This window comes from Lycium barbarum, chromosome 7 (genome assembly GCF_019175385.1).
Source record: "Lycium barbarum isolate Lr01 chromosome 7, ASM1917538v2, whole genome shotgun sequence".
In the NCBI taxonomy this organism is placed as follows: domain Eukaryota; kingdom Viridiplantae; phylum Streptophyta; class Magnoliopsida; order Solanales; family Solanaceae; genus Lycium; species Lycium barbarum.
Window position 1 is genome coordinate 515,488 of NC_083343.1, and position 144,179 is coordinate 659,666.

Sequence of the window (144,179 nt, forward strand, 5' to 3'; positions counted from 1 at the left end):
AGAGAAGTTCTAGAATGACAGCGACGGCTAGCTTTTTGAATTTGACAACGACTAAACTTTTTTTTTTTAGTTTAGCAATTTATCATTAGATGTAAATGTTAATTTTATTATGTCTATTTTTGTACTAGAACTTAAAAAAAGGGCTCAACCCATTAACTAAAACCTGGCCCGACCCGGTAAGCCCGAGGTGTAGCCCCTATCCGGGTAGGGGCTGGGCCAGACACCCTTTTCCCTTCCCAAGCGCAGCCCCCAGCCCGACCCCTTAACAATGGCGCGCCCCCCTTGACAAGCTTACTTAAGATTTAATTTGAACATCTTGAAAAACTTTCTAACCGACCGGTTTCTACCACCAGCCTGAGGCGGCACAACCACCGAATTCTCCACATGAATCTGCATATTCACTGGTTGAATCTCCGTCTCCCCATCCACCATCATTGGTTGACTCTTCCCATTCACCGCCCTTTCCGCTGGTTCAATATGCTCTTCTAGTATATCCTTAACCACTGGTTGAGTATTTCCTGCCGGCGCTTGCATGAGCATAGCCGGAAATGCCGATACGAGACTCTCAAACCAATGCTTAATCGGCAAACAAACACAACCACAAACAGAAATTGCCATTGTTCTTTGAAGTCTCTTAGACAAAGCCCATAACAAAGAGTTGTGGAGCCGAAGTCGGAGCTGAAAGTCATGGATTGGAACACACTTTGTAAAAACATAAGCAGCTCCAAACCCCAAACCTAGACCTACCATATTGCATATTTTTGCCAATGGTGCTTTGATGAAGGGGTTTCCCGTTCAAGTAGTTGAATCAACCAAGGAGTAACCATCAGCATGCAAACTCCTCCCATGACTACAACAATATTGCCAATAAAATAGCGAGACATATTTTTAGCTTCACCAAAGTGATAGGCATACCACCCCATTAAACAACTAGACCCAATAATGAAAAGGGATAAGAGAGTCCAAACAGCATGTCTTATTTGTCTAAGGGTGATTGCCATTTTGAGAAAAGATAGTGGTGGAAGAGAGGTTGTGAAAATGGTGTTGTTGGTGTAGTGGAGGAGAAGGGTAAAAATAGAGAGAGAGAGAGAGAAATATTGAACCTGTTATGAGAGAGAAAGAGAAGGGTTCTGGTCTACCACAATTTTTCCGAGACGACGAGCTGTTTATTCAACAAAAGGAAGCGTATGGTGCTCTCTATATTACACTTTTTGCAGTCTGCTAATGTGGTGGTGAGCTGCAATGTGTGTGAGTAGTAGACTCTCTTTTGACTTATTTCTTCCCAATAAGAATAATAATCACCATGCTTTCCATTTAATTTAACTCTGCATATACTAGTAAGTTTGTAAGTTTGAATTTATTTCAAAGATGACCTCGTTAAGATTAATCAAGTAAAAGGAAAGAGGGTCATTACGTGGAAAGTGGTAAATGCATGATATTTGTCTTATAATCTATTTTAGTTTCGAGTAATATATTAAAAGCAATTACAAATGTTATGGAGTATTAGATTCTACTAAATTTAAAATTACAGTAGTTTATATTATATTTTATTTTTTGGAAACATTTAATCAATTTAAGCTAATAATTTAGGAAATATGTGTGTGTGTGTGTGTCTATATATATATATATATATATGTTTTATTGTAAGATGAAATTTACAAAAAAAAACCGCAAAAAAACGCAAAAAAAAAAAACACGAAATCTTTTTAATTACAAATTAAAAACTCCAGAAATCCATATAAGACTAGGCGTAATAAGTGATCTAAAAATTAATCTCAGGAAATTGTCACGAATAGAGTTTCGTAGAGCTCATAATTGTCAAAAAAATTACAAAGTTGGCTATGGTTGTAATTTATGCTAATTCGCTGCTTCTCTTGATTGGTTACTAAAACTTCACACGGTACTCTTTTCCTTAAAGGAGGTTGAAAGCACTTTTTTATGCCAAGTCGATGGTGGCTGGTTGGATGAGTAGGGTTACGAGAAAAATCTCGAAGATAAAACATGATATTGAGAGGAGCTGAACGTCATGGATTGGAACACACTTTGTAAAAACATAAGCAAATACAAACCCTAAACCTGGACCTACCATATTGCATATCTTTGCCAGTGGTGCTTTGATGATGGGGGTTTCCCGTTAAAGTTGTTGAATCAACCAAGGAGTAATCATCAGCATGCAAACTCCGCTTATGATTATAGCAATGCAGCCAATAAAATAGTGTAACTTATTTTTAGCTTCACCAAAGTGATAGGCATACCACCCCATTGAACAACAAGACCCAATAATGAAAAGGGATGAGAGAGTCCAAACAACATGTCTTATTTGTCTAAGGGTGATTGCAGTGACGTACGTGGATTTTTTTGCAAGCAGTGTCGATATTAAAAGAATTTTAATTAAAAAAAAGGTACTTTTAATAAGAGGCCTATATGTTTTTTCATATTTTTGTTTATAGTGTATATCCTTAATAACATGAAGTCTTTAATTTCACTTAATAATATTATTGCTATCATTTATATTAGTAAGTATTAATTCAAGTTAATAAGATGTTATATATTCACATATGCCTACGCAAATAAATTACTTAATGTAAAGAATATAATTACTTCGATAAAAATTACTTCCTTTGTCCCAAAAAGATTGTTAAAAATTATATATTAACATGTGCCTTAGAGCTCATTTTGAACCACACATTTCAAAAGTCTTTCTTTATTTGTTAAACTCCGTACCAAGTCAAACTAAAATAATCTTTTTGGGACGGAGTAATAATAATTACAAGACATAGTAATAATTTCATTAGTCATACTTAAGACCTTAAGTGTCACACCCCGATCTTACTGGGGTGTGATGGGCACCCGACCCCATATTCGGAGCCGAGCGAATTCACTGACTCTTATTACATATATAAACTCTTGAATCAATTAAGAATAAAATACATAGTAAGCTCTCCAATTTTTTTTTATAAGTAAAGTCTATCATCATGTGGGACCCGTGACATGAAACATAATAACATATCGGCTGGCGAAGCCGTCTACAAAGCTGACACTCTATACCCACGACTCTGTCTGCAAAGTCTCTAACATTTATCAGACATCGTAGCACATGTACTCTGACTCGGTAGCACTCCAGGATCAAGTGGAGCTTGCCAACTCTGCTGGAATATCTTCTATATTAGCTTCAACTCATCTGGGTGTACCTGCGCGGCATGAAACGCAGCCCCCGAAGAAAGAGGGGGTCAGTACGAGCAATGTACTGAGTATGTAAGGCATGAATAATAACTGTATGGAACATAGAACATGTCATAAGATAAAAGAGTAACCTGTACATATGAGTGCCTTTTAGAACATATGCCATGCATGCTTGTCTGGTCGTATCATATCATGTCATGTCGTATTATATCATGTCATATCATATCATGTCATGTCATGTCATGTCATAGCGCCGAACAATGTCGGCTCGCCCACATAGCGCCGAAATACGTCGGCTCGCCCATATATCCCGCGTCCGGGCATCCCGCGTCCGGGATGATAACGCCAGCTGACCAGGTGGCAATGCAACATATGTCCCTTCCCCTTCCCCATATATCCCTTCCCCCACCCCATGTACATATACATATCTCATATACATATGTCATATAAGCATGCAGGAGAGCCCAAAGAAAATCATGTGTCCATCGGAGTGACGTAAGGTCGGTAACCTCCGATTATATTATGGAATAGCCATGGACGTCGTGTCTCACCTTGAAGGAACTAGTATTATAAGGCGAGACTACCAATGAAGAGTGTCATCATGAGAAAACATAAAACAGGATCATAAGGCATCGTTTCATATACTTAGAACCTTTAAAATAGTGAATATCCATAATAGAGTTGAGAAATCAAGAAATAACTTAACATTTTCATATTGTCATATTCATGGTAGGAACATATCGTCAACATATCTGTCATAGACATTTTCTCATATTTGACGTCAGCGTTGTCATTGTAATACATATCCATCATTTTTGTCATAAAAGCTTACAATACCATAAACCTTTGTTTTGAAAAATACGGACATTTTGGAAAAACATTTATGAGTTATTGGAAAGAGAATCATGCCTTGGAATCGTAAACATCTAACCTTTGAAAAACAAGTAAGATATGCAAACAATTTTAAAATCACCACATCGGGATCATGCCTTTGAAAGAAAGGGACGAGCCTTAACATACCTGTTCCACGTCCTATTAGCTACGCTTATGTGTCTGAGCTTGTAAGTCTACATTTAAGATAATTCACACTAATGTTAGCCTTTTCATCGTACACTTGTACCATAATTCAAATTATATTATTTTATATTCTGCCGAAAATCGGGCAGCATCTCCCCTGTTTATATGCCTAGCCCAAATTTTTAATTCAGCAGCCAACAACAACAACAACAATACCAACATCAAATATAATGTTTCCAACTCCAAAATATCTCATAAAACAGCCCACACGCTGTTTTCCAACTTTCATAACTAATTAACTCAGTATACAATTATTTAATCGCGTATTCTTCGTAAATAAACTAGTATTAGCACAAATAGAAAGAGATTCATACCTTTCTCCCTTTAATATTTCTTAATCTCCACTTTTCCATGCTAAATTTAGGCCACCACACACTGTTATATGATTCTGCACCAATAATTATACGCTACCCGGACTGAAATTTGGAATTTTATACCTGGTTTGGGCAAAATTTGATTTGGGGAGTTGGGGAGAACTCTCCAGATTTTTGGACAGTTTTGGGGTGTGTTTTTGTGGGTTGATCTGAAAATGAGGGGGGTTTCCCCCTTTTTATGATGTTTAGAAGCTGCCAGAAACGACTGGAAAAATGTTCAGCGCGATCTCTCTGCCTTCTGGCGCGATCGCGTAGGGTTATTTAAATTCCTTCTGCGCGTTCGCGCAGGGTTAAATTTTCTGACTGGATGTTCGTTCAGTAAAACGGTCATAACTCTTGATCCCGATATCGTATGAGGCCCCACGACCTATGGTTCGAAAGCTAATTCAATTATCTACAACTTTTATTCCTGGGGGTTTTCCCAAATTCCAAACTTATAATGCCGTTTTTGCCCTTTCAAGTTAGATCATCCGAAAACGTTTTCTTAAATCGTCCTTTTGGAGGGCTTATGCCCATTTTTGGCTTATGGGTCCTTCTTAGGATTTGCTCAACTTTCCATATACTACTCGTATGTATCTTCATATATCCTTTATAAAACTTTGACATGTGGGCCCCACTTAGCTTGCAGCAGCGAGGGCTTTTCGTCAATTAACATATGAACTAATTTACACCATATGGTCTCCAAATGTCATATATATGCCATTATTACCTTCTTATAACACAACCTTCATTCTGAAATTGATTTTCAGATTTTTGTTCAGCGCGTTCGCGCCACGTTGGGGGCGCGTTCGCGCTGTATTGGCCCTTTGGCCCATTCTAAGCCGTCTATAGTTTTTGGTAACGCAAAATTTTTCCGGGGTGTAACATTAAGCATATTTCCAACACCTAAAACGGATACATACTACATAATCTATACGGTCTACATAATATATATACAATCTACATAATTTATAGGATTTACCAACTTATAATACTCCAATTTATATCCTATCAATATGTGATAAACAATATTCAAAGCCTAAATATTTTTACTACAATTGCCTCTTTTTACAAAAACTAAAATGGACCCAAACAATGAAAATGTCGATAACCGAATAAGTAAAATAAAATTAAAGTGGTATCAGAGCTAAGTTTGACATAGAATGACTGAGAAGTTCTAGAATGACAGCGACGGCTATACCATCACTCCTTGTAGCATTTAAAAAACCCATATAGTTATTCAAATTTTCCAAAATGGGAGAAGATTGACAAGATATTTATAGAATGGACAAGAAAATTTGCGAGGACTACAAAGCTTCAATTAGTAATTTATTCAACGAGAGTTAATACGAAGAACTTAATCATGAATTAGGAATCATCAAGATAAAAAAAATTAAGAAGAAAACAGTCTCATGGATAATTATATGTAAGGTGCAGTCATTTGTTTGATTGGAATTATGCCCAATATTGAGTTGCTTGTTGTCTTGTGTTCAGAACATTAGTGTTGATGATTGATTTATGCAAATGTCTCTTTTGTGGATATTCGTTTAATTTTTTGTTTTTTTTTACAAGTATGTAGATATAGCTTTCAAGAAATTATTCTTTCGGATAAAATTAGACTTTGATTTAATATTTTGATCATATATTATTCAACCTTATAGAGAAATGAGACTGTGCTCTAACGTTTGCAATAATTTGAAAAATCTTAAACTGTGGTTCGACATTTTCTCATAGGAATTTCAATTTATTCAAAAGAACATTTTGGACCGTAATCTAAAAGGTCATAAGTTGCAACAGAAAGAAAAGAAGGGCCATTTACTAAATAATTGTCCCAAAAAGAGATAACTGTGTCGATCATGTGATTCTACCCCCATTAGTATACATAATTGTACACATGTTGTATATAAAGTATACATATACTAGATATCTTTCAACTATTTTTAGTTTAAACAGTTGTGTGTACGACTATTTAATAGCTATAGTTTCTAGGCTTCTAACCGACCGTAGCTATTATTTTCTTAATTGCAATTCGTAGATACTTGTTAGCTATTTCACGTGTATTTATGTGTATTCAAATACACAGTTTTAAAATACAGCCAGTCAGATTCAAGTATGCTTACCTGTTTCGCGTGTATCCAGTATATTCAAAATACACAGTTTCTCCTTCAAAAATAAAATAAAATACAAGAGAATACAAAAAGTACATTGTATTTAACTAAAAAGGAATAATACAATCAATTCCGGTTAAATCTCCGGCGAAAATACACAATACATTGTATTTTAAAATGGAGAATACAATCAAATTCAGTTGGATCTCCGACGAAATATAAAATACACTGTATTTACATAAAAAAAACATGAAAAATACACTCAAATACATTTAAGAATACACAACATTTACTCGAAAAAATTAAGATACACTGTATTCATACAAATCTGCAACAACTTTGTCGGAGATCATACAAATACGCTGTTGTTAAATAACAGGTATTGAACCCTAGCTGATGATTTTCTCTGATTTTTTTGTTCATTGTTTTTGAGAATCTGCAATGTTTGTGAATACTAGATATGACAAATCTATGGTTATTTCCTTCCTTTTCAAACTGTCAATGACTACGAGATTCAGGATCAGGCCGGAAGTGCCATTGTTTTGTTTACTCTTTAATGATTCCCCGGTGCAGCTCCGATGTTTATTCATGACAAGGTAGCTCTGATGTATATTCACAGGGAAGAGAAGGTCAATGCCTGTAGCATTTTAGGAGGGGAGAGAAGAGAGTGAAAGAGGAAACAAGAGAAATGGTATACACAAATATAGCTATGTATTTTTCTCTGTAGCTGTTTATGATAATATATTTAAAGTGTAGTTATTATATTTAAATACCTCTTGCAATTAACTACAACACGTAAAAATTCTTTAAATTAGTTCTTCTTTGTTGTTTGTTCATTCAGTTTGATAATAATGTCCTAGACCAATGGGCCCTAGCCTAATCTTATAATGAGGCCCAAAAGTTAAAACTGAGCCCTTCCAATTCTGATTGTTTCTCTTGTTTGCTTTCTTAATGAGTAAAAATACACTAATGCAAAGGATTACAATAATCTAATTAATTATCTTAGGAATACGCTAATACTTAATACAAGGATTACAACAATATAATTAGTCTTCTTATGAATAAACTAACACTTAATATAAAGGATACAACAATCTAATTAATCTTAAAATTGCAAGAGAAACATTTTTTAAAACATATTATTACACTAATAAATATTACTAGTTGTTCAAGGCTAAATTTTCGTTTTCAAATTTAATATCCATTCAAGAAGGTTTCTCTGCCCTTTTCTTCCTAAAGGTAAATCGTTTTCCCGCTCTATGCAAATATATTCATATTTTCATATTTATGTTATTTGATTTTATCACTATATTTTAAAAAAATAGAATTAGGTACTAACCTCGTTACTAGTCTGTTCCTAAATTGCTCGTAGCTAATAGTATTTTTTAATAATTTAGTGCTAATAGAATTGCCGACGGATTTTGTGTCTTTAGCTAAAGAATTTATTTGTTGCTAATTCCTATTCTTTTTCTTTTTGGAGATATATACAAAAATTTTTAATAATTTCTGGAGGGAAGGCTTATTCTAGTTGTAATTTTGTATCAGTTTCTGACCATTTCAAGATAGAAGATAAAAGAAGTAAAACAAATGAATATAGCTCAACGAATATTATATATATATATATATAAAGACTCGAAGATTCAAAGTTAAAAATTCACATAGTTTGAGCCCTCTCCTGTGTAGAATGGAGAAACATTTACCATTTTACTACACGCTTTGAAACATTTAACATTTACCTGTTTTGACATGCAAGATGAAAGCCTTAGATGTGAGTGTTCTATACTTGAGCTGTAAAAATTATACACAAAGGAAATATCATAGCTAGTTTAACCTGTCCAAACCTAGGCAGGTTAGACTACAAAAATATTGGACATTTAGCACTTTTGAATGCAAAAGTTTGTAACTTTTTCGGGAGAAAATTTAATGACAAAAGTAGTCCCTTATGTTTGGGGTAAATTAAGAAAAGATCCTTTAGATATACTTTTGAAAAATTTAATTTTGCTCCTTCAAGTTTGGCAAAGTTAACACTTTTGGTATTCGTCAAATATTTAATAATCTATAGCGATTAGTAGCCATTTTGGCCAACCTTCTCGGAGCCAAAAGTGCTTTGTTTTTCTTCTTAAAAGTTGAGGTGTTTGGCCAAGCTTTTAGGAGAAGAAAAAAATGATTTGAGTAGAAGTAGAAACTATATATATTTTTTGTTTAAAAAGTAGCTTCTCACCATAAAAACTACAAAGAGTGAAGATATATATGTTATCAGGAAGGAACATGACTAGCCAATAAAATTCTACTTAACCAAATATTTTGTGATAGTAGTAGTTGCTTTGCACTTTTCCTTCTAGATATGCATTACGAACTTTTCTTTAAAACAAAACTTTAATGTTATTCACCAAATCAACATGCACAAGGTACTTACAAGATAACCACAAAGAGGCAAAGAAGAAAAAATCAATAAATGCAAATTCCCCAAAAAAGAAATTGTACAAAATTCATACTATTTGTTAGTCTCATCACATTTATTACTATCTAAACAATGCATAAATATGTTCTAATCCCAACTCAAATCCAATTCATCAATACGTTCTTCACTTTTTCAACTCATAAGTCATCACTCACCTGTTGCTTCCTATTTTCTACCAAATTTTCCTATTTTAAAATTAAATAATACTCCTTTATGATTTATAAAAACATACCCTCCAACTTGTAAAGTTGTACGTTAACAACTAATGTAAAAAGATAATTTCATTAAAATGAATAACAAGAATTTTGGAAAGACGTGTGATGAATACGAGAATTCATAGTATATCAATAATAACTAATTTAGAATTAAAATATATTGGAGTCAAAAAGAGTGCTAGTAAATTAACGTCAACCAAAAAGTTAATTATAAGCAATCATTATAAAGTACTAATAAAGCGTGATTGATACCAGGATTTATATAATGTTGATCATACACATTTAATTTAGAATTGAGATGTAATCAACTATTATTCGACCAAAAATATCAGACAAATCCACTTTAGAAGTCAAAACATCAGGGGCAAAGGCGTAACTTCAGGCTTATTTTCATTTGCAACAATCATATTGCATGACAACTCTTACTGCCCCAAGAACAATATCCAATTAATGTTATTAATTCAGCTGTTACTTACTTCTCCTCTTTTCTGGTTTTCCACTTCACAAAGAGAAGTAAGACATAGATATACATATAGGTTCATAGTTCCCTATAAAATTTATGCTTGGAATTAGTGAAAATTGACTCTTGGATGATCATCCATTTAGTTTCTGACGAGGGTATCTCCTTTTTATCTCTGAGCTTCTCAGTTTACATATTTATACACGTTATATTTTCTTTTTATTTGTGCTTGTGGGTATTGCTCGTGCATTCTGTAAATGGATTCTTGGATGATCATCTTTCTTTTTCCTTCAAAACACTGAGTACCTTAATTGCTTATATGCCAGCACATGCGCATGCTTCCTGGAAAGTTTAGGTTGTGTTTTTGGTTTAGCGTTTAAGTAATTAAACAAAAAAGAGTGCCTTTTTATTAGTAAATGTTAAGTCTACTCGTAGTTGGAATTTCTTGTTCTTGATGCGCTTACTATTTGTGTTTGCAGCAATGTGTGCACTTAATGCGGTATACCCCTCATCTCAAATTATCTATCGTGATTTTGTTTTACATGTCTTCAAAACTATTTTATCCTCATGGGTATTTGAACAATCATAACATCACCCCATAGTTGAGGTGTATGTCACCCTCAGCCCATAATTTTTAATTATAAGCCTTTTTATTGCTCCTTAATTATGTAATTAATCTTGTACTAGGCTTCAACGTACTTGAGTATTCCAACATCCACTTTCCTTTATCATTTCGAAAGAGACCTTCAAAAGCAGCATTTCCAATTTGCATCCAGCTGATACTACCATTAGTATTCAGTTTTATCTTTCCTGCACAAGTTCTCCCTGTGTCCCAATTTATGTGAAAGGGTTCAAAATATAAGATGTTAAGATACTTAATTTTGGTCATATATAAATTGAGTATGGATTTTCAAAAATTTAAAATAAAATTTATATATTTGAAAACAACATAAAAAGTCCTAGAAGCAACATAACTAACAATTCAAAATACTTAAAAAATATTTGAAAAATTATAGTCAAATAAAATATTATGTGACTCCCTAATTAATAACACCTCCACATTATTGGTAATATGCCTGCACATGAGTTGAATAGATCTACCAATAAAATATCTTTTGAGGGTTTGCCTGGGCTAAGGTTTCTAAAATACACAATGGAGAACATCACTCTAAAATAGCACGTGAAACAGCTAGTGCATGTTATTACTAATTTGGATTCGTATTTATATATTATTATATAAGCTATGATCAACAAATAAAGTATAACTGACAAAATGCGCAAAGTCTTTCATTATAAAAATTGACCCTTTAAGTCACCCCGAAACTTTATTTAAGCAATTTTTTTTTAGGACAACCAAGTGACAAGATTCGACAAGATATTTCATGATCGAACGTGTAATGCTGTTTGTAGTAACAATCCTTAAATATATCGTATTTACAATCAAAATATGCTTTAAGCTATAGCTAAAGCTCTTAAAATTTTGTCCTCTCTTCTGACTTTGAGAGTCTAACTTTAAGCTATTCTGAGCTTTGTGAGACAAGCAAAAAGTACTTCCGACAAAAAATGCTTTTCAAGATAAACAAATTTTGGAAATTTAGCCAAATAATGTAAAAGTTAGTTGGCAAAATCACCACAAGAAAAAAAAACTGAAATTAGCTATAGAATTTATTTGTTGCTAATTCCTATTCTTTTTCTTTTTGGAGATATATACAAAATTATTAATAATATTTCTGAAGGGACGGCTTATTCTAGTTGTAATTTTGTATCAATTTTCGACCATTTCAAGATAAAAGATGAAAGAAGTAAAACAAATGACTGATAAATCACCCTTCACCGAAATTATACCGTATATATAGCTCAATGAATATATATATTAATTCTTAAACACTCTTAGCTAAGTTTCTAGTTTCGTTAGTGTTGTTGCTAACTTGACTTCGGACTCACGATGTAAGAGATTTTATCATTTTCTAACAAATAAAGACTTGAAGAATCAAAGTTAAAAGTCACATAGTTTGAGCCCTCTCTGGTGTAGAAAGGAGAAACATTTACCATTTTACTACACGCTTTGATAGTTTTAGAATAGTTGATGTACTGTTTTGACATGCAAGATGACTCAGATATGTGAGTGTTTTAAACTAGAGGTATAATAAAAATTATACAAAAAGAACAAATCATAACTACTTTAACCTGTACAAACCTGGGCAGGTTAGACAACAAAAATATTGGTCATTTAGCACTTTTGGATACAAAAGTTTGTACCTTTTTCGGGAGAAAATTAAATGACAAAAGTACTCCCTTATGTTTGGGGTAAATTAAGAAAAGATCCTTTAGATATACTTTTGAAAAATTTAATTTTGCTCCTTCAAGTTTAGTAAAGTTAACTGATGAGTTATGAGATGTGGTAGTTTTGATGATTTGACAAACACACCAAGGATCAGATCTTTGATAAGGTCCCCTGAGCGCTATACGAAACATGACAGCTGGTAAAGCAGTTGCACGGTTCTGCAAAACTGCAGCAGCACAGCTATGTGTGTGCTAGGAGCTATAGTCCTTGAAAAGTCACAATCCATGGTCACATGCTTCTCACAAGCTCTCTACTTTGGTCTCATATATATACAACATGTTGGGAATAGTTTGACCTAACACTTGCAAATAAAAAAGATATATTCTTCTCAAGTGCAGCCCGCCACCCCTATCAAGGTGCTCTGAAGAACAAGCCTCAACAAGCCAAAGGACCAGATCCCTGAATTGAAGATGTTTTAAGTCCTTAGGTTGTTGAGTCTTTGTTTCTTTGTTCTATAAATTGTAAACCTACTCTTCTCTTTTAAGAAGTTGTTTGTATGTGCTTGAATTCCAAGGAGATTTCTTGTAAGAAGGTTATCTTTACAAGTTCTAGGAGGTACACTAGGCTAGAGTTAATTTAGAAGGTGTTTGTGGACTGTTCACCCACTTAACCTTTTGAGTGGTACGTTTGTCTGAGTGAATGTAACACCCCGTACCTTTAACTTAAACTTTGATCATAATCCTAGACTTAGAAAAACAGATAAAGAATGTGAGAGTTAGAATTTCTCTGTTCAGTTGTAAGATGGTGGTTTACGCCCATGAACAGTGACCGTATTTTAGTTTATGCCCATGAACAGTGATCGTAAACTGAAACCAAGAATTTCTGAACATTCTGGAATTTGACATTTTGATGTCACATGGTTAAATACGGACCGTATTTCGATTTACGGACCGTATTTCAAAATGTATTTGGAATTTGTAAAAACTTCCTTGATGAAAGTTGTAGATATTTGAAATACCTTTCCAACGGTATATTATGGGGGTCAAACGGACATCTGTGCAAAGAGTTCTGACCATTTTACTAAAGAGATGCAGTGCAGTCCGTATTTCAAAATACGACCCGTATTTCAGTTTACGGCCCGTATTTCAAAATACGGCCAGCACTGTTCAGGACGTAAACTGCAATTTCACAGGACAGTATATATTCATCTATATCAGTTCAACTCATTATTTTTCATTCCTCAAACCCTAGAACGACCTCCTACTCTCCTCCATCATCAAGAACACCAAGGTAAGTCCACTCTAATTATTCCAACTCAATTCTAATACATATCCTTGCAATCTAAACAAGAAATCATTCTTCCTAATCTAGGGTTTTTCAAGAAAACCCATCTCAAGGTTCAAGAATCAAGATTTAGGAAATCTTCTCAAAAAATTCAAGTTTTGGAGCAATTAAGGTATGTAGAGCTTCCATCCACATGTGGGAATCTCTACGTTCTTCCCCATGCTCCGTTTCTTGATATTCATGAAGTTTAAATCCTAGGGCATTAAATCCAACATATTGGTAGCCCGTATTTATGTATTTATGTACATGAATCTTGTATCTATATTCATTATTGTATTCCTAATCTTCCTTTACGGTTATTAGGAATCCCAGCTTAATCCATGAATCATGAATTCTTCCTCATGTGTTCTCATTATGTTTATATGAAGCTTTATGATTTCATCCAGCAAGTTACAAGCATGTTTTCAAGTCAAGTATATATATATGATTACGAACTGTTGTTATTACTCATGAACCAAAAACATGTTTTGCAAGACTATGACAAGTTATCTTACGAAACTATACAAGCAAGTTATGATTCATGAAAACCATGTACAAGCAAGTTATGATTCATGAACACTATGTACAAGCAAGTTATGATTCATGATATACCATGGGCAGCAAGTGCCACTATTTTACATGTTCATGTTTTGGGAGTTGCATTAATTACCGAGGAGGGCTTCAGATAGCCTGAAACTACGTAGCCACCGTAGGGTAAGGATCGCTCCACCCATGTCCCGGACGATCTCTCATAATGACTGGATCCTTTCATATTTTATCAAATCTCATGTTCCCTGGCAAGGACTGAGTGTTCTGCTGGCGGGACGCAAGCACCAGACCATGGATCGGTTATAAGTTATTGCTCTCCCTACTTATCATGTTTTACTTATGATATATATATATATATATATATATATATATATATATATATATATATATATATATGTACTCATGCTCATGCTCATGTTCATGTCCAGGTTTTCAGTTTCAGTTCTTATCATGTTATTCCATGTCCCATGTTATTTCTTTCAGTTACTTTACATACCAGTACATTCAATGTGCTGACGTCCCCTTTTATTGCCCGGGGGCTTGCATTTCACGATGCAGGTACGAACCTACATGACGACGCCTCCGCTCATTAGGATCTGCACATACCAGCTTATTGGTGAGCCCCATCTCATTCGGGGTTTAGTTAACTTTTGGTTTATGATTAGTTATGCATCTAAGGTATGCTGGGGGCCTTGTCCCAGTAAGTATGTTTTCCAGTCAGACTCATGATAGAGGTTTCATAGACTAGACAAGTCAGTTATGTCATGTCAGACATTCATAGTCGTATAGCCATTTTGGCTCATTCATGTTATTTTCGTACTCATGTTTAAACAAGTATTTTTATTAAGTATTATGACTTACTACGTTTAATAAAGGCTCATCATGCATTCACGTTATATTCCGCTTATGTTATGTATCATGATGATTCAGCAAGCCATGTGGTTCGCTCGGTCACATGCAGTCAGGCACCGAGTGCCGTGTTACGTCCAGGCCATAGTTCGGGGCGTGACAGTGAAGGCAAGGTGTATTAGTTTGCTTGGCTAGAGGTAGTCGAGAGTTGCCTACAAATAGAACATTTGTAAGGGAGAGGAATTAAAAATTTAATTCTTAGGTTGCAATAGGTTGTAACTTGAACATTGCTCAGTTTAGTGAAGTTAGAAATCCTACTAGGGACTAGGGTAGGTCGTGATTTTTAATCCCTTGAGCAAGGAGTTTTCTAAGTAAATATCTTGTCTTATTTACTTTCCACTACTATCTATGAAAACAGCTTAGGGACCAGGTCCCGTGGACTGTTTCGGTGAACCTTCAGGTGGTAAATACTAAAAGGGTGGACTCATAGTTATTATCATTAACACTTTTCGTATTCGTCAAATATTTAATAATCTATAGCGATTAGTAGTCATTTTGGCCAAGCTTCTCGGAGCTGAAAGTGCTTCTTTTTTTCTTCTTAAAAGTTGAGATGTTTGCCCAAGTTTTTAGGAGAAGAAGAAATGCTTTGAGTAGAACTAGATACTATTTTTTAAAAAAAAAAGTAGCCTCGCCCCATACAAACTACGAGTGAAGATATATATGCTATCAGGAAGGAATATGACTAGCCAATAAAATTCTACTTAACCAAATATTTTGTGATAGTAATAGTTGCTTTGCATTTTTCCTTCTAGATATGCATTACGAACTTTTCTTTAAAACAAAATTTTAATGTTATTCACCAAGTCAACATGCACATGTCATACTTACAAGATAACAACAAAGAGGCAAAGAAGAAAAAATCAATAAATGCAAATTTCAGAAAAAAGAAAATTTTCTGGTCCTGAACAATGAGAAATAAAGTATCTAATGATAAAGCGTGATTAATTTCAAAATTTATATAGTGCTGATCATAATTAATTTAAAAATTGAGATATAGTCAATTGTTCGACCAAAAATATGAGACAAATCTACTTTAGAAGTCAAAACAATCAGGGCAAAGTTGTAACTTCATGCTGATTTTTGTACAAAAATGTTATTGCAACACGACTGTTAACTGCCCCAAGAACAAAATCCAATTAATGTTGTTAATTCAGCTGTTACGTACTTCTCCTCTTTTGTGGTTTTCCACTTCACAAAGAGACTTAAGACATAGATATACATATAGGTTCATAGTTTCCGTGTAAAATTTATCCTGGGAAATGGTGAAAATTGACTCTTGGATGATCTCCTTTTTATCTCTGAGCTTCTCAGTTTATATATTTATACACGTTTTATTTTCTTTTTATTTGTGCTTGTGGGTATTGCTCGTGCATTCTGCAAATGGATTCTTGGATGATCATCTTTCTTTTTCCTGCAGAAAAATGAGTACCTTAATTGCTTATATCAGGCGGATGCAGTAAGAGGCTAGGGTGTTCACCCGAACACCCTGGATAAAAAATTACAGTGTATATTTAGGGTAAATTTTCTGTGTTCATGTGCATATATTAACTTTTGAACACCCTGAACATATATTATAGTGTATATTTAGGTCAAGTTATTTTTCCGAACACCCTAAGTGAAAATCCTGGATCCGCTAAAATATATGCCAGCACATGTGCATGCTTCCTGAAAAATTTAGGTTGTGTTTTTGGTTTAGCGTTTAAGTAAAGAAAAAGAGAGTGCTTTATATTAGTACATGTTAAGTCTTCTCGTAGTTGGAATTTCTTGTTCTTGATGTGCTTAATATTTGTGTTTGCAGCAATGTGTGCAGTTAATGTGGTATACCCTCTGTCTCAAATTATTTATTGTGTTTTTGTTTTACACGTCTCTTAAGAAACATTAAATAAAAGGTTTTTTTCTTTTAAAAAAAATTATTTTATTCTTCATTGCTATTTGATCAATCATAAGATCGCCCCATAATTGAGGTGTCTGTCGTCTTCAACCCATAATTTCTGATTATAACCCTTTTTGTTGCTCCTTAATTATGTAACTAAACTTGTACTAGGCTTCAGCTTACTTGAGTATCCCAACATCCACCTTTCTTTATCATTTCGAAAGAGCCCTTCAAAAGCAGCATTTCCAGTTTGCATCTACCATTAGTATTTAGTTTTATCTTTCGTGCACAAGTTGGAAACCAAACTAGTCCCTATGTCCCAATTAATGTGAAAGGGTTCGAAACATAAGATGTTAAAATACTTAATTTTGGTTATATATAAATCGGGTATGGATTTTCAAAAATTTAAAATAAGATTTATATATTTGAAAATAACATAGAAAGTTCTAGAAGCAACATAGCTAACAATTCAAATTACTTAAAAAAAACATTTGAAAAATTATAGTCAAATAATTGGTTATATATAAATCGGGTATGGATTTTCAAAATTTTAAAATAAGATTTATATATTTAAAAATAACATAAAAAGTCCTAGAAGCAACATAGCTAACAATTCAAATTGCTTAAAAAAACATATATAAATCGGGTATGGATTTTCAAAAATTTAAAATAATATTTATATATTTAAAAATAACATAAAAAGTCCTAGAAGCAACATAGCTAACAATTCAAATTACTTAAAAAAACATTTGAAAAATTATAGTCAAATAAAAAATTATTTGACTCCCTAATTAATAACACCTTCATATAACTTGTAATATGTCTGCACATGAGTTGAATAGATCTACCAATAAAATGTCTTTTGAGGGTTTGCATGAGCTAGGCTAAAACCCGACCCCCAATGGAGAACATCACTCTAAAATAACACGTGAAGCATGTTACTACTAATTTGGACCTTATATTTATACAGCATAGACTATGATCAACAAATAAAGCTGAATTCACAATACAGCAAGTACTGGCAGCGTTTAAAATATAACTGACAAAGTATGCAAAGTCTTTCATAATAAAAATTGACCCTTTAAGAGTTAAATTTTAAGTCACCCCGAAACCTTATTTAAACAAATTTTTTAGGACAACCAAATCACAAGATTCGACAAGATATTTCATGATCGAACGTGTAATGCTCTTTGTAGTAACAATCCTTAGATATATCGTAGGTACAATCAAAATATGCTTTAAGCTATAGCTAAAGCTCTTAAAACTTTTATCCTCTCTTCTGACTTTGAGAGTCTTAACTTTAAGCTATTTTGGGCTTTGTGAGATAAGCCAAAAGTACTTCTGAAAAAAACGCTTTTCAAGATAACCGAATTTTGGTAGTTTAGCCAAACAATGTAAAATTAGTTGGCAAATTCACTACACGAAAAAACTGGAATTCGCCACGCACTTCGTCGCCAATCTGTTGTTAAATCGCCCGTAGGTAACATAATTTTTTTATAATTTGTTACTTATCCGTCGCTAAATAGAATTTGAAACGGATTTTTCTATTTAGCTACAGAATTTGTCTGTCGCTAATTTGTGTTCTTTTAGCAGAGAATGGATATTCAAGAAAGGAAAGAAGACCTTGAGTGTCCCAATTCAAGAAAATCTGATGAGATTGTTGCACAAGTGAAGAAGTTGTTGGTATTGGCAGGGCCATTAATGCTAGTAAATCTTCTATTATATTCCTTACAAGTGATCTCTGTTATGTTTATTGGTCATCGTGGAGAGCTAGCTCTTGCAGGTGCTTCCATGGCTACTTCATTTGCCTTTGTGACTGGATTCAGCTTGTTGGTTAGTCTTTCTTTTACTTCATTTATCGCATTACAGTCAAACATCTTTATAACGACGTTGAATTTGTCTGAATATTTTGTGGCTGCTATAGCAAGATGATGTTGTAGAGAACATATAATATACTCCCTCTGTTCCCAATTTATGTCACACAATTCAGATTTCGAGAGTTGAATTTCTTAATTTTGACCGTGAATTCAGACACAGAAGCTTTAAGTTGTTAAAATAAAATTTACATAGTTGGAATCTATGTAAGAAGTACTATACATCACTGCAGTTAACAATTTAAAATCTTTAAAAGGCATATGAAAAATCAAGGTCAAAGAACTTTTTTTTTTTTTGCTCTCGAAATCTGAAAGTTGCCACATAAATTTGGATGGAGGAAGTAACACGATATTGTTATAGAAAGGTCTGACTGTATATGGATGACAAAATTTATTGCATGTATTTTAGTATTTAGATGCTATGTTACTTTGACTCTCAAAAATATTGTCGCATCTGTGTCGATTCCTCCAAAAATATATGAGAATCCAACATGCACCACTCGACATTTTTGAAGAGTCCGAACAACATATTTTAGATGAATGCTCAAATGATCTAAAGTTCATAAATTGTTCTTTATAATAGAGTTGCTCGAGTAATATGTATTTACCTTAATGATGCTATAAATCTTCATCGAAGTGCTTGGTTTTTTTTTAACAAAAGCTCTTATGTAGCCACTTATGTACCTTTATTGGTGCTTGACCGACCGAAATACTGATATCAAAGACTTTGAGAGAGTTCTCAGCAGCCACGACTCTTATAAGGGCTTGATCCTGAGTCAGAGTTGTGCATTTGAGTTGCCAAATTAGCGAAAAACGTATATATTTGATAAGCAATAGGATGTGGAACACATCTACTAATACAACTAAATAAGCATGAACATTAAGCTAACATGCTACTCTCTCTATTTGAATTTGTGTCTTAGTTACAATTTCAAGAGTCAAAGAATGATTTCTTTGATCGTGATTTTATCAAATATTTTGGATTGTTAACTATTGTGACTTATGGCAGTACTTTTACGTAATTTCTAAATATGGAAATTTTATTTCAAAAAATAATTGAAGATTTTATGTCCAAATTCACACGGAAAATTAGCCAAAAAAAAATTAGTTAGTTTGACCCGCGTACTCCTAACTAAGACACGTAAATTGAAACGGAGGGAGTATAACATATTCAACTATTTGACAATCACTTGATAGTCAAGAGGAATTTAACTATGTTTTCTTTAGCTATTTGATACTCATCTAAGATCTCTGTCTTTGTCCTTGGCATTTTGATTCAACTCTGCTTGATATATCAGATGGGAATGGGAAGTGCATTGGAGACATTATGTGGTCAATCAAATGGTGCAAAGCAATATCACATGCTTGGTATTCATATGCAAAGGGCAATGTTTGTTAATCTTTTGGTCAGCATACCTCTTGCCTGTATTTGGGCTAATGCAGGACATATTCTTGTATTCTTGAGACAAGATCCGGAAATTGCAGCCGAAGCAGGACATTATGCATGCTTCATGATACCGAGCATATTTGCCTTTGGACTACTAGAATGCCAGATTAGGTTTCTACAAGCTCAAAACAATGTCCTCCCCATGATGCTTACTGCAGGATTCACCGCATTGCTCCATGTTTTCGGTTGTTGGATTCTCGTGCTCAAAAGCGGCCTTGGCAGCAAAGGAGCAGCTCTAGCTAATGCTACATCTTACTGGATTAATGTGTCCTTGCTAGCTGCATATATTAGGATATCGCCTTGCTTCAAAAATACTTGCACAGGATTCTCAACCGAAGCATTTTCTGATATCCCAAGATATCTTAGACTTGCAGTTCCTTCAGCTCTTATGATGTGGTATTCCTCAGTTGTTTTCAATAAATGAGTAATGGAATTACTCTACAAAAAAATTGTAATTAGCTACGAATTTCGTCGCTAAATTGCTCGTAGCTAACCGAAGTTTTGATAGTCAGTCGTTAAATAGGATTAGCAACGGATTTTCTGTTTAGCTACAGAATTTGTCTATCACTAATCCTTGTTTTTTTAAGTAGTGTTATGAATATAACAAAGCCAATTTGACTCTTTCCATCTTTTGAAACTCAGCTTGGAGATATGGTCGTTCGAAATGATGGTTCTTTTGTCTGGTCTTCTTCCTAATCCGAAGCTAGAAACGTCAGTTCTTTCCATCAGGTCAGTAGTTTTTTTAACGCATTAATATCACATGCAACATCATGATTCAGTCATCTATCCCCCGGCCTAACGTTACTTTGACTTATTTTTCCAGCCTTAATACATCTGCTATGGTACATATGTTGCCTCAAGGACTAGGTGGGGCTGTAAGTGTAAGAGTTTCCAATGAATTGGGAGCTGGACGACCAAAAGCAGCTCGTCTTGCAGCGCGTACTGCAACATTCTTAGCTACCACCGAAGGCATTCTACTAGCTATAGTCATGGTTTCGATTCGTAAAGTCTGGGGCCATTGCTATAGCAATGAAGAAGAAGTAGTGACATATGTTGGGAAAATGTTAATCTTAATAGCAGTATCTCACTTCTTAGATGCTCATCAATCTGTATTTTCAGGTTTGTCCAAATCCACTTCCAAGTGTCTATATTGCCAATAATGCAACTTTTATCTGATAATATCTTTAACTATTAGACAGGGTCGAAGCAACAACCGCACCCTTCCCAAGGAAAATTATATTGTGTATATAGGCTAAATTACTACTTTTTATTCATATATATTAAATCTTGTACACTCTTGAGTACTCTTAGCGAAATTTCTAGCTTCGGCACTGACCTTATTAACAAAAAATTAAGGTATTGCTAGAGGATGTGGGTGGCAAAAGATAGGTGCATTTGTCAATTTGGGAGCCTTTTATCTGTGGGGAATACCTGCTGGTGCTGTGTTAGCTTTTGTCTACCATGTTGGAGGAAAGGTATTATTCTTATACGCATTTCATTATTAATATTGCATTATATTCTCGAGTTTAAGTTATATGCAATGAAAAAGTGCAATTTTTTCTTACTCTTTCAATGTAGTGACCGGCTATAGAAGATTGCTTTTCCCTTTTTTGAGGTTACCAATTAATGTATGTATAGAGAATCACACACAATTTTCCTTTAAGTGACCTGATGGTTTAAATTTTTTGTTACATCGTCAGTGTATAGAGCTTATACTACTTATTCTTTGCGAGTTGAGTTATGTGGCAAAACTGATGGTTTGCATACTTTTCCAATTGTGCAAAAGGGGCTTTGGATGGGAATCATTCTGGCCATTTCTGCACAAGCACTGATTTACTCTGTTGTTATTCTGAGAACAAATTGGGATAAACAGGTTAGTTTTGCTCCTTCTAAGGCTTGTTTCAATTTCAACAATCAATTCATCCTGCTACTTTCATTGGGTTACCTCTAGGGTGTCATAGCCTATGTTGCTCGGAATCTTCAAATTGCTGCCGGATGCCTGTCGGATCTTCTAAAAGTAGTGTATTTTTTAAGGATCTAACAAGGGTGCGGCAACATTTTTTGAGAGTACGAGCAACATAGGTCATAGCCAACTTACAAGAATTAATCTAAAGTTAATTGTTCTTTTTATTTGTATTGCTCAGACTCTTCAAAAATGCCACCAGGTACGTGTCGGATCCTCTAAAAGTAGTGTATTTTGGAGGATCTGACACGAATACACCAACATTTTTGGAGTATCCAAGCAACATAACTCCTTATCTCATTCCGCTGCATATCTCCATGTCTGGTCTTTATTGAAAGCTCAAGATCAAGGAATCATTGTAGATAAAGCAAGTTTGTTGTGTTTTGTAGGCAAATAAAGTAGCAGATAGGGTGACTCAAGAATCAACATAGAAGAAATTGGTAAATGAGATTGGCAACAAGCACAAAGTAGATCATTTCCATGCTCCATCCAAAATTATGTTGCTTGGACTCTTTAAAAATTAATGTCGATGCGTGCATGTCGGATCCTCCAAAAGTAGTGTATTTTTTGGGATAAATCAGGCTGATTCCAAGGGCTTTTTCTGGATATTCCTTAGCGTCCTGACTAATATTCGTGGAATGTAAGAAGCAGGTGACTAGTTTTTGGGAACAAATCAAAGAAATTTTTTGGAATCCTACAAGATTTTTTTTTTTTTTTTTGGATAGATGGTCAGAATTTCCTTCGACAAGGAAGTCATCATGCTTTCCGGTGGTCTCGGGAAACGCCTCTTGTAGGGTCTGCCATGTCTGGATGGTATGTCTTTAGACATCTCACATGGAAGATCGAGTGGATCTTTCCCTCAGAAAGAAGATGTAATAGATTTTAAGCAAAGAATTATATATGCACAACTTTTAAAAATATGGACAAAATTTAAATAGAAACCAGAAACGATACATTTGCATAAATCAACCTGATGAAAATGATAAAATTGGACGTTTTTGTCCTTAAAATGGGTTGGTATTTAATTTTTACCATTTAGCAACCAAGCTTTGCCTAGTGAAGCACAAGTTCTTTAGAAACTAAAGTCATGGTAGTGAAAATATAAATGCATGCCCAGCGATTTTTTTTATTGTGGGGGACATAAATTAAAAGACCAGCATAAAATAAGCACAAAAGTGCAAATGCCTGATAAAAATGTCCTAGCCAATGGGCCCTGGCCTAATCTTATTATAAGGCCCAAAAGGATGGAAACTGAGCCCTCCTAGTTCTGATTAATTTTCTCTTGTTTTCTCTTCTTTAAATGTTCTTATTGCTCATGAGAGAGAAAAAGGGAAATGATAAATGATAAGAGAACAATGAAAATGGAACTCAAACATTCATGAAAAGCCTTCGTTGGTATCATTGGATTACCTCTACCTAGGGGACGGATCCAGTGTAGAATTTACGTTTTTATTTTGAGTTTAGTAGCTTTGACTTTGACCTTATATATGTATTTAAAATTTACTAAAAAAAGCATTATCGGATCCAATACTTTAAATAAGTTGTGTTAAAAGATACTAAAAAAAGTATTAGGAGCTCGAGTCACAATATTCATTGATGATCTATCTCAAAAAGATTGTTTCTTTGAAATACTTTACTTTCTAAATACAAGTTTTTTTTTTTTCTCTCTCTTTTCATTTTGTTAACAAAACCATACAAGTCAACACGAGCCTACGTGTGTTTCTTTCTCCAGAAGTGTCCTACACTTTATATAGTTTTTGATCCAATATTTCTGGTGGATTTTATATTCATTTAATACAATAAGAATCTTATATTTATTTAAACGCTAAAGTCTCTTTTTCTCTTTTGGAGATAGATATAGAACTTCTGATAATTAATACTATTTCTGAAGGTGATAACAAATAACAATGAAATAAAATCGTTTTTCTTGAATAGCCTTAACTAAATTCCTAGCTTCGACATTGCCGTTGACTTGACATTGAACACAAGATGTGGGAGATTTTAACATTTCCTACCAGAGACTCAAAGAGTCAGAGAACTCCATTCGCATATTCCCAACACGAGATCTCTGGTAAAAAATGAAAAATGTTTACCACGCTACCCCATACTTTGGTAGTTTTAGAATAGCCAATGTACTGATTTAACATGCGCGACGAAAGCCTTATACGTGAGTGTTTTAAACTTGAGGTGTCAAAAATATACAAAAAATAAATAAATTTGTAGCTAGTTTAACCCGTCCAAACTTGTACAGGTTGGACTACAAAAAAATCGTTATTTAGCACTTTGGATGCAAAAGTTTGAAGCTTTTCTTGCTTCTCGGGAGAAATGACAAAATGATCTCTTATGTTCGGGGTAGATTAAAATGGTCATTTAGATATATTGTTGAGCAGTTTTAGTACTCTAAGTTTGCTAAAAATAGCAATTTTGGTTTTCGTCAGATAGTTAAGAAACTCTAACTACCAGTCCATTGCATTTTATGGGAATTGTGGGAAAACAAAGTTTAGCTTATGATTGTAGAATTGAGATTATTCCATTTCCTTGTCTATCTCACATATTTAATTCCAAAATAGCAACGAGAGATTTCATTATCCATGCCCATTTTATTTTAAATTAACAATTGTGATGGTGAACGGTGGTTGTTTCGTGTGTTTACACATCAATTAGTTTAACATCTTCGTTTTCAATTGTTTTAGACTAGAAAACAATAGATATACTCTTCTTCTTCTTCTTCTTTTCTTTTTTGTGTAAAATGGAAAATACTAAATAAATTTTTTTTATCTTTGATAAGCTATACAATTTAATCTGTCAGGAGAAGAAACTCCACATCCTTAAGCGCATCATCTCAAATCAATAAAGCTTCTTCACATTTGTGCTCTTCATTTTTGAGAATTCAACACGTTAACTTACTTCTCTCCAGATATGTTTAATGGTGTCCTTGTTGACTTTCTATAAGTATTTACAATCTTCAATAGCAGGTCCCAACGAATGACACTGTACTCCCTCTTCATTAATAAGCTTGACGGTCAATAGGCAATCTCTCATTCGCTTCTAAATTATTGTATCCCATTTATTATAACCCTTTTTATTGCTCCATAATTCTGTGACTAAATTTGAAGTAGGCTTTACCTTACCCGGTTATCTCAACATCCACTTTCCTTTATAATTGAAAGAGCCTTTCAAAAGCAAAATCTTCAGTTTTGCATCTTGACACTACCATCAATATTCAGTTTTATCTTTTCTGCACAAGGTGTCAAGGTGGAAACCCAGCCTCTCTCTATCACAATTTATGAGAAGGTATTCGAAGTACGAGGGTCAAAATACTTAAGTTTGACCGTGAATTCAGGTATGAAAAGAAAGGAATGTTAGTTTTGATTTATTTGGGAATAGGAATTTGGCTAGGAAATACTTCAACAATATCCATAGTATAAAAGGCTTAATGCATATGTGGCCTCCTAAACTTATCCTTTTTTTTTTTCATTTTGGCACCTTAACTAAAGGCCTGTTTGTCCATAGATACCAAGAAAAAATTTCACTTTTTTTGAAATTTTGGAGTTGGAGTTGGAGTTGTGTTTGGCTATAGTTTTTGAAATTGTAGTTTTTGTTGAAATGTAGTTGTAAAAAAGTGAAAAAAGTGTTTTTTTTTTTTTTAAAAACAAGTTTTTTTTTTTTTTTTTTTGGAATTCTGGAATACAACTTCAAGTTGTATTCGGAATTCTTATGGCCAAACGCTGAAAAGTGAAAAAAAAATTCCGAACTAAAGTGAATAATTCTTATGGCCAAACGCCCATTAAGTGTTGTTCCTACTGAACCCCTGAACTTGGCCTCAAGTGTCAAGTGTGTCTATCAAACACAATCCGACTTACATAATATAAATGGTGAGTTTCAATTTTTTTTAGCCTTGCGCATGAATGTCAATCGCATCCTACGTGGAAAATTCAACCAATTAAAACACCCTACCCATTTTAATTATATACATCAGATATTAAGTTTTGGTTTTAGTTTTTCAGTTTTCAGTTTAGTTTTTGATTTTGGTTTCTTATTTTTCAACTTTTGATTTTCCAGTTTTGGTTTCTTATTTTTCAGTTCTAGTTTTCAGTTTTTATTTTCAGTTTTAGTATCCAATTTTGATTTCTTATTTTTCCAGTTTTGTTATTTGATTGGTTTAAGTGGTGGTTCTTCATTTGTATAACACAGTAGCACACTTCTTTCTGTCTAATGTGTATAATTAAAATGGGTGAGGTGTTTTAATTAGTTGAATTTTCCACGTAGGATGTGATTGATAATCACGCCAAGATTAAAAAAAATTAAACTCGCTATATATGCTATGTAAGTCGGATCTTATTTGATAGACACACTTGATGCCAAGTTCATGGGTTCAATAGGAACAATACTTAGTTGAAGCGATAAAATAGAAAAAAAAAAAAAAAGCAAATTTAAAAGGTCGCATATGCATTAAGCCTAATTTATAACATGTCTGGATATATGAGTTCAAGAGGTCTACTCATAAAATGTCTTTTAAGGGTTTGCAATGGCTAAGGCTTCTAAAACGTACGTGATACACAATGGACAATGTCACTCTAAAATAATAAGTGATACAGCTAGTGCACGTAAATACAGTCATACCTCAAGTGGCAACTTTTAAAAATGAAACTGATAAAATGCGCAATCTTTCTTTATAAATATGGTCCCCTTTATTCACCCTGAAACTTTATTTAAAACAATTTTTTTCGGACAACCAAGTCACAAGATTCGACAATCAATTAATATTTTCCTGATCAAGTGTGTAATACTCTTTAGAGTAACATCCCTTAATACATTCAACTTTATGAGTTCTAAATTTTAGAATGTCGACTTCAATTTATAATAATTATTGGGTTATAAATCTAATATTTATACATATTCAATGAATATTAGTCAGGACGCTAGGGTAGTAATTACACAACCTAGTAATTACACAGTAATGTAATTGCAACGGCATGTTTGTTTGTCAGAACGTAATTACAATGTAATTACAAGCGTGTTGTTTGGTTGCACAAGTGTAATTACACAGTTAGTTTAATTTAAAAATAAAATTTAGTTATAAAAAATTTAAAATTAATATTTAAAAAATATTTGCCTTATAAATTATATTAAATTAGTTATTTAATAACACATTGTTTCTTGAAAATACATTAATTAATAATCACATATTTGTAACTAATATTGTAAAAAATAATTGATATGTATTTTTCAAATTAATACTCCCTCCGTCCCAAAAAGATTGTCCACTTTTGATTTGACACAAAGTTTAAGAAACAAAGGAAGACTTTTGAAATATGTGGTCCAAAACAAGTCTTAGATATTTGTGTGACTGTAAATCATCTTATAAAGTTAAATTGTTTCTAAATATAGAAAGGGGACAATCTTTTTGGGACAGACTAAAAAGGAAAAGCGGACAATCTTTTTGGGACAGACTAAAAAGGAAAGGAGGACAATCTTTTTGGGACAGAGGGAGTAATATTTAGTTTTAATTAATTATAAAACTTAAAACAAGATTTTTTTTTTTTTATGAGAACGTCATGGATTGGATGTTTGACAAAAAAATAATATTTATAAATATAATGCCATAACATTATTCAAATGTTTGACACAAAAAATCCATCAAATGTAAGTGAAAAATAAACAACATGCAATGTGAAAACAAATAACTTAAAATTAAAATATAACATAAATTCAAAATCTATAAGAAAACGTTTAGCATAATACTCTTATGTCAAATTCCAACGTTACATAAGTAAGTTCTAATGTAACTTATATAAATAATTCAAAAGAAAGGTAAAATATAAGTCTATAACCTCATTCACGTCGAAATTCTATTTTAATAATGTCACTCGTTATATGTCAAGTTTGTTAATGATTCATTCTTTCCAATATTAAGAGGTGTAATTTCAAAAATTAGAATAATAACACGATTATGTTAAATGAATAAAATAAAAATACGAGCAATTACACGGAACTACAAGAATTAAAGTTTGGGAATATAAAAAGAAAAATACATTTTAAAGAATAAAAATAATTAAAAAGTAAAAATTAAAAGAAATTAAAAATATATTAAAAATCAAAAGAAATCAAAATAATAGAAATAAATTAAAAATCAGAAGAAATTAAAATAATAGAAATTAAAAATAAATTAAAAATAAAAAGAAATTAAAATAAACAAAAAAGAAACAAACTAAAAAGTAACTGTGTAATAACATGGTGTAATTACACTCAATTCTCAACCCCCCTTGAGAATTCAATTACACCCAATTCCCACCTAACTGTATAATTATTTGGTCAAATAAATAGGTCAAACTGTGTAATTACACCCAATTATACCTAATTCCAATTACCTGGGTGGCTTTCCAAACAGGCCTAAGGGGTTCAAAATTTGTAAAAGTGAACACATGAAGAAGTCGAAGGGGATTCAACATCTACTAAATATATATAAAAATAATTTTAGTCATGTATAAACAGTATAATTTTTCGCTATGCCTGGCTCTGCCCCTGGCTATAGCCCAAGGGAATGTGATGTCAGGGGTGGATCTAGGGCCAGGACCCGAACACCCTCGCCAAAAAATTATACCAATATATATAAGGTATTTTTTCTTAATGTACAATATATAAATTTTGAACCCTTGAACACAAGAGAAGATGTTGGTTTAGGGATTCAAAATTTACCTTGAGGTTCCAAGTTCAAATCTCAGGCATTACATTTTTCTTTTTGAACCCCTCAGTAAAAATCGTGATTTATTTCACTACTCGATCCGACTTATAGCTCACACAAAGACAACGTAGTTGGATTGTTTCATTTAAATATCTTATGTCACAAGACATCTATATATATATATATATATATATATATATATTTCTTTAGTTTCTTGGAACAGGGGTACCATTACACTGTGCCCATGCTCTTTATCCCCTCGTATGAACTTCAACCTTTGTTTTTATGAGGGAAAGCTTTATACTATTTAGAGGAAAATGGATATACAAGAGACTAAGAGAGTGAACAAGGTGTTGAGTGTCCATTGATTGTAGAAAATGGAAAAAAAAGAGTCTAAGAACAAGAGCAATAATGAGATTTTGGGAGAAGTGAAGAGGCTTTTAGTATTGGCAGGGCCTCTTATGTCTGTCAATTTTTTATTATGTTGGATTTTCATTAGGAGTTCAAAATTATGAAGAAATAAACACACGGAGAAGCCAAGGGTTCAACATCCAGTATTTATACATAAAATTAATTTTAACCTTCAATATACAGTATAATTTTCTGATCCCCTTGTTTACACTTGGCTCCGCCCCTGCTTACAGGTGATATCTATAATGTTTGTTGGTCATCTTGGACTGGATTTTCAAAAGAGGCATTTCATGATATATGGGTACTGAATTTTATCCACTTATAATAGTAAGGTCGCAAACTACGTGCTTTTTGACCGATTAAAGTAACTTTACCCACCATGCCACAAAACTTTACCCATTTTAACAGTTAAATTACCAAATTTTACCTACGATAACAACAAAACCTACTCATCGAGTGACCTTACTGTTATAGTGGAAAAGTTTTGTGACTTTACTATCACGGTGGATAATGTGCAGTTACTTTACTATGACAAAAAGTAGTTGTAACTTTACCGTTATAATAGGTAAAAGTTCAATTACTTTAATGTGATAAAAAAAGTTTTATGACTTTAATGTTATAGAGAATAAATTTCTATGTATCTAACTCGTACGTAAGTTCATCCTTACGATATGAACAAATGAAACAAACCATTTTTCTTTTCTTGACACAGCTTAGAGATTAGGTCATTTGAAATGATGGTTCTGTTGTATGGACTTCTTCCAAACCCAATGCTAAAGACGTCGGATCTTTCTATCAGGTTGGACTTCTTAGACATGCTAATAATACTAATCACAAGCTAAAATCTTTTGTCTTCAAAGTGTTGCTAATTTTGAAAAATTTCAGCCTTAATACATGTGCCATGGTGTATATGATACCTCTAGGACCAAGTGGTGCCACGAGGAGAATTTCTAACATCTTTATATACCCTTCTGTTACGTTTTCCTTTATATGTTTCTTCACTAGCTTGTATACTTATTTGGCTTTCTCCTCAGCGCAAGAGTTTCAAATGAACTAGGTGCTGGACGACCTCAAGCAGCTAGTACTGCAGTATTCTTGGTGGCTACAGAAGGCGTTGTTGCAGTAGTTTTGATTTCGGTTCGTAAACTGTGGGGTTACTGTTATAGCACCGAGGAAGAAGTAGTTGGATATGTAGCCGAAATGCTAGTCTTGCTAGAAGTATCCCACTTCTTAGATGGTATTCAATCTGTACTTTCAGGCTCGTCTGAATTTTTACAATACGCGTTTCCAGTTGCTATGTTTCAAGAATCTAGACTAAGTTTCTTGATTTGTTTAAAACAAGGCTTGATGAGGCCATGGGCGGGTATGTTACCGGAGCACCTGTGTCAGATCCTCCAAATATGCACTACTTCTAGACAACATTTTTGAAGAGTCTGAGCAACATATGCTATAGCAGATGACTGGCCAAATTGAATTTGGGAATAGCTAATGCAGCAATTTGATTTGTTTCAATTGCTTGCTCAGCTAGGATGAGCAATGTTACTTCAGCGTTTGTCTAAGCTACCAGTATCTTTAAACTTGAAGGCGAGTTAAACAGTCGCGGATCCGAAATGTAGACTCTGTAGGTTCTGAGTTGAGAGAGCAGTTCAGAATTACATATCTAACTCTATTGATACTTGTTCACGCTGGAGTTAAATGACTCGATGACTTTATCAGTTACCGAAATTCAGGTACCTCGCGAGGGTGTGGCTGGCAAAAGATAGGGGCATTCGTAAACTTGGGAGCTTATAGCTGCTGGTATTATATTAGCTTTTGTCTACCATTTTGGTGGAAAGGTATGTACTCCTTCAATCTTCTCATTTTCCTAGCATTTGTCTATGCGAAAACTGATATTATGGTTTTCAGGGACTTTGGCGGGGAATCACTCTTGCCCTATGTGCACAAGCGCTACTTCTTTTCATAGTTACCCTGCAGACAAATTGGGAAAAAGAGGTAAGTTTATGGTTTCAATCCTTATATGGCTCGTCTCAATCTAATCCTTAAATAATTTCCGCTTGAACTCTGTGGTCACTCGGCTAGATTGTTGAATTGTGTTACCAACTCATCTAAAAGCTTAAACTGTTAAGGCGAATACACTTTAGTTACTGAATTATATTATGTCTCAAACACAGATCACTGGTGTTTGATTTCTTCTTGGAAATAGATTGAGTTCTACAAGATATAGTAATAATGTGAGTCTCGTCTGAGTATTGTAGGCGAAGAAGGAAGTTGATAGAGTAACTCCAGAGCTAGTTAACAGAGAAGAAAATGCAGAATGACACTGGACAAGCAAGGTGAAAAGTTTTTCATCCAAATAATATGGCAAGATGCTAAAAGCTGTTATAACTATTCTTGGTATACATGATGGGGGAAAACTAATGGATATTGGAAAATTGACTACACCAGATGGTAATTTAAATGAATTTCTGGTTTTCCTTTTGCTCGTAAGAACATGATATTGACCGCACGCAAAATAAGTGAACATTTTCAGGTTAAATAGATGAAAGTGATTTTGCAGCTGATAGTCTAACACTTTAACTCACGACATGTCATTGAAACATTAATCGGATATCAAATCCAGATATTGTTTGTAAAAGGAGTAGTGTTTGATAACAACCAACCTAAGAAGGCTACAAGGAAATTGAGAAGGAATTTCTCAACCCCGCAAAAACACCATAAATATGGTGAATAAAACAGTAAAATATAGAGGAATAGCGATTAAAGTAGGGGAATAACAAGAACGTCGCTAAACCCTTGAAATCCTTTCAAGAATCACTAATCAAAGATATATAGGGGGAAAAGAGTAAATGAAGTATTGAACGCAGTTCATAATATACAGTTCATAAACCCCTAGTAGCTATGTTAACTAGAAATACACGAGTTAACATTCAAGTACATTAGCCTAATATTCTTCATCAAAGCAAGCTAAGGAAACTAACCATAATCGTTACTACTTATAGTAGCTATTAGCCTATTACAATGTTAGCATAATTGAACCGTTTCTAGTCTTGCAATTTTGGGCCTAGTCTTCACGATCGCACAGTTGGATGTCTGGCAAGGATCCACATAGTATTCGCGAAAGCTGGCCTTATTACGAAGATATCCTTTCTGCTGCTTTCATTGCCTACAAAAACACATAGCAGAGTTGCATTATCTACAATAATTCTTTATCTTGAGAAGAGATAAAGTAAAAAACTAACCTGTTAGAAGAGACAAAGTAAAAAACTAACCTGTTTGTCCCAATTTGTCTGCAGAATAACAACTAAATAAATCAGTGCTTGTGCAGAAAGAGCCAGAATGATTCCCAACCAAAGTCCCTTTAGTAAGATCGAAAAAGTAAGAGTATTGTTAGTTGTGAGATAATTCAAGTAACAAAGAATAAAATGCGATGGAAATGAATTTCGTGATAGAATAATACCTGTCCTCCAACATGGTAGACAAAAGCTAACACAATCCCAGCAGGCACTCCCAACAGGTAAAAGGCTCCCAAATTGACAAAAGCACCTTTCTTTTGCCACCCGCACCCTCTGGCAATACCTGAATTTTGGATTGATAAGGTCAGGGAATTAGTAGACTGCCTTTCAAAGCAGTGGCGAAGTTAGAAATTTCTCTAAGAGTATTGAAGGGTGATCAAGATTTATTATATATGTATTATTAGCAATATAGATACTTGGAAGTGGATTTGGACAAACCTGAAAATACAGATTGATGTGCATCTAAGAAGTGGGATCCTGCTATAAAGAACAGCATTTTCCCAACATATCTCACTACATTTGCTTCATTGCTGTAACAATGGCCCCAGACTTTACGAATCGAAACCATGACCACAGCTAGTAGAGTGCCTTCTATGGTTGCCAAGACTGTCGCAGTACATGCTGCAAGACGAGCTGCTTTTGGTCGTCCAGCTCCCAGTTCATTGGAAACTCTTACACTTGTAGCCCCAGCTAGTCCTTGAGGCAACATGTGGAACATAGCTGATGTATTAAGGCTGTAAATTAAGAAATAGTAACGTTAGGTCGATCGAAATATGATAAAAACATGATGTTGCATGTGATGGTAATGTGTGGCAGAATGAACCTGATTGAAAGAACTGAAGTTTCCAGTTTTGGATTAGGAAGAAGACCAGACAACAGAACAATCAGTTCAAATGACCATATTTCCAAGCTGCATTCAAAAGATGGAAAGAGTCAAATTGAAATTATGAATCTATTCATTATTTATTATTGAAAGCAATTGAGTAAAATACCAAATCATAAGAGCTGAAGGAATTGCTAGTCTGAGATATTTGGGGACATCAGAAAATGCTTCTCTTGAAAATCCAGTCCAAGTATTTTTGCAAGAAGGCGATATTCTGATATACGCAGCGAGCAAGAACACATTAACCCAGTAAGACGTAGCATTAGCCAGAGCAGCTCCTCTGCTTCCAAGCCCGGTTTTGAGCACGAAAATCCAACAGGTCAAAACGTGCAGCAACAAAGTGACTCCTGTGGTGAGCATCATCGGCTTGACGTTATTTTGAGCTTGCAGAAACTTAATCTGACATTCCAATATCCCAAAGGCAAAGATGCTCGGTATCATGAACCGTGCATAATATCCTGCTTCAGCTGCTATTTCTGGATCTTGTTTCAATATTACAAGAATGTGTCCAGAATAAGCCCAAATACCGGCAAGAGGTATGCTGACCAAAAAACTTACGAACATGGCCCTCTGCATATGTATACCAAGCATATGATGTTGCATTGCACCGTATGCTTGACCACAAAGGGTCTCCAGTGCACTTCCCATTCCCAACTGCACAACCAAAATGGAATTAGAACGTGTCTGACATAGCTAAAGATTCATATAATGGGATAGATGAAGTGAAAGAAAGACTAACCAACAAGCTGAAGCCAGTCACAAAAGCAAATGAAGTAGCCAAGGAAGCACCGGAGAGGGCTAGCTCTCCGCGATGACCAACAAACATCACTGAGATTACTTGTAAGAAAAACAACAACAGATTTACCAACATTAGTGGCATTGCCAATACCAACAGTTTCTTAACTTCTGCAAAAACCTCAAGATCTTCTTCCCTTAGTTGAGTATCCATTTTGTGAAGTTGTCTCTCAAACAATTCTTAGTTATGGGAAGAGAACTGTGTGTGTTTGTGTGAAGAAAGAACCATATATCAGAAGAAAAAGAAAACTATAAGTGCTGTGTAACGATGAAGACGTGCTGAGTAGCTACACAATTATCTAACTTTTTTGGTTAAAAATAAATCATTCAAATAAATGAAATAAATACAAATAGTTACCAAACGAATTATCCCTTGAAAACATTCATCAAAAAAGCAATTGACATTTACTGGAGCTGAGCCTATCACTGAATAGTCATACTGTATTTATGGTATGCATGGATACTATAACAAAAATATTTTGTTACCAAAAAAAAAATTATAGTATAAAAATTAGTGGGCGTGAAATGGTCATACTTTTTTCTGATTAATAATTGACTCTTTGTTAGGCAATTAGTCAATTATAAACAGCTAGTGTATAAAGAGTGTATATTTTTCATATATCTGAAGACCTTACCAGCTACTATTATAGAGGGTATTTATAGTATGCATCAATTGACACTAAATTATAGTCTTGAAAACTTGTATTCATCAAAAAGGCTAATAGTAATAGACAGTCAACATAGCTGAGCCTATCCGTGAATTGTCATATTGTATTTATAGTACGCATGGATACTATAAAATAAGAAAATTACAAATATCGTTACCAAAAAGTTAATTATAGTATAAAAATAAATGGACATTAAATGGGCATACATTTTTCTGATAGTAATTGGCTCTTTATTAGGTAAATGAGTCAATTATAAATTACACAGTGAAACTATTTTCTATTTTTTTTAATCTTAAAAAGCATTTAAAAGGAAGAAGCAATCAAGAAAAATTGATATTTTTATGTGCATATATGTTAATACATTTAAATACATTGTTTTTTTTTTACTTTGTACATTTTGATATATTGATATAAGTAAATTTAAGAGCTTTCATAATTTTCTCTTAGTTTAAAATTTAAAATAAAGAAGATTGAAATTTACACTTTTCTTTCTTTTTCGTGTTTTTCCTTTCTCACGTCCCTATATATAGCCGTTTATTTCTCAAATAAAAAATGGCTATCTTAAATTCCTTCTCCTCTTCTTCCTTTATATATATATTCTTGTCACTTTTCATAAGCAGCCACCTTTCACTCTAAAATAATTTCATTTCATTTTTCATACAGTAACGGGTCCAGGATTTTCATTGAGAGGGTTTGAACACCCTCAATCACTGAACCAATATCTTCTCCTGTTTTTAGGATATTCAAAATCTATATATATACATAAAAATTAAAAAAATATCTTATATATACAGTGTAATTCTTACCGAGAGTGCTCATATGATTAGATATATTAAAATATTACGAATTCCAAAAATGTACTTATTTCTCTTAAAAGCTCCTCCTAAAAATTCAATGTGCATATAGTGTGTAGAGATATGTAGTAAACCAATGAAGATTTTTTATTTCTCATCGTATTCTGTTTTTCACTTTTTGATATTTGGTAACTCTTAATTTATGGGTTAGCTTTTGAGATTAAAATAAAGGGAAATGGGTCAGAAATACTCATCTACTTTGGAAAAAAGGCTAAAAATATCCTCCACACTTATTTTGAGTTAAAAATACCCCTCCCATCCTTAATGTTTTTAAATATATCCCTGTCTTGATGCAAATTATCCCCCAAAATAACCCGAAATCATTTTTTAAGCCTGCTCCATCAAACCCGACCCAACTAAATAATAACTCATAAGATCCTCTTATTCCCCCAATACGTAGGTTTGAAGTTTGAAGTTTGAAGTCTGAAACCATGACCAATTCAGATATCATCATTAGCGTACTAATATACATGAATCAAGAACAACGAACAAAATTTTAAAATATGTTTACATAATCGCAGTGTTGCTTTCTGGAAATTAGCATGTTTATGTAATCATTGAATATAAAATTCAAAACACACCATATAGATATCCATGTATCTTGAACAACAAATTTCAATATAAAAGAACAATTCATGCAACATATATATGTGATACCAGATATTCACTCTATAAATTTAAAATCAGAGCTAATCAGATGTTGCTAATTTAAGCCAAGTGAATATCATTATCATTATCTCTAGTTCCATTGACCTAACATGTAACTTAGCTGGAAAGTTAATACAAGTTATCAATAACTAGTGAATTTACCTAATGACAACCCATAATAAATCTATCCGATGAGGAGGAAGACCTAAAATCAACACATAAATTTATTATTTCACTAGTATTTAGTCATGAAAACCATAAGAAAGAATCTCTATCACCATTAGATCATAGCCAAGTAATTTTTCCTAAAAAATTAATTTTTCAGAAAATGAAAATTGTCCAAAACACCATCTAAGTAAGCAGTGAGTATTGCTTACTAGGTCGTTTTCGATGAACCTACAGAATTTCAAGTCAATCGAAGCTCGTAAAATTCTTGATCTCCAAAACTATAACCAAATCCGAAAAATAACCAATTCAGGCGATTTAAGGAAAACATAATATGATCTATATCAATTTCATGTTGAATCATCATGTGTAATCATGTTCCAGATTTAACATAAATGAAATTGACATAAAGAGTAGTTTTTCATACTTAAAACACGTTTTAATACGAAAGAACAGCTTAAAACCCATCTAAACAGCCTCAAAGATTATTTCTTACTGGGCGTTTCCAATGAACACACCAAATTTCAGGTCAATCGGAGTTCGTAAAATTCTTGATCTCCACAACTAACCAAATTAGTCAAAATAACCGTTTTAGGCATAGCTAAGGATTAAATAATCTGATAGGGCGGGGGTGGGGTAAGGGGTGAGTGGCAGGGGTGGGGTGGATAGTGAAGGGTGGGGTATAATGGAAAATTGAAATACATAATCACAGAAAAATCACCAAATCCGTGGTTACAAAAATTGGGACTTTTTATGGTTATATAACCATGGGATGAACCACGGGTTTACAACATCATATCACATAATTTTAAGAACAACGGAAACAAACATGGTTTCATAGAAAACCATACATTAATGAACTATGGGAAACCACCATCCAAACAGGGGGTTAGCCTCCTTATGGAATAAGACCCCTATTCTATAACTATAGGTTTAGGGTTTTCACCCTTTTTCAAAACCTGTTGGGTCTTTATTTTCCACCAAAAAATAATATTTCATTTAATTCTTTATTATTCGGGCACAGCAGGGACCATAAAATTTAATTAACGAGGCTTCCTATTATGGAATTAATTCAAAAAATCTGAATTAATCCTACCATAATAAATTACGAATTATTCCACTAAAAAATCGTAACTGCACTCCTCAGTTCAATTTCGAAATCAGACATTAAAACTTATTTAACTCCCCATGTTAAGATTATATATACCAATCAATTAAATTAAATTACTGACAATTTAATTCATTGACTAATTGAATACTTTATATTTCTACTTAACTTACATCATGTGACGTATACAAAATCCACCTGCAGAGTTTTCACATAAGACTTATAGGCATCCATAAAGAGGTATCATCAATCTCAAAGTCGAGACATGGATTCTATCAACCAATTATTATTTCACAAATGTAATTTGCCATTATCCAGGAATACATAGACCCGCAATTGAGTCGTACCTTTTAATAAATCAAAATAATGAACAAATCACATTGATCATAATAATTATATCAAGATTAAAAGTATAAGTACATTAATGAACTAGAAAATTTGTTTTATATATTCAGTACAAAAACACTTATCTCTATTTGGTCCGTTCAATACATACAAAATGTAATAGCACAAGAAGACGGAACTATACCGTTCCCATAATGAAGATTCATTATATTAATCTTGGGCTACAATCTTACCGATGGCTTTATCCAATTTCCATTTTAGATTTCGAACATAAATTTTATAAATCGACGATTTAATCTTCCGTGTATAAGCTAAACTCTATACACTAAATCATCTACTATATAAGTAAAGGACACATACTAGTACATGATCTATTTAACTCTTTATTAAACAATGAATAAATAATTATTCTATAATAAATACTATATCCAAACACATGGTTAATAGTATATATATCCCAACACCTTCTACAAAATATCTCCATTTTTTACACATAAGAGATTTGAAAAGGTCATTTTCTTCTATTCAAATTGTACGAGACCAAGATAACTTATTTTCTCCTTTTGCATTTGACCAAAATCATTTTGGTGAAACATAGTCTATATTTCTACTATAGAAATATTTCACTCTTAGATTTAGCAAGAAGTGTGAAAAATACTTTACTCAATAGAGAGTTGAAGACCTTATGAAGCAGTCTAGGGAAGACCACCCCCCATTGCACCTACCTTATCTACCTTGTGAGACTAATTCTATAGAAGTGGATAATACTTTACTCAATAGAGAGTTGAAGTTACAGTTGAGACATCATATGCTCAGAGCATAGCTGAGGAGGAAACAACAAGCTGATAGCCACAGAAGTGATTTGCTGTTGGTGATTGGGTTTATTTTAAAGTTCAACCTTATAAATAAGTTATTTTTTCTTAGCATCCATTCCACAAGTTAGCTGCAAAGTACTATGGCCCCTTTCAGATCATCAAGAGAGTTGGAAATGTTGCTTATATTCTCTTATTTCCTGATTCAGTTAAGATTGACCCCTCTGTTCATGTGTCACTGCTAAAGAAGTGTCATGAGATTCCTACTCAAATTGCCTATCCTCCTGTCATTGATATTGCTAGGCCCTCATTGTCCACATCCTGAGTCCATTTTGCAAAGGAGAATGGTTAAGAAAGGCAACAAGGCAGTTCCACAAGCTTTGGTTAAATGGAAGGATACTGCAACTTGGGAGTAACAATTTGTTACTGTGTTGCAGTCAAGATTTCCTGATTTTGATCCTTGAGGTCAAGGATCTTTCAATGGAGGGAAAACAGATACACGAAATTGGGAATCACAACTGGCAATTAGTTAGTTAGTTACAATTGTTTGAAAGTTAGTTGAATTAGTATTTGGCTGGAAAATTTGTCACAAGTAGTTAAGCTTCCAATTAACAGTTCTAGCTATTAGTAGTTGTATTCTCTACTAGTTGTAATTATTCAATACATATTACTTGATTCTCAATACACCAATCTTATCTTCTCTCCATACATTTCTACCTTTTCCATCAAATTGAGCTTAACACTCGAATTCGTTGCATTGAATTCCTGTCAAGCTACTGAGTTTACTCGAATTCTCAGAGAATTCCTGTAAATTCTGCTAACACTGCACAAGCACTGATTTATTTAGTTGTTATTCTGCAGACAAATTGGGACGACAGGTAATTAAATTTCTTTGTTTATGTCTTCTAAAGATCAAGCAATTATTGTAGATATATAATACAAGTCTGCTATGTGTGATAGGCCTAAATTGCAAGATTAGACGGGTCATTTTTGCTAACATTGTAATAGGCTAATAGTTACTAGAAGTAGTAAAGATTATGGTTAATTTCCTTAGCTTGCTTTGATGAAGAATACTAGGCTAATGTACTTGAATGTTAGTTTGTTTATTTCTAGTTAACATAGCTACAAGTAGCTACTGGGGGTTTATGAATTGCATTCAATACTTGATTTACTCTTTTCGCTCTATCTTTGATTAGTGATTATTATTGTAAGGATTTCAATGGTTTTAGCTAGGTTCTTGTTATTTCCCCTACTTTAATCCCTATTCCTCTATGTTTTTGCTGTTTTCTTCACCAATTTCATGGTGTTCTTGAGAAATTCCTACTCAATTTCCATGAGCCTTCCTTGGTTGGTTGTTATCAAACACTACTCCTTTTATGAACAAAGTCTGGATTTAGTTAACAATTACTGTAGTCAATAGCAAGTTCTTTCGAGCAAAAGGAAAAACCAGAAATTCTTTTGAATTAGGATCTGGTGTGGTAAATTTTCTAAAATCCATTATTTTCCCCCCCATCATGTATACCAAGGATAATTATAACTCTCAGATTATTTGGATGAGAATCTTTTCTCCTACATTAAGTGTCATTCTGCATCTTCTTCTATGCTGGCTCTGGAGTCATTCTATCAGCTGCTTTCTTTGCCTACAAAACTCAAAGAACACTTGCATTACTATATTTCATAGAACTCAACCTTTCAAAGGACCAATCAAACACCAGTTCGACGAGTAATATACACTTGAGACACGGTACTATTATGTAACTAAACATGTGTTCTCACTAAGAGACATATAAGGGTTGAAAACATAAATTTACCTCTTTTTCCCAATTTGTCTGCAGAGTAACTATTAAAAGTAGTAGTGCTTGTGCAAAAAGGGAAAGAGTGATTCCCCACCAAAGTCCCTGAAAAGTGAAAATCATTTCATGAGTTTTTCATAATTCCAGAAATAGAAATGCCAAGTAAAATGAGAAGCATGAAGGAATACCTTTCCACCAAAATGATAGACAAAAGCTAATATAACTCCAGCAGGAATTCCAAAAAGGTAATAAGCTCCCAAGTTAACAACTGCCCCTATCTTTTGCCATCCGCACCCTCTTGCAGTGCCTGGATTTTGATAGGTTAAGTAAGATATATATTTATGAATTCGCTCTCTTGACTGTATACTAGGGTGCTTGAGAGAACCATGTTGAAGGAACTCGGCAGAGTAAGTAACTGAGACAAATTAAACTGCTGAAGTAGCTAATCATCTGCTATAGCCTCCTCAAGCCTTGTTTTAAACAAATCAAGAAACATGGTCCAGATTCTTGAAACATAGCAACAGGAAACTTGTATTGAAACAATTTGGACGAACCTGAAAGTACAGATTGAATACCATCTAAGAAGTGGGATCCTGCTAGCAAGACTAGCATTTCGGCTACATATCCGACTACTTCTTCCTCGGTGCTATAACAGTAGCCCCACAATTTACGAACCGAAATCAAAATTACTGCAACAACAACCCCTTCTGTAGCCACCAAAAATACTGCAGTACTAGCTGCTAAACAAGCTGCTTGAGGTCGTCCCGCCCCTAGTTCATTTGAAACTCTTATGCTGAGGAGAAAGCCACAAAACTGGTGAAGAAGCATATAAATGAAAATATAATGCAACAGAAGGGTATTTAGAGCTATTAGAAATTCACCTCGTGGCACCACTTAGTCCTAGAGGTATCATATACACCATTGCACATGTATTAAGGCTGAAATATTTCAAGATTAGCAACGTTTTGAGGAACAAATATGTTCAGCTTGAGATTAGTATTAGAATGTCTATGTAATCCAACCTGATAGAAAGAACTGAGGTCTCAAGCTTAGGATTTGGAAGAAGTCCGGACAACAGAACCATCATTTCAAATGACCAAAGCTCTAAGCTGTGTCAAGAAAAGCAATTTGGTTCTCATTTAAAACTATTTTTGTCACGTTAAAGTAATTGACTTTCAAACGGTAAAGTCACAACTATTTTTTGTCATGTTAAAGTAACCGAACATTATCCACCATGATAGTAAAGTCACAAAAATTACCCACTATAGCCTATGTTGCTCGGACCCTTCACTTTTGCCGCCATACCCGTGTCCGACACGACACGACACGGGTTTGGGTACGGAATTCGTGTCGGATCCGGTCAATAGAGATCGGATACTTTGACCGAAATTCATGACCAAATTAAAGAAAAATTTTGAGATTATGATTTCTCAAGATAACAAAAAGTAGAGATTTGAAGACATGAGATGGCATACCTTCAATATTATGTAGAAAATTTAACTAGTTTCTCGGAGCACGCAGTCTAGCACCTAGTAGAATGGAAGATTGAATCACATGTCTGGTACAAACTACATGTAGGTGCTTCCACAAAAAGCTCTCATAATCTAGGCATATTCTTGTAGCTATATTATTAGAATTTTGAATTATTTTTGCCGAATCCCCGCACCCGTATCCGTACCCGGATCCGTACCCACGAATCTTAAAATTTAGATCATGCCGAGTCCGACCTCTAGATCCATACCCGTATCCGACACCCGCACCCGAGTCCGAGCAACATAGACTATAGCAGTAAAGACACTCAATGAGGCAGTTTTGTTGTTATGGTAGGTAAAGTTTGGTGATTTTACCGTTATAACAGGTAAAGTTTTGTAAGTTCACTGTCGTGATGGGTAAAGTCAAGTTACGTTAATTAGGCAAAAAGTACAAGTGGATGAAAATTCAGTAACCATACTTGAACTTAACTCATTACATATAACATATACGTAGATTTAGAACACTACCAGAGCATAACAGCTGAAGGAATGGCCAGCCTCATATATGTCCATATATCACGGAATGCCTCTTTCGAAAATCCAGTCCAAGTGCTTTTGCAGGAAGGCGATATTCTGACATATGTAGCTAGCAACAAGAGATTAATCCAGTAGGATATTGCATTAGCCAGAGCAGCACCTTTGTTGCCTAAACCAGATTTAAACACGAGAATCCAGCAAGTGAATATATGCAGCAAAGTAGTGATTCCGGCGCTGAACATCATGGGGACCACATTGTTTTGGGCTTGTAGAAATCTAATATGACACTGGAGAAGCGCATAGGCGAAAATAGTCGGAATCATATAGCGAGAATAACTTCCTGCTTCAGCTGCTATTTCCGGATCTTGTCCCAATAATATAAGAATATGTCCTGCATTAGCCCAAATGCAGGCCAAAGGAACACTGGATAGTAGAAGAACAAGCATTGCCCTTTGCATATGGATACCGAGCATATGATATTGCTTTGCTCCATATGATTGCCCACATAAAGTGTCCAATGCACTTCCCATTCCCATCTGCTCTAGCAAGATGCAGTTTGAAATTCAGAAAAAATAACTATAAGGGTAAATTTCTATGAACATTATAAGCCAGACAATAACCCATCCAAACTGAAGTTGGTTCCATATATATCAATTACAGATGCTGGTAAAGTATCTAGTAAATGAAAACCTATCTTACATGTCCACGAGTGGATGGTTGAGGCATAGGAGTAACAACCTGAGTATTTTAGGTTCGAATCTTAGTACTCCAACCTTGATGGTAGGATTACCCGACAAGTGTCTATGGACTGTAACACGCGACTCGATTGAGTGGTCGAGGTACGCACAGGTTCAGCCAATGTTGTCAAAGGCAAAGAGCGTTAAAAAACACTCCAGGACAACCAAAGAGCTTTAAGCGCAAAAAACAATAAAAGTGTGGGCTTTAGTTTAAAAAAAAAAAAGGCGCAACGAAGAAACAAATAAGAATCATTATATATGTGTGTAATGCAAGATAAAAGTAACAACTTCATTCATAATGATTTCCTCAACAATTAATATATACTTGGCATATTTATTGTTTAATTCTGTTCTATTCAAGATAGAACTTATGGCCAATGAGACGCACGCCTTGGTGCCTTGCCTACACTGAAGCGCAGCCTAAGTGCCAACCCTAAGCTTCTCTGAGCTTCAGCGCGCCTCATATGAGCCTTTGGCAACACTAACCAGGCAACAGCCGTCACTAAGCAAAAAAGGGGCATCTTTTACTTGCACCTCCTAGCATTTTGATCTACATGAAATGCTCGGTCACCATTTTTGACATGGTAAAAGTCCATTTAACGTTTATCAATACAACAAATCACATTTAGTAACATGAGCTATAGATAGTGGAACAAACAATTATTCAAGCACCAGCAGTGCATTTTCCCTCTAACAAGCACAGGAAAACAAACATTTTGACCATTTCTTGACCTTTGTCTTTCTTTTCCTAATACAACACAATACAATACGATACATGCATTATGAAACAATATGTAACAGCCATCCAAACAAGCTATAAAGGGGGGGAGGGGGGGGGGGGGGGGGGGAGGAACTAACCAACAAGCTGAGACCAGTTACAGAGGCAAAGGAAGTAGCCATAGAAGCACCAGAAAGAGATAACTCTCCAAGATGACCAACAAACATTATAGATATAACCTGTAAGCAATAAAGTAAAAAATTAACTGACATAAGAGGCCCTGCTAATATCAATAGCCTCTTTACTTCTCCAAAAATCTCATTTTTCTTGTTCTTAAACTCTTTTTCAGTTTCTCCAATCAATGGACACTCAAGATCTTGATCACTCTCTTGTACATCCATTTTCCTCTAAATAGTATAAAGCTTTAAACAAATATTGAAGTTCATATAGGGGATAAAGAACATAGGCAGAGTGTAATGGTACCCAGTTCCAAGAAACTAAATAAATATATCTATGTGGATGTCTTGGAACATAAAATATTTAAAGGCTAATGTATATGCAGCGCTCTAAACTTTTTTTTTTTTTCATTTTGACAACTTAATCTATCATACTCTTTAAATTTGATTTTTATTAAAAGTAAAAATTAAATTGTGATAATGAAGGTGAAGTAATATTTTAGACGTGTGGTAGGCTATTTTTTAGGTCATGGATGTGTCGATTTCTGTTGGCTCTGCTCTTCCACTGTCAGCTTAATTAAGAGCTTACTTTTTTTTTCCCTCTCAATTATTGCTAATCCTAGCTAAAAGATGACATAATTAAATTAGAATATCTATTATCATGTTGTTACATTGAAGATAGAATACTATGTAAGTTAAATTGTGTTTGATAGAAGTTAAATTGTGTTTGATAGACACACTTGAGGATGAGTTCAGAGGTTCAATTGGAACAACACTTAGTTAAGCTGCCAAAATGAAAAAACATGACAAGTTCAGGGGGCTGCATATGCATTAAGCCATATTTAAATGAAACAACCCAACTATGTTGTCTTTGTGTGACCTATAAGTCGAATTCGAGTCGTGAAATAAATCAGGATTATCACTGAGGGGTTCGAAAAATAAAAATGTAATGTCTGGATTTGAATTTGGAACTTCATGATGAATTTTGAACCCCCTAAACCAACATCTTATTTTGCGTTTAGGGCATTCAAAATTTATATATGTAAATAAATAAATAAATAAATTTTTTGACATAATTTTTTGCCAAGAATGTTGGGGTGAACACCCTTCTCAGACCCTAGATCCACCCCTGACATCACATTCCCTTGGGATATAGCCCTTACCTGGACCTGCGTAAACAGAGGATGTTCTATGTATGCACAGGTCTGTCTTTTTTTTTTTTTAACTTACATACACTAACACAAGGATAATTTTAGTGTAATTTAACTTGTTGTATCATGTTATTTGTCTTATTTTTCTAGGTAAATAGTTATCTTTTAGGTGGCTAGATTCTGAAAATGTTCCTCTAAACTGTCAGTGTGTTGAAGTTAAACAAATTTTTTCGTTGGTACTATTTGTTCGAGTTTAACTTCTCTTTCACTGACAAATGTAAATAAACTTTTAAACTATCAGATCACTTGAACACTAGCATAAGTATGATCTGAACACTAAACTGCCATAATTATGGGCCGCATAATATCTGAACCCTTTCGCCGGAAAATTACACTACATACGTATGGTCAAAATTATTTTTTAAATATATATGGATTAGTAAATCATCATATTATACTAAAAGTAGAAAGGTCCTAACCGTAAAGTTGGATTACGAAAATGCCCCTGAAAAATTAACGAACCGTTTTGCCCTTCCCTAATCTAGACGGGATACATGGTTAGAGCTTATCATTTACACCTTTTAATGAGCTTTAGTTGTTGGTCCATTTAGCTTCTACCATTAAAATCATCCATTCACAACAACAACAACAACAAAAAAAAATCATATACAGTTTGTTCTTCTATATATTGGATGAGAAAATGCCAGTTCACTACACTTGCATTTCATCTCTTGTCTTTCTTTACGTATTTTTTATTAATTGGTTCATTCTTGTTTCTCATTAATTTATTGCTTTGTTTAGCTTTTCTCATTTGGTCTCATATAATGGTAGGTGTATCTTATTTGACTTTCATGTGCATCGGCTTGCTGTTTCAAAGGTTTCCTCTTTAATTTCATTCTTTAATTCAATTAATTTTACTTTTCTTTTCATAATTTCCTTTTAAGTTTTCACTTGTGATAAACTAATAGAACATGTATTGGAATTGCTGGACACTCTCCTATTATCCAGGCATATACATTTTATAATCATTAGTTTATAGGAACACCTTAAGTAAAAAATTGATTTGTCAAAATATCCTTAAAAACTGATTATCTAATTTGCCCTTGCTGTTAAATGTTTGTTTGACCTGTTGCCGTCTCTATCACAAATAACTACTAAGTACTTTTTTGTCGCTTTACACCATGAAATTGACAACGATATACTAAACCATCCATAGGAAAACATATGTAGAATGAATTTATGTAAAGCTTCTACAAAATTTTACTTTCATTTGACAACTTCTTCTTGATATGTATGCAATTGTAAAGGAAAGAAGCTACAATTTCTTAAATACAAGGCAAAAAATCTGGCTACAAATTATTAAATACAAGGCAAATTTTTTTACATGTGAAGTATTTACAATGTAACTATAGTTAGCGTTGCTCATATTCATACGTAAACTATATGTTTTTGTCGTATAAAAAGCAAGAGAATTATCAAGTTGAATATTTTGTTGACCATCATATTTATGTAACAAAATTTAATTGTTTTAAAGATATCTAATCATCTTACTGTCGAATAGCTCACCGTTATCAATTTAAGCTTGTATCTCCCCATTTAAATATAGTGTAACTCATCGCAGATATATATTCTAATATTATTTGAATTCTTTTAAAAAATTTATGCTAATTAGCATAAAATACACGTACAACGCACGTGTCCATAAACTAGTTAGATAGAAAATAGGACAAGTAACTACGACTGGAGACCCAGTACGAACAACTTGCTGACACTGCGATTAACAATACCAACCTACCAAAGATTGACTTTTATGCTTTTCTTTTCATTTTCCCCCAGAATATTAAATTAAGTCAATATTTCTATCGTGCGACTAGTCAAATGACATAATATAATAGTACAGCATGAGATAATGGAAAGTATGTGCGGAATAGTTAACCAATGAAGATCTTTATTATCTGTCATATTCTATTTGGAAAAGGGCCAAAATTACTCCTGAACTTTGAAAAATAGTTCATTCATACCCTTCGTTATACTTTAGGGTCAATTATACCCTTACAGTTATACTATGGGGTCAATTATACCCTTCTGTCTAACTGTTGCCACGTGGCATCATCCCAGCCCTTCAAAATTATTTTACCCTCAAATAATTTTTTACTCACTAAAATAACTCAATCCGACCCGATTTTTTTTTTCAGCAAAAATAATACGGATAATTTTTATATTTTTTTCTAGAAAAATTATCCGTATTATTTTTGCTGAAAAAAAAATTCGGGGTCGGATTGAGTTATTTTAGTGAGTAAAAAATTATTTGAGGGTAAAATAATTTTGAAGGGCTGGGATGATGCCACGTGGCAACAGTTAGACAGATGGGTATAATTGACCCCATAGTATAAGTGTAAGGGTATAATTGGTCCCAAAGTATAACGAAGGGTATGAATGAACTATTTTTCAAAGTTCAGGGGTAATTTTGGCCCTTTTCCGTATTCTATTTTTATGTTGGCGGAGAGAGTAAGTTGTTATCTCATTATAAGATCTCAACAAGCCTAACATCATAAGCTACTTTTGAAATGGTAAAGTTAATCACAAAATTCATTTCTTAACGTAAAAAATCATTAGACTCTAGTATGGTTGATGATATCTTTCAAACAATGTATTTAAGAAAATTACAAGGCCCATAGACAAAGAGCGGTTGAAATGTTAAAGATAAGGCAGTAACAACAGGTGGCCCATTAGCTCAGTTGGTTAGAGCGTCGTGCTAATAACGCGAAGGTCGCAGGTTCTCGAGACCTGCATGGGCCAATTTTTGTTTTCTACTTTTTGGGTTTCCTAATGATCTATAAGACAAGAACACCATAAAATGCATTTTTAATGTAAAATGTTCTCCTTTGGACCAAACACACCCTCAAGATCAACACTTTTTTTTTTTTTTAACTAATATTGGACCACTCAGGTATTCTTTTTATTAATAATAAAAAACCTCAAAAAGAATAAGTACAAGGGGGGGCTAGACTTACCCTCACAATCAATTGATCTTAGAATTGTAAAAATTAGTTCAATGTTAAACACCATAAAAGTCAAATCTATCAAGTTTAAATCCTTGAATTCGACTGCGTTACGAAAAAGAAACACATGCATGTAACACTACTCCCTTTACGAACAAAATCTGGATTTATATTCAATACGTGTAGATATATGATACTTTGTGTTAGACTATCACAATTCACAAAATGGAATCAATTTCATCTATTAAACTTGTAAATGTTTTCACTAATTCTGAATGTTGTCAATAGCATTCAGAATAATTCAGAACTATGAGCATCTTGCCATATAATCTGGATGAAAAAAACTTCTACATTTCAAGTATCATTCTGCATTTCCTTCTATGCTAGTTAGCTCTGGAGTCACTCTATCAACTGCCTTTTTTGTCTACAAAATTCGGAAATTCAAAGAAGAAATCAAACACCAGTGATCTATGTTGCGACTTAATATAATTAAGTAACTAGAAGTGATCAGTTCTCCCTAACAGTTTAAACTTTTAGATGAGTTGGTAACACAGAGTTCAAGCGGAAATTATGAACGGATTAGATTAAGATGAGTCATATAAGGGTTAAAAACATGAGCCATTTACCTCTTTTTCCCAATTTGTCCGCAGAGTAACTATTAAAAGAAGTAGTGCTTGTGCAAAGATGGCAAGAGTGATTCCCAACCATAGTCCCTGAAAATCATATCATAATTTTTTTTCATACTTCCGAAGACGGAAATGCCAAGAAAATGAGAAGCTTGAAGGAGTACGTACCTTTCCACCAAAATGGTAGACAAAAAGCTAATATAACATCAGCAGGTATTCCGAAAAGTTAATAATCTCCCAAGAATGCCCCTATCTTTTGCCATCCCCTCTTGCAGTACCTGAATTTCGATAGCTGCTATGGTCATCCAGTCATTTAACACTCCTTCAAAAAGATTCTACTCTATCCCTTTCAATTTATGTGACAGTATTTGACTGGGCACAATTACTGCAACAACAACGCCTTCTGTAGCCACCAAAAATACTGCAGTACTAGCTGCTAAACGAGCTGCTTGAGGTCGTCCCGCCCCTAGTTCATTTGAAACTCTTATGCTGAGGAGAAAGCCACAAAACTGGTGAAGAAGCATATAAATGAAAATATAATGCAACAGAAGGGTATTTAGAGCTATTAGAAATTCACCTCGTGGCACCACTTAGTCCTAGAGGTATCATATACACTAGGGGTGTACAAAGTAAACCGACAAACCGCACCAAACCGATAAACTGAATCAAACCGAGAAAAAAAATCCGATTAGTGGTTTGGTTTGACTCGGTTTAGTGTTGAAAAAAAAAAACTTGACCATAATTGGTTTGGTTTGGTTTTAGCTAAAAAAAGTCAAACCAAACCAAACCAACCCGACATTACATGTATTCAATTTTTAAAATATTTTATACATAAAAATATTTATTTATAACGTAATTTATAAATATTTCTTAATTTTTTTTTGTAGTTTTTTATCTATTATCATACTATTCAAGCTTGAAATTAGAATTTTGAATGTGAATAGGTTTTATATCCTATGGATGTTATTAACTCATATAAAGTCCAAACCAAAACCAACTCAACACTAATACTAACAAAAGAAATTCAATTTATCACTAGGAATGACAATAATGTAAGATATATCTCCTTTAGCTTTGCATAATTCGTTTAGAGAGTGAAAATACATTACTTAAGTTTTTTTTTCTTGTCATGTAATTAATACTTATTAGCCGTACTTATTTTAGGATGACTTAGTATTTTTAGATTATGGTCATTTTCTTTATGGCTTATTAATTAGCAATATTTATTTTAACCGATTTTATTATCTTTTGTTGAATATTTTAATACAATGTCATCACTCTTCTCACATTTTGTGTTATTTTCTTATGAAACACTTTAATTACATAATTGTATCTTACTAGGACTAAAGAAATATTTGAAGTAAAAGTTATATATTTTGTATCAAGACTATTCCGAAAACAACCCGAATAACCCGAGAAAACCCGAGGTTGAAAAACCCGAATTTTATTGGTTTGGTTTGGTATATAAATTTAAAAACCCGACGCAATTGGTTTGGTTTGGTGTTTAAGAAATCCGAACCAACTCGATCCATGTACACCCTATTATACACCATTGCACATGTATTAAGGCTGAAATATTTCAAGATTAGCAACGTTTGGAGGAACAAATATGTTCAGCTTGAGATTAATATTAGAATGTCTATGTAATCCAACCTGATAGAAAGAACTGAGGTCTCAAGCTTAGGATTTGGAAGAAGTCCGGACAACAGAACCATCATTTCAAATGACCAAAGCTCTAAGCTGTGTCAAGAAAAGCAATTTGGTTCTCATTTAAAGCTATTTTTGTCACGTTAAAGTAATTGACTTTCAAACAGTAAAGTCACAACTATTTTTTGTCATTTTAAAGTAACTGAACATTATCCACCGTGATAGTAAAGTCACAAAAATTTACCCACTATAACGGTAAAGTCACTCAAAGAGGCAGTTTTGTGGTTATGGTAGGTAAAGTTTGGTGATTTTACCGTTATAACAGGTAAAGTTTTGTAAGTTCACTGTCGTGATGGGTAAAGTCAAGTTACGTTAATTAGGCAAAAAGTATAAGTGGATGAAAATTCAGTAACCATACTTGAACTTAACTCATTAAATATAACATATACGTAGATTTAGAACACTACCAGAGCATAACAGCTGAAGGAATGGCAAGCCTCATATATGTCCATATATCACGGAATGCCTCTTTCGAAAATCCAGTCCAAGTGCTTTTGCAGGAAGGTGATATTCTGACATATGTAGCTAGCAACAAGAGATTAATCCAGTAGGATATTGCATTAGCCAGAGCAGCACCTTTGTTGCCTAAACCAGATTTAAAGACGAGAATCCAGCAAGTGAATATATGCAGCAAAGTAGTGATTCTGGCGCTGAACATCGTGGGGACCACATTGTTTTGGGCTTGTAGAAATCTAATATGACACTGGACAAGCGCATAGGCGAAAATAGTCAGAATCATATAGCGAGAATAACTTCCTGCTTCGGCTGCTATTTCCGGATCTTGTCCCAATAATATAAGAATATGTCCTGCATTAGCCCAAATGCAGGCCAAAGGAACACTGGATAGTAGAAGAACAAGCATTGCCCTTTGCATATGGATACCGAGCATATGATATTGCTTTGCTCCATATGATTGCCCACATAAAGTGTCCAATGCACTTCCCATTCCCATCTGCTCTAGCAAGATGCAGTTTGAAATTCAGAGAAAATAACTATAAGGGTAAATTTCTATGAACATTATAAGTCAGACAATAACCCATCCAAACTGAACTTGGTTCCATATGTATCAATTACAGATGCTGGTAAAGTATCTAGTAAATGAAAACCTATCTTACATGTCCTCGAGTGGATGGTTGAGGCATAGGAGTAACAACCTGAGTATTTTAGGTTCGAATCTTAGTAGGATTATCTGACAAGTGTCTATGGACTGTAACACGCGGCTCGATTGATTGGTCGAGGTACGCACAGGTTCAGCCAATGTTGTCAAAGGCAAAGAGCGTTAAAAAACACTCCAGGACAACCAGAGAGCTTTAAGCGCAAAAAACAATAAAAGTGTGGGCTTTAGTTTAAAAAAAAAAAAAGGCGCAACGAATAAACAAATAAGAATCTTTATATATGTGTGTAATGCAAGATAAAAGTAACAACTTCATTCATAATGATTTCCTCAACAATTAATATATACTTGGCATATTTATTGTTTAATTCTGTTCTATTCAAGATAGAACTTATGGCCAATGAGACGCACGCCTTGGTGCCTTGCCTACACTGAAGCGCAGCCTAAGTGCCAACCCTAAGCTTCTCTGAGCTTCAGCGCGCCTCAGAGAACATGGGCAGAGTGTAATGGTACCCCTCTTCCAAGAAACTAAATAAATATATCTATATGGATGTCTTGGAACATAAAATATTTAAAGGCTTAATGCATATGCAACCCTCTAAACTTGTTCTTTTTTTTTATTTTGGCATCCCAACTAAATGTTATTTCTATTGGACTCCTAAACTCATCTTCAAGTGTGCCTATCAAATCCTCTAAATCTAATTTTTATTAAAAATAAAAACTAAATTGTGATAATGAAGGTGAAGCAATATTTTAGACGTGTGGTAAGCTATTCTTTACGTCATGGATGTGTCAGTTTCTGCTGGCTCTGCTCTTCCACTGCCAGCTTAATTAAGAGCTTACTCTTTTTTTCCCCTCTCAATTGCTTCTAATCATAGCTAAAAGATGACATAATTAAATTAGAATATATATTAGCATGTTGTTACATTGAAGATAGAATACTATGTAAGTCAAATTGTCTTTGATAGACACACTTGAGGACGAGTTCAGGGGTTCAATAGGAACAATGACGAGGCCAAAGTGCATAGTAAAATTCGCTCGTACTCTGTCAAATTCTAGTATAGTTTAAGATATCGTCCCACAGAGATTGGAACCACCTAGGCTACATATGTGTGGGACGGTATCTTAAAGTATACTAGATTTGACAGCGTACGAGCGAATTTTACTATGCACTTTGGCCTCGTCAAATTTTTGGCGCCGTTGCCGAGGATTGGTAAACATCTACTTCAAATTGATTGTGTTATTACTACTTTGAGATTTATTTCTTGTACTACTTCTTCAAGTACTTTGTACTCTAATTCCGGACAAGTTTTAGGGAACAAAGCTTGAAGATATTATTACTATTACTATTATTATTATTATTATTATTATTATTATTATTATTATTATTATTATTATTATTCACGTTATTTTTTTAAAAAGTTTCAAGTATACTAGTACCTAATAAGTGCTAGGAGAAAGACTAAAAAAAAAATATTAAAAATATGTTTTGAATATGAACTCACTTCACAGGCTTTAAAAATGAAATTCAACCAACCAAGTGAAAGTCTTGTTGAGCTGGTAGAAATATATTGCCAAAAGGCCATTACATGTGACTATTGTGGTAGTAACCATCAAAGCTTCGAATGCCAAACAAGTAACACATTCTTTTATGCGGATTCTGGGAGAATGGACGACCTTGAAGGATTAATTAATAAAGTCAGTCAAAGGTCCATTACTTGTGAATATTGTGGTGGAAGTCACCTTGTTCATGAATACCAAACAGGTAATACTTATTTCTTTGGTCCTTCTTTTGAACAATCTTACATTGTTTCTAGTTCTTTCAGGTACACTGATTCCAATGAATATGGTTGCAATCCGAAATGCCATCAATACTCACTAGGAAATCAAAATATTGACAGTGAACCACTTCAAGAGGAGAATGTGAGCTTGAAAAAATCTTTGCATAATTTCATAAAAAAAAAATATCGATGAAAAATATGCACAGAATCATAAAGCCATTACGGATCTAACAATGCAATTAAATCAATTAGTAAGTATAGTAATCTCCTATAGTGGTGGTGAACTTTTAAATGAAACTATGTCATGTGAGGATAGACCAATTGATAAAATAAATGAGCCTTGGGAAAAAGTATCTACCGCTCATGATGAAAATACCAGTCTAGTGAAGAAAGCTGACAATAAAGGTTTGATTGAATTTAATTCAACAATTGATGAATGCATACCCCATTTTTCTTATCCACATAAATTGATAAATTTCGAAGAAAATAAGAATGAAGAGGTTACAAGCACAAATGAAATATCCTTTAACTGTTATTCTTCAATTTCTTCTGATCATTACGATTTTGTGGATTTTGTTATTGGGAATTTGCAGAAAAATGCATGGAACGATCCTCATGAAAAATGTAAAATGGAGTCAAGGATCATTATGCACATTTGTTTGCCCCCGCGAGACAAGGCCAAAAAAGAGTGGGATGTGCGAAAAGAGAAAATATTTTATGACGTTCATGGCCAAATAAGCTCCAAAAAGAGCCCCAAGGAGCGAAAAACAAAAATTGATTCAAAACTGGGGTGGAGTTCACAAGCTCCCGAAGAAAAAAGAAAAATAAATGGAGTCCCTTTATCTCTTCTTGCTTTTAAAATTATTTGTCATGACAATATTTAAGTGTGGGTATATCTATAGTTTGAATATATTTTTCTTTCATTTATAGCATAATTTCTTTCTACATTTCCATGGATTTCTTTGTTCAGTTCTTTGCGATGGTCGTAATATTTTGAACTGAACACTTTTTAGGATATTTAATACTACATAAGTAGGCTAAAACTTGATTTTTCTAGAATGGGATTTTGATAAAACAGATTTGATTGAGTACCATTCATGGGTTACATGAATACTTTTCCAAACTCATATTTATTTATTGATGATTAAAATTATACTATTTCTAATCCTGAGTGTATTGCGTTGTCAGGTTATATTTCCGAGTTCTCCTGCTTATTTGAAATCTAGAACTTGCCTTGAATATGGATTGAGGCGAAATTCTAGGTAGATTTTTGAGTTGGGAAATGAAAGTAGGTCATCCTTGTTAAATAATGACCAAATTGACCTACCTTATTTATTTTTATCCCTAGTCAGCCCCCTTGAGCCTAAATGAACTATACCTTATTTTCTTGATAAGCAAAACTTCAATATTGGCATAATCTTTGTTGTCACATCTTTTTATTCACTCTATTCCCTTTTTGCCGCTGAAAAAATTAAATTGATTGCAAAAGAAAGTGCGGAGGAGTAGTTATGAAACAAAAAAAAAGAGTAATGTTGATCGTTGAGCTTATTGATCTTTTAAGAATGCTATCGTAAAAAAAAAAAAAAAAAAAGGATTACAAAGAAAACTTATGACAGCTTGTAAAGAAATAAAAAAAAAAGAGAAATAATGAAAAATACTTGGAGGTTGATTTTTTTAGAAAGAAGGAAAGTAATGGTGTTTAATTGTTGAAGTATTGTGGTGCTTCTAAGGAACTCAAGTCACTTTTATCCATATATATATCCTAACCATTCCTAAAGTCACTTTACAACCTAATAAAAGTCCTACATGATCTCAACTCAAAGACTCCTATATTAGTGGAGAGTCACATGATAGGCAAGCTTATGGCAATCTCGAGTAGCTTGAGATACTTCTTTGTTGAGATAGAGAGAGCAAGAGAATTTTTTCTATCTACGCCCCTTTTTATATATTGTGTGATTTATGGGCATCTCTCTTCATTTGGTGAGACACACTGGGATTAGAAAATATTGTGATTTTGGTTCTCAATAGATAAATATGAATGATGTTAAAAGTATTTGAACTTGTGATGTAGTCTTAATTGATTCTTGTTTGTCAAAAAAAAAAATTCTCATTATTTTACTTAAAATTTTAGTTGCTACTTTAGTTTATGTTCTTTGCTCGAGGACAAGCAAGGATTCAAGTGTGGGGAATTTGATGGGTGTAAATTATTCATGTAATTTTATACATAAAAAAATAAGTTTTAAAGTAAAACATGAATAATTATATCATATTCTCTCATATTTTCTGACAGAATTTTACAAGAAGAAGAGTACTGCAGAAGAATAGAGAAGAAACGAATTGTCAAAGAAGTAAGCAAAGAATTCAATAGGTGCAACCACGAATTCATAAGTCATAACCGTAGAGTTTTACATGTGGGAATTACAAAAGTCAACATTGGGAGAAGTTGTGAAATCCACGGGTGTCACCGGTTCATACTCACACCCGTCAAGTGTTGAAATCCACGGGTGTCACCTCTTCATACTCACAGTTGTCAGGTGTTGAAATCCACGGGTGTCACTGTTATACCCCATTTAAACGGGTTAAAGTAGGAGTACAACATATTGGTGATTCCTATTTTTTTTGTTTTAAGGAGTCGCCACCTAATTAGTTTATTGGTGAATTAGGACACCTAAATATTAACTAAGGCAAAGTCAAACTAACCCTCTGTTAATGGTCTGCTTAATCAACGTGATTCTAGGTAAGGATTCTAGATTATCCTAAAGGGAAGGGGTTAGGCACCCTTTAGAATCCGTTAACTACGGTTATCCGGTCAAACTTAGGTTAATTAATTAAAGCTAAAGAATGCAAATATAGCAATTAAATTTTAAGAAGATGGTTTGTAAATGTTATTAAGGAAAATATAATAATGCTATTTAAAATGAGACTTATAGAAAATATAATAATTTGCATAAAAGAAGACTTTAAATGCTATTTAAAATAAGACTTATAAATGTTGCTAAAGCTTTAAATAATAATGCTATTTAAAATAAGATTTGCATAAAAATATATTAATTTGCATTTAAGTAGAAGAAAATGTGGGTTTGTGCAGCGTTTTAATAAATATTTGAGATATCTCAAGTGGCGAGGTATTAACTGATTTTTGCAATTTAGGAGTATAACAGAATACAAAAATAGCTAATGTGAATTTTCTTTATCCTTTTTGTTATTTTATTAACTATGCTTAGTTAAAAATATGCGCGATTGATTCAAACTTGAAGAGTTATTTATAAAATATACTTGAGCCCACTACTAAAACTAAACCCCACTAATTTTTGCTAAGGTTCATTCTAGCTAAGGAAATAAACAAAGTAAAGTATCAGTGGCACAAATACAAATCAAATGCATAAAATGAAATAAAGGACCAAATGATATTAAATGGGCTCAGCCCATTTGGGACTGCTGATATCTGCTGCTGATGGGCTGGACAGAGAGAAGTCATGTTTCGTTGGGCTTTAGCCCAACACCGAATGCGGAAGAAAAACGAGTCTCTCGGACTCGTATGCGATGGTCATGCATAAAACGAAAGAAAAGGATTAGTACGTAATCAATAATTAAGGCTAAACATGTAACTCAAAACAGATCAGTAGATTATGTATATATTATGTATATTTGAGTATACCTCATGTATACACATTCATGAGGATGTGTAGAAGGTTAATATTGGAAAGATTTTACCCCCGTTTTCCCGATGTTGCACAAGTTCCAAGGGATTTCACGAATCCCATGCATGGCTAACACCGGGGAGGGTTCAAGCTTGATCCATAATGACCAATCCAACCTCCCCATTAACGTGCTTCAGTAAAAGTGTACTGCTGATATACATAAATATATACATAATCAAACATGGTATATTTGCAATGTACAAACACGTAGGAATCGAAATAAATACAGAATCACACAACATTCACGCAATTTCCCATAATCATATTAATGGAATGAAACAGATTTCAGCTTCGGCCAGATATTGATGTGGAACTTAACACGCTCAAATCATATTATAAAGAAGCCAACTTTCTTAAAGTTAATCAACCATAATTCTCAGGAAAAACCTTAAAGAAGCATGCTAAACCATCAATCTTTCTTTAAACAGATCAGCAAGTAAAATTGAAGATTCCCATTTGGACAGAAAACAAGCATAAGACCCATTTCTCTCTATTACTACCATGATAATTCACATATCAGCCTCCTAACATAAGACACAACAGTAAAACATAGGAAGATAGGAGAGACTTGAGGAGATGAGGTTATTATGCACTTAAAGTCATGCTGACTAAAGGCTAAAATGAGCATAATCAGACTAGTCAATATGGTTTCAAGTTTTTAGGGAGCATAGTATTCACATTCAGTTTGACAGATCCTTCATGGCAAATATGTCATTTTTTTAGCACAGCCGAAGGGGAAAGGGGAAGGGATGGTGCAGTTGCAGACACATAACTAAACAAGATCAAGTAAAAAATCTCTAATCACAATAACACACCAGCAAATATCCCCATAGACAAGGTTCAGACCACATAGAGACTTTGAAAAAAAAACTAGGAAATATGCAAATGACATAAAGGAATTGACTTAGCACATGATTAATTGACACGAGAATTCAGTTAGACTAACAATCTCCACTGAACTTAGCAAAATGATTCAACGAGTATGAGGTCAAGCATTTCTAGAGTTAAAGCCTATATGTGGATCTAAACACATAACCACATAAGTATGCTTATTGATCAACAAAAGGGTAGGATAAGCAGGTTAACCACATAGCAATAGACTCCACAGGTTAGACCAATACAAAGTTATGCTGAACTAAAGCTGGTTAAACTAAAATAGGCATAACTAACTAACACAAATAACCCAAGGCCGTATATAGGAGTTAATAAATCTAATTTGACACATTATGCAGGATGATCTATTAAAAAGGAGCATTATCCCTCTATTAATCATGCTTAGTAACCAACCAAACTAACACACATAATTCTATTTTTAGATAAAACTAAACTAAGCAAAGATGTAACTAACATACTTAAACACATTGGACCAATTTAACACCTATAGACATGCTAAAACTATTAACGAACATAACTAAATAAGAATGACAACCAAAACACATAAACAGATATTAAACTAGCAATTAAAACTACCATAATAACATCCTAGAACACATCTAAGCAGAGAAGCAGCTATAAATTCAAAATATCCTAAAAAAGAGAAGATTCACTGACCTTTTTCGGGTGCAGCAAAGTGGGTGCGGGGTCTTCGATTCGCGCTCGAACACTATCAAATCTGAGCTTGCGATGCTCGGATTCAAAGCAGCACCACGACGAACGAAAACAAAAATGATTGAGTATTTTTTGCTCGACACTCAGATATATAAAACTGATGAAACTGATATTGCTTAGGGAATTTTGGTCGACTGAAGAACTCTTTTTTTTTTAAAGGATTCAAGGCGGCTAACAGACTTCTTTTTTTTTTAGTGAGAATTTTGGCGACTCGAAAAACCTCCTTTTTTTTAGAGGATTCAAGGCGGCTGACCAGATCTCCCCTCAAAACGACTGAAAAACGATTATTTATAGGAGGGATTTCTAGAGTTTTCTTGGGTTTGAAAATTTGGGCGGGATTTTAAAACAAAAATTCAAATCAAGTCAACACTTGTGCTAAATCTGAACGTTGGAGAGATTTTTTTATGACATCGATAAGAAAACTGAAGAAGAAGGAGACAAAGACTCATTAAGATTTTGTACCCGACAAATAAAAAGGGCTGATAAAGTAGGATTCGAACTTACAACCGACAAGAAACCATTAAAGCTTCAGATCGACACAAGAAACCAGAAAAAGGAATGAAATCCTCTTCAACGTTAACCCCCTGACGGAGCTTTAATTACCTTTCCCGAACTGACCATGCGAGGTCTGTGAGGGTGGAAAGGGCTCTGCGGATTTGCCGCTATCATCGAATGAGAGAGAGAGAAGAGAGAGAAGGGGAGTGGGGGGGGGGGGGGGGTGCGGCGCTGGGTGGTGAATGGAAATGAAGAACCCTAGTGGTTTATTAGGTTGAACAAGGCGGGTCGGGTCCGAGTAGTGGGCTGAGTGGAAACGGGTAATGGGCTACGGAATTTAAAGTATGGGCTGGGTATTGGATTGAATGTGGGCTAGTCGGATGAAAATAATGGTTAAATTGATTTGGGCTGGTGAATTAAGAGAATGGGTTGATTGAAAGAAACAAATTGGACTTCTAAAAATAAAAGACCTTGTTTAATTAACTATATTCTACGTGTGCTAAAATATTACCTAACATAAAAATATGTAACTATTGGCGCTCGGATAAAAATGATGTCGTGATAGCCGTGCAATAATATTTGAAAGTCAACAGTAAATAAATGCGAAAATAAATGCGATGCGTGTGCATAGGATGGTAAAAAAAAATGCTGAGGCGATTATAATGCGGATTATAATAATCCCGGTAATAAAATAACAATAACAATAGTAGTAGTAATAATAATAATAATAATAATAATAATAATAATAATAATAATAATAGTGAAAATAATAATAGCTAGTGACTACAATGGAATAATGAAACGTCGGTAAAATCTAATAATTATAGTAAAATATAAATAGTTATTTCTTAAGTTGCCAAAAATAGATATTTTGAAGGAGAGGCGGGACAAAATTGGGTGTCAAAAGTCACCGCTTCATACTCACAGCCGTCAAGTGTTGAAATCCACGGGTGTCACCGCTTCATACTCACAGCCGTCAAGTGTTGAAATTCACGGGTGTTGCCGCTTCATACTCACACCCGTCAACTGTGGGCATCAAGAAAAGAGTTACAAAATTCACAGGTGCGACTACCGTTGTCATACTCTCACCCATCAAGTAAGGTCACGGATGTGAGCACTACTTCAAAGAATGTATTCGTAGGGGGAGACACTACATTCTCCTATAAATAGAAGCATCACTTTTCTTACAAAGGAGAGAATAGAATCCAATCATGAGAAAGACATAAGAAATAGTCTTTTCTCTATTTCTCTTTTTTATTTTATATTTGTAGGGTAGTCTTTTATTTTTAATTTCTTTCTTACATACTCCTTAATGGAGTAGTTTCTTTTTGTTGGGATAGTTGAAGAATCTTGGTATGATGTTATAATATTATCTTTACTTTAATTTTTTCATGACTTGATATTCAAATCTTTGATCTTGCTTCTTTTAGTCCTAATTCTCATGGAGGGATTAATTCAAGCTAGTTTATCGATTCAAAAATCTCAATATTATTTCTTTTAGTCCTAATTCTCACGGAGGGATTAATTCAAATAATTTTGTTGGTTTAAAATTGTTATCTTATTTCTTTCGGTCCTAATTCTCACGGAGGGATTGACTCAAATAAGTTTAATGATTTGAGGGGTCTCTATTTTATTTCTTTCAGTTCTAATTCTCGCGGAGGGGCTGACTCAAATAAGCTTAGTGACTTTAAGGGCTAATCGCAAGAGGTCTTTATTCCTCATGACACAAATCAAGTGAAATATGTTTTTCTATTCTTTTGTGGAATTTAATAGAATGAGATTTTATTATAATTGTACCAAGTGGATTCAACGACTCCCAACTCTTTTCTTTTTAAATTTTCTAACAAGCAGTTTATTTTATTTTAAGTAATTTATAATTTCAAAACCTCTCCTTTCATCAATTTGATTCTCTCAATTTGTTTTACCCTTTTCAATCCTCAATATTCACTTATATGTACACTACTTTTCGTCCTAAATTCCTAGATTCCCGATGGTAACAAATATACCTTCGTCGCCGTTATTTATAAGTATTCGGATATCAGTCTGTTCGGATTCCCACTCACCATTCCTGTATAATAACTTATAGCAAAACTGATTGTCGACTTTCTGAATCCCCCAACAGACCTTGTTCCTATTAAGCCTCGAATGTTATCCATTGCAATCCTTCGGACTGCTAATCGTCCTTCTCACAATTTTCTTTCACACTACGCCCAAACCCGTAGCTCCTCTAAAACATCACATCCCAATTATTGTCTACTTACGATATTTTCCTTCCACACTTCCTTCTGTTAGGCGTACTTAACTAAGTGACCTGATTTTTGAACAATTCTAGCAGAATCTTCTTTTACAGTTCTTACTATTCAGAATCCACACACAACTAATACCAACAATGCCTCACAGGGCATACAGTCATATGACATATTCCAGCCACCCAGAGCTTCCAATTTCCAAGTAACAGAACAATTATATCAAGGCTTACCTCTATGACCTTCCATATCGTTACTCGCCTTCTTCCGTCGTATGTAAGGCTTATATAAGAAATTCCATTTTCCTATGACTTGGCTCTATCGCACGATCTGAGACAGAAAGAAGGTCAACAATCCCTAGATGCCCCGTAGCCTCCTGTTTATAAATGTGGCCGGCTTCACACCCATAAACAGAACTCTACTGGACACGACTTTACAGACAACCCCTAGGAAAAACCTGCTCTGATACCACTTTGTCACACCCTAACCTCCCTAAGGTGTGATGGGCACCCAACCCCATATCCGGAGCCGAGCGAACCCACAGACTCTTATTACATACATAATCTCTTCAGACTCTGAAATCAAATAAAAGTGAAATACATAGTAAGCTTTCAAAATCTTTCTTTTATCGTTTGATCCTGTTAGTCAGTGAAAATGACAAACATAATAATTTCTTTTGGAAACTTCAGAAACAAGTCAAATCTGTAGTCACACGGAATTTGTAACATAACATAAAATGACACATCGGCTGATGGAGCCGCTTACAAAACTGACATCCTATACCCACGACTCTGTCTGCAAAGTCTCTAACTTCGAACAAACATCATAGCATACGTACTCTAACTCGGCAGCACTCCAGGAGCAAATGGAGTTGCCACTCCAGCTGAAGCATCTTCTAGCAATGTCCTTTACTTATCTGGGTGTACCTGCGTGGCATGAAACGCAGCCCCCGAAGAAAAGGGGGTCAGTACGGAATATGTACTGAGTATGTAAAGCATGGAATACAGAAAACAGAACCATAGTCGAAACAGACAGTACAAAAGTAAGCACATTTTCAGAATACCAAAATACTTATTTTTCAGAATGCAAACCGTGTATACCGATGTCATGTGTCAGAAGAAGTACAGAAGATAAGTAGGTCATCCAGAGTGCAAAAATGCGTACTTTCCAAACACAGACCGTGCGTGCCAACAGCATATGTCATCATATACATATACACATAACTGATTCATATGTAACATAATAGCGCCGAGGAACGTACGGCCCGATCCATATACATACATAACATATTAGTGCCGAGGAACATTTGGCCCGATCCACAAATGTGCTTGCTGCGGAACGTGCAGCCCGATTCATATACGTATAGCATATTGTTGTGGCACGTGCAGAAGGTTAGTACAGATAATAAGCACGATGTGCAGAATAACAAACAACTTACTAGAAACATGAATCATGCATGCCAAGAACGGTATCCGGCCCATTAAGGGACCCGGGGAACGTGGCGCCACCCTGCCTTAGGCGCCACACACATCATACTCCAGAAGGTTTACTCCGAAATCTCCGTCACACACATCATAATATCATATCATAAGATCAGAATATACATATACACATATATGGTTCGGCGAACCATGAACACATCATAACACCGTAACACATCATACTCCGGAATACATATATGGCGTCCGGCCCTCAAGCAAGGGACCTGGCGAACCATGCGCACGAGATATACCGGCCCGGGACTCGGCAAAAGAAATCACGACACATGCACGAGCAGAGTAGTGAGAACTATATGCACATAAATAAATAAATAAATAAATAAATAAATAAATAAATAAATAAATAAATTTCAAGACTTGATGGACAAATGTGTTTACCGACATCTGAAGGCCCAAAAACAAGTTTCGGGTCAATCGGAATTAGTATACGAAAGTTACAAGCTTTTGAAGTACAGAACGTTCTATAAGCGTTTCAGAGGCCATTTTTTGGAAAATCAAAACCATAGTCATGTCAGAATCTTTTGGATACCGTTATGAATCAAATCAAATAGAACTTTTGGGAATCTTATGTACATATCTAAACATATCAAAGGCTCGATGGAATAATCGAACATGCTAGCATTTAAGGATCAAACTTTAGTCATATCACTCATCTTTCAATGCTATCCGAAAACATGTCAAACAGGACTTGGACATCATAGATACACATCGGAACCATATGAAACAATTTTTGGAAGTCAAGAATGTTAGCCATCCTAGTGGCTTTAGGAATAGAAGTTTCTTTGGAATCATATACATACCGTATGCTCGTTTCACAAGATCATGCCAAAAGAAAGAAAAGGGTAAGCCTTACATACCTGCTCCACGTCCTATTAGCTACGTTTATTTGTCCAAGCTCGTTAGTCTACATTCAAGGAGATTTACATAATCATTAGACATATTGTCACACACTTATCTTAATCTTCCAAGTAAACTCGCTTATAATCTGCCGAAATTTCGGCAGCATTTCCCCTGTAAATACACCATCCCCGAAAATTCAACTCGGCCAAAATACAACAACAAATCCGAGAATTTAACTCGGCCAAATTATTAACAACATTACCAACAATCATACTAACAACTTCAACAATCAATCCCAAAACATATTCTAACATCAACAACTCTTGTCACACAATTCACGGCATTTCATTTACATTCAATTAATCACATATATTCAAGCTAGCACCAATGATTTCACATTCAAGTATTAATCCGAAATCTTTCTAACACGATTCAAGAATACTTCTAACAATTCACAAAATATCCCAACAACCCAATCAACATTTTACTTCACCCGTAACCTTTCAAATTCAACAAAAACAATGACAACTCATTTTCTTCGTTCAATTCATGAACTATACTAATGATTCACACACTAACAACATTATTTCCATAAATACAAGAAATGGTATTATAGTCACATTAGCTTCCAAAACACTCTCCAACACTTACAACTTCAACTAGAATCACCCAACTTTCATCGTCAACATAGAATCCACAACAACAACAACAACCAAAACACTAGATAAAATAATTGCGTCATCATTCCTACACACCCACACATATACACGGCCACCATACATACACCCACACCACACGGCCACACCCACAACACACTATTTCCATGATTTTCATTCATTTCTACATACTACAACATACATAAACCTTCAATAACATATAAAAGAATATGAATTCTTACCTTTTTCCTCAACTTTCCACTTGACTAGAATCTTGAACTTGCCACCAAGAGTGGTTTTCTTGCTTCAATAATTTTACCACGTTAAAGAGGGTCTTTGAATTAGTGGAAATACTAGGAGAGTATATTTTTTTGGATCAAAAATTGAAGGCTCCAATTTTTTTTTCTTGGCCGAAAATGGAGTGGTCTTTTTTTCTCTTCAAGGTTCTCTCTCTTTCTTGAATGTTCTTGAAGAGAAAATGACAATTGATGGATGATTATCCCTTTATTCACTTAATTTTTAGCCTTCACATGGCCTTGGCCCATGTCCCCTTGGCCAGCCACCTTGGCCTCTTTTTCAAGCCCAACTCTTTTTTTTTTCTCTTCCAAGCCCATCTTTTTATTTCATGACAAATTTTAATTCATGAAAACTATTTTCCTACTTTTCAATTTTGCCCTTAGCCTTCCTCACTATTTCCGCATCAATATTTTCATGAACAACTTATGTATCAAATAAGATCAAAAATATTGCCTTATCTCCTACTAGTCACGATTATCTCAAATTATCCGAATGTGAAAAATACGGGATATAACAGTTATAGCACTTAACGGCTCCGTCTCCGTGAAGTGCTATAGCGCAGTAAAATACTGCGCTAAAGGTACTTTGGTAACTTTTTTTTTGTTGGGATATTTTGGTTCAAAATATTTTTTTTTGGGGCATTTTGGTTCCGGGCCCAATAATTTACACCCATCAAACAACACTTAGTTAAGGTGCCAAAATGGAAAAAATGGACAAGTTCAGGGGGCTGCATATGCATTAAGCCATATTTAAATGAAACAACCCAACTAAGTTGTCTTTGTGTGACCTATAAGTCGGATTCGAGTCGTGAAATAAATCAGGACTATCACTAAGTGGTACAAAAAATAAAAATGTAATGTCTAGAATTTGAATTTGGAACTTCATGATGAATTTTGAACCCCCTAAACCAACATCTTCTCTTGTGTTCGGGGTATTCAAAATTTATATATGTAAATTAAAAAAATATCTTATGGTATAATTTTTTGTCAAGGGTGTTGGGGTGAACACACTTCTCAGGCTCTAGATCCGCCCACATCACATTCCCTTGGGATATTGCCCTTACCTGGACCTGTGTAAACGGAGGATGTTCTATATATGCACAGGCCTGCCTTTTTTTTAACTTACATACACTAACTCAAGGATAATTTTAGTGTAATTTAACTTGTTGTATCATGTTATCTATCTTATTTTCTAGGTAAATAGTTATCTTCTAAGTGGCTAGATTCTGAAAATGTTCCTCTAAACTGTCAGCGTGTTGAAGTTAAACAAATTTTTCCGTTGGTACTATTTGTTCGAGTTTAACTTCTATTTCACTGACAAATGTAAATAAACTTTTAAACTATCAAATCACCTGAACACTAGTATAAGTATGATCTGAACACTAGTATAAGTAAAGTAACTGCCATAATTGAACCCCTTCGCCCGAAAATTACACTACATACGTATGGTCAAAATTATTTTTTAAATATATATGGATTAGTAAATCATATTATACTAAAAGTAGAAAGATCCTAAGCCTAAAGTTGGATTACGAAAATGTCCATAAAAATTTAACGGACCATTTTGCCCTTCCCTAAACTAGACCGGATACATGGTTAGAGCTTACCATTTCCACCTTTTAATGAGCTTTAATTATTGGTCCTTTTAGCTTCTACCAATAAAATCATCCGTTCACAAAAAAAAAAAAAAAAAAAAAAAAAAAAACTTTCATATACAGTTTGTTCTTCTATATATTGGATGAGAAAATGTCAGTTCACTACTCTTTCATTTCATCTCTTGTCTTTCTTTACGTATTTTTATATTAATTGGTTCATTCTTGTTTCTCATTAATTTATTGCTTTGTTTAGCTTTTCTCATTTGGTCTCATATAATGGAAGGTATATCTTATTGATGTTCGGCCAAAAATCATATATTGACTCATTGTTTGCCTCACATTTTAATACTTTCGCCGTTTGAGTATTATTATATTGACTTGTGCTTAATATTATATTTTTACCAGTATATCTACCGGCGCTTCGCGTGGATTTGAAAAATAAATTCAATAGTTAAGCATCAATGTCATAATTTGATTCATCACCAATTCAAAATTTAATAAATTTTCATCGTTTCGTGATTCGTCTAACATTCTATATAAAGTTCTTAGAAAGAATTTGTTAGAAGTATTTCACTTTTGTTAGAAACTTGTCAATTTAATATGAGAGAACTCATTTAAAACAGAAAGCAAAAAATTAAAAAGAATTATGAAAAAGAAAAAATGTTAGAATTAAATTATGAGGATGCAATCTTAAGATGTGTCAGATTTTTCCCTTCCTCTAAAATTTATTTTCTTAGTATTTTGTTTCTTAAAATGTAAGTTGTTTTATAATTCTGTTTCATAATATTATTAATTTCATTTCTCTCAAACAACAATTTAGAACACTTAAAATGAGCGATATAAATAGAAAAAAAGAAATGAAATGAAACAAAGCAAAAAATCAAATAAATGAACTCGTCATTGATGGGATCAAATTCCCTAGTATCTACTACTTGTCTTTTTCTTTTTGTATTTTCCTTAAATGTATTTTCTTTAGTATATATTAATTCTAATTTTCTACAAAAATAAGACAACGTAACTCACAAGTTTATAATGGCTGTTCACAAAGATAGTTTTCCTTCTCTCCTCCTTTTGTTTGGTAAGTCTTTTCTATCCGTTTTGTCTTTCAACTATGTTGAAAGTTTTACTTCATGAATTGTGATTAATGGGAGGAAAAATAGCGAGAACGGAAAGAGGCGTAGCCATAATTTTTTTCCCACAAAAGAGGCGTGATGTGAGGATTAGTTGTAATAGGGAAGGGTTAAATACAAACTGAAAGAAAATTAAATAGTCATGACTTTTGGAGGTTTTAATTTTTTTTTAGAGCGCTTATATAAGAGGTTAAAAGGTAAAATTCTAGGAAAATAGATAAGTAGGCTTTATATAAATATAGATTATGTTGGAATAAAGCAGTGTAAAATTAAAAAGATTTGGAGAAAAATTGAATAAAAAGCGGAAGAGAAAAGGTAAAGAGGACAAAGATGTGCTGAAGCTAAATTTGAAAATTAAAAGGAGAAAAAGAATGGAGACAAGTGGCAGACATCATGATGCCTAAGGCTATCTAGGGTACAATTATTGGCAATAAGCCAAGGGAAAAGAAGCAACAATTTCTTTACCGCAACAGCGAATGCGGGAAGTAACGCACTGAACAAATTTCGACGAGAACAAAACTCTCTCAATTATTTTATTTGGGTTTTTTTTCTACACCTATAAATATTTCATAAGCCATAATTTTTATATAACTTTGGACAACTTGAACCTCTTAGTTTAGAACTTTGGACATAGAGAGAGCTTAGAGCCGCCGTGAACGCCATAGTTATAGGGTTTTACCTTTTCTTCTCTGTATTACTTGTTTTGACATTTTTATTCGGATAATTTGTTACCCAAGCCATCCAGAAGAAAAGTAGTTTCAAGTATCTTGGGTCTATTATGCAAGGCAGCGGGGAGATTGACGATGATGTCACACATCGTATTGGGGCAGGGTGGATGAAATGGAGGTTTGCTTCCCGAGTGCTATGTGACAAGAAGGTGCCACCACAACTTAAGGGCAAGTTCTACAAAGTGGTGGTTAGACCGACTATGTTGTATGGGGCGGAGTGTTGGCCAGTTAAGATTTCTCACGTTCAAAAGATGAAAGTTGCTGAGATGAGAATGTTGAGATGGATGTGTGGCCACACCAGGAGTGACAGGATTAGGAATGGGGATATTCGGGACAAGGTGGGAGTGGCCTCGGTGGAAGACAAGATGCGAGAAGCGAGATTGAGATGGTTTGGGCATGTGAAGACGAGAGACACATATGCCCCAGTGCGGAGGTGTGAGAGGTTGGCCATGGATGGTTTCAGACGAGGTAGGGGTAGGCCAAAGAAGTATTGGGGAGAGGTAATTAGACACGACATGGCGCAGTTACAGCTTACCGAGGACATGACCTTAGATAGGAGGGTTTGGAGGACCCACATTAGGGTAGAAGGCTAGTAGATAGTCTCATTATCCTGTCTTATTAGTAGTCGCATTATCGTAGTATAATTTCCTGTGCTCTGATTTATGCTATTATCTGTTATTTCCTGTGCTTTGATTATTCTATGTTATCTGTGCCGCTTGCGTTACTTCATCTCCATATCGCTTTGAATCTCTTAGCCTTATCTGACCTCTTTTTATGTTTTTTTATTGAGCCGAGGGTCTTTCGGAAACATCCGTCCTACCCTGGTAGGAGTAAGGTATGCGTACACTCTACCCTCCCCAGACCCCACGTTGTGGGATTTCACTGGGTTGTTGTTGTTGTTGTTGTTGTTGTTGTTGTCGTCGTCTATGTGGAGCTAAATTCTTTAGTTCTAGGGTTTTGGGTCAAACATGAAAGTTGACGTTTGATTATCGTTTATATCTATTGATTTTCCATCTTTGGGTTATTTATTTATTCTTGATCTTAATTGTTTGATTATTTGACAAAATAGTTAGACACCATATACAACAACAACAACAACAGCCCAGTGAAATCCCACATCTTGGGGTTTGGGGAGGGTATAATGTACGCAGACCTTACTCCTACCAAGGTAGGATGGCTGTTTCCGAGAGACCCTCGGCTCAATAGAAGCATAAAAAGGGGGTCAGATAAGGTTAAAAGATTTAAAACGATATTGCAATGAAATAATGCAAGCGACACAGTAAAACAGGATAATCAAGGAATTCAAAGCGATATGGAAATGCAAATCACGAAAGCGGCACAGATAAAATAGAGTAATCAAAGTACATAAAGTAGCAAATAATAACATAAATCAAAGCACAAGAAATTATAATGCGCTAATGCGCCTACTAATAAGGAAAGATAACGAGACTTATATACTAGCCTTCTACCCTAATGTGGGTCCTCCACACCTTCCTATCTAAGGTCATGTCCTCGGTAAGCTGTAACTGCGTCATGTCCTGTCTAATCACCTCTCCCCAATATTTCTTTGGCCTACCCCTACCTCTTCTGAAACCATCCATGGCTAACCTCTCACACCTCCGCACTGGGGCATCTATGTCTCTCCTCTTCACATGCCCAAACCATCTCAGTCGCATTTCCCGCATCTTGTCTTCCACCGAGGCCACTCCCACCTTATCCCGAATAGCCTCATTTCTAATCCTGTCGCTCCTAGTGTGCCCACACATCCATCTCAGCATTCTCATCTCGGCAACTTTCATCTTTTGAACGTGAGAGATCTTAACTGGCCAACACTCCGCCCCATACAACATAGCCGGTCTAACCACCACTCTGTAGAACTTGCCCTAGTTAGACACCATATGTGGCGTGTAAATTGAACTAGGGATAAGGAATTTGCATGCGTAATAAGAATAAAGAGAATTTGTTCGATTAATCGTTTCGCTAATGAGAATAGGAATATTGGCGTTATAGTAGCATCCACAGGCTTGTGAGCAACTCGGAAAAAACTCATAAAGTTAACATCAACCCGTTAACTAGTAACTCACAGGTAGAGCGATTTGAAGACTCAACTGGATTGTTATTGGTTATAGCCCTAGATCTATTTCTTCTCCTAGAAAAATCCGCTCTTTCTTGGTTGAAGTTCATTGTTTGTTTTATTTTATTTTTAGTTAGTTAATATTTATATCTTGAGATTTTACTTCTTGTGTAGATAGTTAGTATCGTTTAATTTAGTAAATAGTTAATCATAAGTCCCTGTGAGTACGATATCTGGACTTAATAATCTTATATTACTTGTACGATCGCGTATATTTGCGTGTGCGTTTGTGATCAACACTTATTAACTTTCATGTGCATCGGCTTGCTGTTTCAAAGGTTTCCTCTTTAATTTCATTCTTCAATTCAATTAATTTTACTTTTCTTTTCATAATTTCCTTTTGAGTTTTCACTTCTGATAAACTAATAGAACATGTATTGGAATTGCTGGGTGGAGGTTCTTTTTTTGCACTCTCCAATTATTGAGGCATATACATTTTACACCTTAAGTTAAAAATTGATTTATCAAAATATCCTTGTTACCTGATTTGTCCTTGCAGGAAGACTTTTGTGTCATGGATGAAAAATTGGCCAATCCGAACCCCTTCCATCCACTTCGCTCCGCCCTTAGACCCCACGTACATCAATCTCCCTCTATAAAGAACTGAACAATCCCATTGTAAAATCACCAAAAACCACACTATTCTCTCCTTATTATTACATAATAATATTCTGTTCTGTTCTTACCACTTTCTTCTTGTTCCAATGGTTAGAGGAGCCATAAATATTAAGTTAACTATAGAAGAAAAAGTTCCACCACAAAAGAAGATCAATGTTTCTTTAGCAAATCAAAAGAGGTCAAGTTCTACTTGTAAGTGCTGTGGTGGTTCTTCTAGCAAGGTCACTAAGACTTCTAAGGCTGGGTTTGTTGAGGGGAGCAGTGGACGTGCAGGTTATAAAGGGAACGCTACTTATAAATCTACTCGCAAAGTGAATGACAAGGTTCATTCTGGTGAAATACGAAAGAGCTCATGTTCTACTTATAAAAAGTCTGGTGGTTCTTCTAGCAGGGTCACTAAGAAGGCTGGTGTTTTTGTCGATGGGCGCAGTGGATGTGAAGAGTATAGAGAGGAAGCTAATTATAAGTCTTCTTACAAGGTGAATGGCAAGGCTCATTCTGGTGAAATACGAAAGAGCTCAAGTACTTATAAATGCAAGGCTGGTGATGGGCGCAGTGGACGTGAAGAGTATAGAGAGGAAGCTAATTATAAGTCTTCTTACAAGGTGAATGGAAAGGGTCATGGTGTTACTACTGAGTTTGAGACTAGTGTCAAGTGCAAGAAGACTACTACTTATGATAATTCCAACAAGTACTTATTAGGGTCAGTATTTTATTTTTGATAATTGTGATGTCTAGATCAACTTATGTGCACCTCGATTAATGTTTTTTATGTTATTATTGGGTGAATGTTTTTATGTTTATGTTGGTTTTAAGTCTTTGATTTCACTATGGCTTTAATTTTATGATGGTTGGATATGTTATTTTTGGATTTGCTTACCTAAAATTACGAAAAAATTATGATAAAAATGGTCTCTTCTTTTGGAACTCACATTTGGAGGTCCAGTTATTGTTATTTTTGTCTATTTTTGGTGTCTCTGTAGATTTTTGAGGTGTAGATATTGCTATTTTTTTGTCTACTCTAGTGTCTGGTGCAAATTTTAGTGTTGTGATTCCTGGGATGTGATGGGACTTTTTTGATGTTTCCGATTAAATCTTTCCATTTTTGGTGTCTGGTACAATTTTTAGTATTATTGCTCCTAAAATTTGGTGGGACTTTTCTGGCGTTTCTGGTTAGATCATTTCTTCTTTTTTCACAATTCTTGCTAAATCTAAGATTTCTGGAAATCTAAGAGTGAATGTTTCTATAGTAGAAATATAGACTATGTTTCACCAAAAGAAAATGATTTTGGTCAAATGCAAAAGGAGGAATATTTTGGCCTCTTACAATTTTGAATAGAAGAAAATGACTTTTTTAGATCTGTTATGTGATTTTTTCAGATTTCTTATTTATAAAAAATAAAAATCTCTTGTAAAAAGGTCATTAAACTAAAAACAAATTGTAATAACGACTTGGTTCTTCTAGCAGGGTCACTGAGACTTACAAGGCCGGAAGCTAATATAAATCTACTTACAAAATGAATGATAAAGCTCATGGTGTTATTACTGAGTTTGAGACTAGTGTCAACAGCAAAAAGACTACTATGATAATTCTAACAAATCCAACTACAAGAAGGTTAATTATTATTAATTAGTTTTATTTTTTCTATGTTATTGTTAAATATATATTTAAGTAGACTGTGGTTTGAGTTTTTTTTTTCTTAGTCTTCCATTTGGTATCTTGAATACCGTTCACATGTACTTTTTATTTTCTTTCGCATACTATTTTCTTATAATGTTTGTGCCAACCTCACTTCTCTCTTAAACACTTTTGTGGGTGGTGTCATTTACAAATGAGCCGAAGTGATCTATTTATAGTAGTTGAATATTACTCCCTCTGTTTTCTTTTATTTGACCCTTATACTAAATCTAATTTTTTTACTTGTCTTAATGAATCTAAAAATTTAAGGAATTTCATAAATATTATATTAAAAATTATGCTTTGAGCTTTAAGAGAATTCTCCCTAAATTAAACAATAAAAAGCACGAAAAAGAAGTAGAAAAAACAGTCTTAGTACATTAGAGGCAGTAACAGTAAAACGACTCATACCTAACTCAATCATGCGAAATAGTATATTATGTGACGTATCAAGAAGTAGTTTATGATGATGGATATGAGCAAATTTCCAAAAGAAAATTGGTGAATTGGATACTTCTAGCATCCTAAAAGTCTTGTGTTGGCAAACAATTGACATGAATCTAAAGTTAAAGACTCTATGAAACTAAATAGTCAGTTCATGCAAGTAATACATTAATAACGATTCATGGTAACAAAAGAAAATAATTCATTAAGTAAAACATTTTTCTCATTTTTCCATAAAAACACTCAACAATATGAATTGCACCTATTATAAGGGAAGACTTAGACGAGGTACATAAAGAAAGCTGGACCAAAAGGTAGACAAAAAAGAATGTAAAACAATAATATAAAAACAAATGATTGTCATTATTCGATCTCTTTGTAAAATTTGTTGTAAAAGAATTGTAATACATCACAACAATTTAAACAAAATTAATCTATTGCTCTACACAAAAATCAGCCACTCTGTTCCATAAACGTATATAGAATCTAGCAAGAAAAAGTTTCTTTTTCATAAGGTAAGCGTTATGTATCAATCGTTTGCTAGCAACTCAACGCCTTCACTTCAATTTTGTCTTATAATTGAAAGAGTATAGTCATTTTGTATGATCAAAATTGCAACAATGAAAGTGAGGAACATAAAAGATATCTGTAGCAGAGGAGCTAGACGTGGAAGAAGAAGCAACTTGAATTGAAAGTGCATTTCCTGTATATTTTAGCTTCATTTTCCGTCTTGTAACAAAGTATTAAGTCCCATTCTTGTTTAGCTTAACCACATTATTATCTGCACTGATCATTGCGAAAAAAGATGGATTTGCCGTTTGCTGATTCAATAGCCTTTCACTGGTGACTTTAAATAGGGGACTTTAGGTAAGGGAAGGTGAAAAGAACCAACTTATAAAATAAATTTAGAGCCTGTTTGGATGGCTTACAGCTTATAAGCTAAAAAAAATAAGTTGGAGTAGTCTAACTTATTTTTTTGGCTTATAAGCTGTTTTCAGCTTATAAGCTGCTTTAGATAAGCTAAGTCAAATAGGCCCGATTATTTTTTTGAGCTTATTTTAAGCACAAAATGACTTTAAGCTGGCCAGCCAAACACTCAAAAAAGCTGAAAACAGCTTATAAGCAACTTATAAGCCAATCCAAACGGGCTCTTAAGCAAAAGATAATCCATCCGTTTCCTACTCTCCTCAGTGAATCCACGATTGTCCCGACTCCTGACCCTTAACATTATCTGTTTCTTGACAAATTAAAGATCCTAAATAGGGGACTTCAATAGGGAAAGTAAAAAGGATCAAATTAATTAGACATTTTTGGAGCTATTGAATAAAGAATATTTCTTACAGTAAATGTCAACAGGCTATTGTAGTTCATCTGTTTCTGGACAAATTAAAGATCCTAAATAGGGGAATTTACTACGGAAAGTAAAAAAGATCAAATTAATTAGATATTTTTGGAGCTATTAAATACTAAACATTACAGTAAATGATGGAAACCTTTAGAAGATGTGCATTTGAAGAAGTAGAAAAGCCAATAGGCTATCGTAGTTATGAGAATGAATTTAATTAATGTGCCATAACTAAGGAGTTAAATTGCAACTTTCCACTGCCTTTACGTAAATAAAAATGAGTATTTAATTAGATTTACTATTTAATTAAATTTTGATTTCGTGTAGGTATAAAATGGTAAACCAACTTTCAAGGTAGGAACTTCTCACTTTTAGTATAATATGATCAAGATAATTTTATTATTTTGTTTTTTTACTAACCTTATCATTAAATAACTACATAAAATATTAGTAGTCAAATTTAAATTTTCAAAACATAATTAAAAAGGTTAATTTAGTAAAATAAACTCCTAATAAATACGTTTTTAAGGAGAATGTCAAGTTAATATGAACCAGGAAAAATGAAACGGAGGGAGTACTACTGATGTCATCATCACTAAAGAAAAAGAAGTCCAAGTTGCTAGAAAGGGCTTATTGGCCTGTTGGCCAATATCTTTGATAAATAAAAGATCTCCATTTGTTAACTATTTCGTAAACACTCAGGGGTAGTTTGGTAGATAGTAGAAATTATCCCGGGATTATAATCCCGGGATTAATTTATCTAATCTATTGGGATTATTTTATATCATCTAAAAGATGGTATATAATCCCAGTATAAGTGGGATAAGAAGGTATAAGCTGGGATATTCTAGCACTAATTTTTGTATCATGTTTGGTACAAGGTATAAATTTATCGCAGCATAAATTTATATTTTCTACCAAACATGGTGTAAAAATTAGTGTTGGGATATCCCAGCTTATACCTTCTACCAAACGACCCCTTAGGAAAGTTCGTATTTGGAAAAATATTGACTTTAATATACTCCATAATCCATATTCTGTGGAAAAAATGGAAAGAAAAGGCATAAAGTTCAATCTTTGGAAAGTTCGTATTGGGCTCCCCTCCATTTCCACTCTCTTCATTTTCTCCAAGTTCCTATTTGGATGAAAGACACATATCATAATTAATAATTAACGATTGAGATCTAATTGCCTAAATCAAGGTCCTAACCATAGTTAGAATAACAAATATTTTCTTTATTTACTCTAAAAAAATTTGACAATCCCAAAATTTTAACTAAAACATTATCTCACCTATAAATTAATCCTCAATTTTTTTTCTTTTCCTATTTATTACGTGCTCTTCCTTTTTTTTTTTTTTTTTTTGCTTCTTTTGAACAATTTCTTTTTGGTACAGTTCTTCTTAATTTTCTCCCCTACGTCCATCTGGATATGTTCCTTTTTTATTTTTGGTATACTTCGTGCTTTAATTTTAATTCAAGAAAAGAAAATTTATAAGTCATTTATATGACACGTAATAAATAGGAAAGAAAGAAAATTTTAGGATTAATATATAGGCGAAACTAATAAATAGGAAAGAAAGAAAATTTTAGTTTTGCGAGAACTATTCTATGCTTCAAGCACTTTGAATTCTTCAGGAATTTTCATAAAGATTTTTTTGTTTAGCTAGCAATGTCAATAGTAACAACAATTCATCATACGCATATCGAGTTTTCATGTATTATCAGATTAATAAAATCTATGAAAGTGATTTCATGTATTTTTTGCGAAAAGAAAACCTTAGTGCCATAAGTCGTGATTTATATCTAACGACTTTTTTGTTTTAATCATTTCTTTTTCACAACATAGATAATGTACCCCCCGGCTTTTCACTTTCAAATGATTGGACTACAAATCCAAAAGCTTCACATTTCTTATGTGAAGTCACTAATCTTCGATTGCACCCTTTAATTTTTGGCCAATCATTTCCTTTATCTGTATCATGACAGAGTTAAACCAAGATTATCATCATAATATCGAGCGCTATATCATATACGTCATCGATGATCTTTTGGATCAGTTCCATAGACATAATTTATCAAGATCTCTTCATATTCATTAATTTCAGGTACCTGAACCTTTTTCAAGATTTGATGAAATGTTATGTCTTGGGGCTCTTCTAGAGCACTTGCCTCCTTATTATGACCACCATAATAATTTGCTCCTCTTTTTTCAAGGATTTTTATCTTTTGAACCGATCAGTCTACCACGCTTTAGGCGTGCCGTAGCCTCTGTCCTTCAGGGACTTTAATTCTAAATGGAGCATTTGTAGCCTAAATATAATATGCTTTGGGTCAGTGAAATGCCTCTGACATTTGACGGAGCCTAAATATAGTATCCTTTTGAAGGAGGATTATGCTAATGATAATTTATTCCACATAATATATCTTACAACTACTTATCATTTCTCCCCCCGATGGTAGTAAGACTAACATATATCCCCAACCTTCTTTGGGGATCCATTTTTGTGCGTTGAGGTGGTGCAATTGAATTTATTACCGCACATTCAAAAGTTTATAGATGGAAATTATTTGGTTCCAGACCTTGAATCAATCATGACGGGGGATTTTATTATTACTTGTTTGGCTTGATGCATACAAGTGCTGCTACATGCTAAATAGCATATCACATACCAAATTGGAAGTTTTATTCTCATACTTAATGGTTCAGCTATCACTAGAGGCATACAATTTCTACTAAACCAACTATGAATATAAACCAACATTATTAACATAATTGTATTGTTTGGAACCATGCTCTTAATTTATCAATTTGAACAAACTACCTTGCAAAAACTAAATTGCAAGTAGATACCAAACGAACATGTGACCAAATCATAGATGCATCTATTAAAATCATATAATAGTAATTGGTCCACATGGCAGGTGACTGAGCTCATGTATATAATCACCTTTTATACGTTCCAAATCTATGGGGATCTTGATCCCAACCTTAGCTGGTCTAATAATAGATCTATGATCATAAGCAGCACACGAGAATTTTTTGAAACAATCTTTTTTTTTCTTCTATATAGAACCATATGAATTCTCAATTATTTTTGCATTATATTTGAACTGGGATGGCCAACCGGTCATGCCAACTGATGTTTCCTTCAATAAACTTATAGTTTATAATCGTATGTGATTCTATCATCATGCTCATATTTGTGTAGTACAAAGAGGAGGAAAGCAGGATAACCTTTCACATTTATATTTCTTACCTACTATGACTGTATTAATATGAAGATATTAAATCTTTTCAACATTTATAGTCTCGCTATGAATGTCCATTTTAGCGAATACCTTTAAAACTCAATAAGTTTCTTGAGACTTACTACAGTATAATGCTTTATTGAATCAATGTTATTCCTCCAAAATAGTAATAAATTAGCTCTTTCGGAGCTACCAATTAATTTTGTACTACCACATATTTCATAACACCATTCATACGATGAACCTCCCCTTTAAAGAAGAAAATTATAGCATTTTGGGCATGATCAAAGTTATTATAGGCAAGAACTGTTTCTTGCTTGAACCCTTTCCCTTCAATAATCATCATTAACAAGATGGTCAATGAAAACTTATACCACAATAACGATTTCTCTTAAACCTCCCCTAGAGGTGAGTTGTGGTATTTATATAACCATAGATGAGCACATTGTTATCCATAACTTTTATCTCATCTTGACACTTCCACTTTCAAAAATGGGTGGGCATTCACAACGCTTATCATAAGTCACAATCTCTTCAAGGAATGGACTAATCACTGTACGTGTGCTTCATAAATTTTATTATAAACTCATTGTCATGCCTTAACATTTATCATATTTATATGATCCACCTCAACATCATTTTGAAAGATCAAGTGCGTCTCCACTTTGTATTCCTTTCTTTTGATGGAGAATTAATGAAATTTATTAAATTAGGTCGCACAACAACCGCTTGTTCAATGACCTTTCATATCACATTGATGACAAAAATTATCTTAATCCATTGAAGGATAATTGTGAGACACACAGTGTTTTTCCTTTTATAATTACCATAATGATGATCATTATTATTTTGTCCTTTATCGCACCCACATTCATTCATATAGCCACAACAATTATTTTATCATCTTTCAAATTTATCATATACTGCTACCACATTCACTTTAGAAAATGTAGCAAATTCAGTGGGACGGGCTTCACAATTTTATCAAGAGCATATTAATTTGCTCAGTCATCATCATATCATCAATATAGTGCGTTGGGACTCAAACCAACAGCTTAATACCATGATGCAAAGGGACTGTAACCCGATATCTTACCATTTTGGTGTGATGAGATTTGAATCCATCGTTTCACCCTCAACCAATGACATAATAGGCCAAAGTGCAATGAAACTCACCCTTGAGACTTTAAAAATACTCCCACCCCCTTGAGCCTTTAAAAATATTCCCACTTTGTGATTGTTTTCATAAGTGAATTAATCTTCAACATGACATAAAATATAGTCATTTTGTGGTCGAACATTTTTTTTTTAACTCTTAAGAGTTCAAGTGGATCATAAATTAGTGTCACAATAATAAAATGCATGTATTAGTATCAAGATCTTGTAGCAAATTAAACTGAATTAAATAGTTTAGCTAAAAATAAGTATTGTTTAATATGAATGCATTTGCTGCGCTACCTATCAATATAATGCAAGTCCAATAACAATTTAGCCGGACATCAGATATGTTACCAGATGTTATACCAAGGATGTATCAAGGGAACACCCAAAACCGCACTTACTGAACTGTCCCAGTGGCACTAACGCTGCAACAAACAGGATAAGACTCCCAATATATGTGATGAGGTTAACAGGATAGGTGTCTTCCTCTAAGAAATGTGAATATATCAATTTTAAATAATCACATATAAAACCCCTATAGCCAAGTCCAAATATAACACAGACAATGCCAAATAATCACTTGAATGTGAGCAAAGGAGAATTACTTATTCAAACCTTTTCATGAAATAATTTTATGCATAGTATTTTTATCTTTAATCTACGAGCTTCGTGCTGATAACGTATTATAAAATAAAAAGAATGTAATGAAAATAAAGTTTCAAAACGAAGAGAGAGAGCATAAGAAGCAAAGTGTATTAGTACTGCTTTTCTTTCTATTCGGAATTATGTATATTCCATCAATTATACATGGAGAAAATAGTCAAATGCCCCCTCGACGAATATTCGGATTAATTATGACGCATCCAACCTTTGCGGGCGATCTATTACCCCCCGGAGCATTTTAAAAGTGGAATAATTTGCCCCTAAATGCTCAGGTGGCAAAGTGATTGATGATGAAATTGAATGTGTGTGCGTTAATGGAGGAATAAAATAGATTGATTGATTTTTTGAAATGAAGAAAAGAAGAAGAAGAAGAGTTTAGTGATGAAGAAGATAAAATTAATTGAGGGTTTAATGGTTAATTAGAGGTTAGTTAGTATAAATATAATTAATAAAAGAAAAATCAAATGAAAAAAAGAAAGGAAAAGAATATAAAATTAAAATTTAGAAAGTTCCAACGTGGCACTGACGTGGCGCCGATGTGGCGGAGAGTGTGCAACACTCTCCCTTGTTGCATCTGATCATCTAAATTTTTTTGTGTCACGTCAGCCGAAAAAAGATACAAAAATAAGGTTAGCGGGGTAATAGATCGTCTGCAAAGATTAGATGCGTCATAATTAATCCGAATATATGTTGAGGGGACATATGACTATTTTCTCATTATACATGGCTATATATAAATAAAGCCTTAAAATATAGTGACTTGCAGAGGCAAGCTTACTACAGTAATAGTGATGGCCCACATGATCATCCACTTTATTCATTCCTAACAAGCTAGAACTACTACCCACAGCTCTAGATGAGCTGGTAGCATTATTTAAAAAAAAAAAGAACTACCACAATAAGTTTCTTGAAAGTCTTTTAACTTTTTCCTTCACAGTTAAAGGAAACAGTCAACATTGAAAACTATGTCTTGTACCATCACAAAGCCTTAATAGAGAAGCAAGCGATACCAGATATTTTGATATTATGCTATTTTGCAAAAGTTAAAACATCTAGGGTGTGTTAGGTGAAGGAAAATATTTTTTGAAAAATATTTTTTAATGTTTTTATATTTGTTTGGTTAAAAATTTTAAAAAATATTTTTTTAGGAAAATAAGTTATTCAAAAATGACTTCTGTAATAAAAATAGAAAAAATAAGTCCACAAGTGCATTTCATCAATCACCAAATCCCAACCACTCCCATCACCCCCACCCCACTCCTGCCCCCACCACAAAAAAATAATTAATTTTGTATTGAAAAAAAAAATTTGAATTTTTTTTATTTTTTGCACCACTACCCCCCCCCCCCCCCCCCCAATTTTTTTATTTTTTTTTTTAAAAAAAATCTTTTGAGTTTCTACACCACCACATCCCTCCCCCACCATCCCCACTCAACCCACCCCCTAACCACTCCCCCCACCCCACCCCACCCCCAAATTTGTTTTTCTTTTTTCTTAAAAAAAGTTTTAAAAGTTTCTTTTTTCATTTTTTCACCCCACCACCCCCTCCAATTTTTTTTAAAAAGTTTTGAAAAGTTTCCTTTTTTTTATTCTTTACACCCACCCCCTCACAGACCCCCTCATGAATTTTCTACTTCCTATTTAATTTAATCTTTATTAAAAAATTATAAATTTGTGTGGTTATTGGAGGGGGTGGTGTAAAAATCTGAAAAAAAAAAATAACTTTTAAAACTTTTTTTAAGAATTTTTTTTTTTGGGAGGGGGGGGAGGGGATGTGGTGGTTTAAAAAATTAAAAAAAAAATGGGGGTGGCGGGGTTGGTGTGGTATGGGGTGGTGAGATTGGGGTAGAGTTGTGGGGCTTGGAGGGTATTTTCCTGAAAATGTTTTCTACCAACCAAACGAACACGAAAAAATAAGTAAGAAATTCACTTATTTTCCGTTATTCAAACGAACATGAGAAAATAAGTAGAATTCACTTATTTTCCAAGAACACATTTTTCAGAAAAACACTTTCCTCACACCCCTAAGCTATTCTATTTTTCCTGAGAATAGAATGAACCGTTTTAAAAGACAAAAGAAAGATAGAGGAAAACTGTCCGAGAGCACGAACACTCATAAAAAGTTGACTCAAAAGCAGAATTTTCACTACCAAGAAAAATTTCAACTGAAATTCATCTTTAAAAGTAAAAGATCAGATTAAGCAACAACTCCATTCAATTCAATCAAGATTTCCTCGAAATAATTCAACTACAACAACATAATTTTCAAGAAATCAATTTATACTCACTTTTTGAAAGGAAAGATCAAATTCACTAATAAAACTCTTCAGTTCAATTGAGATTTTATATAAGGAATAGTTGATTTTCATGCAGATATGTTTATTAGAATCAGTATTTCCCTGAAAGAGTTCAAGTTAGCTAAATCTTCAAGAAAAATATAGACTCAAATTCACCCTATAAAAGAAAACAATACATATAGTGGTAGAGCCACATGTAGTGACACCCCTTCATCGGAAAATTACACTGTGTAGCTAGGTAAAAAATTTATTTTTATGTATATATATATATTATATATTGACTTTCCTTGGCTTCGTCGTGAATTTACTTTTTTATATTTTGACATCCCTTAGTGAAAATTCTGACTCCGCTTAGCGAGTGATATGGAATAGTTCTTCTCAAGACTCCTTGCGAAGAAAAGAAGGCTAACCACATGGTATTGGATAAAAACAGCGCAACCTCAAAGCCGAGACCAATTTTACTAAAGATTAGTTTTATTAAGCAAAACAACAACTAAGTCGCTTGACACAAGATATATCAACTGATATGCATAAACACAGTTACAAAGTCAAGAATCAAACGCAATCCACTCATAAGAATTTATTGTTATTGAAAGGCCTGTTGTATTGCAATAATTTAGATCCTCAATCAACCAATTAAGCATTCTTCCCAAGGAAGCAGCAATTTTGAGTTAATCAATTTAGAATAATCAACTGCTTGAAACAATATATTGTTGTCACGTGATTGAACAGCAATAGTAAAATTGATGCCTATAGTCGGACTGCGGAAATGCTCTCATTTGCTGGGAGGATCCAGTTAGTTCAGACTGTTATTTTTGGTATTCAATCTTATTGGGCACAATTATTCATACTGCCAATCAGGGGCGGAGCCAGCCCTTTGGGTGTGGGTTCGGCCTAACCCAGTAGCTTTTTTTCGAATCATATATTTGTATTAAATTTTTTGTCAAATATGTATAAATAATTAATTAAGAACCCAGTAACTCTAAAGAACTAGAACTCCGAACCCACAAGCTTCGGATCCTAGCTCCGCCTCTGCTGCCGGTTAAAGCTTTTGTAGCCTGGAGAGGGTTTGCGATCCTAAGTCTAGTGGTGGAATGAATCTAACAAATCGTCAGTTATGGAACAAAGCAGCTATAGCAAAGCATTGTTGGGATGTAATGCTAGCCAACAAGACAAATTATGGATCCGTATGTTCTACATTAAAGATTCAGCAATTTTTTTACTGTTCAAGTCCTAAACAAGCAAGCTGGATGATTAAAAATTCCTGGATGCCAAGAATGTGTTGAGCTCAGATCAAATGCAATTCAAAGCAGATCAAAATATTATTAGGCGGTTATACTGTTAAGTTTTAAGTTCTGGGTAATCAACCAATGGCCATTTTGAAGTGTGTGATGTTCAACAATGCAGCAAGACCTAAAGCAAAATTCACTCTATGGTTGTTGATGCAGGGGAAATTACTTACTGCTGATAGATTAAGGAAATGGGGCATGCATGTGGAGCCAAAATGAGCAACAACAACAACATACCCGTGTAATCCCACAAAGTGGGGTCTGGGGAGGGTAAAGTGTACGCAGACCTTACCTACCTTGGGAGATAGACAGGTGTCGAGCCAAAATGAGCATTGTGTCGAAATGAGGATGAATCAAGAGAACATTTATTTGCTCAATGCGAGTTCACTAAGAGGATTTGGTCTAGACTGTTACAATGGATGCAAAAGCCTACTGTCTTGAATACTTGTAATGTGAGAGCACCTACTGGCATGAGAACTATGTTAATGCAGCTTAAGTAATGGTTTCATTGGTGATCAATAATACCGTTAGTTATCGAATAAAGAAGCGCCAACCCTAAGCTTCAGAACTTAAGTGTCACTCAAATGAGCCTTTCAAAACATTGACCCGAACAGCAACCGTTATTAAGGAGAAACGGGCCTCTTTTACGAGCATCCCCTAGTTTTTAGTGTATTTTGAAGAATCTACATGAGAGGCACATCTAGGCTTTATACTCCATGGGTTCAACCTTAAGGTTTTTAGCATTAAATCCATTGTATTTTAAAGTTATTGGTTCATATCTACAATTTGTTGTAATTTTAATGAATTTATATTTATGTTCGCGTCGAAATTATTGAATTCGGATGAACCTGGTACCATTATGTGAATGCTGAGTGACCATGTTCGACATTGGTAAAAGTCCATCTAACATTTATCAATACACAACCATTTTAATAACAAATCACCTAGCAACATGAGTTTTAACTAGTGGAACAGACATTTTTCAAGCACCAAGAGAACAATAAGAGATGACAATAAGGAAAAAAAGGACTAACCAACAAGCTAAGGGCAGTTACACAGGCAAAAGAAGTAGCCATGGAAGCACCAGAAAGAGATAATTCTCCAAGTTGACCAACAAATATGATAGATATAACCTGCAATACAATAAAAAGTTGACAGACATAATAGGCTTTGCTAATATCAATAGCCTCTTCACTTCTACCAAATTAAATCTCATTTTTCTTGTTTTTATAACACTCTTTTTTTTTTCAGTTTCTGCAATCAATGGACACTCAAGATCACGTTCCCTCTCTTGTATCCATTGTCCTTTATATAGTATAAAGCTTTCCCTCATAAAAACAAAGGTTGAAGTTCATAATAGGAGATAAAGAGCCTGGGCACAGTGTAATGGTACCCCTTGTTCCAAGAAACTAAATATTTTTATCCTGCGACTAGTCAAATGACACCAAATACAAAGCAAATCGATAAACCGACAATCCGAATCGAATCGAGAAAAAAACTTGACTAGTGATTTGGTTTGACTTGGTTTGATTTTAAAAAGAAAAACCCGACCATTATTGATTTGATTTGGTTTTAACTAAATAAAGTCAAATCGAACCAAACCAACCCGACATTACATGTATAAAATTTCAAAAATATTTTGTACAGAAAAATGTTTATTTATAATGTAATTTATATATATTTCTAAAACTTTTTCATATTTTTTTGTCTTTTAACATATTATTTTAAGTTTGGATTTAGAATTTTGAATGGTTCAATAAGTTTTATCGCGCATAGATGTTAGTAACTCAAATAAACCCAAAATAAATCAAATCAATACTAATGCTAACAAAAGAAATTCAATTCTAACATTAGGAATGACGATAATGTTGGATAGTTATTCTTTAGTTTTACATTGATTTAGACAATGAAAATACATAACTTAATTTTATTCATTTAGTCATGTAATTAATTAATACTTATTTTAGCATGACTTAGTATTTTTAGATTATGATCATTGTATTTTATGCGATTTCATTACTTTTTTTTGTTGAATGTTTTAGGACAATATCATCTCACATTTTGTGTTATTTTCTTAAAAAATATCTTAATTAGATAGTCATATTATATTAAGACTAAAGAAATATTTGAAATACAAGTTATATGGATTGTATGAAGTCTTTATGAACTGTATGAAGTCTTTACTGGAAAAAAACCGAGCAACCCGAAAAAATCGAGAAAAACCGAGGTTGAAAAATCCAACTTTAATTGGTTTAGTTTGGTTTATAAATTTAAAAATCCGACGCAATTGGTTTGATTTGATATTTGAAAAACTTGAACGGTCGGTCCATGTACACCCGTAGTTATCTCATTATAAGATCTCAACAAGCGTAACATCATAAGCTAATTTTGAAATGAAGTTAATCCTAAAATTCATTTTTTAACGTAAAAAATCATTAAAGTCTCATATGGTTGGTGATTCTTTCAAACAATGTATTTAAGAAAATTACATAAGCTTGAAATCAAAAGGAAAATTACAGAAGTCGATAGAAGGCTAAAGGTAAGGCCTTGCAAACAGATGGCCCATTAGCTCAGTTGGTTAGAGCGTCGTGCTAATAACGCGAAGGTCGCAGGTTCGAGACCTGCATGGGCCAATTCCTTTTTTTTTACTTTTTGTGTTTGCAAATGTTCTATAAGACAGAAGATGCCATTAAGAGTATTTTTAGAGTAAAATGTTCTCCTTTGTACCAACCTCAACCTTGATATGATATCAATTGATCTTAGAATTTAAAATGAGCTCAAATTTAACTCCATGGTCGCCTCAATTACTTGGTTTTGTAGCAGATAAAAAAATAGAGAGAATGCAAAAAATGGTCCTTTATGTTTGGAGGTAGGTTCAAATTAGTCGCTAAAGTATGCTCTGAACATCCTTCGTGCTAATACCGCGAAGGCCACAGGTTCGGTTTCCAAATGATCTATAAGACAAAAACACCATAAAAAGTATTTTTAGTGTAAAATGTTATCCTTTATACCAAACACCACCCTCACGATCAATTGATCTTAGAATTGTAAAATGAGTTCAATGTTAAATACTTTAAAGGTCGAATCCATCAAGTTTAAATCCTTGGATTCACCTCTGTCACAAAAAGAAAGACATGCCTGTAACACTACTCCTTTTATGAACAAAATCTGGATTTATATCCAATCCATGTTTCAATACTGTGTTAGACTATCACAATTCACAATATAGAATCAATTTCATCTATTAAACCTGCAGATGTTTACACTAAATCTGAAAGTTGTCAATAGCATTCAGAATAATTTAGAACTATGAGCATTTTGCCATATAATTTGGATGAAAAAAAAAATTCTCCTACATTTCAAGTGTCATTCTGCATTTTCTTCTCTGCTTGCTAGCTCTGGAGTCACCCTATCAGCTGCCTTCTTTGCCTACAAAACTCGGACATTCAAAGAAGGAATCAAACATCAGTGAATTGTGTTGCGACTTAATATAATTAAGTATAAAAGTGAGTTCTCCCAACAGTTTAAACTTTAAGATGATCAGTTGGTAACGCAATTCAACAAGTCCGAGTTACTAAAGAGTTCAAGCGGAAATTATGAGAGGATTAGATTGAAACGAGTCGTATGAGGGTTGAGAACTTGAATTTACCTCTTTTTCCCAATTTGTCCGCAGCATAACTATTAAAAGAAGTAGTGCTTGTGCAGTGATTCCCAACCATAGTCCCTGAAAATCATATCATCATAAGTTTTTTCCATACTTCCGAAGATGGAAATGCCAAGAAAATAGAAGCTTGAAGGAGTACGTACCTTTCCACCAAAATGGTAGACAAAAGCTAATATAACACCAGCAGGTATTCCGAAAAGGTAATAAGCTCCTAAGTTTATGACTGCCCCTATCTTTTGCCAGCCACACCCTCTTGCAGCACCTGGATTTTGTTAGCTGATAAGGCCATCTCGTCATTTAACACTTCTTCAAAAAGATTGTACTCCCTTCATTTCAATTTATCTGGCGGCGTTTGACTGGACACGAAGTTCAAAAAAAAAAGGAAAAAAAACTTTCGGAACTTGTGTTCTTAAACATGCCATGAGATTTCTATCGCTACAAAAGCATGTCATTAGGGGGAAAATGAGATGTTTAAAGTTAGATTGTTTCCAAATGCAGAAAGGTGTCATTCTTTTATAACGACTAATAAAAAATAGTGTCACATAAAATGGAACAGAGGGACTGAGGGAGTCATATCTTAGACAACTATTGAAGAAACCTAGCAATGAGAAACTTATGTTCCAAAATTTGGACAAACCTGAAAGTACAGACTGAATACCATCTAAGAAGTAGGATCCTACTATCAAGACTAGCATTTTTGCTACATATCCCACTACTTCTTCCTCAGTGCTATAACAGTAGCCCCAGAGTTTACGAACCGAAATCATAACTATCGCTGCAACAATGCCTTCTGTAGCCACCAAGAACACTGCTGTGCAAGCTGCTAAACGAGCTGCTTGAGGTCGTCCCGCACCTAGTTCATTTGAAACTCTTACGCTGAGGAAAAAGACAGCACATACAAACAAGTGGAGAGGCATATATATAAAGGAAAATGTAACTGAAGGGGTTTTAAAGATGTTAGAAACTCACCTCGTGGCGCCACTTAGTCCTAGAGGTATCATATACACCATCCAACACGTATTAAGGCTGAAATATTTTCAAAATTATCAACTGTTTGATGAAATAAGATATCCAGGTTGATATTACTTATTATTAGCAAGTTTCGGAAGTCTAACCTGATTGAAAGAACTGAGGTCTCGAGCTTCGGATTTGGAAGAAGTCCAGACAACAGAACCATTGTTTCGTAAGACCAAATCTCTAAGCTGTGTTAAAGCAAAATAGTTTAGTTCATTAGTTCATTATGTAAGGATGAAAGTTAGAAACAAATCGAGGATTTAAATTTGATGGGGTCAAGCTTTATGTTTTCAGCATTGAACCCAATGTACTTTTTGCAATTATGGGTTCATATTTCAGCATTTGTTGAAATTTTATTGATTTTTCATATACATACCTACGCTCATGTAAAATTACTGAGTTCAGTTGAACCCGTTGATTAGACATTACATTCTCCTCTAATGAATGTGTATACATAGACTAGCCGCCAAAGGTGTGGCATAGTAGTCAATGAAGTAGATTGAGAACCATGAGATCTCACGTTCAAATCTCAATAGAGACAAACATACTAGGTGATTTCTTTCCATCTAGCTAAGCCTTGACAGACAAAATTAACTGGTACCTGTGTTGGTGGGAGGTAGCAAGTACCCTGTGGAATTAGTCGAGGTGCACACAAGCTGGCCTGGACACCACGGTTATCAAAATAAAAATATGTGTGCTGAGAGACTATGAACACTACCAGAACATAGCAGCTGAGGGAATGGCAAGTTTAAGATATTTCCAAGTATCACAAAAAGCCTCTTTTGAAAATCCGGTCCAAGTGCCTTTGCAGGAAGGCGATATTCTGACATATGCTGCTAGCAACAAGAAATTGATCCAGTAGGATATAGCGTTAGCCAGAGCAGCACCTTTGTTGCCGAAGCCAGATTTAAAGACCAGAATCCAACAAGTGAATATATGCAGCAAAGTAGTAATTCCGGCACTGAACATCATCGGTAGCACAATGTTTTGGGCTTGTAGAAATCTAATATGACACTGGAGAAACCCGTACGCGTAGATAGATGGAATCATATAGCACGCATGACTTCCTGCTTCAGCTGCTATTTCTGGATCTTGTCCCAATAATACAAGAGTTTGTCCTGCATCAGCCCAAATGAAGACAAGAGGAAAACTGACAAGTAGAAGAACAAACATTGCCCTTTGCATATGTATACCGACCATATGATACTGCTTTGCACCGTATGATTGCCGACATAAAGTGTCAAGTGCATTTGCCAATCCCATCTGCCAAGCAAGAGACGGTTCGAAATGTAGAGTTGATGAAACACCCTTTGAGTTTGTATCAAAATCTAAAGAAGTAAATTTTATGAACTCCGATTACAAATCAAAACCTATTCGAAATGAACCTGGTGACATATATGTCAGGTACCACTATGGCTAAAGTATCTAGTAAATCAAAATCTATCCTACACGTCCCCACGGGGATGTCTCGGTGGCTGAGAAGTAGGAGTGACAACCTGGAGATTCCAAGTTCGAACCCTAGCCACAACACCTGGTTGTGAGCTGTAGAAGGCTGATCTTGGTTATTAGTTGAGGTGCGTGCGAATCAGCCCGGACACATTCTTAAAAGGAAAAAAGGCATTTAGTACAAGCACGTTCAATATTTTGAAGGATTTACATAGTGCTCTCACTGATCGAGTTCGACATGGCGGATTAAGGTAAATGAACAGTCCATGTAGCATTTATCAAACAACCATTTAATAACATATCACCTAGTAACACGAGCTTTAACTAGCGAAACAAGTATTTCTTCAAGTACCAGGAGTGAATTTTCAATACGGAACTAGTGCAGATATTCATTTGAGTACACAAAAGGGTTTAACTTCTATACTTGAAACATTTTCATACTGTCAGACCACATTTAAGGTAAGGGCAGATGTAGTTAGGGACTTACGGGTTCAAGCGAATCCAGTAACTTCGGCTCAAACTCTTTATATTTGTTGGAAAACCGGTAAAAGTAAGTATGTATAAGAAAATTTGAACCCAGTAAATCAAATGGGTTGCAGTAGAAAGGGTGTGGCCTAGTTGTCAATGAAGCGGGATTAGAACCATGAGGTCTCAAGTTCAAACGAGCAGAGGCAAAATTACTAGGTGATTTCTTCCCATCTGTCTAAGCCTTGGTGGACAGAGTTACTTGATATTTGAATTGTTGGGAGGTAGCAGGTATTTAATGGAATTAGTCAATGAGCGCACAACCTAGTCCGGACACCACATTTTAAAAAAAAAAAAAAAAAAAACTGTTCCGTACTTGAACTCTAATGTTCAAATCCTGTATAGAGTTACTCGAAACCTTTGCTAGTGAAGGTAGCAGGTACTCATAAAATTAGTAGAGTTGCGCAGCAGCTGCCTGAACACCACGATTATAAAAATAAAAAAAAATATTCCCAAACTTGAACGCATAATGTTCAAATCCTAGATCCACCTCTGAATTTAATAATAACTATACATAAGCAATGGAATAAATGACATAAAGCAATACACCATGTAAGAAACTTGCCAACATAAATGACAAAAAAAAAAAAAAAAGAACTAACCAACAAGGTGAGACCAGTTACAGAAGCAAAAGAAGTAGCCATAGAAGCACCAGAAAGAGCTAACTCTCCAAGATGACCAACAAACATAACAGATATAACCTGTAAGGCAAATAGTGAAAAATTCACTGACATAAGTGGCCCTGCTAATACCAATAACTTCTTCACTTCTGCTAAAATCTCATCACATATTCCACTGTTTTTACAGTCTTCTTTTTCAGTTTCTACAATCAATAGGCACTCAATATTTTGAATATCCATTTTCCTTTCTCAAAAAAAGCAATTACTGGCTTTAAAGGTTAAATTTCATAAGAGAGGATACGTGCACAGTGTAATGGTACTCATGGTCCAAGAAACATACTAATCGTACGTGCCAATTCAAGTGTCTCAGGGGACATAAATTTTAGAAAGTAAAAAAGAAAGTTTTGAATGTTATGGTCTTAAATTAAAAATGTGTTTAATGTACTAAAATGTTCTTTGAATGAGGATGTTTGAATTGTCGGCTTAATAACATAGAAAAAAGACTTTTTTTGAACAGATCAAAAAAGAAAAATAAGATACTTAGTAGGCGTTTGGTCATAGAAACCAAAAAATACTTTTTCACTTTTTTTAGAATTTTGGAGTTGGAGTTATGTTTTGGCCATAATTTTTGCAAATAGTATTTTGTCGTTGAAATGTACTTTTTTAACAAGGTTTTGGTTGTAAAAAAGGTGAAAAATAAGGTTTTGGTTATTTTTTAACTTCCAAATACAAATTTTCATGACCAAACACTAATTTTTGAAAAAAATAAAAAAAAATCGCTGAAAAAAATGAATAATTCTTATGGCCAAATGGGTCCTTGAGACGGAGGGAGTATCATTGTTTTAGTCCATGCTAAGCCAGAATTAAAATATTTTAGTAATACAAAATGGGAAGGGGTGTCAAAAAGCAAAAGAATATCTTGTCCATTCTACATGTCTTGGAATATGAAGGTTTTAAAACAAATTAAATGAAACAAGTAGGATTAGCCTTAATTCACCCAATTTTTTATTGGATTATACTTGATACACTAACAATGGAAAGAGGCCACAAAACATAGTGGAGGTGGGGAAATATCCTCCATTTTTTTACCATGGGTCTGGGGTTGGAGCTCAAAAAATAAAATTGTTGTTGGTAGGGAGCATTTTAAAAGAAATTGCATGGTTTTCCCTTCAAATGAGCTCGTCTTTAATTTTTGGCCTTCAAAGTCAAACTTATGCTCAGCGGGACATAAGCTCTCCAACGGCGCTGAGCATAATTTTTGAGATATTATGATGCAAAAATTTAAACTTATGCCCCGCGAAAAAATTTATTTGCATTAAGGACCAAAAATTTAAGACCAACACAAAATAGGGGACAAAAGTGCAAATTGCACACCCCCCCCCCCCCCGAGCATTTTACCCTAAGCAAGATATCTAATCGGAATTCTAATAAGTCGTGAGCCCCAAAGCAAGTACCGGACATCGGGTGGGAAGTTAAAAAAAGACAATAGAAAGTATTATTCCATTCATTTAATTTATATGGCATAGTAACTGGATATGAAGTTTAAGAAAGAAATAATTTTTTAAATGGAAAGTATTATTCCATTCTTAATTATGACACAATATTTGTGAAACTTGTAATGAATATGACATAACATTTGTATTGCAAATTTACAACAAATTCTTCTTTTTAATCAAATATTAAAATAGATTAGGGAAATTTTTAAATTGCATTGTATTCCATGTGGATTCCACAACTGGAGAGGCACACTCGTTAATCTATCCAAAGATTTGGAAGACATATTTTTATATCAACTTGAACCTTGTGAATGTAGATCAAATAGAGCACACTTAAACTTATGGAATCAAATATCTTTAACCAAAAAAGGTTTAGGTAGTGCGCTTACACCTAATTTCTGAGTAATCACAGGAAGGAAGGGAGATTGACCTATAGATACATAATAAGAAAAGTATTTACGAAATATAACGAAATTTTTTAGTTTACGAAACTTAGCAATAAATTTCTTATAAAATATGTACTAAATTTTTGCTCAAGTTTTTTTTTAAAAAAATATTTTATTTTTTTTAAACATTTTTTTTTTGGCTGAAGGCTTAAAAAATCATTCAAAATTTTGTGTATGAATTGTGTATATCTCGCTCAAAGCTCAAAATGTTCACTTGGAATTTTGTGTATAAAAAATGTATGAAATGACTATACCTAGTTCAAGGCTTAAGGCTTTCGCTCATTTTGTGTATAAAAACAGTATGAATTATGTATATCTCGCTCAAGGCTTAGAATTTCGCTCACATTTTTTGTATATAGCTGTCATGTTAGGTGTCTGAAAAATTAATACAACTACAACAACATTCATACAATATTTAAGGCTTAAAAAAATCGCTCAAAATTTTGTGTATGAAAAATGTGTATATCTCGCGCAAGGCTCAAAAAGTTCGCTCAGAATTTTTTGTATGAAATTGAAATGTATATATCTGGTTCAAGGCTTAAAGCTTTCGCTCATTTTGTGTATAAAAACAGCAGGAATTATGTATATCTCGCTCAAAGTTTGGAATTTAGCTCACATTTTTTGTATATAATGGTCATGTTAGGTTTCTGAAAAATTAATACAACTACAACAACATTTTATACAACATTCATACAACATTTAAGGCTTAAAAAATCGCTCTAAATTTTGTGTATGAAATGTGTATATCTCGCTCAAGGCTTAAAAAGCTCGCTCAAATTTGTGTATGAAAACTATATTAAAAATTTCGCACATATATACACATTTCATACATGTTTCATACAGTTTTTATACAGAGAAAATTGACTGAATTTTTTAAGCATTGAGCGAATTTTTAAAAAAAAATATATATTTTTTTTAAATAAACTGAAGATCTGTTATATTTTGTAAATAAGGAAAAGTATCGTTATGTTTTGTAATGAAGAGTCTTAAGTAGGTAGCCTATATTATTTTCCCTTAAAGGAAGGGCAATGGATTCTTACTGAAGAAACTGCACGGTTTGCCCTCCAAATGGGCCGGTCTTTAGTTTTTACTTGTTTTAAAAGAATGACATATTTTTATTTTTAAAAATAAATAAATTTCAAACTTTTCATTTTACACTTAAAGACATGATTTTATAGCAACAAAAATATCGTGACATGTTTAATACCGCAAGCTTAAAAGAAGTCATTTTTTTCTCTTTTTCAAACTCTACTAGTTGATGAAATAGAGGTAGTATTAGTTAATGGAATGCTAAGGCAGTTGTGTTTCAAGTTTGTAATGGCCTTAATTAATAACCCAATGAAATACCAGGTCTCTAAAGAAAGGGAAAAAAAAGAGCAAGTGAAAAGAAGTAGCTGTAAGTACTGTACACAAAGGGCGCCTGGTACACTAAGCTTCTGCTATGCACGGAATTCGGAGAAGGGTCGGGCCACAAGGGTCTATAAGACGCAGCTTTACCCTGCAATCTACAAGAGGCTGTTTTCACGGCTCGAACCGTGACCTTCTGATCACATGGAGGCCACTTTAACAGTTACACCAAAGATCCCCTTCAACACTATCATCTCACTCAATGCCCAATTAATCTTCCATTTTCTAACCAAACCACCAAGTAAGGCCTTCTAAAAACAAATTTTCCTCTCGTTCACTGCACTATTAAATTGAGAATGCAAAGCAGACATAACTTAGAATCAATATTTAAAGAAGTGAACGACATTATTTCACCTTAACTAAGAACACCAATAACAACATACACCCATTGTAATCCCATAAGTGGGGTCCGGGGTGGGTAGGATGTATGCAGACCTTAACCTTACCTTTGTGGGGCAGAGAGTATCAATAAGAGGAAAAGATGCATATTTTGGTATTTACAGAAGCGTAGAGCTACTTGAACTCTCAAAGACAATGACACTAGATTCGAATCACAGAGATCAAGAAAGCTAGAACTGTTGAGTGATACCTCAGGCAACTGTAAGTTCGTTACACCAATCAACAACAACATACCCAGTGTCATCCAACAAATGGGGTCTGGGGAGGGTAGAGTGTATGCAGACCTTACCTCTACCTTGGGAGGCTGTTTCCGATAAGTTAGTTACACATCAGCCATACATGTATATCACTGCATCAAAAAAGGATTAAAAAAACATGAAACAGGTTCCATTACTTCTTTTGCATTCCAACAAGAAAAAAGCTAAAACTGTTCTGGGAATAAATAACTAAGCAGTACAAATAATATACTACAAATTTTAGGCCCCTCAGGTGCCTTACAGAAACCTAAGCACCACTGAGCTCTTGCTTCCAGTCCTGCATGTCTAGCAGCCACAAGACCTCATCTTCAGAATTGGCAGCATCAGAGAAATCCATCTCAATTCCAAAAATGTCAATTGCTGCCTCGTTGCTATGGTCCATGAAAAGCAAAGATATCCATGTTTGAATACCAGATTTAAATAAACAAATAAGAGAGGAGAATTCAACATATACATCAAATTCTAAAGTCCGATATGTTGTTCGATATACATGATCAAAAATGGATTTGTTGATTATGCAAGCAACTTTCTTTGTATCTTTACGTTCAACAAACACCGAGAAACTGACCGTATGGCACAAGGGGATCGTGAATCTAGGTTCCACGGGTAGAATCAGCCTGTAAACCGAATTATAAGTTATGGAAAATGATAGAAAACTATGTCCTAATTAGATGGGGAAAAACATGAAAGAGAGAAACACCATTAGTTCCCTTAAAACCGAAAAATCGACCCAAACAGAACCAAACCAACTACGACCAAACCGATGGATATGTATTATATTTGGTTTGATTTGATTTTAATAATTTTAGAAACCGACTAGATTGGTTTAGTTTTGGTTTTAACTAAAATCAACCCAACCGACCCATGAACACCCCAGTAACAGCCAAGTTTTACTCGATTTTTCATGTTATATTTTAACTCTCTATAACAGCTTTTCACCTATAACAGCAACAACCAACTTTTGTAACAGTGTGTTTTTTGTAAAATTACACCTCTATAACAGCTATCTTTTTTTTTTTTTTTTTTGCTAGTATAATAATTAATCATCTTTAATTTATAGAAATAGAATCTCTAAGATTACCAATAATACATCTACAAATTTTGACCAAATATTTTGATACTTTGATTCCTATTTAATAAAGTATGCATATTTATGAGATTCAAATTTAAATAATTTTATTAATTTTTATAACATTAAAAAGTAAAAACTTACATTTTATGCGTCTTTTTTCTTATAACAGCCAAATATTATTTAGATGTCAAATGTTATTATAAGTGTATAACAGTCCTTCGCTAAAGCATCCAAAAAACTCGAACCCATAATACTTTTATATAAAGATTTGACTGTATAACGAGATATTTCCCCCAAAAAAGGAAAACCATGTCAGACGTACTAGTATATATAGAACCATTCAAGATAATTAATGATAAATAAAATGGAATTAATTAATTCACTATAAACACATAGTAACAAATCATTGAATTTCCTTTCAATTGCAGGAGGTGATAATCTCAACCAATTTCTTGAAATTTTGTGTTGAGCTCCCACTTGGTCCAACAGCCTTGACAGAGCTCTTTGTACATTCCAAATTTCCAATTTGTTTCTTTAAATCTTCTCTATTTTTGGACAATACCAAGTCAAGTGTCACCATTGTTCCACTTTTTAAAAAAAAAAAAAAAAAAAAAAAAAAAACCACCTTCAATTTTCATCCCAATTCTCCAAACTTACTCAACTATCCAAGAATTCAAATGATGATCTCCAAAAAAACTGGCCTACAAATTATAGGCACACCAAAAGCTATGCTCTCCAGAACAGAATTTCATCTGCAATGATTTATAAGAACCCCACTTGAACTATGTTCAAGAACTTATACTTGTGGCGACCATTGCACAATTTTTATTTTACCATAATCACTTGTATTGTCTTGAAGCCTTGACCAAAATAAGTTATTATTTAAACCAATTCACCAAAGTAATACGTTTTTTATTTTTTTTACAGAACTAGCATAAACGTATTCCTGAGTAACGTATTAGGCATTATTTTATTAAAAAATTCTAACGAAAAAAATAGCTGGGGTTAACGGTGTTAAAATCGAATTCGTGACTATTAGTAACGTATTATTCCTAATACGTTACTGTCAGTAACGACTTTAGAGAATCCAAATACGAACAATCCTTCTATCTAATCTAACATTGACTGATGTTAAAGCCGTAACTAGGAGTTACGATTTTAGGATAAAACGTAACTGACAGTTACGTTTCTACTCAAACTAGGCATGCGCAAAGCTTGCGGGTTGTGTAGGCAAACTGGACATGATAGACATCAATGTCCAACCCATAGTCAAACTTAGTGTTAGTCGAGTTTGTCAAGTTATTATATTAGTTCATCAGTAATCAGTTAATTTTTTTTTTTTTTGCTTCTTTATTTTATATGATCAATATGCTCAGTTTCCTAAATTTTATGTAGGAGCGATCAATACGTGTTTCCTAAATTCTCTACTATGTATACTTAAGCATGCACATCTGACATGAGCTTAATTTTTTTGTTAACCAATTTTGAAACCTTACTGAAGATCCATTTCCTAAATATTACACTACATGAGATGAGATGAATATAGCTCTAGACTATAAATGAGATGAATATAGCAGAAAATCTAAGTCTCTTCCAACAAGTATTTGGCTAGCCTCATTACATAGAAATATTCATCTTAGACATCTCTTCCAACAAGTATTTGGCCAGCCTCATTACATGAAACTTTTGTGAAGTTCAGCACCTGTACTAATCTTTTCTAGTTAATTAACTAAATGCATAACCAGTAGAAATAAACCAGCACCTGTATGAATAAAGTGAAGTTCAGCATCTGTAGGAACAAAGTGAAGAAATACATATAAATGCTTCATGGAAATCTTTTCATAAAATTTCACTTCTTTACACCATAGCTGAATACAAAAAGCAAAAAAAGACTAATACACCATAACTGTTTCTTTTCCAGCTTCAAAACAACACCAGCAGTGAGCCAAAAAAAAAAATCATTCCTACTAAACTGCTGATGACTTGCTAGCAAAAACCATAGCTAATACATGACTTCCAATTAAAACTTACAGTACTTGCTAGCAAAAATCAAATACAATCATGACTTCCAATTAAAACTTCTTTGCACCATAGCATAGAATACGTAGCTGAATACAAAAAGCAAAAAAAAATAATACACCAACTGTGCCTTCATCTTACTTACAGTTAGCAAAAAAAAAAAAAAAGGAGATCATTCCTACTAAACTAGATCAGCGAGATTATGTGCCTTCATCTTACTTACAAGCCAAACTATTAGTGATGCATTCATTTATTTTTGCTTCTACCTTGCTGCTTTTTACCTCTACAGCGCTGCTTTTTAATCCTACCGTGCTGATCAAGAAAGTGACTCCCGGTCGCACAACGCTTACGAATAATTTTACGCTTCTGCCTCATTGATGGTTCACCATCCACTTCATCGTTGGAATCATCCAACTCATTACCTTGTATCTCAATATTGCAGTCCTGCCCATCATCTCTATTAGTGGCCTCAGGGATATCGATGGACATTTGCACAGGCGATGAGTTAAAACCAGGACCATTCTCAACAAATATATTCTCAAAAGACGAAAGACTTGGATCTCTTGAATATTGTGGAGTTTGTGGCGTCATGTATGGCACAATTTGAGTAGTTGTTGGTTGATATGTCATAGCTGATGCCTGAGTGAATTTGTGAGTGTCGCCTCTTGAAGTGGAACTAATATTACAATTTGTTGTTGTTGGATCATCTTCCGGGACTGCTTGGGCATCTTCCTGATGCATTTCATCCATTTCGATAGACACTTGACCTCTCTTAATAGCACGTTCCCTCCTACCAGCAACACCACCTTTTCCTCGCCTACGAACAGAGGGACGTATATGGTCAACATGTACTCCATCTTTTTTATAATCGGCTTGTACATGAATTCTATCAACCTCGTGCACATATGTCAAGCACTTTTCACCTTCACTCCGCACCATTGCACGAAACATATAAAATTCCTCAAATAATGGCTGATCACCGAGTGATTTTGCTTTATCATAGAATTGGAATTTTTGCAATCCTAATGTTTAATTTGATCTTAAAGCACAAACGTCAATTTACTATAACGTAGAATAAAAAGAACAAACATTGTGCATTATAACTAAACATATAGGATAGAAAAAAATCGAGAAGTTACCCCTATCAGTCAGAGTACTTTCTTGCTTTTTTTGCTTGAGGAAATTTGAGTTTGAAAATCCTGCGAAAGCCAAAGTGGCTGACCATTATATTGCAGTCAAATAAACAAATAACCAGTACTGTTATATATTAAAACTCCGAAATTTACCATCCCCATTCCCAAGAAAGAAACCAAAACCTCATTAACAAAATAACCAAAATTCTTCAACATAAAGCTCTGAACTAATGGAAAAGGGGAAAAAAAAAAAAGTGAATGGTGTGGTTATGGGAGTGGCACTGAGGCACTACAAATAGTGTTGTACAAAGAAGCACCTATAGATATAAGGGATATGTGGCACATTCAATTATTGTCTTCTTCAAATTTATTTTTGTCTAATACAAATAATATGAATAAATTTTTAAAAAGTTTTTCAGTAGAACTTTGTTTCTAGATCTAAGAAAAACACTGTGAAGTGTTTATGTTTGTACACATTACAGCGATGCTTCCCTTTTTAGTGTTTTGATATTGAATTTCATTTTATCAATCTGATTTACAATATTTGGTGGGCAAGAAATGAAGTTGTGTGACAAATGAAACTAATACCAAGCATGGTCTGTGCAAGTATCCATCACGAGCTGTATATAAGATAGACGAGCAAGCAGAGGAGGAAGGAATGCAAAAGAGGTAGACAGTGGATAGATAATCTGTATCAACATGCATAGCTTAGGGTATACTTATTTGTTTACATATGGTCTAAGACATAGGAATGCCTCAGTCTTATCAAGTGATTGTTCTAATGAATATGCCCACAGTTAATGTAATCAAATGATTGTTCTAATGAATATGCCCATAGTTGAAAACTAATACTACTTCCATTATTTATGACTTCCTGCTATTGAAAAACTCTACTTTTACAATTTCCCTCTACAAGGAGAAAAACTAATATAAATTAAATCTAGTTTAAATTCTTCTAACTGTGATTTGGTATGTTGACATCTAAACACTTCAATTTCTTTTTGCAAGAGGTCATGTTTAGTGGATGCATAATAAAATGATTGTCTCATAAGTTTGCAAACATGTAATTGAAAATTTTAGAAGGCAAGTATTTGGAAACAAAAATTAGAACAGTCGTATACTCCTTATTCCACTTTCCAAGGATTTCCATGGAGAAACTAATAAGTAAAATTTAATTTTCAGATTTATATTCATTTAGCCTTTATTGTTTGGGGTTCTCTTAACATGGCATGTTCTCTGAGAATGTCTTCAACCACTGCTTTTGGAACTATACATGAGAGGGGGGGGGGGGGGTGTGTGGTCGATAACACTATCCAAATAAGAGATGATAATCACTTGACAAAACGTCTATCCAAGTCACACATCAGGTGTCTGCCTATAGAATAAACTAAATGAGTGCAAATGATATAGCACACTAAGAACAAATGCTCAATATGATAGCATGGGAGAAACCTCTCAATGAAAGAAAAGTGAGGGATTCTCGAAGAAGTATTAACAGAATAGACAACTTTTTCAACTTTTGGTTTGAAAAATCAGTTGGGAAGACATGATATCAAAGCCAAGTGAATCACTAGCTTTTCTTTTTTGTTTTTTACAAGCGATTTTTTTTAGAGTGTTTACCACTTGAGCAACCCCTTCTTGTCATCAAGTGAATTACTGGTATTTAGATGTACAATATAGTAATAGAGAGGCGTTAAAAAGCGCCACCTCTTACTATAGAACACTTTAATATAGAGAAGAAAGTTGAAATGTTTGACAAAAGTACATTACTATGCGAAGGAGCGTAAGAAACCAAAATAAGTTAAATCTTATACCATTCCATTACAAAGGAAGTACCATAATAGAGCTACTGAACCAAAAACTGAAAAGACATTTTCAGTCCATTCATAAATTTGAATAAATTTCGGAAAGAATACACCTATTTTCCTTTTTTTTCAATATAAATTTTTCTAACTCAATAATCAAGGTGGACGATTGAGGTAATATGATTTTGTTCAGAAAGATGCATCAAGGTCAACAAAAATAGCACAGAAAATCAGCTTGTCGCATAAGCCAAATAAATGTACAAGTAATCTAGTTATTATGCAACATAGTTTGCAAAATCGTGCATGACTTTGTAAGAACAAATGAACGATGCAAACAACTCATAATGATTACTATGTGATCCCAATGCCTAAATACCTTTAGCTTCAAATCATCCCCCTCTCAACTGAAAATTGGCACTCCATTGTTCTCTCCTTTTGTATTATAAATCTCACCTTTACAACTCATAATCCTCATAAGAACCTCCAACATTAAATCATAAAAATAATATATTTAATCACATATATACACTAAACAAAAGTAAACGGTGAATATAACAATAATGAGACCAAATTACCTTGCTGAATAAAGTAAGCCAACAATAGTAGAAACGATCTCGAAAAAATCGGAGGTCAAAGTCAAGTGTTTCAAATGCGGTAAATTAAGTCCCACCACTTATTTCAAGCCATACCATCACATGAAACACATAAAGCAACTCAACAAAAAATTAGGACAGATTAAATCTGAAAGTAAAGTTTGAAACACAAGTATGCTGAGAAAATACTGATAAGGAAAATGTTATACTTTTTGTTTTCATAAATTCCCTTATTCCTCTAATTTTTTGAATGATCTAAGTGTTTCGATCTTGCTAAGAAAATCCACCACCATAAAGCTAAGCAAACAAAGAAAAAGAGGAAGAACAAAAGAACCCACACGAAAATCGGATGAAGCAGCACACAATAGCTCAGAAGTACAATGGAAAAGAAGCCGAGAAACATTGAAGAGAGAGTTCAGGAAAATACTGACAACAACAATGAATTTAAGCCATAAAATTGGTAAATTAGAAGAAAATTAGGGTAAAAAATTAAGATAAACTTACCAAAATGCAACACCCAGATGAGAAAGCAAAGATCCGCCCTTGAAAATCTGGAACAGAAGAGAAAAGAATTGATTCTTCTAGAACTACCAATCGAGCAAGAGAAATAGTACGGAAAAGAAGCACACCTGAAAGGAGAACGTTCTAGGTGCGTGGAGAATTTGTGAGAAAATACGGAGCTATATAAATTCTGTACAAGGTGAGTTTACCGAACTACCCTTGGTCGTTCATGGACTCATGCTTATTGTATAGTTACACTGAACACATCGTTATTTTAAATGAAGAGACCACTAATAGTCGTGATCTTAGGATACGTAATAGGACTAAATCGTTACTGTCAGTAACGACTTTTATTTTAACGCCGTCCACTTATTAGCTGTTTTTCCTGTTAGAATTTTTGAATAAAATAATGCCTAATACGTTACTCAGGAATACGTTTATGCTAGTTCTGTAAAAAAAATTAAAAACGTATTATTTTGGTGAATTAGTTTAAATAATAGCTTATTTTGGTCAAAAATTCTATTGTCTTCAAGGCCCCTTTTGGGTAACATGACATAAAGTTGTCTTTAATTGACCAAACGAAAGGGATTTTGCTTCTAAATATATAGAAGGTGATATCGTTTTGCGATATATTAAACAGGAAAGTGTGTAATATAAATTGAAAAAAAAAATAGGTAAGAATTATTGTTGTACGACCAAGAAGTCAAGAGGTCCAATTTTTAATCACTGATATAATAAGACATCTCCCAAAAGGAAGAAAGACAATGTTACATGGCCAAGAATTGACGATCCATTCAAGATAACTAATGATAAACTAAAATGGAATTAAGACGATCCATTCAAGATAACTAATGATAAACTAAAATGGAATTAAGTTCTTACAAACCCATACTAATAAATCATTGAGTTCCCTTTCAAAGGGGATCATAATTTTCACTTGGAAGAGGTGATAATCTCAACCAATTTCTTGAAATTTTGTGTTGAACTTCCACTTGGCCCAACAGCCTTGAGAGCAAGATCTTTGTACATTCCAATTTGTTCCTTCAATTCTTCCCTATTTTTGGACAAAACCAAGTCAAGTGCAACCATTGTATTACTCTTAGTAAAAACCCCACCTTCAATTTTCACTCCAATTCTCCAAACTTTCTCAACCATCCAAGAATTCAAATGATGATCTCCAAAAAATGGCCTACAAATTATAGGCACGCCAGACGCTATGCTCTCCAAAACAGAATTCCATCCGCCGTGATTTATAAAAACCCCAGTTGAACTATGTTCAAGAACTTGTACTTGTGGTGCCCATGGCACAATTTTACCATAGTCACTTGTGTTTTCCAAGAACCCTTTTGGAAAGTGTGACATAAAATTCTCTTTAATTGACCAAAGAAAAGGAATCTTGATTTCTTCAAGTGCTTCAGCCATAGCTTTTAACTCATTAGGTGGTGGTGTTGCAACAGTGCCAAATCCTATATAAACCACAGAGTTTGGTTCTTGATTATCTAGCCACTCAATACAACCATTTTTGTCTATATTATTTGCTGAGAGTGGTGGTGAGGTTAAATTAAAAGGGCCAACATTGAGGAAATGGTTGAATTTGGACTTGAGATCTTGGACAATTGGAGGGTCTAATTCTTCAAAAGAATTTACTGGTATGGCAGTGCCATTTGCTATTGTTTTGCCCATTTTGTGAAGCATGACAGAAAATGGCGATTGTAGGTCTCCCGAGACAACTCCACCAGGCAAATCACCAAGCCTTAACTCAGAAAATCCAGGAATAAATTTCAATATTTCATCTTCACGTCCATCAATTCCTGCGGATTTTTTTTTTTTTTTTGGTTACAATAATACGTAAATGCAACGATTAATAAATAAACGAAGTAAAGGAACAAAAAAGAAGATTGGTTATACTTTAGAAAATAATTTCTATACAAATCTTCACATACAGTCTTACCACTGATCCAAAGTTTAGTCGAGAACACGAAAAGATTCAACTTGCATCAGTAACGTGTTTCAATATATGTTTTTTGTATCTTATCAACATAAAAAATAAAATGTAAGATGTTCACCGTTCTTCACTCAAATACGTTGAAAGAACAAGAATTAGTAAAATTGTATGATAATGTTTAGAGAATGGAGAAAATAAATATTTAATAAATCGTTACGTACAATCTTAAATTACTATTGATCCAAAGTTTAGTCGTGAACATGAAAAGATTCGAGTTGATTAATAACATGCATGAAACAGTCTCTACCTCACAGAGGTAGAGGTAAGGTCTGCGTACATTCTACCCTCCCCAGACTCCACTTGTGGGATTACACTAGGTATGTTATTGTTGTAATAACATGCATGTTCCTATATTTTCTCGATTATTTATATATTGGCATATTTTTTTTTAAAAAAGTTTTGTACCTTCGATCCCAACATTTTCTCTAATAAGATCAGTGTAAAAATGAACAGAGAGTGATCCAGCCGCAGAAGTCCATACAGGAATCCAACTAACGTTCAATTCCTCAGCAATCTCAACACAAAACCACATAAATGCATCTGCCATCACACATGTAATCTTTTTTCCTGAGTCATCCTCAGCAGCTGCTATTGCATTTCGAAGATTTTTGCCTGCGGATTTAAAGAACAACCCGATAAGCTCCTCGATACCTCCTCCTCCGAGCACGTAACCCTGTGGGACGCCATCGGAGACGTTAAAGGGCTTAATATTGGTGTTACAATTTTGAGTATTAGTGAAAATTAATGAATTTGATTTGGAAGTGCTCAAGAATGTGAATGTCACATTAGGTAATGAATTTGCCAGCTTTTGAACAAGTCCAAGTAAGAGGCCAGCATGTGTTGCAAAAGGGAATGCTATGACAGCAACATGGTGATTGCACATTTTTTTTTTTGGAGGAGTATATGGAGATATTGAATGAAAAATTATGGAGAAGATTACATGTAGTGAGTGAAGTTTTAGTTGTGGTTTTATACTTTGGTTCAAAAAGAAGTAATTTGTTTTTTAGTTATAAATAACATGCGGAAAAAATCTTAGCCAAGTAAACGAATAAAATAACAGCTGTCGGTTGTTGGTTTGATTTTATTATTAATGGTTGATAAAAAATAAAAATAAATATTGATTAAAGATTTCAGCAAAAGAAAAAAATTGATTAAAGATGCTTCAAACTAGGAGGCTTTCTCGTTTTTTCAGTGGTTGCAATTTTGCCTTACGATAACATTTAACTGTGTTAAGTGTACATTTGAAAACTTTCTTCTTTACTATCATTCTCCTCCTAACTTTTAGGAGTTCGGCACACCAAATGAAAATTTAAAGAATTCAGATTCAGATCTTTGTTTCTAATTTTATTTATTTATTCAATAATTTGTTATTTAAACTCATCGGTCCAATTAATTTAGATCACGCCGCATAGAACTCACTTGAGGGGAAGGCATTTCCATTCAGGAATTTCTTCGTTCTAGGGCTCGAACTTAAGACCTCTTGTTAAGGGTCAAGGGATAGGGGTTCGGTCGAACCCATTAGCTTTAATCCAAATCATGTATTTATCTTATGAAATCCGTTGAATATGTACAAATTATTAATTTAGAACTCAATAATTTAAAAAAATTAAAATTCAAAATTCATAAACTTCAAAGTGAGTTCAGATATATATAACCAGAATTTCATACAAAAAAATTGAAGCTCAATCATATATTATTTAAGCTTCATGCAAATATGGTTGAACTTTTCAGTCATATAGGACTTGAACTTAATGTAAAAATATTGATTTAGTTGTAACTAAAATTACAAAAATTTAGAAACTTCGGCTATGACTTAAGTGGAGGTCTTGATATCGGCCTCTTGTGCACTTCGCCCTTATGCACAACAGCACAAATAGAGGTGAAAGATATTATTTTGCAAACAGGCTAAGACTTTGAGGAATTTGGGCTGGCCTGTGTTCACTCTCCTCCTTGGGTCATTGACACTTATGTCCTTAATTTTGTGCTGGTCTTTAATTTTTGTCCCTTGTAGGCATAAATTTATATTTTCGCATCATAATATTTCACAAGTTATGTCCTGATCCTTGAAGAACTTATGTCCCACTAGACATAAGTTCTATTGCTAAAGAGAAAAAATTAAAGACCAACCTATTTGAAAGGGAAAAAATTTGAATAAATTTCTAACTCAAGAAATACCAAGTGCAAATCAAGATTAATTACTTAAGTTCAATATGGTCTTGAATTAAAGACCGACTTCGTTTATTGGACAGTCCATTTAGTTGAATTCCAAATGATGGACCCATTTCACTAAGCCCAAGGTTCAAATAACTATTAGCTCATCTTAAAGCTCTATTCATGCCACAGTGTCAAATGACACGGTCATGGGCGGAGTTAGGGGAGCAAGACGTTCATCCATATCTCCTTCACCAAAAAATTACACTGGTACATGATTAAAATTATTATTTTATGTATATATAGTAGATGTTGAATTTCCTCCATTTTTTTTGTGTTGATTATGTATGTTTTGACTTATGGTGAAAAGCTTAATTCCACCATTAGACCCAGCATGCCAAATCAAATGCATGAGTCAATCAGATTATGTCGTGTGCCAAGAGACGTAACGTGACAAGTCAAATCAAACATCCAATGAAGCATGCCATGTGTGTAAATAACATCTGACAAGTCAAGTTAGACCTTGTCACTGAATTAAATGTGACTGATCGGTAATTTAGATGGACCAATCAAATCGACGGAATGAGTCCATCTACATATGACTACTTCACTCCTTACAATTATAAGTAAAGGTCTTGCTGAAGAGCTGTTTGGACATGATTTGAAATCATGTTTGGATATGCAATTTGGACATCTTAAGTTGTAATTTTTTTTATAGATATAAAAATCTCACAAGTTGTGAAAACCTTCCAAACATTCTTAATTCTTATACAATCTTACCAAATGAGCAGGTCATAGTTCATAACAAAATTAATACGCTACTAGAAGGCCTTTCTAAAAAATACAACATCAATTGATCAAACTTTAGTTCAATAAAAACGAAAATTTAACATGAATAATAATGAGGTGGTAGACATAAATAAAGGTTGGTAGACATAAATAAAGGTTGGTGGAAGTTAATGAGGTTGGTAAATGGTTGGTGAGAGTAATTGTTAAAAATATCTACCAACTTATGGGTCTTTTTTTACAAAATATAAACTTATGGGTCAAATATTATATTTAAATATTTTGAAACCCTAAATCATGCTTTTTTGGATGATTGGGGGTTTCAAACCATGAGATGAAATATATGTCCAAACGCTGGTTTCATCTCAAAATGTCAAACCATAATTTCAAACCGCATGTCCAAACGCCTATTAAGGCTGGAAGGGAGGAAGGCATTTGCTAGCTACAAGATAAAGCTCTGAAGAATAACAAATAATATTTCTCTAGAAGCACTTGAGGATTCAAGATAATGATCAATGATAAAACAAATTAAGATTTAGGATGTGTTCTCTATGTTCGGTTGGTCAAAAAAAATTGGAAAACAAGTTTCACAAGTGGCGTTCCATATTGATTGTGTCCTCCCCACCCTCCAATACATCTCATCTTCACCCGCACCCCGTAGCCGCCATCCATACCACCCTACACCCCATTCCTACCCCACCTCCTATAGTATTTGTCTAGCTTATATACGTATACAAATGCTTTTAGGATAATATGTTTTGCTTACGTGCCGAACACAAAAAAATAAGTTAAAACCCCCACTTATTTTTCTAGAAAAAAAAATTCGAAGAAAACATTTTCCTTCATACCAAACACACCCTTAAAGCGCGATCAAGCTGAAGAATTCATGTTAAAGAAAATTTTGTCTAAGCATACTTGTACAGTTCGTACATGAAACCTTACAGATGATTAAAAAAAGACAGTCTTATGCATTAAGCTCCAGCTACGTGCAGAGTCCAGAAAAAGGTCGGACCATACAGATGATAGAACTGATGAATATCTGTTTGCACATAATTTTTTACAAGTGAATTTGTCGGATATACAGGCATTATTCCTATTAGATACATTCCATGATTTAAGGTCTTGTCAGTCTGTGACATGTATTTCAAATTTTCAATAGCACGGGATGTGGATACTGGATAATACTTTCTTATTACCCTTTAGATAAAATCTCGTTTTCTTGTAGGATTAGGTGCTTGTTAGGAACTTTTCATTTTTCATACGTACGATACTAATGGATCGTTTGATTTAAAATGAGTATTCAAGATTATAAGAATATATAGTATTGATTTTAGTTAATTTTTTCAACCAAATATGGGATAAATCTAATTTCAAATTTTATATTGAAATAAACTCACCTAATCCCTTGAACCAAATGACTCTTACTTATTTAGTACTCCCTCTATCCCAATTTATGTGGCCTCATTTCTTTTTTGGCCTGTCACAAAAAGAATGTCACATTTCTATATTTAGAAATAATTTTAACTGTATGGAATGATTTACAACCACACATTTATATAAGATTTATTTTAGACCACATATTTCAAAAGTCTTTCTTTCTTTCTTAAACTCCGTGCCAAGTCAAATGGTGCCACATAAATTGAAACGGAGGGAGTAAGAAGGAAAATGTTTTACTAAGAGTAAGTAATTCTCTTCCTTATTTTCTGATGTTTAGTAAGTAATTAAAAAATTGCGTCTCAACAACATTTATATAGTATAATTTAGACAAACGGAAGTGCGGATAAGGTGGTGAGATGGGGTATGGCGGGTCGGGTGGGGTGTCGTGGGTGGAGGGGGCGAGCTTGTGGTGGGGTGGTGGTGAGGATATGATGAGATTGAGGAGAAGGCGTGTGAGATTACTTCAGATGGGAAGAAGACAATCAACATGAAAAAACATTAACGGAACTTGTTTTCTGTTTTTGTAAATGTTCGTGGTCATTGATCAATAAAAAAAAATCTTTCACCAAAAAAAAAAAACTTGTTTTCTGTATTTCCTAATAAATATATGATACTTAGTACCAAATGTACCTCTTTCTTTAGGAATCAAATGTACCTTCATAACCTGCTAGCCCAAGGCATAGTAATAATAATACAGTTAAACCTCTCTATAATTGTCATTCGATATAACATCATTTCACTATAACGGCCTGATTTTCTCCGGAATCGATTTTTCATGTTATATTTTACTTCTCTATAACAGTGATCTATCTATAACAACAGTGACATTCATTATAGCGGTACATTCTTTGTAAATTTACCTATCTATAACAGTCATACTCAAATTATGTTTAATAATATTTGGTAAGAAATATATTATGTATAAAAATAAAATAAAAAATATTTATGATAATCATCATTAATGTCATGCACATAGCAAGTGACAACAAGTTCAACTTCGACAAGCAATTACCACTCTCGTAGAAGCATGAAATGATGTTAAGAACTCTACTATTCTCCATTGTTAGAGAAATATTGGAATTCTACCTATAGATGACAACCCCAATGTTAATAGTGAAACTTTAGAACAGTTGAGGAAGTTGATAGTGTGTCATCACTTATAGCCCAATCTCATCTCATAACACCAATCAAGCAATGGATGCTACCATTTATATGAAGTTTGATGCAACACTTTCAATCCTTGAAACTAACATTGATGAAAAGATTATTGCACAAGTGATTGGAGTGGATGAACAAGAGACAACGGATGTAGAAGGTGACAACAATAGTGTTGATGAAGAGTCTGGGGAGAGATAGGAGAGTCAACTATTAGCTCTTAGACAACCTTCAAGAGAAAGCTATTGAATTCCCTTTTGCTGAAAGTTTGGACAAAATTCTTCAAGAATTTAAGCGTTATCTTATCACTAAGATACTGGAATTTACGAAAAGAATTCTTATGTCAAACTTGAAATATTTAAATTCTCAATTAATTTTAAATTCATGTGTTACTTAGATTTAAATTATTTATCGATATGGTACAACTAGTTATGAATTTATTAATAATTTATTAGTCTTTTCAATTTTTAATTAATGAGATATGAAAAGCAATTGAGATTTTAAAATTAACAAGTATATTATTTTCGTTTATAATATAAAAAGTCGGAAAAATAATTGTTTGCATATTTTTATTTATAACAGCTAAATGAGATTTAAACATCAAATGCCAATATAAATACATTATTGGACAAAAGTTGACATTATAGAGAGGTTTGACCGTAGTTATTTCAGAATTAGATCCTGTCTTACTCTTCAAGATTTTATGAGTAAAGCATGAAATTTAGTCAAAAATGTATTGAGAGAAAAGCATACAATAAAGTCCCATAAAATCAGTTCCCGTTAATTGAGGTCGCATTCACCTGCGTTAATTTCGGCACTATATCTTTTGATTAGGTGCCTCAAAGGGTTTAACTTAATTTCATAATTATTCCCTTCAAGTATATTGGAGTTTGGACATTGTACTCCACTAAACAGGTTTATCTTGAACAATAAAGTGAGTATAGTGGGAAGATTCTTACTCACACCCATCGTTTACATCAAATTAGACTAATTTACTATGTATACTTAAGAGCAGGAGCGGAGCAGAGTTAAGCCAAAGGGTTTATTTGAACTTTTTTAGCTGAGAAACTACATTGTCTATATATGATTAAATTATTTTTATGCATATATAACAGATATTGAATCCTTTTGTTTTTTCGTATGTATGCTTTTTAATATTTTTAATCATCTAGTGAGAATTTTAGATCCGGCTGGTACGAGGTGAGAAGTGTACTATGTAAAAGACACACTATTATGTATTTACTTATTTGATGTAACCACCTAATATAAGTAAACTTCTTCCGTATATTTTTGGTTCGATGCGCGGGCGGAAATAGACTTTAAGATATGATTTGGCAAAACTAAATAGTTTTGGCCCATACCCTTATACATGCCTTAAATAAGAAATTTCATAAAACATGTGAGAAAAATTAAGTTCAAAACTGAATTGTTAATACTTGAGATGGTTGTCCTAGCACTTCATAAACGAAATTGTTCAGACAACCAATTTTTTTATAACGAAGGTAAATTCTAAAGAAAAGTGATGATTAATGGATCGAAAGAATAACGATAATGATATTCTCTATCAAATCTTTGTTCGAATGTGTACACAAGGTGAAGTGCTATTTTGTGTGTTTTGAAATTCTACAGTATTATGTATAACTTTTTAGAAATTCTAAAGGTGAAAAATGAAAATTTCTACACTTATGCACTATAACCTAGACAAGTTCAATGCCAAGAAAATTTAGTTTAACTTTAAATTGCTGATATTTTCTTCACTTTTGAAATTTCAAGTAGTGAAGAGCATGTTACAGATAATATTCCTTAAAACCAAAAAAGTCAAATAAGTTATACGTTTGAAGAATTTGACAAAACTCATATCAGCAACTAATTCTAACAATTCTATCCTTTTGTTATTATTTCATCCGTCACAATTTATGTCTCATTCTTGCTCCTTTAATCTGTCTAAAAAAAAATATGGTAATTCCTTATTTATAAATAATTTAACTTAAAATTTTTTATTTTATACTTAACGAGGTGATTTGGAGCCACGCAAATGTCTTTAGATTGTGTTTAGATCACAAGATTCAAAAATCTTTTTTTTTTCTTAAACTTCTGGACTAATCAAACAGTGCCACTTAAATTGGCACTCTCAACACACAAAAAAAAAAAAAAAATTGGCGATGAAAAGCATCTGTCATTAAATTACCGTCCCTAATCCTATTTCACAACAATTCGCGATGGTTTGTCAGAACTTTTTGTTAGTTACAGACTATTTAGCGATAGATTAACGATGAAATTTGTGGGTAATTCTTTTTTTAATTATTATTGTAAGGACGGAGGGAGTACTTATAAGTTATAATATCTACCCGAAACCAAAAAATTATTCTTACATATATATATATATAGTAAAAGTGGAATAGATTTCTTTAAGATAAATTCTTTCTTTTTTCAATTCTACAAAAACAAGTGTGGTAATCATTATCGAACATGGGTGCCACCAAATAAGTTGACACTTTAATCCACCAACTCTCTGTCTTTCATATAAATACCACATACCCCTCAAACCCAAAGTATGTGGCACATAACCAAAAGTACTTAACCAAAAAGAAAAAAAGAAAAAACTCCCACATGAGTCCTTACTATTTTTTGGTCCCTCTTTTGGTACTCTGCATTATTTCATCAACCACCAATGGCCTCACTCAACAACAACAATACTATGCAAACTATATGAAAAAAGCCACTAACAACAACATTCGACAATTCTTGGCACCTCAAAATGCAGCCCGTTCAGCACTTAGGCTAAAACCATTGGTGTGGGACAAAAAATTGGAGAATTATGCAAAATGGTATGCAAATCAAAGAAGAAATGATTGTGAATTGAGACATTCAAATGGACCTTATGGTGAAAATATTTTTTGGGGAAGTGGGAACGGTTGGTCACCCGCCCAGGCTGTATCAGCCTGGGTGAGCGAACGTCGTTCGTACAACTATTGGTACAATAGTTGCAACGGGGCACAAGAATGTGGACATTATACACAAATTGTGTGGAGAGAAACTAGAAGAATTGGTTGTGCAAAAGTTCAATGTTATAATGGATTGGGAGTTTTCATGACTTGCAACTATGATCCTCCTGGTAATTACATTGGTGAAAGGCCTTACTAAACCTTTTTTTAAATTTTTCCAAATTTTTGTTTTAAACAAATGCATTGAATTGGTTTTTGTACTTCTTTCTTGAATTTTTTTTCTTTTTGTATTTTAAAGGCATATGTGAGATTGAGAAAGGAAGTTTCTCACTACTTGTTTAATTTGTATCAATAACAACAAGTGTAATATGAATGATGTGGAAGTTAACCATATATGGATTATGACTTTATGAGTTATGTGATTGTCGAAGATTTTTACTGTTCATTGTATGCCATTGTTGAAGGGTTGTAGGTTTTTTTGTTGTCTGTCATGTTTTTGTAACGAGGTTTCCATTCTCGAGAAGATAAGTCATTTTGGAGGGAAAGGAAAAAATTACTCCATATCATTAGAGGAGATTCAGAATTTGAACTTCATACTTTTGAGTAGTGCGAAATTTTATCACAATTCATTTGGGGTACTTATTTAGTGAATGTTTATGCATTAACACGATTTGAGCACTTATTTAGTGAATGTTTATGCATTAACACGATTTGAGCCAGAGCTACTGTGGTTGGATGAACATGTATCTTGTATATCGTCCCTGTCCCTTGAGTCCTTAATTATACGTGTCCAACAAGGTGAAAGTTCAGGTAAGCTATTAGATCCCTATATATTTAATACGAATTGATAAAAAATATTTGGTTAAATTATTTTTTATCTCTTAAATGCATAAGTAATGACTTTATGCATTCTGGGAGCGGTAAGGGTGGAATTAAAATTAATAATTCACGTGTTCTTAGTCTTTTTAAAATGACAAATATTATGGACCAATAGATAAGAAGGACCGGAGGGAGTAACAAATTCAGGGCGGACCAACAATAGAAGTTACAAGTTCGGCAAAACTCAGTAACTTTGACTCAAATTTTATATTTATGATTAAGAAAATCACCTAATATATATAAATAATTTATTCAGAACTATTAAACAAGAAAAGCAATAATCCAAGATTAAACAAGAAAAACAATAATTCAAGATGGTGAAATTCTGAATCCGTCTCTGAACAAATTTCGCTAACTAAGGGAAAAAGAAAGAAAAGGACAGCTCAATTATTATTTTAGTATTATTAGGTTCCTTTATTTTCACATCCTTTATATTTTTTTTCTGCTATCCTTCTATTTCTTTTTTGTTGTTTTCTCTTTCTATGTTTTGGAATGTGGGAATAAGACAATAAGTCAGAGAAACAGCTGGCAATTTAGAAAACTGAGGAATATAGGGGCTCAATTGGCAGAATCATAACGTAGTCATAGATTTTACAAAAGAATATTTGCTTATAAAAATCTAAAGTAGAACATTAATTATTATAAATCATTTTAAAATAAGTCTAAGACAACTTTGTTTAATATTGCTATCTAAAACACAATAATCTGACAATAAACCGACCAAATGCCAGCCTGATTAAGAGCAGACTTCTTGAAGGCTATGCTCCTTTCTTGATATAATAATTATATACATTTGGTTTTCCAACTTTTGAGCTTAAAAGCACATTTTAAATCAATAATGTGCTTCTCTCGATCTCTTCGTCTTTAACTAAAGGTTTCGGGCTTGAACCCTATTTGAAATGTCAGATTCGAGTCTTAAAAATAAAATAAAAACCCCTAATATAGAGCCTTTTTCCTTGTAATGGACCATATACAATGCGAATCTGAATTAGTTGATCAACGGAAACCGAACACTAGATGACTAAACAAAAAAGTTCTTTTCTTTTGTTTTTTTTTATCAGTTGACGTTTTGTTTTCATGATTCTGCTCCAATTTGAGGCCTAAAAATGGAGAAAGTTTTGGAACGAAACGTTTTTCCTGTGATGAGATTTAAAGGATGAGAATTTGAATTAGTTGAGTTGGTGAACACGAGATATCATATGGTTATATAAAACATATAATCTTTTTTTTCTCTTTTTTATTTTTTATTTTTTATTTTTATTGATTGTCATTTCATTTTCATGATTATGCTGTAGACCTAAAAGGACAAAGTGGAACTTGTTTTTGTGGTAGAAATAACTCCACTTCTTGATATCTGTTTGCCCGCCTATCTTTCATTTAGATCTCTCTTTCAAACCCTTTATCTTCTCTCTGCTGTCCACATATATTTCCCTCTCTGGCTCTCTCATGCATTCTACAAAATAAATTCAACTAGAAGATGATGTTTTCAATTTCTAAAGTTGTTGAAAATATATTTATGCGTGCACCTTCATTATTCCATTCGGTATCTACTGTTCTGCAGCATGGACGGAGTTAGGACATCGCAAGGGGTTCATCTGAATGTTTTTCATCAAATTATTACACTATATATACAAGATTAAAATTACTTTTTATGTATATGCAGTAGATGTTGAATCCTTTTTTATTTCTTCCTGTATTTATTTTGTAATATTTTGAATCGCCTTAGTGAACTTTTTGGCTTCGATACTAATTTACATGACATAAATTGGAAGATAACATATAGACTGTCAAATATTAATTGGTCATATGGACGGATGTCCTACACCAAGAACTCCAATTATTGGTGGTTTGCGTAGTTTATGCGAATTCATTTACGTTGGTCGGATTCTTTAAAAATGTTATCGCTCTTATTGAATTCTCCAAAGATGCAATAAATTTGATCGTCGCATACTCTTTTATGTTTTAAAGAGTTCGAGCAATATAATTGGCCAGGCAAACAAATGATTGTTAATAGTGAAGTTTTGCCCATAGAAAGATCAGTTAGAAGTTAGGTTGATGTTATCCATATGTCTAACTTTTGAAAATCCTATCTCAAGTGCACATGCTCCAATACTATAATTAAGAATAATCATTTTCCATGATTTGGTACCGGAAACATAATTAGTTATTGTGAGAAAACAATTTTATGGATCGATAATTATATAGTCCTTGTGCACTCAAATTGGCCATAATTACTTGTTACATACATTGTAACTAGTAATTATTGAACCCCAAATGTTGTGGTAGAAGGTAAGTATTCTTTCTTCCATTATTAGAGATTTTGAGTTCGTATTTGAAAATGATGTCGTCTTTGAAAGGAAGCATTTCTTCCCACTAATAAAATTCTACGATGTGAATTCAAATTAATTGACACCAAAACGAGTACCGGACATGAAATGGAAAATCAAAAGAAAAATCGTTGTGATTTGAGCTCACAACATCCAATGGTCTTCTCGAAGCATTTAAGTTGTCGACTCACACGCACCTATGGGCTATGGTAAGAGCTGAAGATTGACTTAATGAGACCTGCAAAGTAGGCCAGTCTGATTAGAATCGGCCCACTAAGAATTGGGCCTCCAATTCGGCCTGTAAACTTCATGGGCCGTCTATACATTTATAAACTTAGGTAACTTACATAAACAGCTATAGTTTCTAGATTTCTAACCAATCGTAGCTACTGTTTTTGTAATTACAATTTGTAGCTATGTTTTTCCTGTTTCGCGTGTATTCGGGCGTATTCAAATATATAACTATGAAAATACAGTCAGCCAAATGCATCTATATATATATATATCAGTCAAAAAACACATATAGTTAAATACTCTACTTTGACAAAATATAGTCAACCAAATACATCTTGTTTACCTAAAAATACAGTCACCCCAATATATATACCTTTATAGCTACGAGTTGTAAATACAAATACCTTATAGCTACGTTGTAATAAATTAAAGTGTAGTTATTATACTTAAATATCTCTTATATGCTAGCTACACCATGTAAAAAGTCCTATAAACTTCGTGGGCCGTCCAGTCTCAAGATGCAAGTCTATGCGAAAAGGAAGGAAAAAACGCAGGGCACGATCAAGCAGCTGAGTATAGTGCAGTGGCGGAATTGAAACTTTTACGAAAAAGATTAAATTATATAAAAAAATAAATACAGAAAGAAGTTAAGAAACTTCAACAACAATTATTATATACATAAAAAAAATAGCTTTAACTTATATATATAGTATAGTATAATTTCTAAGCAAAAAAGATTTGGATGACCTCTTGCGTCATAGCTCCATTTCTGGAATACACTGTTGTCATACTTTTGTGCATGTCGCTCTCCTGACAGGGGAACATGAGGTGAGAAAATCGACAACTCCAGTAAATAAAAGAAAAACGGCACCAGGTAATAGTTCTTTTTATTGGTTTAAGAAAAATGTGCTACTTTCATATGTATTCCAATCGCTATGAAACTGGCAGAATCAGGTTTTTTTACCAAGTGAGTTTGAGTTTAAAAATATAAAGAAGTATGCACAAGAAGAAGTTAAGAGGGTTCAATATCGATCTATTATATATACATAAAAAATAATTTTAACCTTATATATATAGTGTAATTTTTTACCGAAGGGGTTTCGAATGAACACTCTCAGTCCAACCTAGCTATGCCCCCAACGAAATGTGTCAATTTCCTAGTAGTGCGATGTAGAAAATTTTCAATGGACCTTTGATGCGAAGTTGTCACTATCGGATAGAGCAACAAAAGGGAGTTCACGGGTTCAACATATAACATGATGCCATAGCTCACGAGCAAGGCCTTGACAATTATTAATCAATGCCATGACAAAAAAAAATGGCATAGCTTGGCATAATTGTCAAAATGCCACCAGTCTTTGCTATCTTTACAACCATAGAATATAACTACATGATTAGTATGATCGACCCACATAACATGCATTTTTTCAATTTAAGGAACATTAATTCAAAATATATATGTGATAGCATCACGTATTATTGTGGAGAGAGTATATTATATTATTCTGTCTCCAACGGCAAATCAGAAATTTCGCTAAAGGTATTCAAGATTTATATATAAAAAAATAATTCTGACTTCTATACGCTGTATTTCTTTCGGTATATGCAGTAATTTTTTTTGACGAATTATGTCCAACGGACCACAATTCAATTTGTGTAGCTTGTCGTCACTATCTCTGTCTCATTTCATGCTAAAAAATTCAGAGTATGAGGTTAATAAGACACTTAATTTTCAACTTGCATTTTGGATAGATTTTTCAAGTGGTTTTATATAACATCTATCTATTGGAAACTATATAAAAAGTACAATAAGTCAGCATATTCAAAAAGAGTTTGAAAAAATCGTAATGAAAGAGAATTGATTAGTTAACTCTTGATGTAGTAATAGTACCACATAAAATGAACATAGCGAGTGTACAACTTTGATGTTCCTTTAGTTCTTTGATATTGTTACCTTTTGAAACTATGCCTATTTGTATACCTCTAAAAATGTAAAAAAAAAAAAAATTTGAAGCCTTAACCTTGAATTTGCAAAGCCAGAAACAAAAGAGCAGAATATGGGATGATTTTAAGATACAGGAGACAGAAAACAAAATATAACAATCAATTAAAAACAGGAATGATAAACATATACCTAAAGTCCAAAAGAGAAAACGGAAAAGTAAAGCAAAAGCTTAATATTTCACATCACGAAAGTCATTTGTAAGGAATATGTTTTTGATCAAAAAGTAATTTTATGATGTTTGGTTGTCAATTTTTTTTTTATATAGGAAGCATGTTTCACCAAAAACGGAGATAATAACTTCCTTTACTTATGAGCGGAAGTCATTTTTCTTACAACCATTTAAACTATTATGGCGGAAGTCATTTTTCTTACAACCATTTTAATTATTAACTTCATATCACTTACTCCAGACAATACTTACATTACATATTTTAATCAAATATTTGATAATCAAAAATTTCATCAGAAGACTACCTGATTTCTCAATATTTTAACAAAGGCAAAAAAAATCACTCACCAAAAAAACACCAAAGAAATTCATAAAAAATTACTTCAATAGTACAAACACACTGATCAATATCATCCCATGTAAAACAAATATTCCTGAAACTCTTATATAATAAAGGCATCAGCCATATAATTCAGTAATATTCCACTTCCCAAAGAAATAAAACAATCAATCTGTCTCTCTGTAACCAAAAAAACTATGAGGCTTCTTCTCTTCCTCTTTCTATTTTTCCTTTCATTAATCGCCTCAAGCCGCACACTCAATATCCCCTCCAAATCATTATTACCACTTGACCAGACAAGCCTAAAAAACCTTAACAATGACACAATCTACAAAATCTCAAAACAACTATGTTGGAATTGCTTAGGTGAAGCCATTCAATTCTTGTTTCATCACAATCTTGTAAGAGCAACAAAAATGGAACTACCCTTAACATGGGATTCAAATCTTGAAAATTATGCAAAATGGTGGGCAAGTCAAAGAAGACAAGATTGTAAGCTTGTGCATTCATTTCCAGAAGGTTATTTTAAATTAGGTGAAAATATTTATTGGGGTAGTGGAAATACTTGGACTCCAACAGATGCTGTTAATGCTTGGGCTGATGAACAAAAATATTATGATTATGCATCAAATTCTTGTGCTGAAGGGCAATTATGTGGGCATTATACACAAATTGTGTGGAAGAGTACAACGAAAATTGGATGTGCAAGAGTTGTTTGTGATAGTGGTGATGTTTTTATGACTTGTAATTATTTTCCTCCCGGGAATTATGTTGGTGAAAAGCCATATTGAGGGTGGATTGATAATGTTTAGTAGTTATACATTATACTTGATTCAAATTGATAATATGTAATGACTTTTCCTTTGTGTTATGGGTGATTAATATATATATTAAGTACTAGTATCGAGTCACATGATAAGATGCACTTTTTTTCCTACAAACTTCTGGTGTCTGGAATTCACTAGCTCTAACTATAGTTCGAATTCTTTTCGTAAAAAGCCCATTAGGGGTGTTCTAGCTCTCTTTACCAAGCAAAACTCTATTCCTAGAGCTCGAGACCGAGACACCTTGTTAACGGTAAATGAACCTTTACCATTCTTTTTTTTCATTTATATATATATATATATATATATATATATATATATATATATATATATATATAATCATCTGGTTATCGAAACCCATAACTGATTCATCAATATTCACGCCACATAAGCTCATTAAAAGGGGAACCGATCCCACTAATTAAGGGAGTTTTCCATTCTTAGAGCTCGAACACGAAGCTTTTGATTAAGGAGGGAGGGTCTCATCCATCCCATCATATTCTTTGATATTCTTTACCATTCAATTCTTATTTCATCACAATCTAATTAGGGTAACAAAAGTGGAGCTACCCTTAACATGGGATTCAAATCTTGAAAATTATGCATGTTACACCTCTCGTTTTCATCATAAGAAAACCCATGGTTTCCTAGTTGAGTATGCCCTTAGAATGGAGATCCGTACCTGAGTTTTGAGATATTAAGTGTTTTACCCCGTGTACCGGAATATAAGTATGTGTTCCTTGCAATTTACAGGATCAGAAGTTGAACGAATTGAATCGACGCGAGTTGGGATGACTCAGGAAAACCTGCAGACACAGTCATTGTTGACGAGCCGACGATCCGCGCCGTCGACATTAACGCAGCCTCTGAATCTGCAAGTGAAAATCGACGGAGCAAGTCGACGGACCGTCGACACATCGAAGGGTCGTCGACCCTCCGGTCGACCCGTATCGCTGGAAATTTCTAGTTCCATCTATAAGTATTTAGCCCCTCATTTATTCCTAATTATTTCTCATTCACAGACCAGAGAAAACCCTTAAATATTTCCTCTCATCACTTTCTATTATATTGGAAGAATTTTAGCAAGATCCGAGCCCCGTAAACCCGAGCTAGTGAAGAAAAAGGTTGTTCCTAGGGTTTCTTTGAAGTTGATGAGCTTGGAAGTTGGAGTTGAATTTGATTCTTGGTATTCTAGTCCCTTCTAGGTATGTATATAATTCCTACCTTTATGTTTAAGTTAATTATCAAGAGTTTTAGTGGTTTTAAGTAAGGGAAACATAGTTATGAAAATGGTAAATTGAATAAAGGTCAAGTTGAGACAAGGGGCTGTTTTGGGAAAGGATTTGGAGTAGAATTGATTATATTTTGATATATAAGTATTGATAATTTTGTTGTTGTTGTTGTTGTTGTTGATATTTGAGTTGAATTGGAAATTGAGGGATTATTAAGTTTACAAAGGAGATGCTGTCTGAAATTCGTTAAGCTCTTTTCGTACTTGAATTGGATAGTAAGTGTTGCAAAGGGTCTAATTGTGGCTTATGTTATCTTGATTGTAGACTTGCGAGTTCGAGAAGTAGACGTTGGACGATTAGATACACTTTAAAGTATGATAAAACTATCCCTTTCATTCTTTTGGCATGATCCTTCTTATCTGAACGAACACAGTAAGCGAGCGAGTTCCAAAGACTCCACTCTTAGATGGTACAGGATTCATCGTATCCTTAATTTCCTATGTTTTATGTCTATGGCTTCCAGAGATCTTATGTTGCTCAGAGTAGTCCAGAGTATACTTTTCATGAGTCCTTCATGCATTTATATATATGTTTATAGTTATTTTCTCACACCGTGCTGCACTATAGTCGGTCGGGTAGACGCGTAGATGCGCACACCACTGCAGTGGGCAGCTTATGATATTGTCCCGGACGCGGGATGATAACGATGATAACACCGTGCCTATATGGCCGGGCAGTACACTGTTCATTTGATGATAACACCGTACCTATATGGTCGGGCAGTTTACTATATATATAAATGTATATGATTTTTAAAGAGAGCATGTATATCATACACCGCAGAGGCACTTTCAGTTATACAGATGTTTTCAGATATTTAGTCATACATATGCATTTAGACAGTTAGTTGGCTTATGATTTTCAGATTCTTTTCATGATTCTTATGGATGTGTTACTCTCATGCTTTACATAATGAGTACATTGTCCGTACTGACTCCCCTTTTGCTCGGAGGGCTGCGTTCATGCCTGCAGGTTCAGGTAGACAGACAGGCGGTCCGGCTTAATAGGACTTCCACTCAGCGGCAGTCAGTGCGCTCCACTTGATCCGGAGCTACAGTCGAGTTTGGTAGGCCATTTTGAGATGTATATGCATATATGGGTATGGCGGGGCCCTGTCCCGTCCTTTCTACAACTTTATATTCCCTTAGAGGTCTGTAGACAGTTGTATGTAGTTGGTACGTGATGTAGCCTTGTCGGCTCCCATTCTATTATGTACAACATATGTAGCAGCCTATTCAGCTTGCACTGTCCTTTTCAGTATGTATATATGCATAGATGGTTGATAGTTCTTGAGGCATATCTCTTGGTGTTGTTCTTGTATGATTCAATTATAAGTCGTGCATGGGCCACCCTATCTTTCAGTGAGCTGTAAATACGAATATAAAAGTGCTTGGTCAAACGAGGTCAGGCACTCGTCACGACTCATCGACGTGGGTCGTGACAATGCAAAATGATGGGCAAGTCAAAGAAGAGAAGGTTGTAGGCTAATGCATTCATTTCCAGAAGGTGATTTTAAATTAGGAGACAATATTTATTGGGGGAGGGGAAATACTTGGACTCCAACATATGTTGTTAATACTTGGGCTGATGAATAAAAATATTATGATTATGCATCAAATTCTTGTGTTGAAGGCAACTATGTGGGAATTATACTCAAATTGTGTGGAAGAGTACGATGAGACTTGGATGTGCTCAGAGGCGGAACCAGAATTCGAAGCTTGTGGGTTCGGGGTTCTAATTCTTTAAAGCTACTGGGTTCTAAGTTAATAGTTTGTACATATTTGACAAAAAATTTAATATAAATATATGATTCGAGCAAAAGCTACTGGGTTCGGTCGAACCCACGCCCGAAAGGCTAGCTCCGCCCCTGGATGTGCTAGAGTTATTTGTGATAGTGGTGATGTTTCCATGACTTGTAGTTATTTTACTCCTGGGAATTATATTAGTGAAAAGCTATATTTATGTTTTTGGTGATACCTTCTATAATGATACTTAACTAGTGAACTAATTCGCGCTCGCGCGATTATAAATTCAATATTGAATTTATGAAATTTTCAATATTTGAATCATAAAATATTTTTAATCATTTTTAGTCCTCATATTCAAATGAAAAAGATTTTATGTTCTAAAGTATTTTATTGTTGTCACTAAGGTTAATTCGTTTTCTTCAAACTTTTTTAACAATTATGGTTTTTAATCTTTCAGAAATTTTTGAGTTTTACATAATGATATGATCTATGTGAAACATCATTTAAATATAGTTTTCCTTTGTTCAATTTAATTTACGGGTTTTAATCTCTTTATGTCGATGTGCGTATAAATTTTAAACGTAGTTTTTCTTTGTTCATCAAATATATTAAATTACTATCTAGCTTCTCGTCTCTGCCTTTCAAGAGTTACATTTTAATTATTTCTCATTTTTAAAGATTTTCGAAAAGGAACATGTATCAACAACAACGTCTACATTTTCTTACGCTCTCTCTCGAATCTACAATTGCATGAAGACTTCTGAATGTAACCCCGATCTCTTGCGATTTTGTTTCATTAATTTTCTCCAAACACTATATCAAAAGCCAAATAATTTGTTATTAATTATGCAGAACACCACATTGTTAATGAGATAGTTTTATAATTCAAACCTGTAACAACCCCAATTTTAATGGGGGGTTAATTTATAATTTATCAAAAGGGAATTAAGTATTATTGAAAAGAAAAAGAAAAGAAAGAAATGGGCCAAGCCCAACAAGGGGAAAAAAAACAAAAGGAGTTTAAAGTCTGATGGTCTAAACGTGAGGAGCAAAAATCAGAAAACAGAGATAGAACGCAAAAAGAGAAACGCAGTGCAAGAAAAGAAAAGAATGGAAGAAAAAGAGGGGAGAAAAATAAGGATTTTCAACCCAAATCATCAAGGTAATGCCTCTGATCTTTTATTTAAGTTTATTATGTAATTATGGGTGAATTTTTATGGTGAAAACATGGGGAAATTTTGAGGATTGAGAAAGTTTAGCCCTGGGTTCTTCAACCTAAATTATTGATTTGAAGGGGCAAACAACATCAAATTTTAGACTTCTATATATTGTTGGAATCGTCTTGTCGAAAGCTTCCCTAAAACATATGTCTTGTCGGGTTTTGAACACATTGACCAGAGGACATTTTCGTCCTTTAAAATTTGACTTTAACCGTTTAAGCCTCTAAAAATATAGAAGTGGTTTACCCTAAGGGTTTTGACCATTCTAAATCCGTTTTTGTGTAGTTTGAGGCAATCTGGAGACTCGAGAACGCAGTTTTGATTTTATTGGGAAGTGTGCTTGAATTGTGAATTTGAGGTAAGTGAGACTTTAAGCTTTGAGTACTTGCTTTTCAAAACCCATTTTAAAAATATGTTTTGTCTGCCTGGTCCATGTGTTGGGGCGAGCGTGTGCTTGGCAGAATCGGTGGTCCTTAAGGCCAACCGCATATACTTTATTTTCAAATAATCCAAAACTCTCTTTATAAATTATTTTGTGATGTGATATAGCTGTGAGCCATGATATTGGGACATTGTGTATGCTTCCCTTAGCATTGTGTATGCTTGATGATATTGGGGCATTGTGTATGCTTCCCTTAGCATTGTGTATGCTTTCTGATGATATTGGGGCATTGTGTATGCTTCCCTTAGCATTGTGTATGCTTGCTGACATATTTGGCACATTGTGTATGTTGCCGTGGATTCATAGTGTTGACTAATTCTTTAACTGCCACTTGTGACAGTTTGTAGTGTAAATTGTGTTGAGATATATAATATATTTGATAAACAGTGGTTTGGACCTTGGTTGTTGCTATTATATAATGATATATTCATGTGCATAATATTTTTGTGCTTGTTGTGTGTTTGTATTTTCTAACACTTGTTCCAGGGGTATTTAAAGTGGCGGGTCGAGGATCTTACTGGATTATATTTACATATAGCTCACTCCTTACCTGCATGTCCATGCAGATACTATAGGTGACGACAAAGCTAGTAGTTGACGAGTTTGCTGGAGTTGATCTATTAGTTGAGGTGAGCCGCCACTTTGTTTGTGGAGGCTGCCAAAAGTGTCGTTATCATCTATTTATTAATGTCTTTTCTTTTGGGGTTTTAAACCCGAGTGTTTTGTAATTCTCTTAGATGCTCCATGGTCTAGTGTGAGATTTGGGCAGGAGTAATTGATTAATATTCTGAGACACTAGTTATCCGTAATTAATTATCATATTATTTGGATACTTATTTAAGTTATTAAATACTGTGAATTTATGATTAAGATATGAAAATTTTGGTTCGCCTAGCTGGTGGTGTGTGTTGGGTGCCAGTCACATCTAAGGGGTATTTTGGGACGTGACACTTGTTAATTACTTCAGCAAAATTCTATGTCGAAATTATTCTTTCAAGCGACCAACCAAATGACCTCTAATTAAAATTTCACGTTGGCTGCATGTAGACATACTTTGATGAGTCAATGATGAGTTCTAGTGGCATGCCTACATAAAAAATTAGTTTAAAAGAGGAAAAAATGCCAAATAACAATAGTAAAATAAAGTAAAGTGAAGAATAGGCACTGTATATGGAGACACGAGTTGCAATTTAATGATTACAATTACACTATACATCAAGCACGTCTCAATATTATCAGAAGTTTGCTGGTCTTTTTCTTCTTTTTTTCATTTAAATCCACCCACCAAAAAAAAAAAAAAAAAAACATTTGACGAACCAAATTTGGTAATAAATTTCTCGTTGGCTTATAAGTTAATGATATCAACGATTAGATTAGTATACAAAATAAAAATATTATTATATATAATATAAATTGACACCGATATTATCAATAAAATCAGCTAGTAGGCATCTCTGCCTATTAGCATATTAAATTAAAATCATCCATCATCACTAAAGTGTAATGAAAAGAGAAAAAAGACAAGAAAGGAAATAAACTCCATAATTTGTCACAAACATAATCCTTACAAATTAGTCCATAATGATCTTTTTAAAAAAGGCAATTAACTCCATTTGATTTATCACAATCATAATCCATACAAATTATCCAATGTAATGATTATCCCTTTCGCTATTTGCATTTATATATCGCTTTGAATTTCTTAGCCTTATTTGACCTTTTTTTATATTTTTTATTGAGCCGAGGGTATTTCGGAAACAGCCGTTCTACCTTAATAGGAGTAAGGTCTGCATACTCTACCCTCCCCAGACTCTACGATGTGAGATTCCACTGGGTTGTTGTTGTTGTTGTTGTTGTAACGATTATCCTTTTCAAAAAAAGCAATAAACTCCATTTAATTTCTCACAAACATAATCCTTACAAATTAGTCCACACTCCACAATGATCTTTTTAAAAAAAGGCAATAAACTCCATTTAATTTATCTCAATCATAAATCCATACAAATTATCCACTTTAATAATAATAAAAAAAAATTAAATGACAATAAACTCCATTTAATTTCTCACAAACATAATCCTTACAAACTAGTCCAATCAAAATCATCCTTTTTCCCTTCAACTGCCATAATTCCTCTTCACCATCAAATTCTCTCAATAAAAATGTTCCTTTTTATTTCTCAATCAATAATTCAACACCTTGACTTGTTAAAATCCTCATAATTTTTGCTACAAAATCCATATTTTCACACTTTTAATCCAAAAAGTACCATTTCTTGATGCCCATTTATTTATTTTTCTTAATCTTTCACTTATGATCACCAAAATTAAGCAACCCTTTAAGCCCAAGATCCCAATAATTTCAATCCCACAATTTTCTAACTCATTTTTGAAGTTTTCTATAAAGTCAAAATCAAGATTTGACCAAAAGAGTGGCAATAATTGTAGGTTATTGTGGGTTGATGAAAGTGGAAAAATGGAATTGTTGAGAAAATTAAGCAGAGGGTGTTTTAGGAATAGTTTAAAAAAAAGTCAGAAGGTTGAAATTGAGTCAGTTAATGATGGTGAAGATGTGTTTGATGCTGCTTCTGCTAAGGCTAAGTTGCAGCCTGAACATCTTGTTGTTATGGTTAATGGTCTCATTGGGAGGTAAAAAGATTGGATTTTTATTTTCATTTACTATCAGTTTGATGTCTTTGAGGATATGTTTGTGTTTGTTAATGTTGTAATACTATGTGGTTGTTATAGGAATTTGTTAAATTGTGAAATAGTACTCGCTCCGTCCCCCGTTTATGTGAATGTGTTGACTGAGCACATAGTTTAAGAAAGTAAGAGTTTTGGCTCTTGTGGTTTTAAGTTAAAGATATGTATAATGTACGAAAATTGCCCTTTAATCTTGTGGTTATAAACATGCCACGTGGGATGTTAAAATTAAAGAGTTTCCAAATGAGGAAAGACGCACTCTTTTTGAAACAGACTAAAAAAGAAAGTGGGAAAATCAATTAAAGAGTTGCCAAATTAGGAAACAGACACTCTTTTTTAAACAGACTAAAAAGGAAGGTGGGAAAATCAAGAGTTGCTAGTTTTCTGGCTCGGTTTTGAGTTTCTCCTTAAAGTCAAAATCAAGATTTGACCAAAAGGGTGGCAATATTTGTACGTTGTTGTGGGGTTGATGAAAGTGGAAAAATGGAATTATTGAGAAAATTAAGCAGAGGGTGTTTTAGGAATAGTTTAAAAAAAGGTTAAAAGGTTGAAATTGAGTCAGGTAATGATGGTGAAGATGTGTTTGATGCTGCTTCTGCGAAAGAAAATTAGCAGCCTGAACCTCTTGTTGTTATGGTCAATGGTCTTATTGGGAGGTAAAAAGATTCATTTTCATTTGCTCTCAAGTTGATGTCTTTGAGGATATGTTTGTGTTTATTAATGTTGTCATACTATGTGGTTGTTATTTTTGTTAAATTGTGCAATAGTATGATTTTGACTAGGGGTGTAAAATGGGCGGGTTGTGCTGAATTTGGGCGGGTCAGAATGGGATGAGTTGCCAAAAATTACTTGAGCTGAAATGGGCTAAAAAGCGGATCATAACCCAACTCGCTCAATTCTTGTTTTCATGGTCAATGATCTCATTGGGAGGTAAAAAGATCGAATTTTTTTCATGTTCTCTGAGTTTATGAAGTGGGATTAGGGAGCATGTTGATGTCTTTGAGGATATGTTTGTCTTTATTAATGTAGTATTACAGGAATTAGCTAAATTGTGAAATACTCCATCCATTTGTTTGTCTTAGTTTGACTCGGCACAGAGTTTAAGAAAATGAAAAAGACTTTCGAATCTTGTGGTTTTAAATATGTCAATTAGGATATTGAGTGTAAAAAGTTACTAAATATAGAAAGTGACATTTTTTTGAAACAGACTAAAAAGGAAAGTAAGACAACAAATTGAAACTGAGGAAGTAGTATGATTTTGAGTTTTGACATATGTGATTTTCTTGATTCTTTTGTTTTGGTATCATTGTTTGCATTTGTATGAAGGATTTTAGTGAAAATGATGGTTGGCTGGAACTAAAGTTTCTATCTTTGCCACCATTTTTTTTTTTTTCTCTTTGGTACTTAATAACATGTTGTAGTGCCATTATTGCTATAGGGAGCATGTTGATGTCTATATGGATATGTTTGTTTTTATTAATGTAGTAATACTATGTGGTTATTATAGGAGACTTCGTTAAATTGTGATTTTGGCATAGGTGATTTTCTTGAATCCTTTGTGTTGGCATCGTTTAGCCTTTGTATTAAGGATTTTAGAGGCAATGATGGTTAGCTGGAACTATAGTTTCTTTCTTTTTCCTCTTTTTTTTGTTTCTCTTTGGCATTTAAATACATATTTTAGTGCCATTTGTGCTGAAGTGTATCTTTTCTATTACAAAAATAAAAAGAGGATTGTATTCATTGGGAGGTAAAAAGAAGTGGGATTGGAAGCATGTTGATATCTTTGTAGATATGTTTGTGATTATTAATGCAGTAATACTATGTGGTTGTTATCGGAATTTGTTAACTTGTGAAATATGATTTTGACATAGGTGATTTTCTTGAATCTTTTGTTTTGGCATAATTGTTTTCAGTTCTTTTAAGGATTTTGGTGAGAATGATAGTTAGGTGGAACTAAAGTTTCTTTCTTTTTTCCCAATTTTGTTTCTCTTTGATACTTAAATGCATGTTCTAGTGATACATGTTGAAGTGTATCTTTTTTATTAAAAAAAAATTGTGGTGATAATAACGGGCTCATTTGGGTTTGGTAAGCTCTGAATGGTGGTTGATATAGAGAGATAAGAAATGGTTGTACTGAAACATCATTAAGAAGCATATTTTTGGATCAGAAATTGAAGGACATGACACATGCATTTGAACTTTGTAGTGGTAGATATCATATTTGAGAAGGAGGATTTGATATTTAGCTTTCTGGAAGAAAGTGTTGGTTCATAACAGTGTTACCTTATACTTACGTTTTTTTTTAATGACGTAAGAGGATTTCATCAGAAGGCATCAAGAAGATGCATAACAAAAAAGGATACAATCAAAAGAGTGAGTCTGCTCATGTACAAAAAACTTTGTTAAAACTAAAGAGAAGACACAATCCAAAAATTGATCACAACTAGTTACAGGGGTCTAATTGAACCAAGTAAAAAGATTAAGTAAACACTTAGCCTTAAGGGCATGATTTGGAGTAGATGTCCCGTCAAAGCTCTTATTGTAAATGCCATTTCATTACCATGCTCTTATTGTATAATCTGTCCCAAAAGAAAATTCTGCATTTGCCAGGAAGCTAGTTTTTTCTCAAATTTCTCTACCAGTCTACCGCACAAGTCCATATTTCTGCAGACTTGAATCTTGCCCGCAATGGTAGACCCAGATATGTTGCGGGAAAAGATCCCACACTATATCCCATTAGCTCTGCGAGCTCCTTCAAGTTAGAGACTGCAACTGGATATATAATACTCTTGAACCTGTTCATATACAGTCCAGAAATAGCTTCAAAGATCAAGAGTGTCATGTTGAGATATAGGACTTGAGTTTTTTTAGCTTCACATATAAGGGTGCCTACCCCACAAAGGTAGGGGTAAGGTCTGTGTACACTGCACCCTCCCCAGACCCCACTTGTGGGATTATAATCGGTATGTTGTTGTTCTGTACCGAAGATAAGGGTATCATCTGCCTAAGGCAGATGACAGATATATATTGAGTTTCCAATTGTGTTTCCCACTTTAAAACCCTCCAACCAGTGCAGTTGGTTGGCTTTATCAAGCATTTGGATGAGGCCTTCCATATCCAAAATAAATAGAAAGGGGGAGAGGGGATCTCCGTGCCTTAGTCCTTTTTATGGCGAAAATAAACCAGCAGGGCCACCGTACTTTCTGTATAATTAAAGCTTAAAAAGAAGTAATGGTGTGAAATATGATGTATTGATGGCTTTTGCAACAATATCTTTGGACTTCCATACAGAGAGTCCATGTTATAATATATAACTGCAAAAATTTCAGAAGACAATAAGAAATGGAATAAACAAGCAAAAAAGATCAACCAAAGTTGTAAATGTAACTTAGAAAATTTAGAAAAAAGCATCAGTTTTTTAATTTGAATTTGAGGGATAATGTTTGATTAATTGACACTTAGTTGTCATGCCATTTCTTACAAGTGCTGAAATTAGAGTGTAATAGGAAACCAAGAAAATCTTATAAGAACACTTACGCAAATTTTTGAATAGTTTATTTCTGCTGCCTTTGCAGTTCTGCAGATTGGAGATATGCCGCTGAGCAATTTGTCAAAAGGCTCCCTGATAAAATTGTTGTTCACTGTAAGTTCAACTTTAATGATAATCAATTTCATACGCAGTCCATCTGACTGTTATTTATTTGCGTGGATGCATCTTATCCTGTACAAATATTTGATACTTTAGGTCTACTACTTAGATGAAATGCATATGGAATGTTTGTTGGAACTTTTGAAAAGTTTGTCCCGGTGATCTCATGAATAGGGTATTAGGCATCGTTGCGGATAATATGTAAGTTCCTTGGTCAGTATAATTTGGCAATTAAGTGGGGACTTTTGATATGAATCTCAGGGTAAATGTGAAGTTGGAATTTATCAATTGGTTTGCATAAGTTACAGTTGGACTGTATCACTTTATGTTGTGACAAACTAGTAGGTTATGCATATAGCTTACATCTTGCTATATCGGAGATCTACATTAGAAACATTGGTACACATTACCAATATTATCTTTCCATCTTGTTGGGGTGATAGGTAAAATCTTCAGAAAATAGCCCATAAAGCGAAAACACTAGTTAGCGCATAAGTGTCTGCATTGCTGCTTAAGTGAGGCAAATTTCACATCCTGCATTGAAGTAAATTTTAAGGCTTAAGTACAGCTCAATTGTGCCTTTGATAATACTATCCAAGATTTTCATTTTTCTTCCTTTCTATGTAGTTTGTGATGGCGATTGATCGTTGCATATCTTAGCCATTGAGATGAACTAAAGTTGTTTGAACTGACGATAAGACCTTGTGACTTACCAGGTAGTGAGCGCAATTCTTCTAGGTTGACCTTTGATGGTGTTGACCAGATGGGCGAGAGACTTGCAAAAGAGGTACTTCGCTAATGGCTTTCTGATATTTATAGGTTCTTACTACTTACGAGAGAAAATGACAAAAATAGTCCCTTATGTTTGGGAAGGTTCAAAATGGTCCCTAAAGTATGCTCTGGACAATTTTGTTCCTTTAAGTTTGTCAAAAGTTAGCACTTTGTTAAATATTTTACGGACTATGTCCGATAGATTTGAGATCTGTGAAAAGAAAAGGATTTAGCAGGAACTCACATTTGGAGGTATATGTTTTTGCTATTTTTGGTCCTTTTCTAGAGTTTGGTGTGTTTTTTTCGATGCAATTTTTGTTATTTTTGGTCTATTATGTATTGTCTAATATAGTTTTTTGTGTTGCAGTTTCTAGGATTTGATGGGACCACAGTTCCTGTCAAAATCTAACAGACAAAGTTCGTTAAATGTTTGACGGAGACCAAAAGTGTCAATTTTTGACAAACTTAAAGGACCAATACCGGGACTATTTTGAACCTACCCCCAAATATAAGGACCATTTTTGTCATTTTGTCGTTCTTAGGGAATGTATACTGTTTTAGCATAAGTCTGTTAGAATAAGTAATTTGAGGCTTGGAAAAAACCTGCTGCTTTATAGTGCAGGTGGTGGATGTGATCAAACGGTGGCCTGGGGTGCGCAAGATCTCTTTTGTTGCTCACTCCTTGGGTGGCCTCGTAGCAAGATATGCTATTGGGAGGCTGTACGAACGTCCAACGAAAACAGAAATAGTTGATCTTAATGGCTCCTGCCTAATCAGGGAAGGGAATGTGTCTTTTGAAGAAACTGTTGCTGGATTGGAACCTGTGAACTTCATAACAGTTGCAACCCCGCATCTGGGCTCAAGAGGGCATAAGCAGGTAATTCCACTATCTCACAGTTTCTTGAATGGTTGATTTTTTCTGTAACCTTAGCTATTACTCCTTCCGTCCCAATTTATATGAAGGTGTTTGACTAGGCACGGAGTATAAGAATGAAAGGAAGACTTTTGAAACTTGTGGTCGAAAACAAGCCATAGATATTTGTGTCCTATAAATCATCTCATTAAGGGTAAAATAGACATTTTAATTGTTACTAAATATAGAAATGTGTCATTCTTTATAGGACTGACTAAAAAGGAAAGAGTCACATAAATTGAGATAGAGGGAGTACTATCTGGATTTCGAACTTCATTGTTGTGATTCCACTTCAAATGCTTAATTACTGAAAATGCAGTTCAGTTAGGCAAAGCATAGGCAGCTATTAGAAGCTTCACATAAGGAAATATGTATGCGGCTTCCATTTTCAAGTTTTATTCTTGGGACTAGTGGATATTAGTTGTTCATTTAACTTTTTCTGATTGCTCCCATTTTTACCGACTAAATTACTAAAGCAAGCAACTTCATTAGAGAAGGATGATCACCATCTTTTCTGGTTATTTTTCTTTTTGTTTTGTTGGAGGGGGGTGGAATCGCTTCGGTAACAAGAAAAAAAATTGTCTTCGTCCTTCCTTTGCGAGCATACCTGTCTTTATTTTTTACCTTGAAAGACTATACTAATTGTGCTTCTCTTTGTAATTTTTCTCTTTTCATCTAGCTGCCACTTCTCTGCGGTCTCCCTTTGCTGGAGAAAGGGGCATCACAAACTGCTCACTGGATTGTCGGGAGATCTGGAAAGCATCTATTCCTCACTGATAAAGATAATGGGAAGCCTCCTCTTCTCCTTAGGATGGTCAATGATTCAGATGATCTCAAGTTCATGTCAGTACAACTTTAATACTCCCTCTGTTTCAATTTGTTCGTCTTACTTTCCTTTTTAGTTCAAAAACAATGCCTCTTTCCTTATTTGACAACTCTTTAATTTCAACATCCCACATGACATGTTTAAGACCACAAGATTAAAGGGCATTTTAGTACATTATACATATCTTTAGCTTAAGACACAAAGATTCAATTCAAAAGGATTCTTCACTTTCTTAGACTTCGTCTCCAGTCAAACTAAGACAAACAAATTGAAACGCAGGGAGTAATTTTTTTTCTCTATTAGAGGAAGTGGCAAATGCATTATCTTGTAACATTGTCTTTGGCTTTCTGTATAGGTCAGGATTACGCTCATTTAAGCGTCGAGTGGCATATGCAAACGCAAACTATGACCGTATCCTATGAGTTCAATTTTGCTTTTCAGGCCTCTTTATAATTTATATGCGTTAAATACACAAATACAGCTCGTATAGTCTGAACTTTTTCTGATTGGAAACCTCCCAATAGTTAATATATAGGCTAGTAAAACTAGAACCCTTTGTCTTAACCTTTTTCTAGGGCTATTTGGTTCTACGTACCATGTGGAGACTGTAGTACCAGCTTCTACATGACATATGATTATATGGAATTTACTGGAACCGGAATTATTTTTTTATCTTTAACTCATCTCTAAGATGTTGTTGGATGGAGAACATCGTCAATCCGCCGTCAGAATGAACTTCCAAAGGTTGATATTCAGTTGACTGATCTTCATTATCTATTAAGAGTATTAATTTGTTCTTCTTGTATATGTAAATGGGTTTCTTTTCATGCTTCTCCAGTCTAACCTTCAAATAAAGGATCAGAAATACCCACATATCGTAAATGTTGAGAAGGTTTACGATAAAGTATCTTCACTGGAAGCGAAGAAAATGGATGATTTAGAAGGTTTGTAAACCCTTTACTTCTATTTTTGAAGCATGCCCCAGCCCCCACTCAAAAGAAATTAAATGAACATAAAGTAATCATAATAACAAAAACTTACTCCATCTTTTACTTTAACTCTAGTTAACACGTGCATCACACGTTTTCGGTACTAAAGGTTATGATATATATTATTTCTTATTGGAGATCAGTAATGCTTTCTAGTCCCACAGGCAGAAAAATTGTTTGATATCATCGCTTAAGTTATCCTTTAATAGTATTATTTCATTTAAAAAAAAAACTTCAGAAGTAAATCCTGATATGCACAGAATTTTGAGCAGTAGGATGCCAGCAACGCTCTTTTAATCTATTTTAACTTCTTAAAATACTTTATATTGAAAATTTTCCAATTAGAATTACTCGTTAAATTGATAATAAAACTTTGGAAACTGAGGTCCTTTCGACTGTTTTCTGGACTATCCTTCATTTGTTCATATATAAGAATAGTAATAATGCAGATTGTTTGTGATAGTCAATCTATTTAGTCCTTTATTTATTCTTCAGACAGATTAATGTAATTAATAGCAAAATTAGGTCATAAGGCTATTCATTCTTTTGGCATGATGCTCCCAGAGATTTTAGAAGAGGACTTCGTTGATTTACTAGCATCTTATTGACAAATAGTACATTTTATTCAGTATTCAACTCTTCTTTTGTCCTTCCTTTTTCTTCTTTCGGTAATAGTCTGGTATTTTTTTATTTGCTGCACGACTTTTGCGTCATCGGGGTTGTCATAGAACCTTTCTTTTGCCTATATAGAGGAGATGATTGAAGGCCTTACGCAAGTGCCATGGGAACGAATTGATGTTAGCTTTCATGAAAGCAGACAACGATATGTTGCACACAATACTATCCAGGCAAGCTTTAGGTTCATTATTGTGGCTGATACTTTCTATAGTCAAGCAACATGTACTATAACATATATTTTTCCTCATACTTTGGCGTGTTAAACACCCCTTAGCAACTAAAATGTGAATTTTGTATCATTGTCTTCTTGAAATCTCTTTCTAGTGTTCTATTGTGCTTATTATTATTATTTTTTGTTTAATTTAGGTGAAGACCTATTGGCTAAATTCAGATGGCGCAGATGTGATTGAACATATGATAGATAATTTCCATCTCTAAGTTTCTGTCATCGAGGATTGGCTGTCTTTGTGATGACTCCTTTAACTTATCAGTAACACCTACGGTACTCCATTTGCTAAGTCGTAGTCACAAGCATAGCCACGAAATTGGTGTCTTGTATGTATATCATGTGTGAATGTATCTTCAAGAACCTCACAAGATTTTCATTGATCAGAATTTTTGCAATATATTTTCTCATTTTCTTTCGTTTGCACTTTATTTTGCCTTTCGCCATTGACATTGTTATTGGCGAGATCAATGGTGAGTTTAACCTCCACAAAGGTACCTTCTCCTATTGTTCTTCCAAAGCTGATACTTCCCTATCATGTTTGAGTTCTACAAAGAAGTCATATTCTCATTGTTATTGTTTTATGTTTCAAAGGACTCTTGTGGATTGAGGCATTCTTCTTGTTGTTGATCGATGTTGTATGCTCTATATGAAAACTGTTTGGTATGAGGTGTTTTTGTTGTTGATGTTGTATGTGCTTTATATAAAAGCCTGCTTGGCATCAAGGCGTTTATTGTTCTTAGGCGTTTTTATTGTTGTTGTTGTCGACGTTGTGTGCTATATATAAATAATTTGCTTGTGAACGGTGCTTTCTCTTGTTTAATCATATTGAGGTCTAGGGAGAATTTGAATTATGTGGTGAACTTTGAATGAATCAAAGACATTAACATGGTGGTTGGCTAGTAGTTGAAATTGTGGAGAGAATGGCTGGCGAGACTTTGTAATTTTTTTCTTCAGACTTTTTAATGTTTCTGAAGTGAGATACGCAGTTATTTTTGGATCAAAACGGCCAGTAGTTAGTAGTAAAAATACTTGCTTGGCTGAAGGCTTCCTAATGCATCGCGGTGCTGACAAATAACCAACCCGCTATAAATAGGAAGGTATAGTAATACTATGAGTGAGTGGCATGCATGCTATAGTTATAGTTATTAAAGTCTTTCGACAGCGTCTCAGTTTCAGAATTCTCAAAGCAATGTTAACTTTTCTGAAAAGAAAATTTGGGGCTTGTCTGATTGTGTGGTCTATAATTAGGCATGTCTTGATTTGTGTACATAGATTAAAACAAACTAATATTTCCATTTAGAGTGCCCATTAATCTTGAATATAATACGGATGCGTGGCAAACTAATGAAAAAGAGAACGTATCCGGTACTTATATTAGAGTCTGATTAAATCTAACTTCGGCATCGAAAATCTCAAAGATTGGGTTAAGCGCTTCCTAATAAAAGTTAAAACATATAAGGAGGAGATGGGTTAGTGTAAAGTTAAAAGTGTCCCAAATTAAATAAGCAATATGTACAAAAACATCCGTTTTCTCTTTTTGGTTCTATATATGGGGTGGATATCCTTTGAGATCCGACTAGTTCGAATTCGTGTCGGAAACTCTCACTTTGAGAGTAAAGCATTTCGTACCTAGACGACTTCATTTTTACAACTCAGACTCAAGATCTACGTGCGTTTCGCATCTGCAGGAACAACATACTAATTGTTTGTGTCATTGTACGAGTTAGTCATTTTTTTTTTAAAAAAAAGTAAGTCTTATTTATATTTGTTTTAGACATTTTTTATTTTGTTTATTTATGTACTTTGACCAGGATAGCCAATGCATAAATTTTATAGAATATTGACATTATTGTACTATACTATACTATACTATACTATTATACAAACCTTACAACCAAAACTAAACCAACATGCATATTTCTTACCTAATTTCCTTGAGGAAAGTGACAAATTTGGAGAATACCCCCTCTAACCATTATTATATATTTATATTACATTGTCCTGCTTACCCACCACTAATATATTTAACTTATTTATTTCTACAAATTAGACTAATATAGACAAAAGACATATTTTAACTTTCCATGTGGATAAATAGCAAAACAAATGAGAAAGAAAACAGATGAACTTTAACAATGATTCATATATTCAATCTGAATGTTGACTTGCATAATCACCAATCCATATCTTGATTTGTAAAAGATCAACTTCAATTAGGGTGACAGCTTATTAGACAAAATAAAAAGCTTATTAACTTGCATCTAATGAAGTAAAATCTTGTAACTCCTCGTCCAATTCAAACAATGCCATTTCTTGATCAGCCATAACAACCCAAGCTTCAATTCCACCAGGAAATTTTACAGAATCCAATAAAACAATATTATCTTTTACCCCAATAATTGCGACAATAGTCAAAATAGACTCACCCCATCCAAAGTTTGCTTCGTTAATTGGAAAATTACACCAACTTACAATTCTTAATACTTGAACGTTATCCCCTTGACTCATAATCAATGTTCCAACTTGGTTAAAATTACTCTTAACAAACTCAAAACCATTCTCTCCATGAATATTCTCCACGTAATTACCATCAATTCTCCCAATTGCAGTCTTTATTTTCCCAACCAAAGAAAACCAATTATTGTCCACATTTGCTATAGCACTTGCAACTAAGAAAAAGTTACCAAATGAATTTTTAGGCAAGGGTGGAACTATCCTTTGTCTTATATTCACTGGGATAGCTGCAACAGTGCTACACCCTTTTGCAGCCATGAAACATTTCCATAACAAAGCTTTAATTACTTCTACACGCGTCGCATTTTCATTGTAACCATCATTAATCAACTTACCCTTCATTTTAGCTATATTTGAAGCAGTAAAAACGAATCTTTTTACTGCTAGCTTTTCAGGTACTGGCTGAATCGCTACAAACTTTTCATCTGGCGTGTCATCAGATGTCCCTCTTGAAGGAAAAATTGTCGATAAAGAGATGAAAATAGAGTCTTTTCTTACCTTGTTGTTGGCTATGTCGCTCGAACTCTTCAAAATTGCCGACAGATACATATCGGATCCTCCAAAAGTAGTCGGGTGCGGCAACGTTTGGGGAGAGTCTATGCAACATTTGTTGCTTATTAATCCTTCACTTGCATTGCACCAATTCTTGATGAATGTGCAAAGGCTAGAACCATCACTAATTTTATGTGAAATGGAGATACTAATTGCTATGCCACCACAATTAAATAAGTTGACTTGAATGGCTAAAAGTTCTTGAAAATTTGATGTGGTGCCATCTGAATTATAAGGTGTCAGTTGGACCAGTTCATTGGCATTTGGATTCTTGATGATGTCTAAAAGTGAAGTATCCACTTGGGATTCTTGATAGTAAGCTCCTTCATCATTGCAATCAATTGAATAGTGGGATTTCATTCTTCCAGCCAAAGGGTAAAATTGAGTTAAAGTTTGTGAAAGTGAAGTCTTTAAGTGGTTGCATATTTGTGGTTGTGTGATGGTTTCACTCTTTTTGTAGAACAAAATGAGTGGAATTGAAGAATGAGGAATTATTTCATCTATGAAAGAGATTTTGTGGTCTCTAAGTTCATGTGGAGTTGGAGATGATGGCTTGATAAGCTCTTCACAAATCTTGGAAATTTTCATTTTTCTTCTTGAGAATATAAGAGAAGAATGTAGCTTGTTTCTCGCTTATATAAGTGACCTACTCTAACTTCGACACACTGAAAGTGTAAAATATTCAAGAAAAATGGCGGATAATGACTCATAACATGTGAAATTAGTGACCTGAAAAATAAGACAGCAACCTTCTGTAGCCGGTTAAATTGCGTTGATAGTGTAAATGTTTCATTTTTTTTTTTTTTTGAACATGTAGGAGAAGAATTTAGCTTGTTTCTGGCTTATATAAGTGGCCGAGTTTAGCTTCTATATGCTGATAGTGTACAATTTAAAAAAAAATGGTGGATACTTGCTCATAACAAGTGGAATTAGTAATCCAGAAAATACGGCAGTAACCTTCGACAATAAGTTAAATTGCATTGACAGTGTAAAATTTCATTATAATGTCGGTGGATATAAGTTAAATCCTAACTGAATAAGATGTTAAACTAAGATTTATATTCAGCAGTTTCTAGTAAAACAAAGTCTTCTCTTGAACATGTAAGAGAAGAATGTAGCTTGTTTCTTGCTTATATAGCTGACTGAGTTTAACTTGTATACACTGACAGTGTAAATTTTTTTAAGACAATGGTAGATAGTACTCATAACAAGTGGAATTAGTAATCTGGAAAATAAAGCAGTAATTTTCTACAGCAGGTTAAATTACACTAATAGTGTAAAAAGTTTCGGGAATCTTTTCATGTGACAAGGAATTTTCTTTTTCCATGAGGAGACAAATACTACAAGGACCACTGCAAATTAAGAATAAGAAATACTCCTCTTTTAAGTCCTTGTCATAGGATTGACTATAATAGTCACTGATGACAAAACAATATAATGGAGATTAAAAGAACTGCTTTGGGCAGGCTTTTTCTGTTAGCCATACATAAATAATGCAATTTGCTTTTTGATTGAAGTAAACAAATAAAATTAAAGAGCTTAAGTCCTTGTCTTGTGATTGTGTCTGATAGTAACTAATGGAATATATAGCTCAACTATTGGACACTAATGGATTAATTCAAAAATTAAGTCCTTGTCAAGTGCTTGTGTCTGATAGTAACTACTAAAATACTTACATTTTTATTTTATTTTTTGCTTCCGTCCGGTATCTGCTTTGGGTCCGACTGGAAAGTTCCATTTTAAGTGGTAAGACGCTTCCTATCAAAGGCGTGTACGTTAGCATGTGATGATGCTTATATGATATACTGTGTTAGCATGATTAAGTTTATATAAATATGGTTCAGGGAACTGAAACTCGTCCTTTCGGGGGTACCGCTCAATTGTTCTTGTAGAATTGCCTGTGATTTTGTCTTGTATTTTGAAAAGAATGCTCACATTTTATGAATGTTGAATTATAGCACTCTTTTAGGTGTATATGCATGTACAGAGTCGCATCTAGGATTAAACTTGATAAGTTCAACCTTAAGGTTGCTCTAAAGTTATTGTGCTTTTGAAATTATGGGTTCGGATTTAATTAATATTTTTGAAACGTGATTTTTCATATATATTACGTTTCAGTTTCAAAGATACTGATTTGAATATGCTGCTGGTCATGTTAAGAGAACTATGGAAGTTGGAACTTCTGATTTACTTGTCTTGTGATTTTGTAGTACTATGTGTTAGATATTTTGTAATACTAGTCTCTGGGCACGCGATTCGCGCGTGTACCCAATGTCAATAAATATACAATTTTTTGAAAATTAAATATATTAAATGACTCGTTTGAGTTATAAAATAAAAATTAAAAGAGAAACTGTCATATTGTTATTCATGGCTTGTCCTTCAATTATCAGAGTTAAGAGTTATTTGATTATCCTTTCTTTTGGGATTATTTAGCATAATATACTAAATATAATTAATTTTAATTGATATGCAACTGCTAAGATATTTGAATCGGACGTGTCTAATAATGGTAGGTATTGAGTGTAGATATTTTGTTATAATAACATATACTACTCTATACCAGTAAGACACATCTTATATTTTTATAATATATAGTTTTGTATTAAATAATTATTATTTATTAATTGATTTAGTTTTATACTATTATAACCTGCATATTTACGTATAGGTATTAAAAAGAAATAGATAATTAAATAAAAGAGGAAAATGATGGGAAAAGAGATGGCCCTAAAATGTAAATACCAATTCACGTAATTAGAACTAAAAGAAAAGGAATTTTCTATCACTTGGTAAATACAAAACAAAGAGACCAATGTGCTTGACAACAAAATCACGTGTCGAACCAACGCTCCAAGAGACTCTCAATGCAAAGTGTTGTCTTTTTCTTTCTATGTATCAATTTATGCATTATATATATATAATAAAATCTTCAGACAAAGTGGTATTGCGTGACCCTTGGTTCAAGGTGGGTCCGCCCCCGTATATACAATATGCAATTGAAAGTCCAAAAATTGCTGTTACACAAAATGGAAAGTCATATTATTATTTCATAGATAATATTCATTATTGTAAAGCTCCTTCTCTTTCAGCCTGAAAGTCTTAAAATTTACCCACCATCTAATACTCATCAGTCTTAGCAAAAAACCTTCAGTCAATTTTTTTTTCTTACTATACTCTTATCTTTTTTATCTATGATGAAATCATTCATGCTAAATCATTTTTGACTACCTTTTTCAGAGGCTTTTTAAAATTTTAAAGAAACGGTGACTGACAATCTATTTTTTTTTAAAAGGAAAAAATAATCAAAAGATGTGCAACCTAAACGCTTCCAAAAAAATGGAGCGGGAAAAAGAAGAAACGTAATATTAAAATGAAATTAGCAATTACAGAGAGATCCAAACTGAAAGGAATGTAATTATCTATCACTATTAAAATCATAAATAAAGATCAAAAGTGTTCCTCACATCTTTCATACGCTAAATGCAAAAAATAGGAGTCTAAAAATTGATATAACTTAACAAAAACAACAACAACAACATATCTGGTGTCAAAAAATATGATCTGAAGAAGTAAAAAATTTAATAGAGACTTAAATACAATGAATCATGACATTTTCCATCATATTATTGAAGGGTATTTTTTATCGTCATCTGACTTCGATTCTACCAAACATGAGGAGAAAACAATACTTGGAATTAAGAAAAAAGATAAATAAAAAATGAGGAAAACAAATAATTAGGAAACAACTAAGAATTGTATTGTTCAAAAGACGTTGGACCTAAACATTCCACTATAAAACACTGGAAGAATGGAGAAATAAAGAAGAACTGTAAATCCTTAAAACGTAAACCTACATGTCAACTTTGCACCGCAACAAAAAATATCATCCTTCAACCTGAAATCAAAAACGTAAATAGTATGATGAAGTTATACTTAGTATGCTAAAACTCAATTGCAAGAAAAAATGAGAACCATAATGATCTTCTCAAAATCTCACTTTTCCCAATAATAGCTAATGACACATAACACGTACATACATTAAAAAGTGGCCATTGAGTTCTTTTGGGCAAGAGATGATTGTCACTTTAATAGTAGTGACTAATGTGGCTATTAAATTTCTTGGCAGAAAACGGATGTCAATTTAATAGTAATGACTCTTGACTTCTCTTTCACATTTAACACTAATGACTCTTGACTTCATTTTTACCGGATGTCACAAATGGATGTGGCCCTTTTACCATTTACCTCATTCATTGTAGTTTGATTTTATCATTAATTAATTGGAAGATACGTTTAATTATTTTTTTTTATACAAAAATATGATAAATAGTGTTTAGTGTGAAGGGTTAAATGGCCACTCAATATTTTGATGGGCAAATTGGTCTTTCAACTTTTGAGTTTGATGCTTCCTACTTTTATAATAATATGATTTGGAGGTTTTCAATGAACAAACACATCTGTTCGTGAAAAAGCATGACTATTCTGAAAAGTTATCTCTTAAATCTATGAACATAGGAACACCCCTGAAGTAGTACAGAAAATATCTACAGGTATAAACATGGGCTTTGTTGTATCCCGAAGGGAATTGCTTGTATTTTCCCCCATTTGTATACGGACAATATCTATTTAAGGAAAGTCGATTTATCCACGCCTCAAACCCTGTCTTCTTCAATTATGTTTACCTATTTTTCCAACACTATGAGATACTGACTATTGTGCAAGAACTCTGATTATATATATAAATACAATACTTGAAGTAGGAATGCCTAAGTGGATCTTTCTTCTCAGGTTAGCACACCACAATGGAAAAAACTCTAATGCTCAACTATGCAGGATAGCTTGAGCAGGAAGTGCATACCATGTATGGCAAGAAAGAAACCAAAGATGTCCCACTGCTATTACTAGATTGCTTCTGCAGGAGATTTTTGTATAGATTGATCAAGAATTCTCAGTTAGCCAGGAAGGATGTAACATCACAATTATTACCCTGTGTAGCTAGGATAAGGTGTTATGAAGATAGGATGCTGCTAGATGGATTATGGAACTGAGACTGTTTATGTCCAGTTCCTGTTAGTCTTTTTCCTCCTTTCCTTTACTTGTTTGTTGAGCTGTACATACCCCCCTTCCCCCTCTTTGGTAATTAAATTCTTTATTCACCAAGAAAAAATTGATTTGTTGGCATATATATATATATATATATATATCACAACTCATATTGTAAGTAAGGACAGCTTAGAGTTAGACACAAAATTCCTAATTCAAATGGCAATATAGAATGTCCAAGCTTTGATAGGCAAAGTTACTCTGTACCTATACTGGTGGGAGGTAGTAAGTACCCCATGAAATGATCCAAGTGCCCGCAAGCTGGATCAGACACCACCGTGATTAAAAAATAATAAGATTTTCCTTTTCTTAAGACGGAAAAAAATATATATCTGTCTTATTAATTCAAAGGCTCTTTTCCCAAGGCTTTCGTCTCGTAGTAAGTGTGCAGCGCGTCATTTGTGATTTAGGCGCACGTCGTAGGTTCGAATCCGCCGCAAACAAAAGCCTGATATTTAACCGGAGAAGGGCAGAGAGGTGGACTTATTATCCATCAAGATTTGAACTGTGTGCCACTGGCCCTCAAAGATTTCTCGATTATTTTAAAAAAGAACCTTCCAGAGGCCCTCTGTCACTTTTATAATTCTTTTCCAGGAACATTGCTAATTGACCAAAGCCTGAGGAGCCAAAAGAACACCAGTATGTTGTCTGCTTTTATGTAATGCATTTATCTGGAATATGATCTGTTAAACTTATCATAAATTAATTATTCTGATGTTCTAGATATGACATGCTGCAACATATGCTGATTTCTTATGCAAATATGGGCTTATAGGTGCTTAATTCATTCTCCATCTCCCTTCATAAGTCATTTTTCGAGAGATAATTTTAGTTATTTTGCTCGGACCCTCCAAAAGTGTTGGCGCACCCGTGTCAGGGAGTCCAAAAATATATAACTTTTGGAGGATCAGAGACACACCCGACAGTATTTTTTGAAGAGCTCGAGCAATAAGAGATTTTGTCCTTAGTTTTTAGCTATGTTGCTCAGATCCTCGAAAAACTAGGGTGAGCCGTTCCTAGTCCTTAGCTATGATGCCCGGACCCTCTAAAAATGGGATTGTACCCGTGTCAGATCCTCTGCCAATTCATAGTTTTATATTGTCTGACACATCCATGGCAGTATTTTTTGAAGAGTCTGAGCAATATAGGTTTTTAGTTGACACACTAGTATATAGGTAGTGCTTGTATCAGCTAGACTCATTAATGCAATTCAGCAAAATTCTGCCAGCTCCTTACTTTCTGGACACATGAAGAAACAGAATCCACTTCTTGTGCCAATAGACAGTCATTTTCTTTGAATTCTACTGCAATTCAGCTTGAATAATTCAATACTTTCTTTTAATAATATATAAATATATGTTCACTAACTATCCAACTCCTAAACTCTACCAAACTCACACCAGTAACAACACCAAGAATTAATCCTACATCTTTTTTCCTAATTCCTTTCTAACTTATGGACAAAGAAACCATCATTTTCCTATTCTTTCTAGTAACATTTTTCAGTTTTCAACCTCCTGCAACTTCTCAGATGCTGGCTTCTCGTAGCGGAATCCTAGGTGAATGGCGGTTGTTGCACGGAGGTATAGGCGTATCCGCCATGCACATGCAACTCCTGCGAAATAACAAGGTAGTTATCTTTGATCGAACGGATTTTGGCCG

The 144,179-nt window shown here is 33.9% G+C and overlaps 12 protein-coding genes, 1 long non-coding RNA gene, 2 other non-coding genes and 1 pseudogene across 19 annotated transcripts in view; 9 read left to right on the forward strand and 7 right to left on the reverse strand.

The window, feature by feature from the left end:
- Positions 1 to 9,879: 9,879 nt before the first annotated feature.
- LOC132602022 (protein DETOXIFICATION 16-like) lies at positions 9,880 to 23,033 on the forward strand. The gene is made up of 8 exons (XM_060315050.1): positions 9,880 to 10,015; positions 18,389 to 18,628; positions 19,968 to 20,512; positions 20,759 to 20,845; positions 20,940 to 21,235; positions 21,473 to 21,591; positions 21,903 to 21,989; positions 22,469 to 23,033. The coding sequence occupies exons 2-8, from the start codon at positions 18,392 to 18,394 to the stop codon at positions 22,508 to 22,510; spliced, it is 1,413 nt and encodes a 470-aa protein (XP_060171033.1). The 5' UTR covers positions 9,880 to 10,015; positions 18,389 to 18,391; the 3' UTR covers positions 22,511 to 23,033.
- A 7,576-nt stretch (positions 23,034 to 30,609) lies between these two features.
- Positions 30,610 to 31,637, forward strand: LOC132602023 (uncharacterized). The gene is made up of 3 exons (XR_009567577.1): positions 30,610 to 31,010; positions 31,081 to 31,167; positions 31,431 to 31,637. It is a non-coding gene; the product is annotated as an uncharacterized LOC132602023 (long non-coding RNA).
- A 328-nt stretch (positions 31,638 to 31,965) lies between these two features.
- Positions 31,966 to 40,773, reverse strand: LOC132602817 (protein DETOXIFICATION 16-like). The gene is made up of 9 exons (XM_060315602.1): positions 40,728 to 40,773; positions 40,558 to 40,644; positions 34,091 to 34,179; positions 33,461 to 34,005; positions 33,292 to 33,378; positions 32,907 to 33,202; positions 32,633 to 32,751; positions 32,445 to 32,531; positions 31,966 to 32,338 (listed from the first exon to the last, which is right to left on the reverse strand). The coding sequence occupies exons 3-9, from the start codon at positions 34,175 to 34,177 to the stop codon at positions 32,306 to 32,308; spliced, it is 1,254 nt and encodes a 417-aa protein (XP_060171585.1). The 5' UTR covers positions 34,178 to 34,179; positions 40,558 to 40,644; positions 40,728 to 40,773; the 3' UTR covers positions 31,966 to 32,305.
- On the reverse strand, positions 40,119 to 44,740 carry LOC132602816 (protein DETOXIFICATION 16-like). 2 transcript variants are annotated; one of them, XM_060315599.1, is made up of 8 exons: positions 44,144 to 44,735; positions 42,540 to 43,084; positions 41,562 to 41,648; positions 41,421 to 41,477; positions 41,094 to 41,332; positions 40,728 to 40,846; positions 40,558 to 40,644; positions 40,119 to 40,386 (listed from the first exon to the last, which is right to left on the reverse strand). In XM_060315599.1, exons 1-8 carry the CDS (start codon positions 44,402 to 44,404, stop codon positions 40,345 to 40,347), a joined length of 1,437 nt encoding a protein of 478 aa, XP_060171582.1. In that variant the 5' UTR covers positions 44,405 to 44,735; the 3' UTR covers positions 40,119 to 40,344. The 2 variants fall into 2 exon arrangements, with proteins under 2 accessions (XP_060171582.1, XP_060171583.1); XM_060315600.1 differs by lacking the exons at positions 41,421 to 41,477; positions 41,562 to 41,648 and having other exon boundaries at positions 44,144 to 44,740.
- Positions 44,741 to 48,053: 3,313 nt separating this feature from the next.
- TRNAI-AAU (transfer RNA isoleucine (anticodon AAU)) lies at positions 48,054 to 48,129 on the forward strand. Its single transcript has one exon. It is a non-coding gene; the product is annotated as a tRNA-Ile (tRNA).
- Positions 48,130 to 48,558: 429 nt separating this feature from the next.
- LOC132602819 (protein DETOXIFICATION 16-like) lies at positions 48,559 to 84,435 on the reverse strand (annotated as a pseudogene).
- On the forward strand, positions 71,049 to 72,893 carry LOC132602818 (uncharacterized). Of its 2 annotated transcripts, none has more exons than XM_060315603.1 (2): positions 71,049 to 71,809; positions 72,572 to 72,893. In XM_060315603.1, exons 1-2 carry the CDS (start codon positions 71,193 to 71,195, stop codon positions 72,603 to 72,605), a joined length of 651 nt encoding a protein of 216 aa, XP_060171586.1. In that variant the 5' UTR covers positions 71,049 to 71,192; the 3' UTR covers positions 72,606 to 72,893. The 2 variants fall into 2 exon arrangements, with proteins under 2 accessions (XP_060171586.1, XP_060171587.1); XM_060315604.1 differs by having other exon boundaries at positions 71,050 to 71,809; positions 72,575 to 72,893.
- A 1,358-nt stretch (positions 84,436 to 85,793) lies between the features above and the next one.
- On the forward strand, positions 85,794 to 85,867 carry TRNAI-AAU (transfer RNA isoleucine (anticodon AAU)). The gene has a single exon. It is a non-coding gene; the product is annotated as a tRNA-Ile (tRNA).
- Positions 85,868 to 86,389: 522 nt separating this feature from the next.
- Positions 86,390 to 90,882, reverse strand: LOC132602820 (protein DETOXIFICATION 16-like). Of its 3 annotated transcripts, XM_060315605.1 has the most exons (8): positions 90,486 to 90,878; positions 88,631 to 89,175; positions 88,014 to 88,100; positions 87,868 to 87,924; positions 87,536 to 87,774; positions 87,042 to 87,160; positions 86,884 to 86,958; positions 86,390 to 86,663 (listed from the first exon to the last, which is right to left on the reverse strand). In XM_060315605.1, the coding sequence occupies exons 1-8, from the start codon at positions 90,741 to 90,743 to the stop codon at positions 86,601 to 86,603; spliced, it is 1,443 nt and encodes a 480-aa protein (XP_060171588.1). In that variant the 5' UTR covers positions 90,744 to 90,878; the 3' UTR covers positions 86,390 to 86,600. The 3 variants fall into 3 exon arrangements, 1 of the variants encoding a protein (XP_060171588.1); XR_009567879.1 differs by lacking the exon at positions 86,390 to 86,663 and having other exon boundaries at positions 86,931 to 86,958; positions 87,042 to 87,254; positions 90,486 to 90,881; XR_009567878.1 differs by lacking the exon at positions 86,390 to 86,663 and having other exon boundaries at positions 86,931 to 86,958; positions 87,042 to 87,774; positions 90,486 to 90,882.
- Positions 90,883 to 97,646: 6,764 nt separating this feature from the next.
- On the reverse strand, positions 97,647 to 101,798 carry LOC132602821 (uncharacterized). The gene is made up of 3 exons (XM_060315606.1): positions 101,635 to 101,798; positions 98,739 to 98,798; positions 97,647 to 98,621 (listed from the first exon to the last, which is right to left on the reverse strand). The coding sequence occupies exon 3, from the start codon at positions 98,548 to 98,550 to the stop codon at positions 97,846 to 97,848; it is 705 nt and encodes a 234-aa protein (XP_060171589.1). The 5' UTR covers positions 98,551 to 98,621; positions 98,739 to 98,798; positions 101,635 to 101,798; the 3' UTR covers positions 97,647 to 97,845.
- A 549-nt stretch (positions 101,799 to 102,347) lies between these two features.
- Positions 102,348 to 104,600, reverse strand: LOC132602024 (kaempferol 3-O-beta-D-galactosyltransferase-like). The gene is made up of 2 exons (XM_060315052.1): positions 104,042 to 104,600; positions 102,348 to 103,442 (listed from the first exon to the last, which is right to left on the reverse strand). Exons 1-2 carry the CDS (start codon positions 104,517 to 104,519, stop codon positions 102,565 to 102,567), a joined length of 1,356 nt encoding a protein of 451 aa, XP_060171035.1. The 5' UTR covers positions 104,520 to 104,600; the 3' UTR covers positions 102,348 to 102,564.
- Positions 104,601 to 111,702: 7,102 nt separating this feature from the next.
- LOC132602823 (pathogenesis-related protein PR-1) lies at positions 111,703 to 112,527 on the forward strand. The gene has a single exon (XM_060315607.1). The coding sequence runs from the start codon at positions 111,776 to 111,778 to the stop codon at positions 112,307 to 112,309; it is 534 nt and encodes a 177-aa protein (XP_060171590.1). The 5' UTR covers positions 111,703 to 111,775; the 3' UTR covers positions 112,310 to 112,527.
- A 5,657-nt stretch (positions 112,528 to 118,184) lies between these two features.
- On the forward strand, positions 118,185 to 118,962 carry LOC132602025 (pathogenesis-related protein PR-1-like). The gene has a single exon (XM_060315053.1). The coding sequence runs from the start codon at positions 118,262 to 118,264 to the stop codon at positions 118,853 to 118,855; it is 594 nt and encodes a 197-aa protein (XP_060171036.1). The 5' UTR covers positions 118,185 to 118,261; the 3' UTR covers positions 118,856 to 118,962.
- Positions 118,963 to 125,659: 6,697 nt separating this feature from the next.
- On the forward strand, positions 125,660 to 134,760 carry LOC132602824 (putative lipase YDR444W). Its single transcript, XM_060315608.1, has 10 exons — positions 125,660 to 126,236; positions 129,866 to 129,933; positions 130,656 to 130,726; positions 131,333 to 131,587; positions 132,303 to 132,466; positions 132,805 to 132,860; positions 133,141 to 133,193; positions 133,288 to 133,393; positions 134,189 to 134,286; positions 134,483 to 134,760. The coding sequence occupies exons 1-10, from the start codon at positions 125,902 to 125,904 to the stop codon at positions 134,552 to 134,554; spliced, it is 1,278 nt and encodes a 425-aa protein (XP_060171591.1). The 5' UTR covers positions 125,660 to 125,901; the 3' UTR covers positions 134,555 to 134,760.
- A 1,708-nt stretch (positions 134,761 to 136,468) lies between these two features.
- On the reverse strand, positions 136,469 to 138,214 carry LOC132602825 (stemmadenine O-acetyltransferase-like). Its single transcript, XM_060315609.1, has one exon. The coding sequence runs from the start codon at positions 137,997 to 137,999 to the stop codon at positions 136,596 to 136,598; it is 1,404 nt and encodes a 467-aa protein (XP_060171592.1). The 5' UTR covers positions 138,000 to 138,214; the 3' UTR covers positions 136,469 to 136,595.
- A 5,594-nt stretch (positions 138,215 to 143,808) lies between these two features.
- Positions 143,809 to 144,179, forward strand: part of LOC132602026 (aldehyde oxidase GLOX-like) — a 2,043-nt gene continuing 1,672 nt past the window's right edge. The window contains exon 1 of the mRNA XM_060315054.1: positions 143,809 to 144,179. This exon is cut by the window's right edge and continues 1,672 nt beyond it. Within this exon, the coding sequence (XP_060171037.1) occupies positions 143,974 to 144,179 (206 nt within the window). The 5' untranslated portion in view covers positions 143,809 to 143,973.

What these genes read in the sequence shown, in the direction of transcription:
- LOC132602825 (XM_060315609.1), bottom strand. Translation starts at nt 137,999, where the DNA reads ATGAAAATTTCCAAGATTTGTGAAGAGCTTATCAAGCCATCATCTCCA.
- LOC132602823 (XM_060315607.1), top strand. Translation starts at nt 111,776, where the DNA reads ATGAGTCCTTACTATTTTTTGGTCCCTCTTTTGGTACTCTGCATTATT.
- LOC132602817 (XM_060315602.1), bottom strand. Translation starts at nt 34,177, where the DNA reads ATGTTTGTTGGTCATCGCGGAGAGCTAGCCCTCTCCGGTGCTTCCTTG. An exon ending in ACTTCAGTTCTTTCAATCAG is followed by an intron (nt 33,203 to 33,291) that starts GTTCATTCTGCC and finishes CTTAATTTACAG; the next exon opens with CCTTAATACATCAGCTATGT. An exon ending in AGACAAATTGGGACAAACAG is followed by an intron (nt 32,339 to 32,444) that starts GTTAGTTTTTTA and finishes GTGTTTTTGTAG; the next exon opens with GCAATGAAAGCAGCAGAAAG.
- LOC132602816 (XM_060315599.1), bottom strand. Translation starts at nt 44,404, where the DNA reads ATGGATGTACAAGAGAGTGATCAAGATCTTGAGTGTCCATTGATTGGA. An exon ending in TATTCAATCTGTACTTTCAG is followed by an intron (nt 40,847 to 41,093) that starts GTTCGTCCAAAT and finishes ATCAAAATCCAG; the next exon opens with GCACTGCAAGAGGGTGCGGA. An exon ending in TCTATCATTTTGGTGGAAAG is followed by an intron (nt 40,645 to 40,727) that starts GTATTCCTTCAT and finishes TTCACTTTTCAG; the next exon opens with GGACTTTGGTGGGGAATCAC.
- LOC132602022 (XM_060315050.1), top strand. Translation starts at nt 18,392, where the DNA reads ATGGATATTCAAGAAAGGAAAGAAGACCTTGAGTGTCCCAATTCAAGA. An exon ending in TGACTGGATTCAGCTTGTTG is followed by an intron (nt 18,629 to 19,967) that starts GTTAGTCTTTCT and finishes TTGATATATCAG; the next exon opens with ATGGGAATGGGAAGTGCATT. An exon ending in TCATCAATCTGTATTTTCAG is followed by an intron (nt 21,236 to 21,472) that starts GTTTGTCCAAAT and finishes CAAAAAATTAAG; the next exon opens with GTATTGCTAGAGGATGTGGG.
- LOC132602025 (XM_060315053.1), top strand. Translation starts at nt 118,262, where the DNA reads ATGAGGCTTCTTCTCTTCCTCTTTCTATTTTTCCTTTCATTAATCGCC.
- LOC132602024 (XM_060315052.1), bottom strand. Translation starts at nt 104,519, where the DNA reads ATGTGCAATCACCATGTTGCTGTCATAGCATTCCCTTTTGCAACACAT. An exon ending in AGAAAATGTTGGGATCGAAG is followed by an intron (nt 103,443 to 104,041) that starts GTACAAAACTTT and finishes AAAAATCCGCAG; the next exon opens with GAATTGATGGACGTGAAGAT.
- LOC132602821 (XM_060315606.1), bottom strand. Translation starts at nt 98,550, where the DNA reads ATGTTTCGTGCAATGGTGCGGAGTGAAGGTGAAAAGTGCTTGACATAT.
- LOC132602820 (XM_060315605.1), bottom strand. Translation starts at nt 90,743, where the DNA reads ATGGATATTCAAAATATTGAGTGCCTATTGATTGTAGAAACTGAAAAA. An exon ending in TAACTGGTCTCACCTTGTTG is followed by an intron (nt 89,176 to 90,485) that starts GTTAGTTCTTTT and finishes CTTGCTTGGCAG; the next exon opens with ATGGGATTGGCAAATGCACT. An exon ending in GGACTAAGTGGCGCCACGAG is followed by an intron (nt 87,775 to 87,867) that starts GTGAGTTTCTAA and finishes CTTTTTCCTCAG; the next exon opens with CGTAAGAGTTTCAAATGAAC.
- LOC132602824 (XM_060315608.1), top strand. Translation starts at nt 125,902, where the DNA reads ATGATCACCAAAATTAAGCAACCCTTTAAGCCCAAGATCCCAATAATT. An exon ending in GCGAGAGACTTGCAAAAGAG is followed by an intron (nt 130,727 to 131,332) that starts GTACTTCGCTAA and finishes TTTATAGTGCAG; the next exon opens with GTGGTGGATGTGATCAAACG. An exon ending in GAAAATGGATGATTTAGAAG is followed by an intron (nt 133,394 to 134,188) that starts GTTTGTAAACCC and finishes TTGCCTATATAG; the next exon opens with AGGAGATGATTGAAGGCCTT.
- LOC132602818 (XM_060315603.1), top strand. Translation starts at nt 71,193, where the DNA reads ATGGTTAGAGGAGCCATAAATATTAAGTTAACTATAGAAGAAAAAGTT. An exon ending in TCCAACAAGTACTTATTAGG is followed by an intron (nt 71,810 to 72,571) that starts GTCAGTATTTTA and finishes TGGTTCTTCTAG; the next exon opens with CAGGGTCACTGAGACTTACA.